The sequence below is a fragment of the Lotus japonicus genome, chromosome 5 (genome assembly GCF_012489685.1).
Source record: "Lotus japonicus ecotype B-129 chromosome 5, LjGifu_v1.2".
Taxonomy (NCBI): Eukaryota; Viridiplantae; Streptophyta; class Magnoliopsida; order Fabales; family Fabaceae; genus Lotus; species Lotus japonicus.
Window position 1 is genome coordinate 50,840,284 of NC_080045.1, and position 119,297 is coordinate 50,959,580.

At 36.8% G+C, this 119,297-nt stretch overlaps 15 protein-coding genes and 1 long non-coding RNA gene across 18 annotated transcripts in view; 13 read left to right on the plus strand and 3 right to left on the minus strand.

Moving 5' to 3' along the window:
- Positions 1 to 4,824, plus strand: part of LOC130717791 (vacuolar protein sorting-associated protein 52 A) — a 10,784-nt gene extending 5,960 nt beyond the window's left edge. The window contains exons 11-20 of the mRNA XM_057568151.1: positions 559 to 744; positions 1,154 to 1,269; positions 1,374 to 1,432; positions 2,109 to 2,209; positions 2,634 to 2,684; positions 3,222 to 3,401; positions 3,480 to 3,614; positions 3,853 to 3,927; positions 4,155 to 4,212; positions 4,301 to 4,824. Of these exons, the coding sequence (XP_057424134.1) occupies positions 559 to 744; positions 1,154 to 1,269; positions 1,374 to 1,432; positions 2,109 to 2,209; positions 2,634 to 2,684; positions 3,222 to 3,401; positions 3,480 to 3,614; positions 3,853 to 3,927; positions 4,155 to 4,212; positions 4,301 to 4,605 (1,266 nt within the window). The 3' untranslated portion in view covers positions 4,606 to 4,824. The remainder of the gene's footprint in view (positions 1 to 558; positions 745 to 1,153; positions 1,270 to 1,373; positions 1,433 to 2,108; positions 2,210 to 2,633; positions 2,685 to 3,221; positions 3,402 to 3,479; positions 3,615 to 3,852; positions 3,928 to 4,154; positions 4,213 to 4,300) is intronic.
- Positions 4,825 to 17,562: 12,738 nt separating this feature from the next.
- On the plus strand, positions 17,563 to 22,201 carry LOC130720128 (AT-hook motif nuclear-localized protein 14-like). The gene is made up of 6 exons (XM_057570746.1): positions 17,563 to 17,976; positions 18,654 to 18,706; positions 19,465 to 19,596; positions 20,781 to 20,933; positions 21,537 to 21,801; positions 21,909 to 22,201. The coding sequence occupies exons 1-6, from the start codon at positions 17,685 to 17,687 to the stop codon at positions 21,971 to 21,973; spliced, it is 960 nt and encodes a 319-aa protein (XP_057426729.1). The 5' UTR covers positions 17,563 to 17,684; the 3' UTR covers positions 21,974 to 22,201.
- A 2,137-nt stretch (positions 22,202 to 24,338) lies between these two features.
- LOC130718051 (protein EIN4-like) lies at positions 24,339 to 28,410 on the plus strand. Its single transcript, XM_057568499.1, has 2 exons — positions 24,339 to 26,489; positions 27,471 to 28,410. Exons 1-2 carry the CDS (start codon positions 24,720 to 24,722, stop codon positions 27,993 to 27,995), a joined length of 2,295 nt encoding a protein of 764 aa, XP_057424482.1. The 5' UTR covers positions 24,339 to 24,719; the 3' UTR covers positions 27,996 to 28,410.
- A 729-nt stretch (positions 28,411 to 29,139) lies between these two features.
- LOC130718052 (uncharacterized) lies at positions 29,140 to 33,168 on the plus strand. The gene is made up of 7 exons (XM_057568500.1): positions 29,140 to 29,414; positions 29,491 to 29,606; positions 30,107 to 30,321; positions 30,439 to 30,530; positions 31,913 to 32,015; positions 32,403 to 32,545; positions 32,834 to 33,168. The coding sequence occupies exons 1-7, from the start codon at positions 29,199 to 29,201 to the stop codon at positions 32,936 to 32,938; spliced, it is 990 nt and encodes a 329-aa protein (XP_057424483.1). The 5' UTR covers positions 29,140 to 29,198; the 3' UTR covers positions 32,939 to 33,168.
- A 2,259-nt stretch (positions 33,169 to 35,427) lies between these two features.
- LOC130720472 (AT-hook motif nuclear-localized protein 19-like) lies at positions 35,428 to 37,059 on the minus strand. Of its 2 annotated transcripts, none has more exons than XM_057571119.1 (2): positions 36,953 to 37,059; positions 35,428 to 36,543 (listed from the first exon to the last, which is right to left on the minus strand). In XM_057571119.1, the coding sequence occupies exon 2, from the start codon at positions 36,539 to 36,541 to the stop codon at positions 35,678 to 35,680; it is 864 nt and encodes a 287-aa protein (XP_057427102.1). In that variant the 5' UTR covers positions 36,542 to 36,543; positions 36,953 to 37,059; the 3' UTR covers positions 35,428 to 35,677. The 2 variants fall into 2 exon arrangements, with proteins under 2 accessions (XP_057427102.1, XP_057427103.1); XM_057571120.1 differs by lacking the exon at positions 36,953 to 37,059 and adding an exon at positions 36,716 to 36,840.
- Positions 37,060 to 50,777: 13,718 nt separating this feature from the next.
- LOC130720755 (uncharacterized) lies at positions 50,778 to 54,101 on the plus strand. Its single transcript, XM_057571449.1, has 5 exons — positions 50,778 to 51,053; positions 51,823 to 52,115; positions 52,225 to 52,314; positions 53,157 to 53,512; positions 53,608 to 54,101. The coding sequence occupies exons 1-5, from the start codon at positions 50,882 to 50,884 to the stop codon at positions 53,870 to 53,872; spliced, it is 1,176 nt and encodes a 391-aa protein (XP_057427432.1). The 5' UTR covers positions 50,778 to 50,881; the 3' UTR covers positions 53,873 to 54,101.
- A 960-nt stretch (positions 54,102 to 55,061) lies between these two features.
- Positions 55,062 to 56,837, minus strand: LOC130717720 (rubisco accumulation factor 1.1, chloroplastic-like). Its single transcript, XM_057568062.1, has one exon. The coding sequence runs from the start codon at positions 56,680 to 56,682 to the stop codon at positions 55,363 to 55,365; it is 1,320 nt and encodes a 439-aa protein (XP_057424045.1). The 5' UTR covers positions 56,683 to 56,837; the 3' UTR covers positions 55,062 to 55,362.
- Positions 56,838 to 60,674: 3,837 nt separating this feature from the next.
- LOC130718845 (uncharacterized) lies at positions 60,675 to 65,758 on the plus strand. The gene is made up of 9 exons (XM_057569472.1): positions 60,675 to 60,831; positions 60,954 to 61,116; positions 61,212 to 61,305; positions 64,067 to 64,186; positions 64,305 to 64,353; positions 64,497 to 64,596; positions 64,669 to 64,730; positions 64,902 to 64,960; positions 65,441 to 65,758. The coding sequence occupies exons 2-9, from the start codon at positions 60,965 to 60,967 to the stop codon at positions 65,543 to 65,545; spliced, it is 741 nt and encodes a 246-aa protein (XP_057425455.1). The 5' UTR covers positions 60,675 to 60,831; positions 60,954 to 60,964; the 3' UTR covers positions 65,546 to 65,758.
- Positions 65,759 to 69,550: 3,792 nt separating this feature from the next.
- On the plus strand, positions 69,551 to 71,248 carry LOC130720247 (1-aminocyclopropane-1-carboxylate oxidase homolog 1-like). Its single transcript, XM_057570872.1, has 3 exons — positions 69,551 to 70,189; positions 70,387 to 70,708; positions 70,780 to 71,248. The coding sequence occupies exons 1-3, from the start codon at positions 69,642 to 69,644 to the stop codon at positions 71,032 to 71,034; spliced, it is 1,125 nt and encodes a 374-aa protein (XP_057426855.1). The 5' UTR covers positions 69,551 to 69,641; the 3' UTR covers positions 71,035 to 71,248.
- Positions 71,249 to 73,180: 1,932 nt separating this feature from the next.
- Positions 73,181 to 73,856, plus strand: LOC130717018 (1-aminocyclopropane-1-carboxylate oxidase homolog). Its single transcript, XM_057567106.1, has one exon. The coding sequence runs from the start codon at positions 73,306 to 73,308 to the stop codon at positions 73,852 to 73,854; it is 549 nt and encodes a 182-aa protein (XP_057423089.1). The 5' UTR covers positions 73,181 to 73,305; the 3' UTR covers positions 73,855 to 73,856.
- A 2,030-nt stretch (positions 73,857 to 75,886) lies between these two features.
- LOC130717015 (uncharacterized) lies at positions 75,887 to 79,525 on the plus strand. 2 transcript variants are annotated; one of them, XR_009012234.1, is made up of 5 exons: positions 75,887 to 76,810; positions 76,972 to 77,645; positions 77,724 to 78,012; positions 78,088 to 78,854; positions 79,389 to 79,525. XR_009012234.1 is itself a non-coding variant. In XM_057567103.1 (4 exons), exons 1-4 carry the CDS (start codon positions 75,887 to 75,889, stop codon positions 78,241 to 78,243), a joined length of 2,043 nt encoding a protein of 680 aa, XP_057423086.1. In that variant the 3' UTR covers positions 78,244 to 79,079. The 2 variants fall into 2 exon arrangements, 1 of the variants encoding a protein (XP_057423086.1); XM_057567103.1 differs by lacking the exon at positions 79,389 to 79,525 and having other exon boundaries at positions 78,088 to 79,079.
- Positions 79,526 to 80,121: 596 nt separating this feature from the next.
- LOC130717016 (uncharacterized) lies at positions 80,122 to 83,432 on the minus strand. The gene is made up of 8 exons (XM_057567104.1): positions 83,187 to 83,432; positions 82,962 to 83,105; positions 82,784 to 82,851; positions 82,393 to 82,443; positions 82,215 to 82,274; positions 81,643 to 82,134; positions 81,384 to 81,467; positions 80,122 to 80,469 (listed from the first exon to the last, which is right to left on the minus strand). The coding sequence occupies exons 1-8, from the start codon at positions 83,314 to 83,316 to the stop codon at positions 80,434 to 80,436; spliced, it is 1,065 nt and encodes a 354-aa protein (XP_057423087.1). The 5' UTR covers positions 83,317 to 83,432; the 3' UTR covers positions 80,122 to 80,433.
- A 4,375-nt stretch (positions 83,433 to 87,807) lies between these two features.
- On the plus strand, positions 87,808 to 94,361 carry LOC130717017 (serine/threonine-protein phosphatase PP1-like). The gene is made up of 5 exons (XM_057567105.1): positions 87,808 to 87,999; positions 88,113 to 88,297; positions 90,046 to 90,605; positions 90,918 to 91,139; positions 94,007 to 94,361. The coding sequence occupies exons 2-5, from the start codon at positions 88,123 to 88,125 to the stop codon at positions 94,028 to 94,030; spliced, it is 981 nt and encodes a 326-aa protein (XP_057423088.1). The 5' UTR covers positions 87,808 to 87,999; positions 88,113 to 88,122; the 3' UTR covers positions 94,031 to 94,361.
- A 12,075-nt stretch (positions 94,362 to 106,436) lies between these two features.
- LOC130719731 (uncharacterized) lies at positions 106,437 to 108,917 on the plus strand. Its single transcript, XM_057570339.1, has 7 exons — positions 106,437 to 106,895; positions 107,480 to 107,747; positions 107,973 to 108,069; positions 108,189 to 108,310; positions 108,403 to 108,487; positions 108,575 to 108,725; positions 108,846 to 108,917. The coding sequence occupies exons 2-7, from the start codon at positions 107,573 to 107,575 to the stop codon at positions 108,915 to 108,917; spliced, it is 702 nt and encodes a 233-aa protein (XP_057426322.1). The 5' UTR covers positions 106,437 to 106,895; positions 107,480 to 107,572.
- Positions 108,918 to 109,759: 842 nt separating this feature from the next.
- Positions 109,760 to 110,770, plus strand: LOC130721499 (uncharacterized). The gene is made up of 4 exons (XR_009013480.1): positions 109,760 to 109,959; positions 110,105 to 110,158; positions 110,287 to 110,367; positions 110,442 to 110,770. It is a non-coding gene; the product is annotated as an uncharacterized LOC130721499 (long non-coding RNA).
- Positions 110,771 to 111,118: 348 nt separating this feature from the next.
- On the plus strand, positions 111,119 to 115,702 carry LOC130719732 (uncharacterized). The gene is made up of 4 exons (XM_057570340.1): positions 111,119 to 111,552; positions 111,658 to 112,583; positions 112,689 to 113,894; positions 114,033 to 115,702. The coding sequence occupies exons 1-4, from the start codon at positions 111,119 to 111,121 to the stop codon at positions 115,700 to 115,702; spliced, it is 4,236 nt and encodes a 1,411-aa protein (XP_057426323.1).
- Positions 115,703 to 119,297: the final 3,595 nt, after the last annotated feature.

Genomic DNA, 119,297 nt, shown 5'->3' on the forward strand with positions numbered 1-119,297 from the left:
TTCTTCTTTTTAGTGTTTGATAAGTTTACCATTTTGAAGGAACTTAAACTCCCTATAAGCTTGAAACCTGTTGAAAAGAGTTTGTTTTATAACTTATATGGTTATTTATTCAGCCCAAATGTAGTTTCAATATAGAAAAAAACTCACACGAAAAATTCATTTTTCCCTAAGTGAAGTTTAAAATAAGTATGAATTACAGCATCGAAAATATAAGTTAGCACTGCTTTGGCCTGATGTCTAAAGAATACTGCTGCGCTGCTGTCTGGAAAATGTTACTTTGATTGCATGCTGATCATCAAGTGTCTCTAATGATATACCTTATATTATTTTTCTAGCCTTCTCGTTAAATTGTCAAGTCACTTGAAAGACTTTTATTTAGGTTGTTGACTTGTTGTATGTATGAGCTATTTGGTCCAATTACAATTTTCAATTTCTAGAAGCTATTCTAATATGTGGACTGTGGACATATAGAATAAAATGAGTAGAATGATTTCAAAGGGAGACAGTGAATTTGAAAATAATTGCATGAAGTGTCCTTATACCTCTATATATTTGCAGGTTCTTAGTGCTCATTTCCGTGCTTACATACAAGCATTGGAGAAACTACAGTTGGATATAGCAACGTCTAATGATTTAATTGGTGTAGAGGCAAGAAGCAGTGGTGGTCTTTTTACAAGAGCGTGGGAACCACTAAAGAATCGGTCCGCTGTTTTTGCTCTTGGGGACAGGCTTAATATATTAAAGGTATAACTCAACACAGGAAAAGGGGGAAAGCCATGTTGAATTACTCTTTTCTTTAAAAAAGAAAACTAGCTGAATTGACCAAGAAAACAAGGATAACACTTCTGAGAAAAGAAATAAGTTTTTTTTGGGGGGGGGGGGGGGGGTGTTATGTTTCGAGCCCTATGGACCTGTTGCTGGTTTTATAAATTGACGATTATTGATTATACCTTGAACTTGATTAAAAAAAGAAAGACGATTCATAGAAAGCGTTTTACTACAAACTTTTTGTTTATGATATTTAGTTTTTCTTTAGCTGTGGTATGGGTAATGGGAATTTATGTCATTACATGACTCTGATCTGTACAAATCATACAGACTTTGAATAACTGCCTTAGATTTGACGGAAAATTATATATAACATTGGTATCAGGAAATTGATGAACCAGCATTGATTCCTCATATAGCTGAAGCCAGCTCTACTAAATATCCATATGAGGTTCTGTTCAGGAGCTTGCAGAAGCTGCTTATGGACACTGCTACTTCAGAGTACACTACAGCTTGCTATGCCACTTAATATTGACAAACAAATAGCTAATGCACATAAAATCCCTAGTGATATGCATGTTGACATTATTCTCTTTCATCTGCAGATATAATTTCTGTGATGATTTTTTTGGAGAACAACATATGTTCTATGAAATTTTTGCAGGTATCTGTTATGGAGTTCCTTGATTTTTAGTTTTGTTTTCAGTCATTATCTAACAGATTGTAAACAGAAAGAAAACTTCTATCTTATTGAAACTTAAGACAAACTTTTGGATTCACTGTTACATTTGATGTAAATTTTTGGGCATTGGGAAACACTATTGCCTCAGGCTTCTTGTTAAAACAAAAATTCAGGATTAAATTTTGTAATGTTTGCGTAAATTTATTTTTAAAGTGCTGAAATTTGATTAAATTAAAGTGAAAATGTTAGCATTTAGTTTAATAAATAAAGGGCATCGTAAAACTAATTTCATTCAATGATTTTAAGAAGGAAGGGTGTTGCTAAGTGCACTCAGTGACTGCCCATGTGCGGAATGTTTTCAGCACTCTTTCATTTTTGCCTTGTTGGTGTATATTATAAACACAGCATCCTATCGTTTCAATATTGAGTCTTTTTAGATATGGTTTCTCTATAGTGAGGGGTGCACTTTAAAAGATAAACTGCAAGGATATACACCTTTGATCAGAAAATCAATCACTAATAAATCTCAACTGTAATCTTGCACTTTTTTCTCTTAAGTGCACCCCTCTCCTTAGCGGAGTCAAATCCAATTTTTTTTATTTCTTGATATGGGTTTAGGCTCATATAGGTCAATTTATGCTTTTTTGGTTATTTTCAGGTCCTTTTGGTGTCATAGATGAGCACTTCAATTCAATACTTCCAAATTGCTATGATGCTATTGGTCTAATGCTTATGATTCGCATAATACACCAACATCAGGTAATGTTCCAACTTATATAAGATTCTGATTTCAGTCTTGAGAAGGACAACATATTGAAACAAACACCATACTGATGCTAATTTGACTATTGTAGCCTAAAGAAGGTATAGTGCCAACTGCTGATTCTCAACAGTTGCATCATTTTGTTCCAAGAATCTGAATCTTAGCCCCCTTCCTGAAATTCCAATGAGAACTGACAAAACTGGTTTGACAAACCATTTCTTAAAATAGAAATATCAGAAAAGTGATTAATATAACACCTAACAGAATCCTCTGCACAGTTAGCATTTAAATAAGTTCCAATCTGCATTGCATGTTTCAGCTAAAACTAGACTGTAATGTGAGTCTTGGTATAGAATCGTGTATTTACTAATGGTTCACCTTTTAAGCAATTATTTGTAACTGCATACTTATTCATTTCAGCTCATTATGTCTCGGAGGCGGATTCCATGCTTGGATTCTTATTTAGACAAGGTCAGTTTTGTGTGCAATGCACTATGTGAAGGCAAGATCAGTCTGTTTTTGATAGTATGTTGATGCTGGAAGACCCTGTTCACATGCCCTAGATTTCTCTGGGGCTCCGAGTCTATACATTTATATTATTTAAGTTAATGAGTTGTCAGTTTCAAAACTACCTCATTGCTTATAAAAAAAAAAGTTTCAAAACTACCTGACTGCTTAGGTGGATTTTTGTCTAAAATAATAATAGAGGGGAAAAGGTCGAGGTGATTGAAGTTTCTGGATGAGAGGAAAAGTAGAGCATGAAAAATGGTTATTATTAGTTATTATACATATTTAGTTCAGTTTATGTATACATCCTTGGTTCTCTTACATTTTCCTCACTCGCAATATATTTAGTTCATTTCAGAATTCTCTCGGTTTGAAAAGATTGAAAATGTGATGGCTTAAATGGATAAAACTAGCAGATATTCTTGAGTCAATGGGCCTGTGCAGCATATAGAGTATTTACTATCCTTGAGCCATATTTGAAGCTATTTCCTATTTTGTCAGGTCAACATTGCCCTATGGCCTCGGTTTAAGATGGTATTTGATATGCATCTCAACAGCCTCCGTAATGCCAATGTGAAGACGTTATGGGAAGATGATGTTCATCCTCATTATGTCATGAGGCGCTATGCTGAGTTTACTGCTTCGCTTATCCACTTAAACTCTGAGTATGGAGATGGTCAGGTCAGCATCATAAAAATGACAATCATCAGCTTCGCTTTTGTAAATTTCTAATGTAATCTACCTGCTTACTAATTGCAGCTTGAATTGAATTCAGAAAGACTTAGAATGGCTGTTGATGATTTAATTATCAAGCTTGCCAAGAATTTCACCAAACCAAAACAACAAACAGTGTTTCTTATAAACAACTATGATATGACCATTGCTGTCCTGAAGGTAGGTAAACTGACTCTTAATTTTTAGTGTAGAGCTATATATCTGCATCTATGAAAAGTCAAGCTTGTTACATGACAAGAAAGTATTTGGACAAGACACCAAATTTGAATAAAAAGAAAAATGACAAGTTATCTTACCAAAATTTAGTCTTGTTCATTTCAACATTGATTACCCTGGATTGCTCTAGCAATTTGGAACATAGTTGGTAACTGAAATTTCCTCGCATGCTTGATTCCAGGAGGCAGGTCCCGAAGGTGGGAAAATTCAAATGCACTTTGAGGAACTACTGAAGAGCAATACAGCATTATTTGTGGTAACTACCTTCATTCTTTTATACTTGGTTTCATCGTAAATTATAATTTATTTTTAAACGCTCATGTTAGAAATATAAGATTTTTTTTCAGTTGTGCTATTTCTTCATCTTCGTGATTGAGAAAAAACACATCTTAACTCCAATTTTAGTTTATATAGCAACCTTGCCCGTGGGATCGTCATATCTAAAACCCAACCTCTTAACGCTTTTTTTTCCAATCCTTGCAGGAAGAACTTCTCCAAGAGCATTTCAATGATTTAATCAAGTTTGTAAAGGCCAGAGCATGTAAGTATAAAAAACTAACACCATTGTTGCATCCTTATCTGCATTCTATATTTGTGAATTTATGGGCTGATTGCTTGTGATTTATCAGCTGAGGACCCAACAGCAAGTCCTGATAAACCTATAACTGTTGCCGAAGTCGAACCACTAGTTAAGGATTTTGCAAGTAGGTGGAAGGCTGCAATAGAGCTGATGCATAAAGATGTCATCACGTCTTTCAGCAACTTTTTGTGTGGCATGGAAATATTAAGAGCTGCATTGACCCAGTTGTTACTTTATTATACAAGACTCTCGGATTGCATCAAGAGGATCGTTGGCGGGTCTGCATTGAACAAGGATCTTGTTTCCATATCTTCTATCATGTATGAGATTAGGAAATACTCAAGGACTTTCTGATTTGTTGAGGGAGTCATAGTTATACGCTGGTTCTAATTCATGAACCACAATGTTCAATTTATATTATGTAAAAATAGTTTTCCTTTTTAGACTGGAATATGTTATGCTTCTTTTGGGTACATCTATGATTCCCGAATTAGTGCCCACACACGCTATTGTTGAAGAAAGGTTGATCGAATGCATGAATTCACAATGAAGACATATACATCATTCTATGCATTCGATGTGTACGGTCATAATAAACTGCTTTTCTCATACAAATACAATTGCCGTCCGGGTAGACTTCGATATGTTGAATTATGTGGGGGGTTTCGGTGTGATATAAATTAAGGTCTCACATTTGTCCGATGATGCCTTTATAAAATATAAGTGAATGCAATAAAAGTATTGATCAGTGTAATAGGTTGGACTGGGCGGGACATAAGGATCCCTTATTCCCGCCCAAATCAAGCATTTAGATGAACGAAAGCAGCCATGACGGGGTTTGCGGAACAACATCGAATCCCGCCCTTCCTTTGGACAGGCCCACACGCCAACTGGAAGATTCCTTTAGATTTGTCTTATATGTATAGAGGCTTGAGCCCCGGTTGTCAGGCCCAAGTACTGTAAAAGTCCACATCATGATCACTCCCTCTATAAAAGGAGAGGTCAACACCTTGTAAAAAGTACCTTTTGAACATTTAATGAGAATATTCCTTTTATAATATTTCTAGTACTCTGCTAGGGTTTACTTTCTGTCAGTCTCTTACGTCAGATCTCCCTAGTACAGAACATTGGCGCCGTCTGTGGGTCTTACCTCGATCTACTACTTGACGTAGAGGGTGAGCTTTAAGATCCATGGAAACCCGTTCGTGTGGTGTGGGCCGCCGCGATCATCGCCGGAGGGGTGGTGGTCGTCACGGCGGCCGCGGCGGCGGACGATACAACAACCATGAAGTACCTCAAGAGCCGGAGCAGGAGGCTTCTTCGGAAGGGGTTCACTCGGTGGCGCAGTCACCGGTGTCGTTGGTGAATGCGGCTCCGGGGAGACCTTCAGATCTGATAGCTAGATCAGATCCAGGAGTCAGGCGACGATCAGCGCCGCCTGAATTCGTGAATATGGACGACCTCAAAAACAGCGTTCCGAGAAAAGCACCAGAAATAGTGACGGGAATCACTCCGGCGGCCTTGCAACAAATGTTGGACACTTTGCAAAAAGTACAAAGCCAGAACGAGCAGTTGCAAGCCCAGGTGGAGTATTTAACCCAGCGACAAGACTATAAGCAAGAACAACGGCTCGAGGCCGAGGACGTTGTCGAGTTCCAGCCTTTTGTTCCCGCCATCACAAGGGTGACTATACCAAAGCATCTGCAAACGATGGCTTTGGACGCCTTTTCAGGCGACTCTGACCCCATGGAACACTTGCGTTACTTTAACACAAAAATGGTTATTGGCGGAGCAACAGATGAGGTGAAGTGTAGATTGTTACCGTCAACGTTCAAGGGGATGGCGATGCAATGGTTCATCCGACAAGCGCCCTTTTCCATTGACAATTTTACTTATTTGTCCACGAAATTCTTAACTCAATTCTCCGCCAATAAAACTACCAAGGCAACCATGTTTGACCTTATCAGCATACATCAACAGCCAGGGGAGAAGCTCAAGAATTACATGGCGCGATTCAGTAAAATGGCGGTTCAATTGGAGGAAGACAATCCGGATGTCTGCCTGGCGTCTTTCAAAAATGGCCTCAGGGCGGGTGATTTAAACCGAGATTTGACTAGGCGACCGGCTAAGGACATGATGGATCTTCGTGCCCGCGTTCAGGAATTCATTTTGATTGAGCAAGATGATCAAAAGAAGCAAGAAAGGGAGGAGGGGAGAAAACACGTCCAGCCTGGCGGAGTTTCTCAGGAAAAGAACAAGACTGGAAAGGATACACGGGTAGCTCAAACTCCTCGTATTCCAAGACCCGGCCCCTATCAAAATACCAAGCCCGGGTTCCAGAATACGTGGCATAGGAATCCCCAGGGTACCGCGGCAGCCCCAGCTGGTCAACAAGGACCTTCGCCAACTCCTGTTCCGCTTACTAAATTGAATGCCCCTCTAAGCACTATCTTAAAGGCAGTTGCACAAACAAATACGGTGCAATACCCGCCGCCTCCTAGGCGACCACCAGCCAATGTGGATACAAACCGATGGTGTGAGTATCACAAAACGTTGGGGCACACCACAGATAATTGTTGGAACTTGAGGCGGGAGATTGACAGGTTGATCAAGGCTGGCCATCTGGCGAATTTTGTTAAAGAAGCAGCAACATCAGAGGCCACTAAGGTAACCCAGGGGGACAGGGGGAAAGGAAAAGAGATAGTGGAAGAGTTGGGCGACCCTGTTGGGGAATGCTCGTCGATTGCAGGAGGATTCGGAGGAGGCGCTATTTCAAGCAAGGCTAGAAAGCGGTACGTGGCGGCTGTTCATTCGGTGCATGAGGTGTATGAAGGCGAGTGCTGGTTGAATCACTCTCCCATCATTTTCACCCCTCAAGATTTTGCACACGTTATTCCTCATGAAAATGATCCGATTGTAGTGACAATCAGGGTCAACAATTACATGACAAAAAAAGTGTTTTTGGATCAGGGATCTTCAGCGGACATCATTTATGGGGACGCCTTTGAGCGCCTGGGGTTGAAGGAGTCGGATTTGAAACCTTATACTGGAACCCTGGTGGGGTTTACAGGGGACCGAGTCAATGTGTGAGGATATGTTGAAATATCGACGGCTTTTGGCGAGGGGGATTTTGTCAAAAAATTTCAGGTGAAGTATTTGGTATTGGCATGTAGGGCCAATTACAACGTACTCTTGGGGCGGGACACCCTCAACAAGTTATGTGCTGTAATTTCGACAGCGCATTTGACTGTTAAGTACCCGGCCTGTAATGGGAAGGTGGGCGTCCTTCGAGTGGATCAAAGTGCAGCAAGGGAGTGTTACCTTCGCAGTGTGGCTCTTTATGGGAAAAAGGCTGCCAAGGAAAGCCACCGTATCACGGAGATTTTTCCACATGAAGGATTTAGTTTGGATCCAAGAGATGACGCTAATGATTTCCGCCCACAACCTTTGGAGGAAACAAAATCAGCACAAATCAAGGATAAAGTTCTGAAAATTGGTAGCGGATTAACAAAAGAACAAGAAGAAAGATTGATCACCCTGTTGGGTGAGAATTTAGATCTTTTTGCGGGACAATCAATGACGTGCCAGGAATTGATCCCAACGTAATCACTCATAAGTTGGCGATACGGGCAGGAGCAAAACCAGTCATCCAACCAAGGCGACGGATGAGCGATGAAAAGAACAAGGCGGTTCAAGTAGAAACTGAGAAGTTGATCAAGGCACAATTCATTCTGAAGTGCAGTACCCAACCTGGCTCGCCAACGTTGTGATGGTCAAGAAAGCTAATGGAAAGTGGAGAATGTGCACAGATTACACAAGCCTGAACAAAGTGTGTCCCAAAGACTCATATCCTCTTCCCAATGTTGATAAGTTGGTAGACGAGGCTTCTGGCAACGAACTTTTAAGTCTCATGGATGCCTATTATGGCTACAATCAAATCATGATGCATCCTTCGGATGAGGAGAGTACGGCGTTTATGACTAACCAGGCGAATTATTGTTACAAAACAATGCTCTTTGGTTTGAAAAATGTTGGAGCCACCTACCAACGCCTCATGGATAAAATCTTTTCAAAACAAGTTGGAAGAAATATGGAAGTGTATGTAGATGACATGATTGTTAAATCGTCCAGGTCAAAGGATCATGGCGACGATCTTAAGGAAGCCTTTGCTCAGCTAAGAAAATATCAAATGAAGCTAAATCCTGAGAAATGTTCGTTTGGGATCCAAGGGGGAAAGTTTTTGGGCTTTATGATAACATCAAGGGGGATTGAAGTAAACCCAGATAAAGGCAAGGCGATCTTAGAAATGAAAAGTCCAACAAGCGTCAAGGAAGTGCAGCGATTAACAGGACGCATGGCGGCTTTAGCACGTTTCTTGCCAATGGCGGGAGATAAAGCGGCTCCTTTCTTCAATTGTTTAAAAAAGAATTCCAAGTTCCAATGGACGGAGGAATGCGAGCAAGCTTTTTCCAAGTTGAAAGAATCATTAGCAACGTTGCAAGTACTATCCAAACCTACGCCAGGCGTTCCTCTGATGCTCTACCTGGCTGTCACGGATAGGGCGGTCAGCACGGTGTTGCTTCAGGAAGAAGGAAAGCAACAGAAGATTATATATTTTGTGAGTCATACCCTGCAAGGCGCTGAATTGCGATACCAGAAAATTGAGAAGGCGGCCTTGGCAATTTTGAAGACAGCAAGGCGCCTTAGGCCATATTTTCAGAGTTTCCCAATTAAAGTTAAAACTGATGTTCCTTTAAGACAAGTACTCCAAAAACCTGACTTGTCTGGGCGGTTAGTCAGCTGGTCAGTTGAGTTGTCTGAGTACGATATACAATACGAACCAAGAGGGCAAGTTACAATTCAAAGCCTGATCGACTTCGTTGCGGAATTAACACCCACGGAGGGCGAGAAAAACCAAGGCGAGTGGATCCTGTCTGTTGATGGATCCTCAAACAACACCGGAAGTGGAGCTGGAATAACTATTGAAAGCCCAGATAAGATGGTCATTGAGCAATCTTTGAAATTCGAATTCAAGGCAAGCAACAACCAATCAGAGTATGAGGCTCTAATCGCCGGACTAAGGCTGGCCATTGAGTTAGGAGTTCAAAAATTGTTCATCAAAGGCAACTCACAGCTGGTTGTTAAACAAGTAAATGGCAAGTATCAAGTCAAGGACCCGCAACTTTCAAAATACTTGGAGGTGGTGCGAAGATTAATGATGGAGATAGGGAAGATCAGAATAGAGCACGTTCCCAGAAGTCAAAACGAAAGGGCTGATGTGCTAGCAAAGTTGGCTAGCACGGGGCGATTGGGCAATTACCAAACAGTTATTCAGGAAACTCTCCCTCGCCCCAGTATTGACTTGGTGGAAGTGAAGCTAAAAACAGTGAAGTCAGTTACCGAAGGCGAGCCTTCATGGATGGAGCCAATCAAGATTTTCTTGGAAAATCCTTCAAAGGACGACGATTTGAACTTAAGAGCAAAACGCAGGGAGGCCAGTTTTTACACACTGGTGGATGGTGAGTTGTATAGGCGGGGAATTATGTCTCCTATGCTCAAGTGTGTTGATACTAAAGACACCATTGGAATAATGGCGGAAGTCCATGAAGGAGTGTGCTCCAGTCATATCGGTGGGCGATCATTAGCAGTAAAGGTACTGAGGGCAGGATTTTATTGGCCAACAATGAAGAAGGACTGTCTGGAATACGTCAAGAAATGTGAAAAATGTCAAGTCTTTTCTGACTTACATAAGGCTCCACCGGAAGAATTAACAACCATGGTGGCACCTTGGCCATTCGCTATGTGGGGAACAGACATTCTAGGACCATTCCCAGTAGCAAAGGCACAAATGAAGTATATCATCGTGGCGGTTGATTACTTCACCAAATAGATAGAGGCTGAAGCAGTGGCGACTATAACAGCCGCCAAGGTCAGGAATTTTCTGTGGCGAAGAATTGTGTGCAGATTTGGGGTTCCCATGGCATTAGTAATGGACAATGGGACCCAATTTACAAGTAATGTCACCCGGGAATTTTGCGCGGAAATGGGAATTGAAATGCGATTTGCTTCGGTAGAACATCCACAAACCAATGGACAGGCCGAGTCAGCTAACAAAGTTATCTTGAAGGGCTTAAAAAAGAAGCTAGATGAAGCGAAAGGACTGTGGGCGGAAGAGTTACCAGGCATCCTATGGGCATATAACACCACTGAACAGTCAAGCACAAGGGAAACCCCATATCGTTTAACTTATGGAACTGATGTCATGCTCCCTGTGGAAATAGAAAACCAAAGTTGGCGAGTATCTCAGTTTAATGAGAATAACAACGGGGAAATTTGATAGCAAGCCTGATCATGCTGCCTGAGGAACAACGAGAGGCGCACATAAGGAATGAGGCGGGGAAAGTGAAGGTCGCAAGAAAATTCTCAACGAAAGTTGTGCCAAGAATTATGAGGGTAGGAGACTTAGTGCTCCGAAAAAATACTATACCTGACAAACACAACAAACTTTCGCCCAATTGGGGCGGGCCTTACAGGATTGTAGGCGACGTTGGAGGAGGAGCTTATAAATTGGAACAACTTAACGGTCAAAGGGTTCCACGAACATGGAACGCCTCGCATTTGAAGCAGTATTTCAGTTAAAAGGAACAATAAAGGAAAATGAAGCCGCACTCTTTTTCCCTCTCTTTGGAGAGGTTTTTAATGGGGCGGCATATGTAAAGAATGAAGGGACAATTATTCCCATGTATGAAAGAAATTTAATGAAAAGATCATTTCAACAGAATTGCTTATTTTTTAATTTATATTACGAGTTCATGCAGTGCAAATCGTACCAAGGTATACAATACCGCGAATAAACCTTTCAGAATAAGAAAGTATCGCCATCAAATGTTAAAAGCCTTGGAAATTCTAGTGGCCACTAGAAACCAAGCCGCGTCGAAAAATCGGCTAAGGTATATAAACCCAAATCAAAAGAAAATTTAGTAAACAACAACTTGAGGTAACAACGGTTGCACTTAAACAAATTTCATTAAAGATGAAAAAAGGGCGAAGCCCATACATGACTTGAAACAACAACGAACAAAAGAGCTAAAGGGCGAAGCCCAAAAACAAAATTCTGACTTAAACAAAATAAAAACAATCTAAATTCAAGCCGGATTCTCACTGTTGGCGTTGTTATCCTGGCTTGCAACAGCTTGAGGGTCTTCCTTCCCTTGACCCTCATTCTTGTTCTGGTCATTCCCATCCTCGCCATTCCCTCCCTCAGATTCGCTTTCAGAATCAAACTGAGGAAGAAGGTCGAGGCCAACGTCATCATCGCCAATCACTTGACCATCCTTGATCTCCTTCAGATACCCGATGCGAGAAAGATCGAAGCCCGGTTCAACCACACTTATTTGCTCTTTGGCCGCCAGAAAGCCTTGAGCAAATTGAAGAGAAGCACGCCCTAAGATGGAAGCATTCAGGCGTTCGTACTTCTTTTCCAGTTTTTGGCACTTGGCCTGAACAGCAGTGTGTTTGTCGTTGATGGCTTCTTTCAGAGACTTGGTCTTCTGAAGAAGCAGATCAGAAGCCGCCAAGTCGTTAGTTAACTTAGCGCACTTTTCCTCAGCAGGTTTCAGCTTTTTGTTGGCGGTCTCAGCATCAGCCTTAGCTCGCTCATATGCAGTCTTATAATCGGCTGCCTTCTTCTCGAAACGATTCTTGGCTGAAATCAATTCCTTCACACACTGAGCCATTCCCGCCACAGTGCTGGCGGCAGAGAGTGCGTGATGGATCGCTAGAGAAGCAATGTTGGGGGGCCTTGACCGGAAACATCGTTATGAATCCGGTTGTCAAAGGTGCAGGTCATGAAGTCCAACCCGTTGAAGTGAGGATCAGATAAACTCAGCAAAGAGGGAGGAGCCTCGCCACCAATGGCTGAGCTAGTGCCAGCCTGGCCAAATGGAGTTGGCGGTCGGCTGATCATCATGCTTGAATCCTGGTTGGGTGGCGGGATATTGTCATGTCCCTTCTTTTTCTCCGCCGGCTGACTTTTGGAAGTCAAACCAGTTGGATCGAGAGTTGACTGGTGAAGAGGTTTACCACCAGCAGCGCCTGAAGTTTTTTGGCGCTTAGGGTCCCTGACGGTATCAGAGCCCGAGGCACCTTCATTCTTTTTCTTCTGTTCAACCTCGGCGGCCCTTTTCTTCGCCGCCGCAGCAGACTGGGCGAGGTATTCCTTCATCTTCAATGGGTTAGCGTCAACCTTGCTTTTTCCCATCGTAGCTACATGGAAAGTATAAGTTAGACAAGATACATGAACAAAAGAAAAGCAAGTTATGTGCAAAGATTACAAACTTACTAAAAAATTGATTTAAAGTGCCGGATTTCGACGCCTCAATCAAGTCATGGCCAGAGATTACTGGTAGTGTGCGAAGATAATCGGCGATACCTTGCTCAGAATCATCCAGGGCGTCATATGAAACGGATATTTTTCGGCGAGGGTTTTTTGTTCAGTAAAAGGGGAAGAGAGGGTTATTATCGGAATCGCGAAATAAGTTATTTATTTCGGGCGACTCCATAACTTTGAAGTATTTTTTCTGCCGCACTTTGTAATGGCTTTTAAGGGCGGTGAATCGGCTCATGTTCTTGCGGGCCAAAAGGGGAACCCAATTGACAGATGAAGGTTTTGAGGTGACTGTCTTATAGAAAAGGAAAAACAAGGGATAGGTGGGAGTGAAACTCAAATGTTCACAGAGAATTTCAAAACAGCGGATAAAACCCCAGGCGTTGGGTTGGAGTTGACAAGGTGCCACGTTCAGAAAGGAAAGAACGTGACATATAAAGGGCGAGAATGGAAGTTTGATATTCAAGTCCAAGAAAAAATAACCATAAACAAAAAAGAAATCGGGCGATTCATCGGATGATTCTTTGCGTAAAAGAACACAATCATCCTCGCCACATGGGAGAACATTCAACATATGATCTACGTTATTAGAGGTGGCGGGATTTATCTTTGTAAACCCTTGGGAAGATATTCGAAGCGAGCTGATGCTCCCAATACTGCCCCAGATGGAACGCCAAAGACATTTATCTTCAACCAAATGTGCGTTTGAACGCCATTCGGGTGAAGACAAATCTCCATTAGAAGAGAGAATAGAATCTACAGAGCCGGCGGGATCGGAATCCTCGTGAGTAGAAGGCGAGGAATGAATTTCAATAACAGTGGGGGCAGAAATTTCCCCAGTGGGGGCAGAAACTTCCCCCTCCGTAGAGGGTGAAGAGAGTTCTAAGGAAGAAATACTGATATTTTGCATCGACATACTGGGCAATTTCATAAAAGTAAATAGAAGATGAACAGGTTCAAAAAGAAAAAAGAAGAAGACGAACAGTGTCAAGAAAGAGGAAAGAGAAAGGACTCACTGGAGGAAGAAGTGGAGGATTGAGTAAAGAGGATGTCGGCTATGGGAGAGCACCGCGCAATGACGACGGCCGGGGTGACGGAGATTCACCGGAGTTCGAAAAGGAGGGGGCAAGATTTTAAGAGAAAGTTTCAGAGATAAAGTTGCAGGAAAGTGAAAAGTGAAAAGTAAAATGTGAAAAGGGGTTTTTATAGAGGAAGAAAGAGGAGAGAGAATGAGTGGGAAAGATCGTGAAGAGTCGTGGGATTTGAAATTTGAAAAGGTATGGAGTGAAAAGACGTGATTCCTCGAGACGCACACCCGGAAACTGCATTCATGGCAAATGATGATAAAAATCCCGGAAAACAAGGGTCACGTATGTCAGCTGGAAAGACGTGATGGACGGTTGTGATAAAGGGCGACGCATGAACAAAATAAAGATGGCATGGTAATGAATAACATAACGGTGGCGTTATATCACGGAAATGGCGACGTATCCACAAACAGAAACGCGGCGACATATCACAACCGTGAAGAACGGCGACACAATTACCAGAAGCACAAAGTAAATGATAAAAGCAGGCGATGAAGTAGCATATAAAAACATTTCGACTCAACTGACCTGAGCCTCATGTCTTGGGGGCATGTGGACTGGGCGGGACATAAGGATCCCTTATTGCCGCCCAAATCAAGCATTTAGATGAACGAAAGCAGCCATGGCGGGGTTTGCGGAACAACATCGAATCCCGCCCTTCCTTTGGACAGGCCCACACGCCAGCTGGAAGATTCCTTTAGATTTGTCTTATATGTATAGAGACTTGGGCCCCGGTTGTCAGGCCCAAGTACTGTAAAAGTCCACATCATGATCACTCCCTCTATAAAAGGAGAGGTCAACACCTTGTAAAAAGTACCTTTTGAACATTTAATGAGAATATTCCTTTTATGATATTTCTAGTACTCTGCTAGGGTTTACTTTCTGTCAGTCTCTTACGTCAGATCTCCCTAGTACAGAACATAGGTAATAAGTGATAATTTGGTGTGATAAGTGATTTGTGATAGCATAAGTGACAAGTTGAAGTGATATGTGATAAGTAGTTGTTATAACTTTTAAGTGATAAATGGAAAGTAAGTGATAAGTATGTATTATAAGTGCAAGTGATAGATGATAAGTGATCAAGGATATGTGATAACTGACCAACAATAAGTGGGTCTGATTGGTGATAATTGAAATGTAGGTTGATAAAAATGATAAGTTATAAATGATAATTAACAAGTGATAAGTATGTGTGATAAGTAATAGATGATAAATGATAAGTAGGTGTAATATAAGTCAATATTACTTATGCTGTTACGCACACGTATTCTAATAAAAATCTACACCAAAAATTTAAATATATTTAAGGTCTGTTTGGTAGTCGCGATAACGAGATATGATAAGATAATAATCATATCTTGCTATAATCTTTTATTTGTTGCGCTGGTAAGCTATGATAATGCAATCTCATCTTTTATCCTATCATGTTTGTCATGTTATAAATAGAAATAGCAGAACAAAAACAAACTGCATAATACATTACTAAATGATATAAATAGAAATTAATTACTATTTAATATTATTAATGCATAGTTCAAAAAACATTAATGCACAATTAAAGTCAATATTGTATAAAAATTCAAAAAAAAAGTCAATATTGTATAAAAATTTATTGAAATTTATTTAATTTTAGATATGATAAATAATATATTATGTAATTAATTTTTTTATTAAAGCATGGTTCAATTCACATGAAAATTTCCATATTTCACATTTTATTTCATTGAATTGAGTTTGTTTGAAACTAATAATGTATATAATTAATATTTTGAATAAACATTATTAAATAATTAATATTGATATTAATGCATAAATTAATTCACTATTACTTTTATATATATTAATAATTTATTTAATATATTAAAATGTTTTCAATTAATAAATAACTTAAAAATATTTTCATATATAATTAATAATAATATTAATGAATTGTTCAAGTCAATTAACATTGCAAAAGAAAAATAAATTTCAATTTTTAATATTTAATATTTTATTTAAATATGTTGAACGAAAAGTTTTTATAATTAAAAATATAAATGAAAAATAATAACTAATTGATGTTTTATCAATAAATAATTCTAGTCAATAATATTTATATAGTAAATAGACATATTTTCTTATTTTAAAATTATTTAAAGTATTAATATTAATATTAATATATAATTAATAATATAATATTTTTACTTTTTAATTAATTATGTGATTAATGCATAGTTCAAGTCAATTTTCCTTATATATAATAAAATATAATAAATAATTAATACTTTATTAATGCATAATCAAGTCAATTTGAGTTATATATACATATTTTAATATTCAATAAATTTTTAAAATATATTTAAAGTTTAATATATTTAAATAATATAGTAATTAATACAATTGTAAATTAATTAATATTGTTATTAATGCATAGTTCAAGTCAAATAATTTTTTTTATTTAAATGTATTCAAGTTTTTATATTATTAATCTCTATCGTTAATGATTTAATTATATTTAATAACTAAATAATATTATTATTAATGGATAACTCAAGTCAATATTACTTGATATACATATTTTAATATTTAATAATTTTTTAAAATATAATAAATTTCAAAATATACATAAATCAGTTTCAAAAATAATATTCATAAATCATATAAGTCATGATTTATATATATTAATTACACAAAAAATTAACTAATTAATATTGTTATTAATGCATAGTTTAAGTCCATTTTAATTTTATATAATAAATAATTAATATTTTTATTAATGCATAATCAAGTCTATTTGACTTATATATACATATTTTAATATTCAATATATATTTTAAATATATTTAAAGTTTAATATTGTTAAATAATATAATAATTAATATAATTATTAATTAATTAATATTGTTATTAATGCATAGTTCATGTCAAATAATATAATAATTAATAATTTCATTATATCTAATAACTAAATAATAATATTATTAATGGATAATTAAAGTCAAATAATATAATAATTAATAATTTAATTATGTCTAATAACTAAATAATTAAATTATTAATGAATAATTCAAGTCAATATTACTTGATATACATATTTTAATATTTAATAATTTATTTAAATATATTTAATTTCAAAGTATTCATTAATCATATAAGTCATAATTTTTTTTATTAATTACATAAAAAATTAACTAATTAATATTGTTATTAATGCATAATTCAAGTTAATTTACAATCAGATGAGTTGACATAATCGAATCTGACGACATCAAAGGGTGACCGGGTACCGGATGTTTATGCAAAAAAAAAAGTTGACATAGTAGTCAACATTTTGTTCCTTAGTGGTTGAAAGTTCGATTCTCAACTCTTGCCAATGGAAAGGTTCATTGACTAGCGTCATACCAATTAGTGCACTTACAGTGAGACGAACATTTAATCTCACGACTATCGGCTGTGAAAATACGTAATATACACTGAAAATAAAGAAGTTAATTTACTAATGAGAGTTGTTCACCATATCCCTTAACCATGAGGTCATGAGTTTAATCATTGTCATGAGAATACAACACATTTTATGACGTCACGCTTGTTACAATCCCTTAACCACGAGGTCATGAGTTTGATCATTACCATGAGAATAAAACACATTTCGTCATGATGTCACCCATGACCCATGGCAGCGACACAAACACACCCAAACTTTTTATTAAAAAATATATAGATAATAAAAACAAAAACAAAAAAACAAAAAAGTAAAAGAAATGAATGGTCAAAAGCAAAAGACCATCTACTATCACCAACCAATCGCACGGTTGAGAACCGCCCACTGAGCCACTATAAAATCAAAATACCTAAATTGTTTTTCACATCGCCACAAAACAATTAAAAAATTCCTCACAAATTTTTTCTTTCCTTGTTCGTGGCCTTAGCCATTGTTGAGTTGCAGAGTGTCTTCTTCTTCTTCATCTTCTTCACTCACCATGGAAACCAATGAGAACCAAGTGCGGTCACTGTTCGAGTCGAACAACAACACCACCAACACCAACACCGTCACGGCGGCGAACGGCTTGTTCGGGAACAGTGATGATGGGTCCCACTCTCAACCTAATTCTGCGCCGGAGAAGAAGAAGCGAGGCCGCCCGAGGAAGTACCAGTCCCCTGAGGAAGCTCTCGCCGCTAGGAAAGCTGCCGCCGCCGCTGCTTCTGCTGCTGCTGCTGCGTCCTCGTATCAACCTCCCATCCACACCAAGAAACCCCGCTCCTTTGATCTAGGTATCGAGTTTTCACCCTCTGTGTGTCTTCACATGTTACACTAGTTCTGATGTATGTAAGAATTAAGATTGAGTAGTGGTAGATTCAAAACAAGGAAGCAAGATTGAGTAGTGGTAGATTACATCTTTTATTTATATAAGGAAGGAGTGTAATTGTGCTGTAAAGCTTCTTCATTTGGAGTTTTATTTATTATAATTCTGTTTATGTGAGTTTGGATTGGCACTTTGAAGTTTTATTTTCATCTCTTTTGTAAAACCTTGTATTTCTTGCCTTCAATTTGCAAAATTGATGAGAAATCTATCAAAAAAAAAATTAGCATTCACTTATTTCCCCTGGATTTTCCAGGAATTAGATGGTGAATGTTTAACAGTAAGTCTGAAGTTCCCGAATGATAGCTTAAGTGGTAAGAGCTAGGAGACATATGGGTTGGGTGGGGAGGTTTAGGGAGGGATCAATCCCTGGAGGGTGCAATTTATCTTTCCGATGTACAAAAAAAAACATTAAATCTGAATTATTTTTTTTGTGATGTATATAGCTATCTCTCCTAATTATTGTCTTTGATAACCTTTTTTTGATGTTTATAAGACCCTATGTTCGAACTAACCAGCAATTTAGAAGTGGCTGACAGTGTTTTAGAATTTGTGTTTGATGCTTTTGCTGGTAACTGGCTGATGCAGGCAATGCAGGACAGAGCTTCACTCCGCACATTGTTCCTGTTGCTGATGGCGAGGTATGCATTATTCATGATCCTTGAATATAGTTTGCTGATTTTAAATATCTGCATCTGCTTGCAGAATTTTGTAAGTTTTTAAATAGGGAGATTAGTGCCCTGTGCTCATATATTTCCAACACAATTGCAATCCCTAATGTGCAGTTTATGTAATTGTAAGTATATACCTACAAGAAAGTGTAGTGTACAAATGGGGGTGCATCGGAAACTCAATTTAGTCTGTTTTTTTTGTTAATTTTCATATTCCAAAGATTAGTTCTATGTTATCAATTGAGGATTGTGGAGCATCGCGGCCACTAGATAAGCTAGTCTAACAGGATCCTAAATATCTGGATGGCCGTGAAATGGTGAATCAAATTGATGGTGAATCTGAACTATTTCACTTGTATTATCAAATTATATGTACCGTAATATATACAAGGTTGAGGAAATTAAACCTATTTGAAATTATAAATCAATCCCTAAACTCCAGGACTGGAATATGCTGAAGAAGGAAACTATACAACAAATATATGTTAAAAATAATATCTCAAACATAATTAACAGGAACATTTATATGCTTGAAAGTTGTAACTTGTGAGTTCTTTTAGCCCCTTGAGTCTGGATGTTTTTTCTATTAAAAACTTGAATTTTTCTTCTTCTATGAGATTTGAAAATTTGAGTATATTAAGTTTTCCATTTGCCCAATGTTGATAAGTTCGTCTGCTTTCTTTTATTTATCTTTTACTTCTATAATTATTGGAGCACACATTCAATAGGACGTTGGCCAAAAAATTATGTTGTTCATCCAACAAAGTGGGCGTGAGATGTGCGTTCTGTCTGCATCTGGTTCCATCTCTAATCCAACTCTTCGTCAGCCAGCAACTTCAGGAGGCAATATTTCTTATGAGGTAAAAAAATTAATCACTCTTTTTCTCCCTGTCTTTTATGTTTTGTTTTGATCTCTATACTTTCAACAATCTTTATAATGGGAATGGGACTGTTGCAACCCTAAGTAAAAATCTGATCTTACAGTGTTAGACTAGACCAGGCTCAAAATCTTGTCCTTTTTTCCTTTTCAAAATATTGTGTGTTTATTTAGTATTTTTTCTTACCCGCAGCTGAAGTGATTAAGAATCCATTTGTTTTGAAGTTGACTAAAATGCTTTTTGGTAGAATTAAGTTAGAAAGAGTTAACTTTGGAAGAGTGCATTTTGATAGAATGATTTTTGTTTAGGAATGAGATTATAAAAAATAGTTTAGAAGACTTGTTTTTGGTAGGCTTTTAACTCATTTCAAACTTACTTTTAGTAGAAGGTATTTTCTAAACAATCGACTTGTTCTATCATAATTCATTCTAGTGAATTACATTTTCCCCAAAAGGCCAAACAAATGGGCACAAAAATATTCAAATTTGAAGTCATCTCTAGTTCTCTACTATTCATAATTTCACTCATAAACTTATATAACTGTCCTTTATTTATTCACTTGTTTCTTAAATGAAGTTTTTGAGAAAACATAGGATTATAAATATGAAAATACAAATCATAATGAATATTACAATTACTAATTTACTCATTTGTCATTTTTCTCGGGTTGAATTTTCTCTCCATTTCCTTAATTTTAAGCATACACATGTATGTAGCTCACATCTTGTGTGTATTAATGAATGGTGTTCAAGTGCACAAGGCTTCCACTATCATGGGTTTTGAGGAGGTTCGGATGCACTTAATCTGAGCAGATTTTGACGGTTATAAGTTGGAAATAGCACTTAGATATTTAAACAAAATTGTATATCATTTTATGTAGATATCTCTTGCACTCCCCTACCATGCAAATTTGAGTTTTCAGTTCATATACCTTGAAGAGCTCAATGTCATTGTCGAGGTTCCTTTATCAGTATATATATTATGACTATAGACTTCAACTCCCAATTTGTATCATTTCCCTTTTCTCTTTTTGATTTTCGTGAAACTTGGTGAATTTACATTTATGTCTATGGTGAAGCTTTTAGCATATTGAGAGTTGGCTCTTGTCTTATGCTTATATTGCTGTTGTGAATATATAACTATTTTTGTTTTTGCTTTGTTATCAGGGTCAGTTTCACATTATATCACTTACTGGTTCCTATGTCCGTAATGAAGTTGGAGGTCGGAGTGGTGGTCTCAGTGTATGCTTATCTAATTCAGATGGGCAGCTCGTAGGTGGAAGCATTGCTGGACCCCTTAAAGCTGCTGGTCCAGTTCAGGTAATTTCATGATGATTAATGAACTTTAGTTGGACTTGAACTTGTAGTCGGAGATATGAACTGTGTCCTACATCCTTCTTTTGTCCTGATAAATTCTTAATATAAACTAGCTTTTGATAAGGAAATTGGAAAGTATAAAAATTGATCAAGTCAGAATTTTACCCCATTGTTTTGTCAAATTCTTAATATATATGTATGCCCCTTTGTGTCATTTTAAAATTTAGCTTGTTCAACAACTAGTTTAGTAACAATTTTTTTTGCAATCAGCTAGCTTATTAGTTAGGCGTTGCGAAACATAGCCTTTATCATTTTACATGTATGGAGAAAATATCAGTGGGAGAGAGGTTACCACATTTGGCGCCTAATTATACCCTTTTGGAAACAAAAGAAATCAAATTAGACTTGGAAGATGATTGGATAGATTAGTTTATTCAAAATTTAAATGAATAGAATTAAAACCATATCCTAATAAGTAAAACAAAACATATGTATTATTTGCATTGCGTCAACATATCCAAATATTCTGTTTATCTATTTGTTCACTTATATGAAACACATCCTGATAGATTTTACAATATGAAATCACTTGGATTTAATTCACAGGTCATTGTTGGTACATTTGTTATTGACCCCATTAAGGACACTAGTGCTGGAATAAAAGGTGATGTTTCTACCAGCAAGTTACCACCACCAGTTGAACCAGCGTCAAATTTAGGTTTCCGCCCGGCAGTTGACTCTTCTGGTGGGAATACATTCCGGGGAAATGAGGAGCATCAAGCTATTGGGGGAAATCATTTCATGTTTCAGCAATCCCATCCTGTGGACTGGGGAAGTCCAGATTCAAGAAATGTTGGCTTTGAACTGTCAGGTATGAACTTTGGTGGTTTTGGAAATCCCCTAAAGAAGAAAATCTTTTTGTGGTGAGTTTAAAAAGAGAGTGCAACCAGACACTGAAGTAATGTTTTCTGTATGCAGGAAGAACAGGTCATGGAGCACACCAGTCTCCTGAGAATGGGGACTATGATCAACTCACTGATTGAGATGGCTTGTGTTATGAAAAGGTTAATCCGTGCTAGATAGATTAATGCTATCTCTAGGTTGAAAGAAAAGACTAATGGCATGTATATTTATACCTTTTGAAGTTTTGAGATTTCTGAATGTTCTTAACTCTATTTCGTCTTTTATATGTTAGATGATTGTTAGGATGAGTTTTTGGGAGAATTTAGCATTTCTATAGTTTGCTATGATTTCTGAGTTGTTCTGCTTCATTCACTCATGGCTCGCTAGCTGACACCTCATCTTTTTTTGCGCGTGGATTAGATTCCTCTAAGGTGGGAGATTCTTTCGAGTATAGTTTGTTTGAGTTCTTTATTTAAATGAACCCTTCTGGAAAACAATGAGTTTTTTTTTTGCCATTTTTCTCTTTTCTTCTTTTCTTTAGTGTTGGTTTTTGTTAAACGTTAAGTAGGATGACAAAAGAAAACAAATGTTTAAAATGATGCAAAGGATACTTTTTTTATTGATACTACAATTTAAATACGCTTGAAAATAATAAATAAAAGATATTTGATTTCTTAGCAGATAAAATATTCTTTCTTTTAATTATGTGTAAATCAGTTTCACAAGTATTATATTTTATTGTTATTTTTATGTGTATTTTTTTTATGGAAACTTTTATGTGTATTTAAACTCAAGTAGTATCAATAAAAAATTTATCATATGTTCAAAAAATAAAATAATTATCATTTGAACCAATTTAAATGTTTTTTTTCTCTCATCTCTTCACGTTTAATAAAGAACCAACAGTTTTCCGATGTATCGAAAAAAAAATAAAGAACCAACAATTGATATCAGAGCCAGGTTTGGATGCGCGATATAATTAGTGGAACTGAATCTCCTATCTTTTGGATGATTACGCATGTAATCTGCATTTATGTGAACTTGAACATGAATGTGGTTTCGGTACAAAGTTTCAACTTGGTTCCGTTGGGGAAAATGATTGAAATTCCCAAAATGGTTGAAGGAATTGTCTAAAGTTTGAGTCATAGTAGTCAATCCCGGATCGCGGCGCGTAGCGGCCGACCCCAAAAGTGGGATAGCGGGATAGCGGATAGCGGGATGACCGCTATTTTGATTTTTCACATATAATATTATATAATTAATATATACATATAATTACTAAAAAGTGATAAATATAACTTCAAAATTCAAATTCATAACATGATGAAGTGATAGAGAAGAGAGGAATACTAGAGGAGAAGAACTGGAGAAGTATTTTTGAGAACAGAATAATAAATAAGAAGGAAAAGAAAGGAAAGAAAAATAGAGGAATAGAAGATAAAAAACAGAGCAACTCAGAACAGAACAAAGGCCCAAGAGAAACAGGGGTGGTGGTCGCCGGAGCCTGGAAGGTGCTTGTCAGATTGCGCCGTGGCCATGGGTTCTGGACTTCTGGTCGAAGGGGCTGAGCTGAAGGAACGACACCGGAGATTGCAGAGGAAACGCGTATGAAGAAGAAGAAACGCGTTGAAGAAGAAGAAGAAGAAACGCGTTGAAGAAGACGAGTGAAACGCACCGTTTCACTTATAAGAGCGAAATCCCAAAAGTACCCTCAAATTTTAACCTAATTTTGAAATTTTGAGGGCAATTTGGGGATTTTCCTTGGACCCGACCCATCTTCAACCTGGAGCACCGCGATTTGCTGCGATTGAACGCGATTTGAACGCGATTTGGCCGCGGTTCGCGGCGCGACAGCCGCGACGGCGTTCCGCGACGCGATCGATTCAGAATCGCGGGGAAGGGCCGCGACGGCGCGATAGCGCCGCTATTTGCCACGATTGACTACTATGGTTTGAGTTAAGTCCACTTTAAAGTGATTTAACTCAAATTTTGCTTATCATGTTTTAAAAAAAAATTATCCAACATATAAAATGACACAAAACGACACAAGCCTAATCTGACCATTATTTTCCAGACACTCACAATTATTACACATGCCATTTCACCTCATATTTACTTACCACATTTAAATTTTTTTACTTCACCTCATATCTAACATGTAAAATGGCGCGAAATGACAACAAATAAGACTGACCTCCTCCATTTTCCCTACCGTACCAATTATCGCACCAATCTTTAACCTCATATTTACTTATAATACATTTTAAAGTTTTTTTCCCATCTCATATGTCAACAAAAAACCCATTAGGGTAAATACTTTTTAAGTATTATTTAGGTAATCATTATTATTTTTAAATATATATTTTTTTCAAAAAAAAAAACTTCATCCAACTTAGCTTGAATGTTTGAAGATACTGATAGTACTGATACTGATACATCCAACTGATCCAAGTACATGAAAATCTATTCATTCATCTAATTAAACTCTTTCCTAGTCATATCCTGAACAAGTACGAGGAAGCCACACTCAACATTCATTATAAATCCATTCGGTCTGTTCAAACGTTGTCTTTTCCTCGGTCCCCATTGTCTTCTTCCCCCAACACACACTCTCTCTCTCTCTCTCTCTCTCTCTCTCTCTCTCTCTCTAACTTGGGTGAGGGTTGTTCATTTTGATCGATTGAGCTGAATTTCACAGTCCAAGTTCAAAAACTTAGCTGAAACAAGTGTTGGGTTGGGAAGAAAGAAACCAAAGAACCATGGAAGATCATAAAACTATTCAACATTAGCTTTTTGCTTGAGCAATCTCCATCAGGTGTCGATTTTAGCAGATTAGAATCAGGTTGGTGAAGCTTTCTGTCTTTTTCTGACTTTGAAGTTGGAACCATGATGATGATTATGAGAAGAACCCTCCTTGTTCTATTGTTTCTGCTTTCTACTCTTGTTCTCTCTGGTTCTCCTGAATTTGACCACTGCAACTGTGATGATGATGATGATGATGGAGGTTTTTGGAGCATACACAGCATCGTCATCGGCCAAAAGGTCAGTGACTTCTTCATCGCCATTGCATATTTCTCCATCCCCATTGAAATCCTCTACTTCGTTAACCGCTCCAATGTCCCATTCAAATTGCTCTTCCTTCAATTCATGGCCTTCATAATCCTCTGTGGCCTCACCCATTTGCTCACTGCGTACTCTTCTCACGCGCCACCCTCTTTCCATTTGGTCCTCTCCCTCACCGTGGCTAAGTTCCTCACTGCTCTTGTCTCATGCGCCACCGCCTTAACCCTTCCACCTCTCATCCCTCTCCTTCTCAGAATCAAGGTCAGGGAGATTTTCCTGAAGCAGAATGTGATGGAGTTGGGTTTAGAAGTTGGGATGAGGAAGAAATTGAAGGAAGCTAGCTTGCATGTTCGGATGCTCACTAGGGAAATCAGAAAATCTCTTGATAAACACACCATTTTGTACACCACCCTTGTTGAGCTTTCTAAGGCATTGGATTTGTATAATTGTGCAGTTTGGATGCCAAATGAGGAGAGGAGAGAAATGTACTTGACCTATGAGTTGAAACCAAACAATGCTAAGAATTTTCAGAACTCTATTCCTATGAATGATCTAGATGTGTTGGAGATAAGAAAAACTAAATGGGTGAAGATTTTGAGGCATGACTCTGCATTAGGGGCTGCAAGCAGTGGTGGGTCAGGTTCTAGGTATTTTGGCGCTGTAGCGGCGGTTCGGATGCCGTTGCTTCATGTGTCGAATTTCAAAGGAGGGACGCCGGAGTTCGTTGAGACGTGTTATGCTATACTGGTTTTGGTTCTTCCAAGTTCAAATTCAAGGGTTTGGACTAATCAAGAGATAGGGATAGTTGAAGTGGTTGCTGATCAGGTGGCTGTGGCGTTATCTCATGCATCGGTTCTTGAAGAGTCTCAGCTGATGAGACAGAAACTCGAAGAGCAGAACCGCGCTTTGCAACAGTCTAGGCAAAATGCAATGATGGCCAGCCTGGCAAGGAAGTCATTTCAGACAGTGATGAGCCATGGATTGAGGAGGCCTATGCATTCAATTCTGGGGATGCTTTCATTGTTTCAGGAGGAGGATAATATCATGAGATCTGAACAGAAGATTATTGGTGACACCATGTTGAAGGTTGGGAAAGTGCTCTCAAGTTTGATCAATGATGTGATGGAGATTTCGAAAAATGATAACAGAGGCCTCTGGTTGGAGATGAAACCTTTCCATCTGCATTCCATGTTGAAGGAAGCTGTTTGTGTTGCTAAGTGCTTGTGTGTGTATGAGGGTTTAGGTTTTGAAATTGATGTCCAGAGGGCGTTGCCTGAACAAGTAATAGGCGATGAGGCGCGGGTTTTTCAAGTGATTTTGCACATAATTGGGTATTTATTGAGCTTGCATGGAGGGAATCTCACTTTTCGAGTTTTTCTTGGAGGTGATGATGGGGATAAGGATGATATAAGTTTTGGAATGTGGATGTCTAACCGTCAAATTCAGGATGTGTATATAAAATTTGATTTTCAGATTGCTGGTTGTTCTCAGTCGGATGAATCAACTTCAACCAATCATTGTACTGGTAGGAGGCACTACAACAATGAACCTGAGGAGGGCCTGAGCTTCAACATGTGCAAGAAGTTGGTACAGGTAAGTGCACCATTATCTTTATCTTAATCAATTTTTTTAATCACAATCTGCTTGATTGTAGTGAGAAGGATACAATTTCCATGTTACTTTTTAACCGTTACTGATAAAGCATACCTCACCCCCTAGAGAAATTAAGAGTTCATCATTTAATTGTATAAAATGTTTGGATATTGGTTGACACTTCAAACGGATGCTAGCATTCACCTCGAGACAAAAAAATGAACGAGAATCTTCTTATGAATTTGGATAAAAGTCCATTCACGTTGCACTCAAGTGGTATCCAAGCACACACTATGTTGTTTCTAGGACCAATATGCATGCTGGCGTGGCTGCGTGCATATTAAAGAGATACAAGTTTGGTTTGAAAATTTACTCTCCTGCTATCATATACCTCATGTAGCTTTAATGGGGGAAAGACTGGATATATGTTGATTCCCACTTCTAACATCTGCTAGTTTCCCCTACGTTGGAAGGATCCTTTTTGGTAGCTTATCCTGCCTGGGTGAAAATACAGATTATAACATAACAGGCATCATTTAAAAGCAAAATAAATGGTGTATTGTGTCATGTTATTATTATTTTATTTCATTTTGAATGGCATGATCATCCATTTAGCTTTAGAATTCCAGCATGTACTAGACTAGAAAAAGTTGTCACTTCCTTTCATCAGTTGGGCTAGGTGAATCATAAGAACTTTCATGCATTTTGGGGTTAGGGGCGTGTATAGAAAGCAAAATGGCAAAGTGGCAGGCCTTAGGAATCTTGTAATGTAGCTTACTTTTTCATGCACTAAAGATTTACTATAACACTCAATTGCAGCACACAATTCTTCTATTAAAGCATTATAACTTCTCTCTATTAAGCCCCAAACCAAATATTTTGTTCCGCCCCAAACCAAATATTTTGTTCCGCCCCTTCCTATAGCATGTTTGTATGATTGTTTTGTGCAATTCTGACTTTGAAATATGTAACAATGTGCAGATAATGCAAGGTAATATATGGATATCAACCTCTCAGGGTTTAGTGCAAGGCATGACCCTTCTTCTGAAATTCCAGAAAGGACCATCGCTTGTAAAATCCATGTATGCACCCAAAGACTCTTCAAACTCACAGTTCAGAGGCCTTAAGGTTCTGCTAGCCGATGATGACGGTGTGAACCGGGGCGTGACGAAGAAGTTACTTGAGAAGCTGGGTTGCCAAGTAACTGCAGTTTCATCAGGGTTTGAGTGCCTGAGCGCCGTAAGAGGCTCCGGAAACTCATTCAGGATCATACTGTTGGATCTTCACATGCCTGAAATGGACGGTTTTGAAGTGGCGGCGAGGATTCAGAACTTTAATAGGCCGAATTGGCCCTTGATTGTCGCCTTCATAGCAAGTGCAGAAGAGCATGTGAAGGAGAAGTGCCTGCTAGCGGGAATGAATGGGTTGATTCGGAAACCTATCATCCTTCATGAGATTGCAGATGAACTTAGATCTGTCCTCCAACGTGCAGGTGAAAAACTTTAGAGAAAAAAGAACAGTTGCAAGTGCCTGAAATTTCTTGAGTTTTGCAAAATGGCATAGAGATTAGAGTACTTGAGATTTCTTACAATAACAAATAATACACAATTTCAAGTAATAAAAACTGTTCACCTGATTTTGTTCATAATCACGGTTTAATGCGATTACAATCACCGCTGCAATGCGACTACAATCCCGGTCGCAATCGAGGTGTTACAACCGTGATTTGTTGTTGGGTTTTTGATTCATTCACAATTAGCGCAAACTAATTTTTATTCATTGAGCTTCGCATCGAATTATGAAATATGCAATTGAAATTAGACTTACGAAGAATATAAAATGTGACACAATTTTTTTATTTAATTAAAAAATATAAGGGAAAAATCATGAAAAATGCTAGAATTTTTGTATTAAATAAAAAAATTACAACACATTTGTCTAAATATAAGAGGGAGTCTCCCAATACAAAAAAACCCCTACACTGTTTATGGTCCAACTAAGTCAATTTATCCACCAACGTGTTTCAACTTCTAGATGCATGAATCAACGAAATCTCTCAATCTAGGGAAAGAAGTTGAAGGATCGAAGTTATCTTTGCACTATAAATAGGAATTACACCTAAACTGCTATTATGGAGTAGGTCTACAACTTTAGAACAATCAGACTCACATTAAATCTTCATGAACCCTTTCTGCCAATAGAGTGACAAGTCCTGTTTTATGGCTATAATCTCCGCTAAGAGAGCATCCACATCACCCAATTGAGAAGCAAACTTGAAGAGCCATGAGCATCTCTCACAACTCCACTAATTGAGCACGCGCCTGATGAAGGAAGGTACTTGTCACATGTATTCAATTTAACTCATCCGCAGTTTGCTAGTTAAAACAACGCCATGAACACACGACCAAAAGATCCAAGTCCTGCACAGCTAAAGAGATTGTACGGTGAACATGGAAGAGAGGTCAAACTACGAGTTATTTCGCCAACGCGAAATCCACTAATCATGGGTGAGAAACACAACACTTCTCACATGGTTGATGATGATAAATGTAAGGTAAAACTCATTTATTTTAAAAAATAAAAATTAAATAAATTTAATATCTTCTAGGAAGTATAAAATGAGTTTCAAAAAACAAAAAGGAAGTATAAAATGCACTTAATATAAGAATGGCTATAAGAATAATGAGTTGAGAATTGGAGGGATGAAGAATGGAGAATAGTTGTGCAGTTGAAGCAGAGTACTTCTGCAAGGACTTCGATTGGGAAGAACATAGAGCAGAAGTAGAATCAAACCCTAGTTTTCGCTACCATTTTGAATCCACCCCTTCTTCTTCATCTTCAACACAATCAACATCATCGCCAGATTCAGACGTGCAAGCTTGGAGCCAATTTCACATTCGCCATGCCTCCGGAAAATTCTTCAAGGTTCCGAATTTCCATCACATTTTTCACATTCATACCCAAGCAAAATTAACCTAACATTTTGATTGATTCCGTTCAGGAGAGGCGCTATTTGTTGAAGGAATTCCCAGAATTGCTTTCTTCTCCCCCAAATTCTCACCTTAAGCTCCTTGAAGTCGGTTGCGGAAATGGCAGCACTGTTCTCCCTATACTTAGGTTTCTTTCTTCTCCTTTACATTGTGTCTTTCTTTTGATGTATATATATTTACTGATAGGTTAGGAGATTGATCATTTTTTAATTGTTTTCTACCACCATGTTGATTTTTGCTTGATTCATTTGGTTGAAGCTGGTAGTTAAGATTTCAAAATACTGATTCTGGGTTCATTTACTATTTATGAATTTGCAGATTAAGAAAAAACTTGGGAAAACAGCTTAATTAAGTGTGACCATAAGCGCGCTTATTCATAAGCTATATATAAGCATAAGCTCTTTTTCATAAGCTAAATAAGCTCAAAACAGCTTATGGTAGGTCATAAGTTGTTTGCATAAGCTCTCTCAAACACTTACACAAGCGCTTATGCTATCAGATAAGCTCAAATAAGCTCTCCCAAACGGGGTCTAAAACTAGTGACTTCCATTTTGTCATTTTGGCTATTTGCTGTTGGTTTTTTTTGTATCTTGCAGTTTTTGATTCTTATGAAACTGTCTGGTGTAGGGCCAACAAGGATGTTGTTGTTTATGCATGTGACTGTAGTAATGAGACTCTTGAGAGGGCTAAGGAAATTATAAGTGGCAGTGCTACCGGAGTTGCCTCTTTTAAGCATCGTTTCCATACGTTCTTTTGTGATTTTTCTACTAATGGATTCCCAGACTGGTTGGCATACAACCCTTGCCAAGATAAAATTTTAAAGGAGTCATACTTCTTGTCAGGTTACTTAGATTTATCTTTATGCTGCTTATTTATACCATGTTATGTTATTGTTTGATCGTTGATGACTCCATAAGAGGTTAGAGTGTTAGACTTAGTTCTCTCTGTTTTCCCTCCAGATTTCAAAGGGGATAATGGACTTCGTCTTACCAATCCATATTTATCCGAAGAATTTGACTGTTGTGTTGGCGGAGTAGACTTTGTGACATTGGTCTGAGCTCTTCTCCTCTAAAATTATTATAAGTTCAATGACATTATGCTTCCAGAACTTGAGTGCATGTTAGAGCCAAAATAAGTGCCTTGTGTTGTTTTAACATTTATTATTTCAAATGTTTATATTGACAGCATATTTCTAATCCTAACAACATATGTTGACAGATATACTCTCCGTTTCAAAATATTTATCATTTTACTAAATTTTGTTATGCATCTGTTGTCTCCAAACTATATCCTTATCTATTAGTATTTGTACCAAGTAGAGCTTGAGAGAGTATTGATGGAATGAAAATATTTTGAATATTTTAATAAAGAGTAATGTAGTTAAATTAAATGTAATTTTGTTTTACTCTTAAGAGGTTATTTAATAGCTTTGTTGATCTTTGTGCAGCTATCTTAATATCTTAAAATGGTTGAAGTATTAGGAAAGTGCTTCGGCTGTAACTTACTATCTCAGATGTTGCATAAAGTTCTTTGTATCTACACCTTGCTTTCATTCGGAAGATACATTCATTCATGCTTTATTCTCAATGATTGGTCATACTTAGTTTTTTATCTACTTGTGGCTCTTATTTGTCCGTTGATTTAGTGTTAAGCACTCATATGTTTAATAATTGCCGTAGTGATGTTCAATCTTTCTCTGTCAGCTCTCTTAATTCTTGTCTCATTTCGGTGCATAATATTCATTGGCCTTCATAGCTATAAGTTGGAAGATACATGCCTTCATGCTTTATTCTCAATGGTTTTGACAGCTAGGTTTTCATCTACTTGTTGCTCTTATTTGTCCGTTGCTTTAATGTTTACTACAAATTTCTAAGTACTCATATAGTTTATAATTGTTTTGCCTTAGTGATGTTTAATCTGTCTGTGTTAGCTTTCTGAATTCTTCATACACAACTACTTTATCTCAAATCTATGAAATAAATCTGAGACTCTCAGCTCTTATTTGTCCGTTGATTTAGTGTTAAGCACTCATATGTTTAATAATTGCCGTAGTGATGTTCAATCTTTCTCTGTCAGCTCTCTTAATTCTTGTCTCATTTCGGTGCATAATATTCATTGGCCTTCATAGCTATAAGTTGGAAGATACATGCCTTCATGCTTTATTCTCAATGGTTTTGACAGCTAGGTTTTCATCTACTTGTTGCTCTTATTTGTCCGTTGCTTTAATGTTTACTACAAATTTCTAAGTACTCATATAGTTTATAATTGTTTTGCCTTAGTGATGTTTAATCTGTCTGTGTTAGCTCTCTGAATTCTTCATACACAACTACTTTATCTCAAATCTATGAAATAAATCTGAGACTCTCAGCTCAATGTTGCAAGTTTTAATAACCTCTCATTGTATATGTTGCTTATTATGATGTGTAATTTCAGATATTTACTCTATCAGCAGTACCACTGGAAAGGATGCCAAGGTCCATCAAGGAATGTTTTACTGTGTTAAAGCCAGGAGGGATGGTTTTATTGAGGGATTATGGTAATGAACAAACTTACCAACTTATTCTGCCCTGAGCTTCTGTGAAAATAAATCTGTTGCTTAAGTAAATCCTTTATGTCATAATAGTTCTTTTGAAACCAAGTACTAGTTTGGTTTGAGAAAACATTTATATTTTATTCTCAGTTTTTACATATAATTATAAAAATGTTATCTTACTTTTACTTTGTTTCCTGTTTTTAAATATTTGCAGTAGGAAATATTGAAAACAATGAAAAAGTTATCTTCACTATTTCCTATGCAAAGATTTAAAAATAGAAAATAAAAAAAGATGATACTTATGTCCTTAAAAGTTAAAACAAGTAATAAAAAAAACTCAAATTAAACGGACATTAAATTGCTGTCATTGACTGAACCTCATGTAATCAGGCCTCTATGATATGACCATGCTTCGATTTGAGCCAGACAAGAGAGTGGGATTCAGGGAATACATGCGGTCAGATGGAACACGATCATATTTCTTTACTTTGGAAATTGTCCGGAACCTATTTCTGAATGCAGGCTTTACTGAGGTATGTATCTTCCTTAACTGTAAGACAAGAGCTTGTGGGTTAATGTAACTAATAGGATAGGTCTCTAATTAATTTCGATTAGAAACATAATTTGACTTGTAATCCTGCATAAAATAATACTTGTTACAAGTTCTCATGTATGTGATGTAAGTTGAGCTTAGTTACCTGTTAATCGTAAATTGTTGATGCAAAATGTAGAACCTTCGATCTGGCAACTTTCCTATAGTTCTTTGTGAAACTTATTTTCTGCTGGCTTCCACTAAATTTGGTTTTCTATGAACTATGCAGCTTGAGCTTGATTACTGTTGTGTCAAGTCTGTAAATCGCCGGAAAGGGAAGAGTATGCGAAGAGTTTGGGTTCATGGGAAGTTTCAGAAGCCTGCCCTGAGTTAGTTGTCAATAATCTCCCTTGGCCACACTGAAGATTATAAAAGAGAGACAGGTACTGGAGAACTGTTGTTTCTGTCCCAATTTTTGATGTGTTGAGAATCTTTTTCTTTTTGGTTTATATACGCTGAGAATTGGTAAGGTCTCCCATTTGAAAAGCAAGGGCTGCAGTCCAGATTATCTGTTTGTGAAATCATTTACATTTGTTGAATAGAATATCTGCAAGCTTCAATCTTTGTTTACTCTTCACAAAATTATTTTGTTAAACAAGTTATAAATAAAGTTTAATATTTCAAAAAAAAAAGAGTTTGATTCTAGAATTTAATTTTTGAAACAAAGTGATTTCTAGAAATTAATTTATGGAAATAGTCAAAATGGTGTCAGTAGGCTCAAACAAGAGCTTTATTGGATGAACAAGTTTGAGTTTGTCTTCCTTATTTGTCATGGCAAAGCAAAGAAAAGAAAGAAGAGAGACAGGGAACCCTCGTTCAAGAGAAACTTTCAAAAGTTTACATTTCTTCAAAAGAAGTTCTAGATTTTAACTTTTCTCAGGAAAAAATGGGGAAAAAATTGAAAACCTTGCTGCTGCCAAGCACCACATCACGCACAGATTGTTGTTGGCTTTAAAGGCCTAGAGAACGTGAGGCCTCGTGTGGAACTAGCAACTGCGCAATCTCCTTGTGCTTCACATCCACTATCGTCGCTTGCATATCACAGTGGCAATTTGGCGTTAATTCCTAAAAAACTACCTTGTTCCTTAGTCTCCAAAGGGCCCACGTTGTCATCACAAAACTAATTAACCAAGAGGAACCAAGGAAACCAACACCCGCAACCTGCAAATTACGCAACAGCTAGGGACAAAAATCAAGTGAGAAAAAATCCTACACCACCAAACCATGGAGCAACCAAGAGCAGAGATGAGAAGATTGATGGAAATCACGTAGAGCATGCAAAGTTGTTTCACATGCTTCTCCACACAGTGGACACTTATCCGACGAGGCTAGCCTGTGGTGCACCCTTTCAGAGTTCGTCAAGAGGCCCTTGTTGAGCATTTTCCAAGGGAACATTTGGACACGGTGAGGCACCTTCAAGTTCCAACGCATCCCCATCCAACATACATACATTTGTTGAATTGGATGAAAATATTTTCACATTGTGCCTACACGAATCCAAACAGGCACTAAGCCATGTAATAAACATACACTACTTACTGCATAATTGTTAAGACAACATATCCAAATTCTGTTTATTACCACTAAAGTAAAATTCTAACTTTCCATACTCGGATGATGTAGAATTTCTAATCATAAGATATAAATAAAAAATTCAATATTTAAGATTAAGTAATTTTATCCTAATATTTCTGTCATAAAAGCACTTGACAATAGGCCCTATCCAGTATCCTTAGTCAATCGTCTCTTTTACTCTCTCTCTCTCTCTTCAAGGCTACTGATCATTGCAAACACCCAAAACTTGTGGCAACGTGACCCAAAACCAAATCACACATACCTAAAAAAATTTCGAGACCTTCTTGAACTTTGTCTCCACTCTCTTTTTGGTATTGGAGACAGAATTAATGAACGAGAGAAGCAGATCAAACAATTGCACAATGATTTTTTTTTTCATTTGCAAAAAATTGAGTTTACTCCATGATCCTTCCCCATAAGCTTATTGGACACGACTGGACACTCATTATGAGGCCCATGCATTTCAACTATTGCACCCTAGCTTAATCGATCTCATAGTCAGACAAGGAAAATGCTTAGTAGACTCGTAATTGGCGTAAACATTCAAAGTGATGGTAAAGGAAAGACAGATAGAATAAAAAAAATATACAGAAAAATGAGGTGTATGTGAAGAATTCTGAGTATTTTTTGTTTGCTGCCACTCTCCTGTAACATTTAAGTCGTTTATTTTTGTATCCAATGGCTAAGATTAGTTATGAAAATGTGATTGCGTAACCCAATAATATAATTTATTAGTATTATTTAAATAAGTAATTGGTGCTGCAGAGGTTGTAGGCGCAGCAGGGGATCAAAATTGATATTTGAGGTGTCTGTACTATAGTATCTAGATACCACCTCACCATCACCCACCATCATCAAGACTGTAGGGTGGAAAGAGCTCCCATATAAGAGGTTAATATATATATAGGTTTAAGACATTCCCTATTACATCAAAAGTGTCATCATACACTCAACAAGCCATCTTCTATTAGGGCCAATAAATTATATATATATATATATATAAATATATATATATATATATCTTGAAGGATGCTCACAATTATTATCAAACATCAAATTTTGTCAAAATATAAATGAAAGACTAGCAGTTTGATTGTAGCATTTAGGAAAAACTAGGATCAACACTTTGCACACAAAGATATAAGAATCAAAATCACACAATAAAAAAATAATAATAACAAGGATAAAAGTATATTATTTAAGTCTTGTATATTATTATTTTTTCAAGAAAAGGAGACAAAAGCAAAGTGAAGCATAAAATTAAGCTCATTGGCTAAAATTGAAGAAATAGGAGAAAGAAGCATATAGATACCAGGGTCACCATCCCAAAAGTTGCTTATTAGATATCAGAAGTTGGCGCAGTAAACTAATTAAATATACAGATGATGATGCAATTGAAATCAGTCCCTACTTTACTTCAACATGAAAAAACTAGGAAGAAGATCAGAAGCCAAATTAAGGTCCCTATCCTTGTATATGGTGGCGATGTTCCACTTGATCAGTAGGGTGATCTACCATGACCATGTCCCCAAGTTGAATAAGCTTGATCAGGGTTCAGCTGTTGCCCATTTGGAAGAGTTAAACTGGGAGGGAGATTATTGTACCCCGCCATCGCCGACGAGGCTTCTCCCGCAGACACTCCGGCCGGCGGCTGTCCCATCCCGGGAGGAGGAGAGCAACCGCCTTGTTCCTGATCACCCTCCTCCAAGGGCAACCTCTCATACGTTGCATTGGAAAAAGTAGCCGCCATTATCATAACCGGCCCAGCAGCTACCAGCGGCCCTACCACAGCTCCACCGACCACCTGCCCCTGCCCTCCGGCAAGGTAGATGGTTAGGCCAGGAGCGCCTGGTGGGGCCGGTCCTGGGAGCACAGAGCCGGTCAAGGACAGTATGTCAAACCTTCCCTGAAGCGACACCACCGCACCTGGCGCCGTTGGCTGCCGGAGCGAGACGTTGACCACGGTGCCGCTGCCTGTGAGGATGGCAACCCCCCTCTGGCGCCTCCTGGCGAACTGCACCATGCTGTCCGCGATGTCCGCGCCGGCGGCAACCTCCATGACATGGCTCCGGAGGGCGTTAGGGCTGTCCCTGGTCACGAATATCGGCGGCTTTGGCTTGTTCTTCGATCCTGCCGGACGTCCCCTCGGGCGACGTGTGGATCCAGAAACAATGGCTCCATCTCTTGGCTCCTCGCTGCTTTCTTTCTCATCTTCTTTCTCACCACCACCAACGCTTTGGTTCCCACCGTCGTTGTTGTTCATGGAGAAACCCAGATCCGGTTTTCCCATGGGGGAAGAGTTGTCCGGATTGTCATCAACCCCGCCAAGACCCATCGAGCCAGTCCACCACCGATTCGCCATAACTGTCAAAATTGAAGTAAGTGAAAATGATATATATGAAAACCTAATCCTTATAGAGAAGAAGACAGTGAAAACAAAACAGCTAGGTTTTTTTCTTCTTCAGATGGAGTGTGTGTGTGTAGCTAGAAGTTAGATCTATAGTGAGAAAATATGTAGAATCAAAAGGAGACACACAGTTTGATTAGTGAGAGACAAGGTTTGTTGTAAACTGTGAGAGTCAACAGAGAAAAAATGAAAAAGAAAAACAAGAATGTGATCGATGATAATGGAGGTTAATTGGGAATATGCTAATTAGCTAGGGTTTGATTATTTTATATTATAGTATAGTATAGTATTTGTGTGTGACTGTGTGTGTGGTGGGGTTGTGTGTGTCAGATCGAGAAAGAAGGTGGGGTGCACGCCCTTGCTCACCTCCCCAGAATAATTGAACATGCGAGAGAGAGAGACACACACACAGAGGTTGAGGAGGAGGAAACTGCTAGGCTAGCTACTTCATTATTTATAGATACTGATTATCAATACGTTACTTTTACAAACATATAGCTTGAGTTTAATGTTTGACCATTTTTTCATGGAAAATGTTTGGGTTGAATTCAATAGGGGTAGAAACTTTTTTGTTTGATAAATATCAATATATGAGTGTGATACAATATAGTAGGGGTGTCCACCGGACGGGTTCGGTCGGATACGGGCCAAAACGTCGGTTTTGGTCGGTTGAAATTACGCCAAACCAAAGCCCGCCGCCGTCCGCCCATCACCATCGGATTTGTCGGGTTCGGTTTCATCGGTTAAACGGTTAGATCTGTCGGGTACAACGGTTGTTGATCCAAGAAAAAAATCACAAAAAAGAGAGAGGAGATGAGGAGTTCCAGGCAAAAATTCATAAAATCACATCTAATATACATAAATCCTGACTTCCTTGATAAATCAACATAAATGATAGTACAAAATTCCAGATCTATATATCTCAGACACGAAAGAAATACAAAATACAAAATCAATCAAGATCTTCACCACTATGGTGCTGCATGCAATCCCTCCGACAACGTCTTCACCATTGACGAAACCATGGCAACCGACAACGAAACCCCTCAACCGCGATGAGATCGCTTTTGCTGCGATGAAATCTCTCCGTTGACGATCGGGATCGCTTCCTCCACCTCAGAAGGAGAAGGAGGTGGAGCCATGGAGGTGTGGACTTGCTGTGATACACGATGGTTGGACTTGGAGGCTAGGGTTGAGGCTTGAGAGGTGATGGAGTGGCGGCTGAGGCTTGAGTGAGAGAGGTGGAGGCTTAGTGAGAGAAATACAGAGGTGGTGGAGGCTAGGGTTGAGGCATGAGAGGTGGTGGAGTGGCGGCTGATGCTTGAGAGTGGTGGAGGTTTAGTGAGAGAATCAGAGAGTGGAGGCTTGAGTGAGGCTAGGGTTTCTGAGAGAGTACATATCTGAATATATATGGTAGGGTTAGTGAATGTGGGTTGGGTTGTGGGATTGGGCTGGCCGGCTGGGCTTGTAACTTTTTTTTTTAAGAGTTGGTTCGGTCGGTTCGGTCGGGCTTGAGCCCAAACCGTGACCGACCGACTTAAACCACTGCAAACCGTTTTTTTTCACCCGGTCCACCCGAACCCCGACCCGGACCGCCCGGTTTTGCCAAAAAGGCCTCGGTTTGGGCGGTTTCGGTTCGGGCCAAGCCCGTTTGGACAGGCCTACAATATAGTAATAAAGTTTCATGTATAATTTTTCTGTGTAGACCCCAAAATTGATAAAATAAGTAATAGATGTTATATGTAATATGATGTAACAACTAGAGAAATAGAGATTAAAAAAATATTGTATAATTGCCACAACCCTTTTTTTTCTTCTAATTCAGACAAAAATTTCTATTCAAATTTCAAAGTACTAGTAAACTGAGAATGGAAAAATTGAAGAAAAAAAATATGAAAACTTCAAAATTATTGTTCACTTAAAACGATTACTATGGGAGGTTTGTTCCTATGGTTTATGAATTGGATATCAAATAAATAATCAGTTTTTGCTGTAAAAAAATGATTACTTCTTATTTTTCATCTCACATTCATGTAAGAAAAATATTTCTTACTTTTAATTATGAAAATAATTCATACCCATGACAATTCCACCTCCATTATTAACTATGAATCAGAAAAGTTCATTGCATTAATGAAAATATCAATTCATTATTAATGGCATTATGGCTCTATATATACTTTAAAAAAAAGGTTCTTTATATTACTAAAATCATATTTTAGTTCAAATGCATTTTTGTTGAATATTCTTAACTAATGTCTTGAGTAGTTATCAATAGAATCCTATTTTAATTTGAATTTAATGGGTATACACTGTCAGTGTAAACTTTGTTTACACAGTCGCCCAAATGAATTCCGCCACATCAGCAAATATATTCTTGTTTTAATTAAAATTTAAGATGAAAGATATTATTTCACTTATATGGCATGTTGTGATTGGTTGTCAGTGTAAAACAGTTTTACACTGATAGTGCATATCCATTAAACTCTTTTAATTTTTATATAATACAGACAAGACCTTCCCTCCATGGATTGATGCTTCAATAATAGAACATGCCAATATTTTATTCGGGCTATATATCTCTGCTGCTCTTTTACGCGACAAAATTAACACGCAATCAATTCATGGATAAGTGTAAGACTGTTTATGTTTAAAGTTTAATTCTAATTTACCAGGGAAATTAAACCTCGATTCGATGTTTTAGTTTCAAGTAACAATATAGGGATATATGAAACTGAGAATGGTGGCAGCAATTTCGTCTCATATTCTAATTTGTTCAGAATTTTTAAAGGAGAAAACCATGGTGATGATGCGGTAATTGTAAATCTAAATTGATTGTTGCATAGCTAGTTATTTGGGTGTGGGTTTGATTCCTTTCTTGCCACATATCTTTCTGTCATATGTGGGAAGATTATTAATTAATTGATTCCAGTTTTTTATTTCGGTGGAATCTATTCTTTATGCTCTTTGCTCCTTATTCTCTGGATCCTCCTTTACCACGATACGCCATACGATACGCTTTTGAGGTCTGATGATACATATCGCACGTGTGTATCAATTTTTCCTTGAATCGCACTTGTATCGTTTGTATCGTATTATAAATCGTTGAATTGGATTTCTCCCCTGATTATTTTGAACTTTGAAGTTTATTAGTAGGATCAAAGCATAGTTTAGTAACTATGGAAGTACTTTTTATTTGTCATGTAATTGATGATTTTAAAGGAGATAAACATTTGCACTTTGTCATCTTTTGATTATATTTGATATATATACCATATATTTTTCATTTAGGACTTATTTCTATGTGTGTTTGTATCGTACGATACATAAGACGATACGATTCACGATTCAACTATCATGATCATAATAGTTAATAGAGATTACCTATTTTAATAAAGTTGATAAAATAACCCGATCAATAATTACAATGTTTTACTTTACCTTATAACTCACTTTAGGAAAGTCAGGCCCTTATTTTCCGCCCACTTTAAACCTCAATCTGTATCCTTATGAATATTGTTTTTTGATAAGTCAAAATTGAATTATAGAAGTACTAGGGGTACTTCAACCCATGGATAAATGAATAAAGAGGAAAGAAGAGAAAAACATAAAAGACAAAATGGAGCTCTGGTCGAAAGAAACTAGCCGAAAACCAGCAAAAACAGAGAAGCGAAAAACACGACAGAGGGGGTAATTTAGCACCATCACAAAACTAAAAGCGAGGGCCTTGTATTTTTGCACCATCAGTTGGCAGACCAATAGATCCGTACTACGCAGCTTGCAAGCTCAAAGCTTCCATACCTTCAAGAAACGGCGGAGCTCGAGGCTATATAACTGCCAAACCAAAGAAATAGATCATCTACGAACAACAATTTCCTTAATCTGGGTTACAACATTCAGTTGCATAGGTCCCGACAAGCAAAACAATTTGACTCTTGGGTATTTCTCTCTGACAAAGTAAGTACTTTTCTTTCTTGATTGTTTGATCAAGAATTGAAGTCCTCCTTTTATACTTCAAGAGCTTCTAGGGTTTGTTGATAGCTGTTGGAGCGTGTAGAGCATCTTGAGTTCTAGCCGTTGGATCAAATGGTCTTCTCGTCAGGTGCATTAAATGCACTATGTCCTTTTGCTGAGGCAAAATGCTACAAAGTGTATCATGTCAGTTTGTTGGTAGCATATGCAGCATCGTTCCAGTCCTTTAGAGAGTGAAAGAGAAAACTCGATTTTGACAACATTGTACTTGTTTCCTTGATCAATGTGCTTTGTATAATATCACGTGATTCTTTGCACTTAACTTTCTCCTCAGGAATTTCAAAGAGATATCTTCAATTTGAACATGACGTTCTTTCTCTGGACATTATCTTCATCGGTCAACTTTAAGATAGGCGATGAAAATCTTCACTAAGTGTAGTATTCTCTTCTGTTAGATGATCTGGTGGATTAGACTTTTCTTTGCTGGTACAGTCTGCCCTATAACTTTGACCTTTCTTCTCTTGAATGGAACGTCTTCTTGCCTTGTCTTGCACTTTGAACATCAAACGATGAGGGATGTGAGTCATAAGTGTTGTTTCCTGAAATATAATTCAAATGAAATTTTAACCATTACACTTAGGACTCGTTTGGTATACCGTATTAGGCATGATAGTATAAACTTATACAATACATTATGGACTTATCCATTGTTTGGTTCTCACATCGTATTGTATAAGCTTATACATCAAGTCTCTCTTATACATTAAAATGATGGATTATTTAATCCACTCTATAGATGATGGATAAGACATGATAAGAGTGTAATGTATAAACTACTTGAATATATTTAATTAATCGCCACCACCACCACCCTCCATCACCACTACCACCACCACTGCCACTGCCGCCGCCGCCGCTGCCACCATCATCGTCGTTGCCACCACAACCATGCTTCACCACTGCCACCACCCTCCATCGCCGCCTCCACAACTACTGCCACCGTCGCCACTACTGCCGCCACCTCCATCGCCTTAACTATCGTCACCACCGTCACCGCCACCTTCACCGCCACCACTACCTCCACCGCCACACCCACCACCACCCTCCTTCGCCACCGTCGCCACCACCCTCCACCACCGCCACCACTACCACGCTCCACCACTGTCACCATCGTTATCGCCACTCACCACCGCCGCCACAAATACCACCCTCCACCATTGCCACCATCGTCGCTACCGCCACTACTACCACCACGTCGCCACCATCATCACCTTCAAATATCATCACTATCACCACCACCACTGACGTCACCAAATTATACAGTGTATGACCAAATACTGTATAATATTAAAATTTTATCATGCTTTATCTTATCAGGCCTCATACAATCAGGTATTATACTATCAAGCCTTATACTATACAACATACCAAACTGACCCTTATACTATTGAAAATTGTTATCATTTAAAATATGATAAACGATATATTCAACGTTTGAATTTAACAAAGGTACTCAAGAGTTTTTGGGGTGAGCTCTAATGACTTCAATTGATTTGCTCAAGTTGTCTCATCAACTCTATTGAATAATGATGTCTCAAACTAGTTTTAGACATGTAAAATTTGTTGTTCTTATCCCTTTAAATTGCATATTGGATATATGATAAAATACGAGCTAACAAAAAAAATGAGCAGTAACAAGGAAAATTAAACTGAAAACAAAAACTATACACATTTACAATTATTCAATCATGAAAATTGTTCCAATGTTTTAAGTGTCGGCACACCTCCTTGACAACGATGATAAACTTGATAAAGTTTTTCTCCTGGTCGTGTTACTGCTTTTATAGTTAAAATATTTAATTGTAGTATAGCAGTAGCCAGTTTTCTTTTTCCGCAAGGAAGTGGGACACTAATGTTGTATTGTTGCTCAATAGCTTATGATAAAAAATCAATTATTTCAAAAGTTTAAGTTGTTCAGTAAAGCACACATGAATGATTTTATATTATTTATAACACGACCCCTCACACAAGAGCTCATTTGAGTTTTCCCATTTGAGCTTGAAGCGTAGAGAATGCATGTGCCAACCTACCACGTATTAGAAGAATTTGTGGCGACAATGCTCGAACTATAGACTGCTTGGTCATAGGGGCTTTGACACCATGTTAAAAATCAATTATCCCAAAGCTTAAGTTGTTGAATAAGGTCCGCATCAACTATCCTAGAACACTCTCCGGCTACGTTTGAAGCATTGTTCACACGAAAAAACTTTGCAATGTGATAAATAAAAATAATCCATTTATCCAAGCACCATTAAGCTAGCTCAATGGCGTCTCTCCTAGACTCCATGATCCTTCTAGAACCATCTTTTCTTTCAATTTTATTAGGGGTGTAATCGGATCGAATTTGTTCGGATTTAAGGTGTTTAAATGTCCAAACCAATCAAACATGTTCGTTTTGGATTGGTTCGGATTTCTAAATTTTTGCTTCTAAATCTGAACCAAACCAACCCGATCTCAATTGGATTGATTTCGGATCGGATGGTCGGATTTGGAATAAAAAATATTTTTAAAAAATTGGCACGAAAATTATTATAAAAACGTGAAAAATATATATATAAATATAGAAAAATTCAACATTTCCAAAGAACAAAACATTCAATAATGACATAATTCATATAATCCAAATAAAACCAACATATCCAATACAAATATAAATAGGAAATGTAATGGGATGGAATGTTTTAGATGAATGTAAATAACAATTCTCAATTCATTGGGTTGGTTCGGATCGATTGTTTTTTCAATTCCAAAATATTTGTTTCTCTGCAAAATCTCTAGAAATAAACAATGCTTAAATTCTTAAGTACCAAAAGAGAAAATAATGCATTAATTCTTCAATATTATATTTCATTCGATAATCACCAGCAACCAATCAATGATCCGGGTACAACTTAAAACATTGTTTTAATGACAAAATGTAGAGCAGCCTCTCTCTACTAGTATTATTCAACGATAAAAACAGAAATTAAAATTTATTCCTCGATTTCTTCACAAGGAAATTGTTACCCTGCTGCATCTCGGGCATTTAGGATCAGCTTTGGACACCAAGAAAAACATCATACAACGAGTACATCCTCTCAGAATGTATGGTGGTAGATCCTCATTTGCACTACCACCAAGTTCAGAGGCCAATATGGCAGACAAGTATGCCGGTGGAGCAGATGGTGGCGGCTCAACCTATGAATACACAACCACCACATACATAAGAAAATTAGTAAAAACTAGCTTTGAAAGCATAAAAAATTGTTGACCAAATTAACATTTATCAAATTATATGAAAAGGGAAAAAATCATTTGGTGGTCTACAATAGATTTTTTTTTGAAAGAAACAATAGATTGTTTTTTTAAAACAATTTTTTTTGAAATGAATTCAAATATATTGAAACTAAGCGGGCACAGAGGCCAAAATGTCAGAACGAACAAAAGCATCTAGACCCGGCAGCCCCTCCTCTATCCAAACCAAAAAAGAGGAAGCACCTCGGGCTAAGAAGTCTGCGACACTATTGTCGGAACGACGAACAAAAGAAACATCCATGTTTGTAAAAGAAAACAAAAGTGAACGACAATCAGAAATAACAATAGATTGTTAAGAATATATAAAACAGATCTACAAAATTATAGAATTTATTTTCAATCTATCAAAAAATTTAAATCATATAATAAAACATAGGAATGGAAGAAAACAAGTTTACCACAATAGCGACATTAGGCGAATGAAAGCTAGCTTCATCTCTTTTCTCGGTGCGAACGCTTGTGGGTGTTTCCATCACCATAGCGATGGTGGAAAGTTTTTGTGCAGAGCCTGCTTGGCTGCCGATGTACAGATGTTGAGTGTCATTTTCACCGATATTCTTAGGCTTTATATACTGGTTCCCTAGGTTAAACTTATAACTTATAAATGGAATAAAATTAAAAATATATAATTTAGGAAATGCTCGTGTTTATCCCCCAACTCATGATTAACTAAATCCGAAAATAATTATAATTCATTATATTTTTAGATAAATTTATCAAACCTGATTTCTTGCACCTCCCGAAATTAATATTTGCACACCCCAAAAAATTTCTTCTCCAAAATATCCCTATAAATTTCTTCCAAAGTTAAATTTTTGGAATTGATTTTTTTTTTTTTTTGAAAATAGCAACTTCATTAAGATAATCAAGTGGGTATTGAAGCCAAAACATCAACGTCCAAGAATGGACCCAAACCAGAAGGCCCCTCCTCCACCCAAACATGCCCGGAGAAAGAAGAGGCATTCTAAGCCATATAGTCTGCCGCGGAATTGCCATCACTGCAAACAAAGAAAAGTTCAACATGATCAAAGAAAGGGAAAAAAGCAAAACAATCACTAATAATAGAAAATAAATAAGACACTCCATTACACTTCCGCCAAGCATGGCAAAGCTCAAGATTATCCGTTTCAAACTGAATTGAACGGAAACCAAGCTGGGTAGCAAGTTCCATGGACCACCGGAGGCCAAGTGCTTCAGACCAGAGAAAGAACCACCACAGGGTACCAGGATGCTGCTGCCATGATATCGCCATTAGAGTCGCGAGCAACCATACCAAAACCCACCAATCGGTCTGCTCCTACTGCTGCATCTATGTTAATCTTAATCCACCTGTGTCTTGGTCTCTTCCACCTCGATGGGTGTTGTCCACGTTGGGTTTGTGCCACTGGTAAGGGAAGGACACGGAGAGTACCACCACGTCGTATGATAGCATCAATCTAAACCTCCACACCCTCAAACACACACCTATTCCGCCTCTCCCAAATCACATAAACCAGGGTCTGAACCTCTGCAATCCCTTCTGTCTCAGAATCAGCCAAGATACGCTGCATAAACTCAAAGAAGCGAGTCCCCTACTGCACGCGCATCCCTAAAGACGAGCCGAACCATCAACAACAAGAAACCTCGCACTCCATGAACAAATGATCCATCATCTCCTCCTCCATGCCACAAAAGGGACAAGAATCTTCCACGTCCACCCCACGCCGACGAAGTGCAGCACGAACCAGAAGAATGTCATTGAGAGCTCGCCAAGAGATGTCCTTGCACCGAGGCAGCGCTGAAGATTTCCAGGATTTACGCCACAATGTCGCTGCCATGGATTGCTCAGTGGACACCATAGGGGTAGAACTTGCCACCTTTTGTTATACACTTATACTTTCGGAAGTTCAAGTACCGAAAGTGTTTTTTTTTTTTACTTCAAAAGTTTTTTTTTTGAAAGCTAAACTTTATTAATGAGAAAAATGCAACGAATGTACAAACTAAGCGAGACAAACAAGGCAAACCGCACAAAACCAAACAAACACCCTCCCAAAGCAAGACACCCCTAAATCAAATGAGGATGATCTCGCCTAACTTGAGCTTCTAAACCCTTAAGCATAAGAGCTTCTGAGCCTCTAGGACGCAATCCGAGTTCCTTTCCAACTAACCATATTCTCTTCGCCCTAGTAGAAACCCCGTCCTCGCCGGCGACGGGCTCTAGAAAATCTCGCGGCAGCTCGACCTTTTTATTGCGGCTTCCTTTAGGGCGACCACGCCGTGACCCATCATCCTTCCCTGTTGGGCTGGGCGTCGTCTCCAAGTTTTGCGAACCATACCCCACCTCAACTGCTGCTTGTGTTGAAGACAAAGCCCCCATAACCGATAAAGACTCTCCTACAACCGGAGACTGGGATTGACCCTTCTCCAAACCCCCCACTCCACCAAGGACATGATCATCCCCCACATTTGACCCTGTGACTTGAAGCCCCCTATTTCCTAGAACGTCCATCTCAACATGAGCTCGATCACTCCCCACCTCCTTTCCATTCTTAAGCCCAAACGGCAACGATTGGTCACGAGATCCCTGGGCCAACACACACTCAGAGTTGGTTCGGATCCATTTATTTGAAACCGGTGCGTAAGAAGATATTTTTTCTTCAAGTTTCAAAATTGAAAATTTTTCACTTCTGTAAGTTTTAAGATTAATAAGTGTAATTCAGATTTTTTTTACATTTGCGGAAGTTAAAGTATCGGAAGCTTTTTTTTCCTTCTCAAAGTTTAATTTTATTTGTTCTCCTAGAAGTTCAAGTTCCGGTAGTGTAAATTTTTTGCTTTTGGATATTTAAGCTTTAGAGTGTATTTGCAAGAAAAAGAGTATTATAATTCTCGCCATTCATGTTTAGGGAAACTATTTTTTTTTCCTTAATTTTGGATATAATTTTTTAAAGCAATTTGGGATATAATGGTTGTTATATTTCATGTAAAATAATGTTGGTTATATTTGTCATTTCAAGACAATCTTTTTGTTAGCAACTTTTTCTTTCGGGTTTATTTACAATATTTTAACATAATTTTTTATATTATAATTAAATATTAAAATAATAAATATAAATAAATAAATATTATTTTATTTTAGTCATTATAAAAAATATTAATAGATTTCTATTTGTGTAAATAATTAATATTAATATATTTTAATAAATAATGATAATCAATAATTAGAATTGAATTATTTTTAAAAATGTAAAAAATCATTCATTTAATATATGAAAAATTATTAAGTGAATTTGAAATATTTTAAATCAAGTAATAAGTTTTTATTATCATAAAATAAATTATTAACTTATTTTTATAATTTTTATCATCAATTAAATAATTTAACTGTTGTAATTTTAATAAGTTACCACTTTATTAGCGTAAAACATTATTTAGTAAATTTAAATTTATTCAATTTCTTTTGCTATCATGAGACTAATCACTCGAGTTTCTGAGATCACATTAAGTGAATAGACATCTCCCAAAAAATCATTGTCCATAGCTCGGCCGAGGGTTGAACCCTAGATTAGATGTTTAATGAGCTGGACTATCTACTAGTGTGTGCTAAACCTTTTTTTAAGCAAAATAAATGAATCATTTTCCTCGTCAATATAAATATAACCACCGTGAAAGGCTAAAAAACTACTCAAAATGACAATTAAATATGAACAAAAAAATTCTTCTAAAATGATATTTAAAAAGGAACGGAGGGAGGAGTAATAAAGTCAGCAACAAACTAGCCTAAAAAGGGAGCAACCAAACCAGTGTGTACTACACCTTGTTGGTAATTTTACTTAAGGGAAATAACTATTTTTCTCTATTTTGTTTCCTCAAGTTGTTTTTAATAATATATAATTAATAAAAAAATATTTAAATATTTTGTAAAAAATACACCCAATTGACGTTGTAATTAATAGCCAAAACCCTATAGCTACATCTTTTTAATTTTAAAGCTAAATTTTGTAAAAATTATTTATTGATAAATAGTATTTCATTTTAATTTTTAATATTCATTCATATAAAAAAATATTACTTGGTTTTATTTTAATATTTCAAAAAAATCCTCAATTTATGATTTATAATTATTATTCTAAATAAGTGATTCAATTAATACTTATTAGTATTACAAGTTTTATAACTAATATATAAATAATAATGAAAATGAAATAAATAAATAATATTTTTATTAATTAAAAATTCAAGTGAATTTCACTTGTATATATAGATATAGATTATATATACTTAGCTTTAATACTTTTTATGTATTCTAACTTTAATACTTAATTCATTTTTTCTGTAAAAATATAGTATTAATTTTAATTTATTATTTTAAAATTTTCATAAAATATTATTAACTATCAATTAATATTTTTATGGACATAAAGGTCAAGTCAAATTTACTTATTATTTTTTTACAATTAGTTATATATATAAAAGATTATGAACTATCAATTAATATTGTTATGGACATAAAGGTCAAGTAAATTTTACTTATTATTTAAAATTTTCCTCAATGTTTGATTAATAATATAAATATTTAATTTTAAATATGAGAAATTGAATTATTTTCCTGTTAATAATTCATATAATGAATAATATAAGAAAATACTAATAATTACATAGTATTGTTATTAATGTGAGTCAATTTTACTTTTACTTATTATTATCATTATTATTTTTAAATTTCTTTCTCCAATTTTAATTAATAATAAAAATTTAAATAATGATAATTTTTATTATTAAATATGTAAAAACTGAAAAATTATAATTATTAATTAATATAATAAATAATAAAAAATTAATAATAACTAATTAATATTGATTAATAGTAATTAATATTAATTGCTCTTCTCACTTAAAACGTCGCCAATATATATATTGAAGGGAGTGTACCGTGGATCTATATATAGTCCCGATGTAAAAAATTGTTGTCTGGAGAAAAATCATAATTATTTCTTTCAAATTTGATAAAGGCATAAAGTACTTCAAAATAAAAATTAACTAAGGTCTTGCATTCGAGTCTTGTGGATGGAAAAAACTGTGGTTGGCAAAACCAGACCAGACCGGACTGGGAACCGAACCTCTGGCCGGTCCTAAGCACGCACAAAACCGCCTAGGTTGAAAATCAGTGGTGAACCGTCCAAGCTTGGCTGTCAGGGAACCGTCCAAGTATTTTTTATCAGTCCTCCAAGTATGAACTGTCCAAGTATTTTTTATCAATCCTCTTTAGGTTTGACGAGTATTCTTTCTTAAGTATCTCAAGGCTTGACAAATATTTTTTCCCAAGCCTTTCCAATCTTGATGAGTATTCTTTCAATAGCCTCTTCAGGCTCATTGTGTTTAGTTGTCAGTGATTCCTAACCAGTATTCTTTGTATTAGCCACTTTAGGCAGTGTGAGTTTACATAATTTAGATCTTCTCCCAGTATTCTTTACACTAACCTCTTCAGGTTGTTGAGTTTTCTTGTCTAGGCCTCCTCCAGGTACTTGTATCAGCCTCTTAAGGCTGTTGAGTTTTGGTCAATGACTTCTCCCTCTTTACCAACGATGAAGTGCGTGCTAAATTTATACTATCAAGTAAGGTGTATTCAATTTTTACTAATTTGCAACATCCCAAAGTATGTACAGGATAGAGCTTAATGTAGATTGAATACTCTCAATCTTAATCTTGAAGATTTTGATCAATACAGATATATGATGAAGCACGATTAATTGATCTAAATATCTCAAGACCTTTTTTCTCAAATAGCTTAGTAAATAGACATTTGAGTTGATCCTTTCTCTCTAGCTATTTCTTCACACGTGTCTCATAAATCTTCTGTGTTGATGTACAACCTCTTGGTGCATGGTTCTTCCTCGTGCATTTCTCCTGGATAACAAGCTTCATAACTTAGATATGGACTTAAGCTCATGCACAATGATGCACTCTCATTGCACCGAATGCACACCTCCTTCAGCTTTAAATTTAGTCTTTATATCTTAAGGAGGTAGAATATGACCATTGGAATAGTAGCTGCAACGACTCTATTCGTTATCCCGTTTGTATGTGACATTTATGCTTGGCACACCGTCTCAACGAATCTTTTCTTCTAATGATCAATATAATAGACAATTTAGCTTTGATCATTGAGAGAGTCTACATTAGTGGTTGCCTTTTCATCTGTCTCATCGTTTGTACATATTGTCTGCACTTAATCTTGTGAGGATGCTTTCGGCTTGTGCAACAGTTGGATATGATTTTGACAGCTTGAGACAATGAGGTTTCCTAATAAAGTAACACCGTATGAGTCTCTATTGATATAGGTTTTTCAAAGCTACTCCTCTTCGGTTGATAGGGTTATGATGCTAGTTCTCTATCATCCAAACCTACTGACTTACTATTTGCGGACTTGTCATAAGTTTACATTGGTAATTGTATACCAATGTTATTCTCGTTTCATTCTATGCGCTAAAGAGTCCTTCAACAAATGACGCTCTTTCTAGTACCTCTAGCTTGACGTGCTTTAATTGCTTGGTACCATATTTTTTTATAGGGAAATGTTAGTTGTTAGTAATGTTAGTAAATTAGTCATCCTCAGAGTTCGAACCCTAAACCCTTCATCTCACACAACCCTTATTTCTCTAGCTTTTACCACTTGTTATAGGATGCCGATCTGATCCCAACTAGACCAAAACACCAGTTGGGATCGGATCGGGATCCTACCACAATGAGATCCTACATGAGATCCGGATCATAAAGTTCCAAAAGAATCATAAAATCGTAAGATTCTAAGATCCTGATCGGGATCTTGACTACATTACTCTTACCAACACATATAAGAGTGATATTGCAAAACTGCGTCGTTTAAACGGAAACGACAAAACCATCATGTCGTCAAGTGTTTGACTAGTCGAGGGGGGGTTCCACACTTCCACCTTCTTCTCTTCTTCCCCTGAATCGGTGAAGCATTGAATAATGGCAGACGATTTGTTTGAAGGATTGCCTCCTCCATCTTCCGCCACTCTCCTTCCTCAACCACCGCCATCTCCGCCAATTGTCTCGGTTCCCACCGCTGCAGTTCCCGCACCAAAGCCAATCCTCAAAAGTTCTCTCAAGCGCCCTAACCCTACTCCAACCGAAACCCAAGGTTACTTCTTCTTTTCCCTCCTCTTTTTTTCAATCAATCGAGCTTTGTTTTTCATCATGGCACCCTAGGGTTACGCATTCAAACGATTCTCCAAGTAGTTAGGTTTCCTGTTCGCTCTCTCGTACTCTTTTTTGCCATTTTATGTTTTGACTCTGAATAAATTAACATTTGACATACCTAATGGTGAGATTAATGGGTAGAAAAATTCATGATCAAGATTCAAGCTTTTAGCACAATTTGACATGAATTTCCAGTCACAGAATATGCATCATTTTAGAGTTTTTTTTTTTTTTTAGTAATTGTAGTCTACAGTATTTAGTGGGATAGTCCCGACTCCCGAGTGATAGCTCTAAGTGGTAAGAGCTGGGGGGACATATGGGTTGAGGAGGGGAAGGTGCAGGGGTCGATCATTGGAGGGTGTAATTTATCTTTCCGATGTACTAAAAAAAAGTATTTAGTGGGATAAGGTTTGTTGTTGTTGTTGTTGTTGTTGATATCATTGTTTTAGTGAGAACTCAAGTTGTTTGTGGAAGGCATGTTAATTTAAGGATTCCTTACATTGTTTATCCCAATAGTACTCTATTTGAGCTGAGGTTGGTTTATGATGTTTCAATATGAATAGTGAGAGGATAAAAATTTGATTTGATTTTCTCCTGGTTTTGAGGAATGGTGGTATGTTGTGCAGTTATTGCTTTTATTTGATTCCGTCCCTGTTTTGAAGTTTTTATTCTACTGAAATATGGACCTGCTTTGTCTGTTGCAATTTCAGATACAGCACCTAAAAAAAGCTTGAAGTTTAAACTCACGACTGATGCTTCCGAAGCGCAAGTTATTGAGGCAATGCAGAAGATATCTTCACACATCAAGAACCCTGCAAAGTTCAGCAAGGCTGCCAAGCTTGCTATACAGCTGGTTCAAGCAGGAAGTGTTACGTCTAGCGTTAGTGATTATTTTTTTGCCATATTAGAAGCTGCAATGTCATCATCATCCCAACATTGTACTGATCCTTCAGTGCGGGCAGATTATCATGCTCTGTTCGAAGTAGCACAAGACATCAAAGAAGTAAGATTAATATTTGTGCAAGATATTCATCGCCAGCAAAAAAATTCTTTTTTATTATACAGAGAGTATGTTGAAGATTTCTTGACCTATCCCTGTCCTTTAATTGCAGCACCTCGATAAGAAGCAAAAGAATCAACTGGCAACATGGACAATTAATGCCGTGGTAGCAAATGATTTATATACAGATGACAGCTTTGTGGTATGGTTCTCAATTTTAACTAATCTTTTACGTTAAGCATGCTGACAACCAATATAGTAAATCTGTAATATTCTTCTTATTTGAGGCAATATTGGAAAGATGTCCATCTGGTTTTGACATGTACTGTTGTTCCATACATCACAAAATGAATAGATGTACTCTCTTTTTCTTTGGATGTAATTCATAATATTCATGCATGCACTGTTGTTATTGCTTTGATGTAGCTATATTTGAAGTTGTGTATCAATTAATTAGTTTCATAAGTACATAGACTGTGACCAAATATGGATCTAAATTAGTCTATTCCTTTTGAAGATTTAATTTTACCAGCAGAAGTTAAGATAAATTGGAAAGGAAAAATCTTCTGGAGGATACTAAGATTATTGTCAACTCAAGTGAGTGAGTGGTTGATAAGCGTCATTGTTTCAATTATCGTCATGCACTTTGTTTGACCATGCCATGTGTTCTTTTACTGATGAATGGCGAATGGGGCATGGGAGTGCATCGGAGCATGACATGTGTGACGTCTTGAATCTTGACATCTAGAATGACGCTGGGGCCAAAACTTTTTTGATATGGAGTTGCAACATTATTCATTTGATGGGTGAATTTTATAATTTAGACCTCACGTACTTGTGGAAAGCTTATTAATACGTCAAATTAATTGTTGTTTAAAATTTGTCTGGGTGTTTTCATGTCTACTGTGTGTTTTTGAGTTGCTTAGCCTGTGTAGATTTGGGATGTTGTTGCCTATCTTAATCTTACTATATGTACCTCGAATATTTGGGCTCATAAAAATTATCCATATGTTGCTCATGCTTTATCTCCTAATGTTTATACAGTTTTCTAGAGCAGCTGGAAAAATCAAGGAAGCTATATCTAACCTTCCTGTAGCAACAGAGGAGGAAGACAAAGATGAAGCAACGTCTCTGAAAGATAGCACAGTTTTGGTAGGTGAAGGTGGTGAAACAGTTGCCGCAAACGAGCATATTACTGACGCGGAGGAAGCTGACCCATTTGGACTTGATGCTCTGATTCCTGGATCCACAAAGAAAGGTGAAAAATTAAAGGCAAAGAATGGTGAAGCTGTGAAGATAAGGAGGGAAGATGAGGAAGAAACTAAGCGATTCATCAAGTCACAAAGAGAAGCCCTGATAACTTGTTTAGAGATTGCCGCTCGGCGTTACAAAACACCTTGGTAAGTGCTGGTCCTGTTTTCTGTTGTATTTGTGTTTTCCTTATGTTTTGTCATTTTGACATCATTTATCCTTGTTTGAATTTTCTCTAATTCAGGTGTCAAACCGTGATTGATATTTTAGTGAAGCATGCCTTTGATAATGTGGCAAGATTTACAGCTCATCAGAGGGATGCTGTAGGGAAATTGTGGGCTTCCATTAGAGAGCAACAAACACGTCGGAAGCAAGGGAAGTCAGTTAATGGAAAACTTGATGTAAATGCCTTTGAATATCTTCAAGAAAAATATGCTAATGAGAAGATTAGCATTCGACATTCTGTGGGAGGTAGCGGGGACCGAAAAGCCACACAATGGCTTGGTTAAATATTCTTGTGAGCTTCCTGAGGCTTCGTTTGGATTGGGGGAAGGGGATGGAGTGGAGCGGAAGGGAGAGAGGGGTTTGAAAGATCCATTGTTTGTGTAATTAAAAAAAGGATGGAATCAGATGGAAACCAATGGTATCAATTCCATTATGTTCCATTACTTTCCCCCACTTCCTGCTAAGTTTTTTTTGGCCTTTTTTTTGTTATTTAGTTGTTCGCTCTCATTATCTGTCTTGCTCTTCTATTTTTTTTTTTTTACATTAATTCATCTAAATCTTGTTTATTAATATTGGAGTATAAACAACCATAAGAAATGAACACCTAATGGTAAAATTGGGATGTTCTAAGTAAGAAAATAAGGGTGTCACTATTTCTACTCGGAAAAAAGAAAAGATGAGTGAAGATATTTTTTTTGAAATAGAGCAATTAATAGTTAATAGTTTTATAGTAAGGGTAATATAGGAATATTATAATAATAACTTGTACCACTCAGTCCATAACCCAAACAATAGAGTGGTAATTTTCCTCCGCTCCGTCATAAAATACCCAAACAATGGAATAATAAATTCACTCCGTTCCATTCCACTCCATTCCGTTCCTTCGTGTTCCATTCCGCTCCGTTCCATTGTGTTCCATCAATCCAAACATACCCTGAGGGGAGAATGATGGCAAATGTCAACTTTAAAATGGCAAAAAATAGGGGAAAGATGATGTGTTCTCATCACTTCATTGAGTGTGTTGTAACTTGATAGGTCTCAGAATTTCTCCATCCTGAATTTCCTCAAAACATTGGTAGTAGTAACTTAACAAAATGATTTTCTTTCTCCCTTTTTTGGCCAAATGTAAGTTAGAAATTTGCTTCCAGAAAACAAAATCATGTTGTGCAGAATGTGCTCAGGCATCTATCAACCAAAGGGCAAGTGAAACAGGCTGAAGGGAATTTGATTCAGAAATTTAATAGTGCAGAAAGAGTTCATAGATGCCTTTTGTCTAAACATCAAAGAACAGAGTAAACTAATGTTTGTACTATATCTGGAAGAGAAAAGTGTCGTAGGACTTTAATTTTATTGTGATAATCGATTTAGAATTTCAACTTCCAAGAAGGACTTCACTATATCAACATTATTAATTGTGGACCTTTAGTTTCTGTGAAAACATTTTAATATTTATTAATTGAAAAAATTAAAACATAACCATAAAAAAATCAGTTATAAGATTGGCTAAATTATTTAACTACATCAAGATAAGAAAGTACAAGAGAGAACAAAAAAGATTGAATCCTTCTATTAAAGTATTCAAAACAAAGGAAAATTGCATCTGATAATGCTATATCCTGCATGTCCCAAAAAAGGGTAAGGAAGGCAAAGGATTGAAGCTCAGTTGACTGAACTTCCAAATCCTTAATTGAGAGATCCATAGGAATAGAATCTTCTATATGAATCTCCAATTGCATCATGAATTAGCAACCCATTACCCTGTCCATGTTCCTTTTCAATCCCAATCTTCATCACTCAATTGACCATCATCCTCTTCTCTGGGAGGCCTAACAACCAAAATTACACTCCCTAAACTCTCACTAACACCTCTTTCTTTCAAACCCAAACCCCTCTCCACCTTCAAACCAACACCATCATCCTCAACCTTAACCAAATAAAACCCATCATCAGCACCCACCTCCCTCTTACTCCGATCAGCCACCACCAATATAGGCTCCTCCTTGTACCACCGGTTCGCCTTCCACGGCAACACCCTCGCATCCACAAACGACACCACAACACACCCTTTCCCTAATTCCACCAAAGGCTCCCACCCTGGCAAAACCACCCACTTCTCCCACCCTTTCTCCGCCACCACCACACCAAACTCCCCAACAGTTCTACACTCAGACGGCGCTTCCAAAATGGCATCACCCCCTTCATCCGCATTACACACCGGCAGCACCACCACCGAGCTCGCTGCGGCAACCTCACCAATCTTCAACCTCACCACCGGAACAAGCGCAGCAACTTCCGCAGCATCCACTTCCCCTTCCTCCGCAACATCCTCCCCCTTCAGCTCCTTCTGAATCGCGTCCCTCGCCTTCTCAGACTCCGCCACACGCAGCGCCTGTTCCAGCACGGAGTCTCTCTGCTCGGGGTTCCGGTTGTACTCCCTGCTCAGGCGGTAGTACATGAAGGAGAGGCAATCTCCGGGGAGATTGTAGTCAAACGACTCCCACCCCTTCTCCCCTCTTCGGCTCGGGAAATCCTTCATGGAGCGCGCGAGCTCATTCGCGCCCTTTCCGTCGCTCTTGTTCTCGACGATGAAGCGCGCGGCGGCGGCGCGCTGGGAGGCGCTGAGGAGGCGGATCTGGTAGAGAAGCTCGGCGCCGCCGTTGTCGAAGAAGGAAACCAAGTCGGGGTCGGTGTTGGACTGGAGGAGCGAGTCGCGGACCTGGGCGGCGACGATGAAGCGATTCTGCTCGACGCCGGTGATGCCGGTGAGTTCCTCGATGGTGGGAGGGGTGAAGCCTTCGCGGATGAGGGAGGAGATTAATGGGGCGTACTCGTGCCAGACGCCGAGGCGGTTGGCGAGGATGTCGATTTGGCCCGGGATATCGAGGGTTCTGAGGTGGGGTGGAAGAGGGGATGACGGTGGCCGGAATGGTTGGTACACTTGCTGCTGCGGTTGTTTCTGCTGCTGCCTTGGGTTTGAGGAAGCGGAGATGGTGGTGGAGATGGGTTTAAGGTGATGGGGTGTACGGTGGGTGGTTGTGGAGTGGGATTTGAGTGTGAGTGTGTTTGCAGTGAGACATGGTGAGAGGGAGAGCATTTTGAGAATTGCAGAGGGAGGGGAGTGGAGATTGAAATTGAATGAAGATTGGAGTTGCCTTATCTGGTGATGAATGATGATGATAGGATATGGCAGTTTTCACATTTTACATGGACTCTTCTCTTCTTTCTCTCACTCATTCAGCTTCTTCACTATCTTTAGATTTTCACCATAGATGACTAGGACAGCAAAAAAATATCTAGTCATAAGCTATACACTGGTTGGTATATTCCCATTAGGCTTAAACCTCATATTAGTCTCTGTCTTTGTGTCACCGTCTAAGGTAGGTCCCTGACCGGAAAAATTTGTGCAAAAGATCCTCGTGAATGAAAAACGTATGGAGCCAGTCCTCGCCGGAGCCCCGGGCTCCGGCGAGTGATGAAGTGGCACGCTGACTAGATTAATGAGGTTGACGTGTAATTAAAAAAAATACACATCAGATAATTAACAAAATTAAAACCTATTACTAATTTTAATCCTAATCTAATTAACAATATTAATTCCCCCTAAACTAATCCTAATTCTCCCAAATTAAACCAATTCCCCCAATTCATAAAACCCTAGCAGCCATCTCCATTCTCCAATGCTCACCATTAACCCACCAATAGCCGCCAGCCACCACCACCACTCCTCCCCTCTCTCCTAGCCGGCGGCCACCACCATTACCACAACCACCTCCTCTATTACTTCTCCAAACCACTATCGAACCCACCATTCCTCTTTCTGACTTGAAACGGCGCTGCAACCATCACCTCTTCCTCTGAATCGCATCACCGTCGTCGTCGTCTTTCCGATCTGAAGCCACCAACGCCACCATTGTCTCTCCTCTCTCCCGTGAAACCGCGCCGCCACTCCTCTCTTTCAAGTCCAGATCGCGCGCCCTCGTCGCCTCCTTTCTTCCTTCCTGAGAACCACCGACGCTGCCACTGGTGATATCTTCTCGTGGAGCTCCATGGCTGCCATCACTTGTTCGTCTGTCGGCAGAGAAAAGGAGAAGACAGGCAGAAGCAGAAGAACAACGAGAGAGGAGAAGAGAAGAGATGCAGAAGCAGGAAGAAAAGGAACTGGTTAAAGGCTCGCAACACAAACTTTCATTCGTCCACTTACGAATGGATTTCAAATCCAAGGCTGTGTTTGGAAAGCTTGTGATTTTGTTGGGCCGGTGGAGCGCTGTATTGTTCACGTGATTTAATCTTGATATCTCTCTGTGTTTTGCCTGAGAAGCAGCTTATGTAGTGAAAGATTTTGGCTACAAGCCATTGTTCACAGGTTTGGATCATGGTGTGCTTTTGCCCTGTAGTCAAAGCCTATAATTGGCGTGTTGAGGCACTGTCCAATGGGGTTTCCTGCTTGCTGTCATAGCAGTTTTCATAGTTAGGAAGGAGGTGGCTTGTAATTCTTTAGCAGTAGACTTAATTAGGAGTTTTAGTGTTATTCTTTGCTGGTCCTGCACATTGATCTTTATATTTGTACATGGTTTTGGGTACACCTAGTACCCACATTAATTTCAATTTTGCTTATAAAAGAAAAGCAGGAAGAAAAGAAGAAGATGAACCCTAATTATGTTGCTCCATTGCTGCCATCTCTTGTTCTTCCTGTGTGTGGTTTGCATGTCGATTTGGGGTTTTCCTCAATCTGGGTCAATCTGAGTTTTTGTTTCCCTTTCCTAATTTCTGGTTAATTCTGCTGCTCCGTTGCTGCCACTTCTTGTTCTTCCTGTGTGTGGTTCTGCTGCTACTGAACACTAGAGAGAAAGAAGGGAAAAGAATGGAAAGTAAAATTATGAGAGAAGGAGAAGGAGAAGAGGGTGAGAGATGATCTGCTATTGTGTTTCTTGGCCACGACCACTCCTTCTCAGCTTCTGGGTTTGTCCCTCTTTGGCTTGTTTTTCTGAGTTGTGTTTCTGGGTTATACTTCTGATGTTGAAGAACAGGGGATTTAGATTTGGGGTTAATTGAGAGGGGGAAGAATTTGTTTTTGTTAATTAATTAGGGTTAATTTTGTTAATTGATTTTATTTTTGTTAATTAAATTAAAATTTCTTATGCGTAATTTATTTTTTATTTTATATTTATTTTTAAAATCCATGTAAGCTTCATTAATCCAGTCAGCGTGCCATTTCATCACTCGTCGGAGCTCCGGGCTCCGGCGAGGACTGGCTCCATATGTTTTTCATTCACGAGGACCTTTTGCACAAAATTTTCCGGTCAGGGACGGACCTACCTCAGACGGCGAGACAAAGACAGGGACTAATTTGAGGATTAAGCCTTCCCATTATCCTATATTAAATTTGATCATGACAATTTTACAGATCTAACTGCTTCTTTGATACTCTTCTCTTGGGGAGAGTTAACTTTTTATATGTGATTTGAGAGGATAAAGTAAGTGATTACGAACAGTTTTTATCTGTCAGTAATATGTTGCTTTCTTGTAGTGATTAAGCGTACACGCTTAAAGGTTGGAGGGTTGTGTCTCCCCCGAGCTATCACATAGTGACAACCTAGTTGAAAATGAGAACTTATCTTCAATCCCAATAAGCACATGTATGAAGGCTTGAAGGGTTCTGTACCTTCTGATCGAGGGGAAGGCTTGCCTATCGCGCCTCACCGCCCTTAGCGACCTGACCACAGTGAACTGACCAAATAATTAAGTGGAAGCTCAACAACCCCCAAACCATGTAAGTAGCCACTGGTAACCCAATGGAATGATTATGTTGACCATTAACACACTTACTGTGCAATAAACATAATAAAATCTAGCAACCTAAGAGGCAACAAAAGGGGCGTATAAAAAAACAAGAAAAGACAAGGGAAAATCTTATTCACTCTAACGTAAATTCAAGACCTAAGCTTTGACTTTACCCTATGAGCTTGAGATCTTCGAAGTTCACGGAGAACAACTCGCACCGATTGTGGGGGCTCGATAAAACTTCGTCCCGACCACAACCAATAACTCATAGGAAGTATGAACAAAACCCACATATCGTGTCTCAAATCATGAAGTTTTTATAGTCTTCTATCGTGAAAAACCACAGAGCTTAAAAGCACAACCAACAAAACAATGATGTTTTAGAGACTATGTATATAAGGTTTACACGCATTATAAGATATTCAAACTATTCATTTTCTCTCTTATTTCTCTTACTCAGCTAAGAGATTCTCTCTTTGATCTTTGCTTAGCTTGATCTATTATACACCTCTGTCCTCCATTCATTAAACCGAGCATTGTGTAACCAACTTGGAAATTTCTCGTTCAGTCCCAAAGAAGATCATTGTGATTGATGCAACCGGAGGATACAAGACCCTCTTGAAACCATTCTAGCTATTTTCTTTGTTTGCATTTTGTTGTTTATTTTTGTAGATGATTGCTATTAATAAATAAAAATGACACAGGAATTAAGGTTGAATTGTGTATTAAACTTATCAAACTTTTAAGGAGATAGAACCCTTGTTAGTAATAACAAACTAATAACGAGTTTTTTTTTAAATGTCAAAGAGATTTATTTTGTTTCACCTTTGAGATTTGATCTACCTCTCATCTTTGATCACCACCAAATTTATACATTATAGTATTTTTTATAATTAAATCAAAAGTTTAATAAGCAATGCACTAAAATTGTATAAAGTATTCAACCACGATTAACTATTTGGCCGTATCATAAAAAAATTAAATTATAATAAAAAAATGTCAACATATAATTGAAGCCTATGTAAAAGTTTTTTTTTGGTACATTATGTAAAAGTTTTTATATTAATGCATATAAATTGAAGAGTTTAATTTCTATGCGTCAACCAATCAGATTTTAAGGATGTGAGAAAATCTATCTTTTTATTAATTGACGTGACACATCCTTGTAATCTGATTGGTTGACGGTGTAAAAAAATTTTACACCATCAGTGCATCTTCCTTTTTCTCTAAATTGAATAATTAAATTAAAAATACAAATATTAAAGATAAACGTGATTGATGATGTAAAACTATCTACTAACTAATTAAATCGGCATATGCATAGCTTTCATTCAAGTTTGAGGAGTAAACTCTGAAAACGGATCGTATTGAAACGGGGTTGCCGGCTGTGTGCCACTACCTGCTTCCCATTCCTAGTTCCCGGTCTTTCCTTCCTCCATCGCCCAATTTAGGGTTCGCAGAGGTGAGTCATTCTCTTCAATCTTCCTCCTTGTCACGCATCGCAATTCCTCAACAGTCGGTTCGTGAAATCGAATCAGATACAATCGAATCAAATTCACTGTGTTTCTAATTTTTGATGGGCAGGTATTACATCAATGGCAGAAGATCTGGTGCTGGATACTGCAATCAGAGACTGGGTGCTGATCCCTCTCTCCGTGGTTATGGTTCTCATTGGCGTGCTCCGTTATTTTGTTTCGAAGCTTATGCGCTCTTCCCAAACCCCTGATGCCAAAATTGTTAAAGAAGGGTATTTCCTCAACCTCAAGCTTAATTCATATGTAGCTGGTTTTGTTTTTGTTTTTAATTTGATATTGGATTGATGCTGTGGTGTTGATAATACAGGCAAGTGATTCTTAGAGCTCGGAACTTACGGACCGGAGCAAATTTTATTCCCTCAAAGGCTTTTCGTGCTCGCAAAGTTTATTATTGTAACGAGGTTTGTTTGCTTAGTCTATATTCTAGTGTGCCAGCAGGCTTATTTGTAATTGTATGGTTCTTGATCGGGAGAAAATTGAAGTTTCATTACACTGTCTGTTATTGTGGGGGATGGGCTATCTTGTGGGGTAATTGATTCAGCTATTGACCTATATGCCTTGTGAGGTTTCTTGGCAAGGACTTCTATGCTTGTTTGTGCTCAAATTTTGTTTCTATGTATCCTTAAAGGGTTGATGTTGTTAATAATATAGAGAAAGGGAGTGCGTGCGTGTGTTACTGAGAAATGTGTGATTTTTTGTTCTGAACTGTGTAACACAGTTTAGAACTGTGTTTCTGATTTTTTGTAACACAGTTCAGAACTAGGCCCGAGGGGCATTCAGCCCTATATGGCTTGGTTCAGCTTGCATACAAGCTGCTTATCAGTAGCATCTGTTAGAAGTCCCGCATTGGCTAGAGATAGAGCATAGATAGCCTTTATAAGGGTAGTGCAAACCACAACTCTTGAGTATAGGCCTTCCAATTTCTAATAGCATCAAACCCCAGTGGTTGGCTCATGTAGACATCTTCTTCTAGGAAGACATTGTTCACATCAATTTGTTGAAGAGGCCAGTCATTGGTGAGTACCAGTGTAAAGATGATTCTCACAGTTACTGGTTTAGTGACCGGAGAAAATGTTCCAAAATAGTCACAGCCAACTTGTTGATGGAATCCCCTGACCACTAGTCTGGCCCTGTACTTGTTAATGGTGCCATTCATACTCTCCTTGAACCTAAATACCTACTTGCATCCAACAGGGAGCCTGCTGGCTTGTAAAGATAATAGAGACTAGGTATTGTTAGCAATTAAAGCATCAAATGCAGCTTGCATTGCTGCATTGCAATTAGGCAAAGTGAAGGCTTGCTTAACTAAGTTAGTTCTAGTTGTGAAGAAGAGGGTAGGCTGTCTAGGATGAATTGATTTGGATTTTGGTTCAACGATACCATATTTGGATTTTGGACCTAGTCCATAGGATGAATTGATTTTGTGATAGGAGGAATTGGGATGGGTGGATGGACTAGAGTGAGAAGAGAGTGAAGGTGAAGAGGATGAAGCTGCTGTACTACTTGACACAAAGCCAGGGCTAGAAATTCGTGACTGAGGAGCAGTGACTAGTGACCCATTAAGATGTATTTCCCGACTGTTATGGATTTGTTATGCCCAAAGGAAGGGAGACATGGTTGCTAGGTGGAGGGTGATGGTTCTAAGATAAGGCAGTGTTCTGAGATATGTACATATAGGGGAATTTATATTCATTAATTACAAAATCTTTAAAAATAGTAAGTTTACCATTCAAGGTAAGACATTTTTAACCCTTGTGGAAAGGAGAGTACCTTAGAATTTTACACTCTTAAGGATCGAAACTGAAGTTTATGGTGATTTTAAGGACACATAAACCGATAGCAAGTGCAACCAAATACCTTAAATAGGCAGGGAGTTGATTGTGGAGAGTATGAAATGGAATGACACATTTATGAGACAGATGGAATGCATTTAATGAGGAATGCAGCTGTTTGTAGTTGTACTGCCTGATCCCAAAATTTGAGTGGGAGTGATGCTTACGAGAGTAAAGCTAAACCAACTTCAACTATATGCCTATGCTTCCTTTTCCACTACCCTATTCTGATGGTGAGTGTGTGGATGAGTGAGGTGATGAACGATGCCGTGAGGCGAGATGTTGGATGAGAAACAAAATTCCCCTCCGTGTCAGTTTGAAGGGATTTGACCCTTTTTACGTGCTCATACAGCAAGATGCACAAAAAATCAAACTCATGCTTATTAGAAATTTGAATATTACTCAACTTTGATACATGCTGTAAAAAGCAGATTGTGGGGGTCCAATAGTAGATGCTACAACATATAGGGATGGTAGATGTATTTAGAGTGGGAGATACGGGTATAGTATTGCTCACAATAGTATTGGAAACTGCAGTATTTAGTATTTACAGTTGGATGGCACCTAAGGATGTGGTGACCATAGAACATCCTTGCCTGAACATAAGGGTTGGATGTTGAAGGTTGACAGAGACAATAGGTTGGGAAAGATTTAGAATCCATCCTTTCCTACGCAGCCTGTAAGCAAATTATGATTGGTAGCCTATGATTCGACAAAGCAAGTAGAAGGGTGAAATTCCAAATAGACTGAATTATCACGAGTAAATTTATGTACATTGACCAAATTTTTAGCAAGAGATGGGGCTAAGAGATTGTTCTGGGTTAGATTAACAGAAGATTGAACTTAGTCCGCCAAGCGGAACTGTAACTGTAGGACAAATGCCCTGTGACTAAGAGAGGGAAGTCATAATTGGATTAAGAGATTGCTGTAGATACCATGTTAAGAATCTAGACAGTGTGTGTTTCTGAGAAATGTGTAATTTGTTATCTAAACAGATTAGGGTTACATGTGAGTATATATGAGGCCTGATCTAGCTTTCTGTTCAAGCAGCTATCAGGCAGAACTAACTTCAACAGAATGCCAACTACTCCAACCGAATCTAATGGAAAGCAGTTGCTGCTATTTGCTAAGTGTAAACGTTGACTGCTAATGTGAACCAAAAGTACTCTGCACTGTACTTATAGAATAGATTTCACATTTGACTTTTTTACAACAGCTCTAAACTCATCAGAAGTCTATGATGAGCTTTTTGTAGTATCTTACATGATTAATTGATTACTTACCTATCCATTTCAACAGTGAACTAATGCTTTGTCTATTTTCATTGAAGGAAAAAGGTCTGTTGTTTGTTCCAAAGGGCCAAGCCCAGAATCCACAAGCACAGATGTTCTCTGATCCAAACATGGCCATGGATATGATGAAGAAAAACCTTTCAATGATCATTCCTCAGGTGATGAAATTAGTGTTTGTTTGACAGTACTTGGCATTAGATTTTGGATCATAGTCCTTGTTATTGGACCTATTATGAGATGCCTTACTAACTAGTGTTGTCTACCCTAATTGGACAGACTCTTACTTTTGCTTGGGTGAACTTCTTCTTTTCTGGATTTGTGGCAGGTATTTCTTTACACTTGCTTTCCTTGTTACTTACCGGGTGATTAGCATATTTCATCTTTGCATGGATTCATATTCTTCAATATCTGTACTTGGATTCCTTATATTATTTACCTCTTTTTTTTTCTTTTAAAACTATCTTGCAGCCAAGATACCCTTTCCACTTACACAGAGGTTTAGGTCAATGTTACAGAATGGAATAGACCTTAGCACAGTAGATGTTAGCTATGTCAGCAGTCGCTCTTGGTAATCTTCTTTTTCATGGATCTCTACTTGTTTCCCTCTTACTCAGGTTTAACTGTCAAGATTGCATTTCAGGTACTTCCTCAATCTGTTTGGATTAAGAGGATTGTTTAGTCTCATCTTGGGAGAAGAAAATGGTTAGTATTTAATGACTTGAAAGTTGAGTATTTATATGCCTATTTTTAATTATCTTATCAATTTCATGAATACGAATTTTACTACTTTTCAGTATTTTGTCTATTATTCCTTTATAACTGGGGACTTGGATAGACAACAGTCAGAAATTATGTGTGTTGTTTTTTATGCAGCTGTAGATGATACACAAAGAATGATGCAAATGGGTGGATTTGGATTTGATCCTTCAAAGGTACAAATACTAGTTCTTTACTGTAGTCATATATTTGATGATTAATCGATGAAAATCAAATTTGATTCCATTCCATGATTAGTTGACCCCCCCCCCCCCATCCCCTGTTTTGCTGTTCCGGCCATGCCACAAGTAAAAACTTTCAAGAGCTGGCGTAGTATATGACTAGTTTTTCACTAATGGTGAAAGTCAGGCAAACTTGAACTCTCTTAACACAGAAACAAAATGTAGGTGCACTGTACTAAGTGTATAAGAAAAGGGTAAGAGAATAGTCTGAGAATTTGACTATTCTCATCGGGATTAGATGTACAAGGTGAGGGTAGGGTGCACTTCACCTTAGCTTTGCAGTTTCGTCTTTAATTTTGACAGATACAAATATAGTGATATTTGGATTGAAGTTTGCAAAATTGATTTTGAATGAACTTGATTTTCAAAGCAATTCCCATATCTGACTCTTCTTTTTTCTAATCTTATTTTCAGGGTCTAAGTGCTGAGAAAGACAATCTTGACATAACGCAGCATGAATGGGCATTACCAAATTTCGAGCAGCGTGCTGAAGCTGTGTTGAAGAAACTCATCAATTAAACAATGTTATGGAAGCTGTTTTTAACTGCTTGCGTTAGAAAGATACACTGTTTTTGGTCTACGCGATAGAAAGATAAACTTTTGCATTCTATTGTTGCTGTTGGAGCTTTACCAGATATTGAAGATCATGTAGACTGTAGAGACAATGAGTGTAATCTTGAACCTGAACACCTTTTAATTTAATTATAAAAAGTTGTCACGCTTTTGTGGAAACCAGAACTCAAATTATTCACTCTATTTCTCATAATCATAATGCCCATAACCACAAGAAGCATGAAGACTTCCCCTGAGATATGTTTGAAGGCCTAATGTAGCTATAAATTTTTGAGAAATGCTAGCAACAGAATCTATTCTTTTAAAGACACACTTTAATACTCTCACTAAGAACATTCTATATTTTCACATTTTATGTCATTATGATTTTAATCCGCTCTTAACATGGAACAAGATTCTTTTGTTATTCTATATTCTATTCTAATGAGAAATATAAGGTGAAATAAAACTGGTAATTTGATAAATAATAGTTTGGAGGAGAATCTAATGCTGGGTACTCGAGTAACTTGATAGCTAAAATTAGATTTTTTTAACCGTAAAGTGGAATTTTCATTAAAATATGAAAGGTAAAATATTTGAGTAAATAATAGCAGAAGTGGTAAGAGTTAGGGAACATGTGAGTTGGGTGAGGGAGATCCAAGGATTAATCCCTGAAGGGTGTAATTTATCTTTCCGATATATTAAAAAACAAAAAGGTATAGGTAAGAGTTGTGTTGGATCTTTCTGTTGATGGCGTAGACTGATAGACATCCCTTTCTTGATTGCAAACGCCTCCGCCACTTCAGGGCTAGGATCAACATCATCTTTTGAGGCCACAACAGCTACAACCTCACCATCTTTCGAGCACACGTCGTTCCTATTGATGAGACCAAAGACATGAGATTGCTCCAAACAAGTTGGCTTAAGAGACCACACTCTGAAACCCCGAAACTCCACTGTTGTGGCAACTAGTTATCCTCCCAAATTCGAATATCACAACCATTGCTAACCCTCTTCCGCTCCCCAGTAGCTAAAATTAGATAAATGAGAGAATATAATATATAATATTTGGTGCCCACTATGGTGGACCATTTACATTTTGGTCCACGTGTGTATCAAAGGTTATTTTGGACAATTTAGATCCCACCCTCCCTCCCTATTTCTCTCAATGTCATCCTAACCAACCACCGCCGCCAGTGACAGAGGCAGACTTTCCAGTTGAGGGGGACCATAATAAAATAGAAAAACATATATAGAAAAAAGAGTGTGATAGAAATAGGAAAAAAAGAGAATGTGAATACAAATAAGATGGAAAAGAAAATAAAGTGTGAATGAATTAATACTTAATAATCTAATTTGTCTTTTAAAGGGAATTGTAAAATTTTGGGTGGTGCCATGGGATATGTAGGCACCCCCTTGCCTCCGCCACTGACCACCACCACTTCTCCTCTCCTCCTCCAACCATGTCCTCCCCTCTGTGCACCACCAGGAACGATTCACCCACCTCAGTGTATTTTCCCTTCTATTAAGTTCCTTAAATTATTTCCATCAAGTTCTTCATTCAATCATTATACATGTGTCATTATATGATTGGAAATATTAATAAAAGTGATATAAAAATTTGATATTTTTATAAAGAAACTATCATTGATGTAAGTCCAAGACAAAATCCCTATCCTCCTTTTAGGAATCTTGATGTAATACATTGCTGTAGAACAGCAAATGCAGTAGCTGATTTTCTAGCCCATATGACTTTTGATTTTAGGCTTAAATAAGTTTTTGGTCCCTAACCTTTACCAAATGCTTGGTTTTCGTCCTTTGCCGGAGCAAAGGTGGGTTTTAGTCCCTAACATTTGCCATAAGATTTGGTTTTCATCCCTCCGGAGCTCTGGGTCAACGCCGGAGCTCCGGTGGCCCATGTGGCATGGCCACGTGGGATTGATGAGCTGACGTGAAATTTATTTTTTATTTAAATTAAAAAACCTAATTAATTTATAAAAAATAAATAACGAATCATTACCTAAAAAAATCATTAGATCTGGAACAAATCAATTTAATTGGAAGAATCACACTTTCTTCATTCATTAGATCTGAAAAAATTTCTTCATCTTCATCTTCATCTCCCCATTCATCCTTAATCCTCCCCTCTCATCCCTTTTCTCTGATAACTCCAAATTAAATAATAAAACCCCACCTTCAAACCCCCAATTTCAATCTCTTCATCTTCAAACTCCATTTCATCACAGGTTTTGGGTTGAATTTTTCAAGCAAAGGGAAAGGCTTCAAGTCTCCACCGTGTTCACCATCAAGTCTCCACCGTCTTCACCATCAACACAGTCCTCCTCCATCTTTTTCAACACAGTCTCTTCTTCTCTGTTCTGCTCTTTGATTTCTTAGGTTTTTATTCTCTCTCACCACCACCACCACTAGATCTGCCATAATCGAACCACCACGACACCACCCTCAACCACCACCAAACAAATCCTTCTTCTCCTACCAGATCTGGGTTGTCGGAGGCTATTTTAAGCATTTTAGTTTTTCGATCCATCAAGAGATTGTGAGGCTTCAAGTCCCTGTGCAAGATTCCATGGCCATGGCAGAAAGCAACGCCCTTACAAAGTTGGCGCATCAAGCTTTTGACGGTTTTGGGTGGGACATTTTGTCCAGTTTGACGGAAAGTGTGAATGAATTTCTTGAGATCGGTATCCATGTACTCAAAGACCAAGTACAACACTGTCTTCCCTTCCTTACTCTGACCTTGTTTAAATTCCAGAATTTGTGTTGTTGATTCATTGGAGATGAACATGGAGGAGGATTAGATATTGATGACTTAATTGAGATAAGTAAGTTTATATTTTTTTATATTTTAGAATTTAAAAAAAATTATTTTTTATAAATTAATTAGGTTTTTTAATTTAAATGAAAAAATAAATTCCACATCAGCTCATCAATCTCACGTGGCCATGCCACATGGGTCACCGGAGCTCCGGTGTTGACCTAGAGCTCCGGAGGGATGAAAACAAAATCTTTTGGCAAAGGTTAGGGACTAAAACCCACATTTGCTCCGGCGAGGGACGAAAACCAAGCATTTGGTAAAGGTTAGGGACCAAAAGCTTATTTAAGCCTTAATTTTAAGGACAATATGTGGAGGTTAACCAATCCCCCTGGTACCACACAATTGATCCAACTAATGTTTCAGAGGTTTCTTCCTCCTTTTGAATACAACTGGACTTTCAAAAAAAAAAATTATACGGGAGAATGTGGGAATATTTGAACATAAGAATACATACAATGATACAAACAAACAATGCAAACACTTCGTATCACACCACAGTTGGAAGTTCGCTTTCAATATACGCTTCGAGGGACCAACTTAGTGGTGGATTGCCTAGCTAAATCAGGACATGTGTTTGGTTTTGGAACTCAATTGTTGCACTTCCCTTTAGCGGAGTGTCGTAGCTTTCTTGTAAAGGACATGGATGAGGTAATGGCCTCACTTGATGCTCATATAGTCTAGCGTGTTTTCGCTTTCGGGGCCTTGCCCCTCCATGTTACCAAAAATAAAATTTAATTTATTCACACTCCTCCATCTATACTTGATAGAGATCAGATAGATAGATAGATATATATATATATATATATATAAGAGAGAAAATGATTGACGGTGCAGTAATGATATATACACACCTCATTCTTTAAACACTCTATTTCCACCACTTTTTATTTCAATCTCTCTCCTCTAATCATCTATCACATCTCATACTTTCTCTCTCTTACTTTTTCTTTTTTTCCTATCTCTCTTCCTTACATCTCTTTCCACCTCTCAAAGAGGTGTGTACATAACATTATTCATTGACGGTGTGATAGAATAAGAAACATAAGAAGTAAAATGTGGTGAAAATGATATGGAAGATAAAGTAAGGTGTGAACCTATCATAACTCTAATAATTACAGCCGCCACAACATATCTGATATATCTCTTAGGTGTCATGCATCCACAAATTATCCGATTATCTTGTAAGAATTCCAAGTTGCAAAACAGAGAGCTCTGCAGAAGTAGAAAATGATGCATACTCATCTACAACAGAATTCAGCTCACGATGAATCGAAACGTGAACAAGAACAACAGTTAAAGGCTTTTGATGACACTAAAGCTGGTGTGAAGGGACTAGTTGATGCTGGCATCACAACAATCCCTCAGATTTTCATTGCACCACCAACTGATGGCAGCAAAACATCAGCATCTCCTTCCACTCACTCCCACTTCCAGATTCCGATCATAGACCTTGAAAACCTGCAAGGACATGTTGCTGAGCGGAAAGATATAGTTAAAAAGGTTCAGGTAGCCTCTGAAACATGTGGTTTTTTTCAGGTTGTGAATCATGGGATCCCAAAGGAAATCCTTCATGAGATGATTGAAGGAGTCTGCAGATTTCATGAACAGCCACTTGATGTGAAAAAGGAGTTTTTCAACCGTGATTTTTCAAAGAAAATGAGATTCAATAGTAACTTTGACTTGTATCAGTCAAAGGTAGCAAACTGGAGAGATAGTTTCTTTTGTACCATGGCTCCAGACCCTCCAGAACCTGAAGAATTGCCTTCAATTTGCAGGTAAGCTCAATCAGATTTGTTTGTTTGTTAAATTATAATTCATTCCTTAAACCAATATATAATATAATAGTGTTATTTTACTTGTCACCTAGAAAAAGAAAGGATTTCCAAACCTATAATCATTGGAAACATGTGACTTGATATGTCGATGTAAATTTAGAAAGTAACATGGGATGCTCTTGATACTGTTGTTACAGGGATATCACATTTCTCTACTCAGATCATGTTAAGAGGTTGGGACTTACCTTGTTGGAGTTGCTATCAGAGGCTCTGGGGCTTAAACCCAAACACCTGGAAGAAATGGAATGTGATAAAGGACATTCCTTGGTCTGTCACTACTACCCAGCATGCCCTGAACCTGATAGAACAATTGGAACCACAGAACACTCTGACCCTGATTTCTTCACTATCCTTCTTCAAGATCATATTGGTGGTCTTCAAGTTCTTTACCAAAATCAATGGGTTGATGTGAAGCCTGTGGATGGAGCTTTAGTTATTAATCTTGGAGACATTCTCCAGGCAAGTACTAATAATTTGTAGCATTATCAAAATGTCTCAAAATGTTAATATTTTTTGTTTTGGTGATGCAGCTTATTTCTAATGATAAATTCAAGAGTGCAAGGCACAGAGTTTTAGCAAACAAGGTAGGTCCAAGGATATCAGTAGCATGTTTCTTCAGCACTCATTTTCAACCATGTAATCGGGTTTATGGCCCCATAAAGGAGTTGCTGTCTGAAGAGAATCCTCCTCTATACAAGGAAACAACTGTGAGAGATTATGTTGCCCATTACCATTCAAAAGGGCTTGCCACAAGCACCCCTCCACTTGAGGATTTCAGGTGTTGAGGTAGCAGTATGTTCAGAACTACTGCAGAATAATCTTCTACTTTAGCTTTGTAAGCACTGTTCTTGTGAAAACATAGCTCTTTCAATGTTTGTGTTGTTGTTTGTCAGACCAATTGAGGTAACCCAATATTCTGTTGCCTTGTGTATTTTATTGGTTGTATTGTATGATATTTGACAGAGAACATTTCATGCAAGAATTGCTCTGTTCTTAATATAGATTTACTACATCATTTCCTGGACAGAAACCAAGTAAACTTGATTCTAAAATGTGTAAAGAATTCCTCAGGAAATAGTAAGATTGTTACGTATGTGAGGGTACTCAGGATTGAAGATTAGACCTTAGGCCTTAGGTAAGGTTTCTCATTGGTAGGATCTCACTGTTTGGCAACTTTAATCAAGCACTTATTTAAAGTATAAGTTATTAGACGATATAAAGTAGCTTTATATTTTCAACAAGTATAAATAACTGGGATTCTTGTTTTAGCCCTGGAATTCTAGGCGTAAGCTGTTTCATATGCAGTTTATTTGTCACACTGCTCTCCAACAAAAAATGTGAAAGTACCAAACACCACAAGAAGCATAGAGTACTGATGTAAAGCCAAGAGTTGATCAAGTTTTTTGGAGGTTTGCATATGCTCATGTATCCAACTAAGGAAGATCCAAACTTGATGAATTGAAGTGAGAAGCAAGTGTTCTATGAATGATGCAAGTTCAAAAGGTTGCAAATTGTACAATCTGTTGTTTTACAAATAAATTAAGGAGTAGGTAGTCGTGCGGGTCAGTTAGAAAAATCAACGTAACGATTCTTTAATCAGGCGATTATGGTCGCTATTGAGAAGTTTGCATTGGTTACAAGGCTACTGGATTAAGAAAATTGATAAATAAAGGCTTAAATGGTTAAAAGTAAACGGCTAAAAACTGAATAAATAAAGTGCGGAATGGGAATGACTAAAATGCAATAAAGAAACTTAAAGAGTGGAAAGTAAAGGCATGAAAGTAAAGCCAAAGAGTGAATGCCAAAAATTTGTAGTTGAATTGATTGATGAGTTGTGTCTTGTACAAATGATCATTCCTCTATTTATAAAAGCAAATTCGACTAACCTACAATAGTTAACAAACACCTGGCACAACCCACATTCAAGCCTTTGGCCGTTTCATTATCCATCATCGGCTAGTCTTACCGTCTCGGCTAACCCTTCTCAAAGGCTAACTTGTCACATTGGCCAGACGAGGCTTTCAGTTACCATAGTACCATTTATGGATTTTTGGCTCCCAACACAATCTAAGCAATAAAAAAATTTATTGTAAGCCGTGACATAGAGTTTGATGAAGAAGAAGCTTGAAATATTTTGAGAAATTTATAGAAAGTTCTTAAGCATATATATAAGGAAAATGATTTTAACCAAAGAAAAAGTGTCAAAGATAGTGTTGCCAGCATATACTAGATATTCAGAATTAACAATTTGAAAATTATCAAATCAGAGAATTTTAGTAGATTCAGTTACGTAGTTTTTTTTTTTATAAACCAAAAAATTGTTTTCAAATTTAACATAAGGGTGCTAAACCTAAATAAAGAGAAGAGAGTTTAAGCAAGTAGGAAGGAAAACCACTAGCAGATCTAAAATAGGATAGAAGTAACAAGCTAGGAATACAGAGCTTAAATTTAGCAAGATTCAAAGGCCAACAAACAACAGACAGAGTTATGTTCCCTGCCACCATCTCCACTCAGTTACTTAGTAATTCAATTTAACTTTGTTCACATCCTAAACCCACTCACACATGAAGAGAAGAAATGGATAGAAAGAGAAAAAAGAAATGAAAGAGATAATGAGTGATCTAATAAGAAAATGAGAAAATTATTAAAAGAGAAAGTGAGTGAAAGAAGACAATATAGATTGTTAATGAATCAAAATCATCTTAGCTATGTGTGGAGCATTATAGTGGGCATTGTAACACCATCTTCAATGGGTGAAAATACTTTAGACTTTAGAGTGACATGGTATTTCGTGAAGGAAAAAATGTGGTCAATTAAACCACGAGTTTTGATTAATTACGCTACTTATCATGATGTTAAGTTGTTATTTGTTAACCATAAATGAGAGTTGTACGTGTGGCTGTGATATTTCGAACAGCACCTTATCATGTTTAACTAAAACTTTAAAGGCAATGCTAATAACTATTGAGGCTGATACATGAACCTCTTCCATCCATGATCTTGTAATAATTCCAATTTTCAAAGCAAAAAGCTCTATAGAAGGACAAAACAAAACAATGGATACACATCTACAACACACTTCAGCTCAGGATGAATTTGACAGTGAATGGGAACAGCAGCTAAAGGCTTTTGATGACACTAAAGCTGGTGTTAAGGGACTGGTTGATGCTGGCATCTCCACAATCCCTCAGATTTTCATTGCACCACCTACTAATGGCAGCAAAACATCATATCCCATTTCCACTCACTCCCACTTTCAGATTCCCATGATAGACCTTGAAAACTTGCAACAAGATGGTGCTGAGCAGAAAGATATAGTTGACAAGGTACGTGCAGCCTCTGAAACATGTGGTTTTTTTCAGGTTGTGAATCATGGGATCCCAAAGGAAATCCTTCATGAGATGATTGAAGGAGTACGCAGATTTCATGAACAGCCACATGATGTGAAAATGGAGTACTACACCCGTGATTTTTCAAAGAAAGTAAGACTCAGCAGTAACTTTGATCTGCATCAATCAAAGGTAGCAAACTGGAGAGATAGTTTTGTATGTACCATGGTTCCAGACCCTCCAGAACCTGAAGAGTTACCTTCAATTTGCAGGTAAGCTCAATCAAATTTGTTTGACTGTTAGTTGATATTTCATTCCTGAAACCAGAACACTATTTGTACCAATAATTAGTAGTGTTATTTTGAGGGGACAAAAGGAATAAATATACCACCAACACTTAATTTCCAAAACTTCTTGAGAATTCAAGTGTGAGTTGGAGTCTCATTGTTAAGGTTTCTCATTGGTAGGATCTCACTGTTTCACAACTTTAATCAAGCATTTAAATATAAGTTATTAGAGGACCAAAAACATATTTAACCTTTTTTTACACGATGATGATTGATGAGTAAACTACATTAATGAAAGAGTGTCCGAGTCATTTCACTTATATAGTGTTAAACACTTGTTGTTTTCATTCAATGAGAATTCTTTATCTATTTTTTATCTCTTACTCACACTTGTAAGTCTCGGCAAGAAGTTGTAGCACCAAATAATTTTTGTCTACTCCACCTCCTTCATCAACTCCTATAATTCATGAAGTCTCACCTACCAAAGGGAGTTCAAGTGAAAGACTAAGAAAATGCTTAAAAGCACTTTTGGTCCCCCACGTTTCACCTTTGTGCAAAACTGGTCCCTCAACTATTTTAATAGCATTCTTGGTCCCCCACGTTTGCCTCCGTTATGACTGTTGGTCCTTCTGTTAAAATTTGAACGGATTTTTCATGTGTGTCAATTTTTAATTGACGTGGAGGAGAGAGGCTATGCTTATTAGGAGAGAAGAAACTTAGTGAGAGAGAGAGAGATGTCAGTCACGTGCAAGGCACGTGACCTGAACCCTAAATCTCTCTAGTTCGTGAAATCTGAAATTAGCAAGGTGTAGGCTCAAAATTGCACACTTGAGAAACTTGAGAAAGAAGAGGTTCGTGGTTCCTGGGTTTAGGTGCTGCCGATTGAAGAAGAAATGGGAAGACAGAGGGTGAAGATGAATACAAATCGCGAATCTGGTTCAGAGGTTAGTGTTGGGGACCATCGTGATGTCCATATCGATGCAGGGGACCAGTCAATGCTTCTTCCAAAGCCTTTGTCTCCGAATGTGGTTTCCAGGTAACCTTTTGCCCTTTTTTTTATTCTCCTCTGCTCTTTTTGGTGTGTTGGTGTACCTTTATGTCTATCAATGTTGTTGTTAATTGGTAAAGTGTATTGGTAGGAATTATTTATGGTTTGTGTGTGGCTGTTGTTAGACTTAAAGGGTTAGAAAATTGATATTTTTCGTTTGTCTCTTTCACGCCTACTGTTAGTCATGTGATAGACATAAATATGCACAATGGGGGTAAAATGACATCTGACCCTACTGCTCCATATGTGAATGGCTCATGTGAAGTGTATAAAGGATTTGATGTGGACGAATTATCATCAATTGAAGTGGGCAAATTGGTAAAAACTCCAGGGCCTGTCAGCTTGTGGTATAGGCACTTTAATAGGGATGAGTCAAGTGGGTTAAGGCCTCTTAACAATGATGCTGATGTGAGGCAACTCATTGAAGATGTGTTAGGGTCATCTAAAGTGGATGTGTATGCTGAGAAACTAGTGGAAGAGCAAGGAGACTGTGTGGTACTTACAACTGAGAAAGAATGGCAACAATCTCAAAAGGGAAGCAGCTCAAACTGAAAGTGAACAAGCTGTGGTTGATAAAGGTAAGGGGTTGGTTGATGAGGGTGGGTCTTTAAGATTTCTGGATGTTGTGTTAGACTGTGACGATGATGTTCTTGTTGAGGCTGTGAAGGAAAGTGAACAAGTTCAGAAGGAAGGGGAGAAGACAGTGGTTGACAAAGGTAAGGGGTTGGCTGTTAATGGTGGGGAATTGAGATTTCTTGATGCTGTGCTGGACTCTGATGATGATGAATACCAACCAGATGGTGATTCATGCTCTGATGTGTCACTAGATGACTCTGACTATAAGGAGGATTGGGACTGGACTAAGGTATTGCCTGCTGAGTCTTTGATTGAGGTTCAAAGATCTATCCCAAATCCTGACCCTCTTGTTGTTGAAGATGTTGATCCACATGTTGCATTGAATGGTGATCCCACTATGTTCTCTGACTTTGAAGATGAAGATGGTGATTCAGAAGACTTAGACACAGGTTCTGAGAGTGGTGATGAACTGGAGCCTAAGCCAAAATATCGCAGGTTTAAGCCCTCTGAAAGTGGTATAGTACAATTTGAGTGTGGACTGACTTTCACTAACAAGGACCTATTCAAAGATGGTGTCAAGGATTATGCACTAGAAAACAAAAAGGATGCGAAAATTATTAAGAACGACAAGAAGAGGGTGGTGGTGGCCTGCAAACCTGAGTGTCCATTCTATTTGAGGATTAGCAAGACTCCAACAAGACCAGTATGGCAAGTGGTGAGCTATGATCCTGATCACACATGCTGCAGGACATCAACCAACAGGCAGGCCAAAGCTGAATTCTTGGCTAGGAAGTTGATGCCAATTTTAAGGCATACACCTGACATCAAGATTCCTGGTCTCATTGAAGAAGCAAGGGTAAGGTGGGGGATTGTAATTGGGAGGTTCAAGGCTTATAGAGCAAAGGTAAGGGCTTTGGAGATGATTCAAGGTGCTACCCTTCAGCAGTATAGTCACTTGAGAAACTATGCTCAAGAGCTGTTAAGGAGTAATCCAGGGAGCACAATTGTGATAAAGAGCACAGTTGGAAGCCATGGTCCTGTATTTGAGAGAATATATGTCTGTTTTGCTGCAACAAAAACAGCCTTTGCTAGGAGCTGCAGACCCTTGATTGGCTTGGATGGTTGCTTCCTCAAGGGGGTGTATGGTGGCCAACTATTATCAGCAGTTGGTAAAGATGGAAACAATCAAATGTTTCCAATCTGCTTTGCTGTGGTGGAAGCTGAAACTAAAGACTCATGGCACTGGTTCCTAGATCTACTTTTAAAGGATCTCAATGATGTTCAAAGGAATAACTGGTCATTCATCTCTGACCAACAGAAGGTACACTCAATTATACACATTTATGCAAACTCAGTTAAAGATGCAAATATATTTACACAGAATTATTGAAACTCATGCATTTACACACAATTATAGCACATTTAATAATGCACAATCAGCTATAGAAACTGGTCTGACTTTCATTGTAATGTTTTCTTAAGGGTTTGGTTCCAACACTGGCAAGCATGGGTGATAACGTTGAACACAGGTTATGTGTCAAGCATTTGTATGCTAACTTCAAGAAGAAGTACCCTGGGGACTTATTGAAAAATGCAATGTGGGCAGCGGCTAGAGCTAGTATTGTGCCTGAGTGGAAATGTGCAATGGAGGTGATGAAAGGATTGAATGAGACTGCTTACCAAGAGATGATGAGCCTGTCTCCAAAGATGTGGACAAGATCAGCATATAGCACACACACTAAGTGTGATTTACAAGTAAACAACATGTGTGAGGCCTTTAATAGGGCAATTTTGGAGCATAGGGACAAACCAATTATCACTCTCTTGGAAGGTCTCAAATTCTACCTCACCAACAGGATTGTAAAACAGAAGCAGCTTATGTTAAGGTGGAGGAACAACCAAATATGCCCACTGGTTCAGCAAAAATTGGAATCAATGAAGAGGCAATCTGACTATTGGCTAGCTACCTGGTGTGGAGATACTGGATATAATCAATTTGAAGTCAGTAGAGGTTCTGATAAGTATACTGTGGACCTCCAACTGAGAACATGTGCTTGCAGGAGGTGGGATCTCTCTGGGATACCCTGTCCACATGCAGTTTCTTGCATATGGCACAATCGTCATGTGCCTGAAAACTATGTTGATGCTGCCTACAGGTATACTCACAACCAAGCATTTTTTATGACCTTTTGTTGTTGCTTGCATTTTTTATGTAATCTTACCGTGTCTTGTAGGAGGCATACGTTTATAGACACTTATTCTCACATCATTCAGCCAAACAATGGGCCAAAGCTGTGGCCAGAGGTGGATGCACTACCACTTAATCCACCCTATGTCAGAAGAGCACCAGGGAGGCCTAAAAAGATGAGGAACATAAGCAATGATGAGCCCAGGAATCCTAACAGACTTAGAAGGCATCACACAACAGTCAAATGCAGGAGGTGTGGAGAATATGGCCACAATAAGAGAACTTGCAGAGGCAAAACAGCAGCAGACAGGACAATTCCCACCGGGGGAAATCAGGTAGGTTTTTAAAATACATGATTATGCTATGTGCATGTAACTTTTGGTATCTAATACAATTTATTGAAATTACAGGATCATACTCAGGTTTTACAACCTGAACAAAGAACAACTGCTGCAGTCCCTATTCAGAGTGACTTTGCTGCTACATTTGGTGCTGGGAGTTCAAGCCAGGGTCCTTTTGTTGCTGGGAGTTCAAGAGACTATAGTTACAAATTATCACTTGCCTAGATTAGGTACCCAGTGTTAATAACTAAAGCCCCTTCCACTGGCTTCACATCAACCCATAGATTTTGGTAAAGATCCAAGCCTCTTGACATGCTCTGAGTAAAGAAACAAGATCTCCCTGTAACAACATCAAAAGTTACCTGCAATCACATGTTTCAAATGATCACAACATCCTTTGATTGAGCTTACCTGCAAGCTGAAGGTCTTCACGTTTGGGAGGGTCTGGAGCCATAGCACAAAAAGAAACTGTCTCTCCAGTTTGCTACCTTTGGTTGATACAGGTCAAAGTTACTATTGTATCTCATTTTCTTTGAAAAATCTCGGGTGCAATACTCCATTTTCACTTCATGTGGCTGTTCATGAAATCTGCGGACTCCTTCGGTCATGTCATGAAGGATTTCCTTGGGGATTCAGTGATCCACAACCTGAAAAAAACCACATGTTTCAGTGGCTTCCCGAACCTTGTCAACGATGCCTTTCCGCTCAGCACCATCTTCTTGCAGGTTTTCAAGGTCTAATAATAACGCTCCTTAAAATAGACCACATGGATCATCATGGATTCACGGGTATATAGCATCTTCTTCTAAGTATCGTTTGCATTGAAAAGTGACAAGGTGAGATCCTATTCCTCTTCATTGAAGATTTAGCCCCTGGAGCATTTTTAAGAACTTGCAGCTCCATGAAGAAAAGGTTCATTCTGGTTTGAGATAGCTTAGCTTTAAGAATCGTTAGAAGCCTCCAACTGCACGATGGAGCATTATTACATTATGAAGAATGGACTCTCTTAAAATATAAAGATAAATGCTATCAACACTCTCTTTAACACTCTCTTTTTAACACTCTCTTTGATTGTGTGGTGTCATTCTTCTCAATGGCTCTTCCTCCGTAGCGAGTCTCTACCTTTTTTGGCTTCCACAAATTCATTATTACGCTCATTGTTAAAAAAAAAAAAAAAATTCAGTTTCACCACACAATCCTTGAATACTTTTAAGTTTTAATGCTATTAAAATAGTTGAGGGACCAGTTTTGCACAAAGGTGAAACGTGGGGGACCAAAAGTGCTTTTAACCCATTTTTTACAATCTATTTTCAAGTTCAAGATGTGCCTAGCTCAAGATTCAAAATTTTAACTATGTTTTTGTGATGCAGCTTATCTCTAATGATAAATTCAAGAGTGCTAGACACAGGCTTAACAAACAAAGTAGGTCCAAGGATATCGGTAGCCTGTTTCGTTAGCACTGATCTTCAACGCAATAGGGTTTATGGCCCCATAAAAGAGTTGCTTTCAGAAGATACTCTTCCTCTTTACAAGGAAACAGCCGTGAGAGGTTATGCTATCCATTACAATTCAAAAGGGCTTGCCACTGGCACCTGATGATTTCTGGACTTATACTCTTAGTTTTTTGGGTAGAGTTATACCTAATATGTATTGGAGTCTAACCTAACTAGGTCAGCTATAAATGGGTCACTAAAATGTAGAATTTACAACTTATTACTATTGTCAACATATATAAATAATTGGATTGTTGTTTATGCCAATTGCAACTGCCACACGAAACTAAGTACAATCGAAATAGCCACAGGGAAGCTTATGCATTTAGCCATCGACATGGATTGAATAATAATCATGACTGTGAGTTTGTCCTATAATTGACAGTTTCTCAGGTTTAAGTTCTAACCCCAAAAACTGCTCCACTTATAAACAAAATAAAATAGAATTCTTCCATAGTAGATATTGACACTCAATTTCATTTAACTTTTCGACGATAGACAAATTACACTAATGAAATCCACGTATCGCAATCACAGCATTTTCCATCTCCCTTTTAGACTGCAAACTCAGCATTTAAATTAAGTGGTAAGAAATCTAACAAAAGGGGGGTTGGAATCATGCAACCAAATATTCATTCCTAACATTATGCAATGCGAGTTCACATGCTTGGATGCAATCAATAACCATTAAACCATTATCTACAGACTGCAGTCTTCTACTTCATGATACAAGAAATTGAGCTCAATCACTCAGACACCTAAAAAGACCTAAATTTTAATAGTTTACAGACTCTAGCATCGAAATAAATTCATTCCAGCAGCATCCACTTTCAAGCTTTATTTCAGCCTCAAAAGTTACACTATGCATCATTTATGTTACAAATTCACCCGCCGATTCAGAGAGGTCAGGCTCCTTCCGCGATCATTGCTTCAAGCTTTTCAAAGCAGCAGCAAAAACCTAAAAATGAAGAGAATATATGTGGCTATTATCTAGCATTGTATTATCAAAATTAGTGTTTTATTTCAAATGCAATCAAAGCAGGTGGCAGATATTCAAAATAGTGTTATGACATTCTCATGCACTCTTTTTATTGCAAATATAGAAATTAAGCAAGTTAATACAAGACAGATTATGTAATGCAATTATGCAAATAATTACAGCCTCACTCATGTGTAGGATGTCCTACAAGCTATGAGTGAGTCACCATGGATACATGAATGAATGAGCAGCTTCAGTTTGATAGACACGTCACATGAATTGCTATTAGATACACGATGATGGAAGAAACAGATGGAAAATGATAAAAAAAAAGACATCACTCATCTATGTTGGCTTAATAAAGGCAGAGCCTCAACTTAGATAGCTTCAATGAGGAGGATAGAAAACCACATCATCTCTCAACATGGATTAACATACCAGTTTTAATAGTTGGAAATAAATAAATCAAATTAAGCTATTAAACAATCTATCCTGGGATCAGAAACAAGTATCCACAATATTGAATGAACCGTAGATCCAATGGGCTGTCACAATAACAAATCAAATATCCTAATTAATATTGGTAAGAGCAATACAAAATCCATATAGTTCATAACAGTGTTGTCAACCTCAACTAATGGCCCGTGGAGGTCAACATAAAAAACACTATGGCAGTAAATACCCTATCTATTGTCGGTGATTTTATGGGTACTCATTAGGTCTGGATCCAATTGTCATCCCTAAGTGATACAGTAGATGCCAACTGAAACTTTTCTCTCTTTTATCTTATATTCCATTTATTCCCATTGTTTTAAGTTGTATAACTATGAAATGAGGCTTAAATTTCTGAGTTACAGAAGATATGTAATGACACAATTTACATTAAGGGTTACCTTAGATGATGGTTGAGGATACTGCCTCATATCTGCTTCAGTAACAGGAGGTTGATGGTGCTGACGGCTTCCCTCATTAAGGAGCTGAAATTTAGACAAAAAATGTTAATAACATTATTGTACAAACTTCTGCATTTAAATAACTATAAGTGAACAGTGGGGAGTGTGGATTGCTCGCACGAGATCAGAGGTTCAGACCTCCATCCGGCTATTATGCCTCAGGAACAACAGCAATTATGTAGAGGAAGAGATTGCAGACCTTATCATGTGACTGATGATGTTGTATCGAATCAGCACCGCGGGACTGATTGTGCGAACTACTTCCCTCACTCTTGTTCCTACTGCTTTCCTCTTCATGATGTGATTGCAAGGCACCATCAACAAATTTGTTATTTAACTCAGTAGATGATATACTCCCCTTTTCAATAGACTTGCCACCGGATCGTAAACTATAAGGCCTAGTAACTTCTGTCTCTGCATGATTAGCGCTCATTTTATCATGTGTGTTGTTCCAACCAGTGCTTTGGGAATTGTAATTCTTCTTTGAGTACTGAGTAGCCGCCGCTCGTGCCCCAGCTATGGCCAGACTTACACTTGATGATTTGTCCACTTCAGTTGCTTTTAAATTAGGAGTAAGGGCAGCGATACGACCCGGCCTCAGCGAAAATGGATCACGTGGATCTGGAAGTGGAAATTTCACCGGCAACGGACTATCAACTGGAGATAGACCTCTAACAGCAGCTTCATAGATCTTTGAATAAATAGAAAAATCAGCCTTGATCCCATGAAAAACCGGAAAGTAAGAGCGATTTAAAAATTAAACCACAGTACCTTCCTTTCCAAGTTATAAACACCCTGGTATCCTCGCATCTCAAATGGAATCAACAATTTCTGAATTAAGAGAGCAAAAAGCATTTGTTCAGCATAAATACATCCATAAATAGATATATTTCTTGGTCTAAGAGTTTATATCGATAACAAAGCAGTAAGAAGACACAATCACACAAACCTGTGGCTGTTCACATAGCCAGCAAAAATCAGTTTGTGCTTCCAGCCTCACCTGAGGTAAAAAGGACTTAATTAGTGAAGAGAATATTGACAACCAAGAATAAACACTTAAAACGGTCCTACTAACAAGTAATCTAAGTATATCAAGCAGAAAAAAAGGATTTTCTTAACAAAAGTACAACATTCATAGCCTGTTTGGATACCCTTTAGAAAGCACCCTACTTCAACTAAAAGTGCATCGGGATGTGTTACTTCCCGCCAAAACAAGCACTCAATACACTGATAACATAAAATGCTATAAAAATATTCTACTTGTATTCCTTAGTGAAATGGTTAGCATTCACCAAATTTAAAAATGAAAGCTTGGTAAATGGTATGATATGATATGATACCCCTTCAGGAACCATCTCCCATGAAGCTAGCTCCTCGCGTTTTAAACAACCAACCACTTCAACACAACCTGTATCAAGTTGGTAATGGGATAAAGCAAAACACCAACAACAATGATAACAGAAAATGAGGGTGTGACACTGTGACAGTGTTATCAATATTATTCATTCATAATCATACCCAATAGCCTAGAAACTGGATAATGTTGAGGAAAATTGATATCAGTGATCCCATTGAGAGCATAAATCTCCTTGTAGAAATACTCCATAGCTTGAATAGTAGACTCATCAGGGACTTTACCAGCAGCATGAATCCAAAGACGACCTTCACAAACATTAGGGTATAGAACACAAAGGGTCAATCAAGGTTTATGTTATGGTTTTTGAATTGAAACAAACAGTGAACCTGTGATTGGAGCAGGCCATGATCTTCCTTCGATGCGTTTGATTCCGTGGACGAGAAGAGAAGCCCAAGGTTGATGCATGGTTAGACATGGATTCCGGTAGTTACCGGACCTTGAATTGTTTGCCCTCATCGGTTTTGAGCACAGGGACTAAGGTTGTTCTGTGTTTTCTGGAAAAACCACGATTCCTTGTTTATGTCATTCTTTCCCAATTCTCATTGCTTTGAGCTAGAGTGGAAACCAAAGAAATTTGATTGAATAATTACCCGATATGGAATAAATCAAAAATGAAAAAAATAGATTGATATTTTCTTTAAAGTTAAGATTTTAGTTGGGGTGGGAAATCAACCGGATTGGTTCGGATTTAGGGTATTTAAGTATTCGAACTAATCAAATATGTTTGGTTTGAGTTTGGTTCGGATTTTCTGATTTTTATTTATGGACTCGAACTAAATCAATACAATCTCGATTGGATTTGTTCGGTTCGGATGGTCGGATTCGTAGTAAAAAATTATTATTTTTATATAAAAATATTTATTTTGAAATTTCCACAAAATTTATTCTAAAAACTTAAAAAATTATAAAAAAAAAATCGCAACTCCATATAATTCTACATATCCAAAAGAACAACATTCCAAGATGACATGATTCATATAATCCAACATAAAGAGACTAAAACCGGCATCTCTAATATAAATATAAATAAGAAACATAATAGTAAACTCATAAATAACTTAGTCTTAACTTAAAAAAATATTAATTAGGTCTCAGAGTATTAGTACTCTCGAAGTTTTTATTAAAACAAAATAGGCAGCAAAATGTTAAACAGCAGTGAACATGCTTTCATATCTCTTCAAATGTAAATTATGTCGTAGGCTGAAGTATTTCGGATGAAGTAAAAAAAAATCTCAATACCATTGGGTTGGTTTGGATTCATCGGTTTTATTATCACTAAGTTTGATACCCGTACCGATAGTGATCGGATGCGGTAAAAGAAATTCAAACTGAATCAATGATCCAATCTAATCCACCATAATGTGTTCGGATCAATTTGATCGGTTTCGCGGATCGAACTGTACGCGCTTACACTTCTAGATTTTAGAATTCAATTAATCCAATCCAAAATTATTTAAATTTTTTATATATATTTTTTGAATTTATTGAGTAATACACCTATAACACTTCATAACAAACAACTTGTTGGTGAATTACCCGCAGTTTGAAAGCACAATTGAGAGGATGTGTTTAAGGTCAACTACGACGATTTAGTGGTTCGGAACATAATGGGTTGGGGTTCATAACTAGTGACCACATTGGGGAAATGTTGGCTTCGGCTTCGCTTTTTCTCTAGATGTTATGGCTTCGTTCGATTGAGAATATTAATTTTTAAGATTTTTTTATAATGTATTTGCCCAAGTTCTCTTTTTTTTTAAGCGTGCTACCCTTGAGAAAAGATCAAGTGGTCAAATTGGCAATTACATCATTCTAAATTAAAATTTCTGAAGGTACCTCTTGGATCCAAATAGAGTTTGGGAATTTAAAAAATTCCTTAGCCAAGCGATCAAATGGAATTTAAAAGATTATTGTACGAATTCAACGAATTTTTTTGTAAACCAGCTAATCATATTTTATAACCATACTCAACTAGTGTTTTTTACCCGCGCATTGCACAGGAAATTTGTCTATTGTATTTGAAACATCAATCAATATTTTAAATTATAAAAAATTTAAGCTTTTCCGATGTAACATTAAAAATAAAAAATTTAAGATACTAAGAATGTAAGAGCAATCATAATAAAGATGTAGATATTTAAAGAACATAAATTCAGACACTCAATTCTAGTGCTTTGTAAGCATATACTGAATTAACTAATATAAAGTGACCCAAAAGATGAACTATCATTAAGACTTATTTTGGCTTCCAGATGTTGCATAGAAATTATATCAAAACTTATTTTTCTATGTTCGTTCCCCTCGTATGAACTTTTAATTCTTTAAACATAAATAAATATAAATTATATATGTACTAATGTTTTCTAATCTCCGCACAAAAAATTTTATCATCAAATTGAGAGTTGCCCGAAAATAAAAACATGATATTGTGTTGTATAGTATATAAATTATATCAATGGATGAGATTTTGCTGGAGGGATGATGGAGAGGGATCTGCTGGAGAGGATCCATTTCTCGGGTTTTGATGATTTCGGATTTGAATCCTCTCCATCAACATTGTCTCCTACCCCTCTCCATCAGAATTTTCAGGCATTGGATATGGTAAGAGTTGATCCAACGATACATAACTTTCAGTAAAAAATTATTAATTTCTAAATAATAAAGATGATACGGTAGTGTTTGGTCACCCCCAAATCAAACTCACTGCCTCCCAGGCCGCACTCCATTGCCTCGCCGCACCGCACTTCCCTACCTCCACGGCGACCCATCGCGCCCCCTCTAATGCATTGTAGCAAATAACGTCGCGCCGTGTCACCACCGCGTCTAATAATTTACAAAATTGTAATTATTTTTATAGGAAACTTGAACATCACATATATTATTTTTAGTGAGGAGAAGAACCCTAATTTAATTGGGAATTTGGGAAATTTGAGGTTTATTTGTTTTTTTTTTAATTAAAATAGGGTTAGTTTTGTTAATTGATTTTATTTTTGTTAATTTAATTTAATTTCCTGATGTGTAATTTAATTTTTAATTTTTATCTATTTTTAAAATCCACGTAAACATTTTTATCCCCATCAGCAATCCAAATCATCACTCGCCGGAGCTCCGGACTACGGCGAGGACCTACTCCAAACGATTTACAAAGAAGATGACCTTTAACAATAATTTTTCCAGGGACGGACCTAGATTAGACGGCGACAAAAAGACATGGACTAATATGATGCTTAACCATATTTAAAAAGTATTAATTTTGGTATCACTCCTTTATATTTTCACACCACCAAAATTTACCGCATTTTTGTTTGAAGTAACTAATTGCACCCAAAAAACAAAAATGTGTTATACAAATAACTTCTACAATCATGTTTACGGAAAAATAAAAAATGAAGGATGATATAAGAACATAAATGAGTGATACGAAAATTCAATGTCTTTGGGCTCATTTGATACACCGTATCAGACATGATAATATAAGCTTATAAAATACATTATGAGTTTATTCATTGTATGGTGTTAAAATTGTATTGTATATGTTTATCCATCAATCTACTCTTATACATTAAAATGGTTGATTATTTATAGATGTGAGTTTAGGCGCAGTAAGATTACGACGTAAAAGGTACTTGAAAATATTTAAGCTATTGCAACGGCCACCACACACTCGCCAATGTCATTGTCGTCTATGCTGCCACCGCCACCACTAGCGTCGCTGCCATCATCATCACCACCTCCTGTTGCCTTTACCACCGTCATTGTCGTCACCACCTCTTATAATAGTGTTGCCCCCGCCACCACCACTACAACTACTGTCACCACCTCTACCACTACCCTCACTGCCACCTCCATCACTGCTGCTACTACAACTACCACTCTTTGCACGACCACCATCACCGATTAACATTTCCACCACCACCACTACGCCACGCCACCACCACAACCAACTCCACCCCCACCGGGCCCCATCGCCATTATCACTGTCGTCGCCACCAAACTATCACAACAACTACCACCACCCACCAGAATGACAACTCATGTGGTAAGAGCTCGGGGACATATGAGCTGAGAAGAGGAAGTAAGGTCCCTGTCGTTCCTGCCCCTCACCCGAGGAGCAGTCACACGCTTTCTTTAGCTCCATTATTGCTTGCGCAAACAAGACTTCTAGCTCAGTTGCAGGAAATGAATGTTGTTTTTTCTAGCTAGCATTGCTAACAAGAAAAGAAAGAGGGTAGCTACCTGTCTTTGACCTACCCCGTTCGTTCGCATTGGGAAGCTCACTCCTTGTGTCAGGGCTTGTTAGATTTTCTCAGCCCCGTCGGTACGCTTGACCAAAAATTAAATCCCTAGAGGGGAAATTTGGCCGATAAGAAAACTATTCACCGCCACCTCTACCAAACCTATAATTGAATCAATTTAAACGATATAATAAATTATACTGATCAAACGCTGGTTTATATTAAATTTTTATCATACATAATTTTATTTTATGAAGTCATATCTTATACTATCCTACTCAATGAGATAGTTGAGCCCATTTAAAACCTTTTGAAGCACAACATGTCGTTATCCTTTTTTGAATTCAAACATGTCCACATACAGAATGAATAAAAGTTCACAAAAATATTATCGATTATTTTTTCTTGTTCTAACTTGTTCATAAAATGAGAATCAACTTATTATTAATTATTAATTTCTAGTGGGTATCCATAGCTGTTCAACACTTCGTCTTATAAATAAGTGGTTAACAATTCAATTTTCAACTCTTGCGTGATGAATTTTTTTTTATCAATCAAACCCTTAGTGCTTGGTGCGCTAATTAACGATATGACAAGAGATTAATCTCACGACCGTGAGATATATGTGGTGGGAAGATATCTCAATTAACAAAGAAAATGAATTTACTAGGTCAGCAAGGGCAAAGGGATGAACCCTAATTATAATAATCCTTCCTGCTAGATTACATTACATATTCATTCATTCTAATTATAACCTAACCTAACCTAAAATCAAAACGCTCTTCTCTTCTCTCCTCTTCATGAAGCCGTGAAGAATGTCCGAACCTTCCCCTCTGTAAACCTCAAACAACACCACCTCTCTCTGCTACCAACAGCGACTGCGATTTTCGGTCATCCTCTCCACGAGGCATGTTCTTCTCTCACCTCTCTTCATTTTTCCTTTCATTATCATCATCGTCGTGTTCAAATCCTGTAAACACGTTGACTTTTTTCATCTAATTCTTTTGCGGTGTTGTGTAGAGGGGAAGAGATGGACCAGGCAGTTTTGGATGACATAATCAATCGCCTCCTTGAAGTTCGTGGCCGTCCCGGGAAGCAGGTGCAGCTCTCGGAATCGGAGATCCGCCAGCTCTGTGCCGCTGCCAGAGAGATTTTCTTGCACCAGCCTAATTTGTTGGAGCTTGAAGCACCTATTAAGATTTGCGGTAATTTTTCTCCTTTTTGATGAATTGGGTATGCTAATTTTGTTGCTTTAGTTTTAATCTCTCCTACCCGCGATTAGTTTGTTGCGTGATATCGCGTTTGAGCATTGGATTGGATGATATTTACTAGAATTATGATGTTTTGCTTGGTTAAAATTGGAGTGGTTTTTGTTTTTTTTTTTGATGTTTGGTTATGATCTGAGTGCTTGTCCTTGTTTCCTAAGTACATGTTTGCCTTCAATTTTACTGCCTAAATGGCATGCCCGTTTTGTTTTTATGTTATATGGTGTATGCATATTGTCTCAGTAGTGAAGTTTGTTGAAGATAAATTTGACTAAGTTTGTCTAATGGTCCTTCCACTTTCCCTGGTAATTTGTAAATTAAGAAGAATGACTAAAAATCTGATAATCAAAAAAGATGATGTGTTTGTTAGCTGATCTATGATGAGAGTTCGTGTGTGATGTTGCTCAAAGGGGATGAGGCAAAACAGTTTTGCCAGCTGAGGTAAAAGAGTTTTGACTTGTTTTAACTTCAAATTATCTTTAAAAGAGTTTCTGAAACAAGTTGTATAGTTGGTACTTTGAAAATGCTTTCCATGATATGCAATGCTCGTATTTTCATAGTAACTCGTCTTGTGGTGTCTAGTTCAGATGTTTCAAGTGTACATAAAATGGTATTCTTATTTGCTAAGATGCAATGAGCCAAAATATGCATTCTCTTGTTCCTATGAGAAACTCGACTTTCAAAAATGATGTATCATAAACCTTTTAGATTTCACAAGTTACCAACTTTATTATCTCACGGCCAAGAGTAATGTATCTCTCATTTTAAGATTGTCAGATATAAGTCAAACTTTTTGGACACAGAAAATTTGATTTCTTCTGTACAAAAAGATCTGAGACTTTCAGCCCATTTCTTCTTTATGCATCATGTTATTTTTGCCAGTCAAGCCAGGGTTTTTGACGAATGACAGTCTTATTCAGTTATTTTTGAATTCTAAGGGTAACAATTTTAAGGATATATTCTCCAACAGGGCCTCAGGTCAACACCATTTTTTGTGTGTGTGGAGGTCCTGGAGGACAAAATGAAGCAAGAAAATTTGTTTGATGAATACCATCTGGCAACGTATGTGACCAGCAATAATAAATGTGTAAAATAAAACTGTTACTGTTGATGTAGAGTTAGGCCTCCCAAATTCTTTTAGTTACTATGTTTCAAATTTCCTTCAATTGGTGTTGCATTTGTCTTCTTTTCCCATTTTTAGATTTTTATCTACTATTTTTTTTAATGTTTTTAAATCTTTTATTTTATTTACTTTTGGTGCTGACAAGTTGCTAATTGAGGAGTTTATATTCTTGAAACCAAATAGTAATTCTGGTAGCAGTTATTTGAAATGATAAAACTTTAACCAAGATATAGAATATTCATGTACAACTAATTATGTAATATCTGGTGATTGACGAGTATATGCTCATGAATTCAAATAATAATTCTTCCAGAACAGTTATTTGAAATAAAAAAAAAAATGTGAGATAGGAGTGAACAATATCAGATGTTGCTTGAATCTGGTGCAGCCTTGTAGAGTCGGGCATCACATTGTTTTTGCACATGATGTTCTTCATTTACACAGTCGATCTACTATAGTCCTTGGTGTTATATACCACATTATATTACGCTATATTATTGTTGGCAGAATAGAAAAATATTTTGTTTATGGAATAATTGATTTCTTCATTTTGTTGATCTTTTAGGTGATGTACACGGTCAATATTCTGATCTTCTAAGGCTTTTTGAGTATGGTGGATTGCCTCCTGAGTCCAACTACTTGTTTTTGGGGGATTATGTGGATCGAGGGAAGCAGAGTTTAGAAACAATATGCCTTCTCCTAGCATATAAAGTAAAATATTCTGAGAATTTTTTCCTTTTGCGGGGAAACCATGAATGTGCTTCTATAAACCGTATATATGGATTTTATGATGAGTGTAAAAGAAGGTTCAATGTAAGGTTGTGGAAGGTATTTACAGATTGCTTTAATTGCCTGCCTGTGGCAGCCCTCATTGATGAAAAGATTTTGTGTATGCACGGGGGACTTTCTCCCGACTTAAATAACTTGGATCAGATTAGAAATCTTCAGCGGCCAACTGATGTGCCTGATACAGGTTTGCTTTGTGATCTCCTGTGGTCAGATCCAAGCAAAGAAATTCAGGGTTGGGGAATGAATGACAGGGGAGTTTCATATACATTTGGTGCTGATAAGGTCTCTGAGTTTCTTCAGAAACATGATTTGGATCTTATTTGTCGAGCTCATCAGGTTAAACTCCTGCCTTTGGTTCTGAATGTGTTACTGGGTCTTCTGGGTTGTGTTTTATTCCCATTTCTATGATATGAAATTTACTTCCAAAAGTCCTAATCTGTTTATCAGGATTATTATAATAGATTTATTTATGTGAACTTAGAATTACTGTGTACCACAAATTTATGCACTGAGGATGAACTTCTCCCTTCAAATGTCATTTATAGCTGTGATGCGCAATTTTGTACATTCGTGTATTTATATCGATGGATAGTATGTATCAATCAGTTGTGCTCTAAAACTTAAATTGGATTACTATGTTTTGAGCAGGTGGTGGAGGATGGATATGAGTTCTTTGCTAATCGACAGCTTGTAACAATATTTTCAGCACCTAATTACTGTGGGGAGTTTGACAATGCTGGTGCAATGATGAGTGTTGATGAGACACTAATGTGCTCTTTTCAAATATTAAAGCCAGCTGATAAAAAAGCTAAGCTCAACTTTGGAAGTACAACCACTACTAAACCAGGAAACTCTCCTGCCGGTGTAAAGGTAGGGATATAGTTTATTTTCTGATACAATGCATACACAAAATCAGGAGGTACATATTTTATTGCATGTGCATGAGATATATGTAGATATTTGTGAATTTTGACCTTCACATTGAATTGGCAATTACATGCATGGTGACTGTTTTTTGGTTTATGGCTGGGATTCGATTTGTTTTGGTGTCATGGAGGATAAATTACAGTAAGTGTATGGTCATGCTTCCTAAAATCCAGTTTATTTATTGCTTTTGCCTTCAAAATGTAATTCTCAGCATAGATGCTTGTTATTAGCATGGAGATTATGTGACTAGCTTTTGAACCAGACCTTTCCTGTTTTCTGGGGTTTTTCTTTCTTCTTTTTTCATGATAAATATTTTTCCGGTGTACTGTTTATTTCGTGATTTTGTGGGATATCCATTGATTTAACAATTTCTGGTATAATTTAGGATTATTGGAATGATCTGATTTTATGTGATAGTTGATTGGCTGAAAACCATTTCTAAGGTCTATGAAAGAAAATGTTGAAGATCCACAGGGGACCATAAACCCATAAGTCAGTTACAGAGAATTTCAGAGGCTGTTTAACCGTTTTAAGTAATAACGGCTGATTAGTTAGCTGCTTAAGAATAAATATTTGAAGACAAGAGGAGGGTATCACTGATATTGGTGTGAATTGTGGAGAGTTATACGTTCGAAGAGCAGGAGTAGAGGTTCAAGACGCTCGAGTTACTGAAGAGCTTTCTTCAGAAACTGGGGGCAAACCATAACATGGGTGGTGGCTTGTGGAATTTCACCCAGGGAGTGGACGCAATGCGAAATGAATCTGAAGGAGAAAGAACAGTGGGGGAATCAGCAGAGTGATGGCATAAACTGAAGATTGCACATTTGATGGAGAAGACAAGGTCGTGGATGGGGGGTCCAAACATAAGAGAGCTACTTTCAGATGAGAGAAGCCACAGAAGGGGAGAAGGTGCAGGCTGCAACGGGGGCTTTACAAGGGCCAGACTCAGCTCCTTCCATTGGTGGAAATCTTGCAGTCCTAAACGTTATTGGGAGTAGTTTCAGGTTGCAGTGATAGAGAGGTTCCAACCCTTGATGTTGCTGAGCCTATTTGTGGCTTTATTTTCATTGAAGCAGGTGGGGTGAGTAGTGGATTATGTGATGAAATTTGAGAAGTATGTGGGCATAGTGAAAGGAGCAAAGGACTTGAAGATCATTATGGATATCTTCTTAAATGGGTTAAAAGAAGTAGTTGGGGCTGACGTGAAAATGTACGAACCAAAATCCTTTACAGCCATGGTCAAGAAGGCTCTCATGGTGGAGGGGGAGTAGAATAAAGCTGTGGCCATGGTAGGTCTGTTCAATGGGGTAGGATCTAACAATTCACATAGCTTTTATGGTAGGTCAAGAACAGTTTCAGTAGGGTCAAAAGCGGTGCCCAGGTTAGTGAAAGAGCTATGGTAGGGTCAGCTGTAAGTTTCAGTAAAAATAGAAGTTAAGGTGGACTAGACACAGGAAGAAAGGGGATACAAAAGACTCAGATGATGAAATCCAGAAGTTTGTGAAAAGGAGAATGTTTTAGAGGTGGGAGAATTTGGGGTCTGATCATTATGCAAAAACAAACAATTCCAAGCATGTTATTGGACGAAGGAGGTGAAGAAATTAAAGGAGCTATGGGCGGAACAAGTGAAGAAGATACTCTCCAACTCTATGCATAGCATAGTAGGATTCACTACTTGAAGGTCTTGAAAGGTTGGGGCGTGTTAGGTAACAGATAGGTGACTGTTAGTGGATTGTGGTGCCACCCATAACTTCATAGCATCCAGTCTCACGGAGGATTAGGGCTAAAGGTTACCAATACTCCTGCATACTTTGTGGAGGTGGGGGGCTGTAATAAGGCGAAATGTCAAGGAATTTGTAAGGGAGTCAAGCTGCAATTGCAATAACAAATTCAATAGGGTTTCTTCCTTTTTAGCCTGGTGGGTCAGATATCAGGTTTTGTGGCTAGTTCAGAAGATGTAAAGGCCAACTTCGATAATGACAATGAAAGTTAAGGTTGGAAGGGAAGAAGAAACTGTAGATTAGAGGGAACCAGCTCTGTCTAGGTCTGCAGCCTCTGCACAACTGCTACTCTTAAAATAAAGATCTGAAGGTAAAAAAGGGGAGGGTATCACTTGTCTTGGTGGGAATTGTGGGGTTACTGGGTCTCTCAAATGCTTAGCGCATTCTTGGGTCCCTCTTGATCAATAAAACTCCTATCTTTTCTGACTAGTTCTACAAGAAAACAATTGGGGGATCGAATTGAGCAATGGAAAGAGTTACATACATGAAGCTTTTCAAATGAGAACTCTGAAGAATCCAAGCCATTTCGTGAATCAATTGTTTGAAATGCTCTCCCCCATAATTATGGATTTTGTTGCATTTTGATAGAACTCAGAAAATCAGCAGTAGTTTATTGATAGAACCCTAATTCCCAATTGGGGATTAGGGGAAAGATACATGAGAGAGATGCCAAACGCCCTCTCTAACCCTAGAAAGAGAACCACTTCTCTCTCTAAACCCAATTCCTAACTGAATACCAAGATACCCCTAACTCTCTAATGTCGGTTATTTATAGGCTACATGCCTCAATAACATTCTAACTAACTCACTAAGTATAACTAACTAACTAACCCCTAACCTTGAGTTCCTATCACATTCATTTTGTAATATGTGTAGGAGTTTGTGTTAGTTGCAGAGCGCTTAACCAATTTCCTTACCCATCACTTAATCTAGGCTTGTCCATGTTTTCTTTTCTTTTTTTCTTTTTTTTCACACTATTTAATTTACCAAATATGTTTCTCTAAGTTTGTCCTTCTCGCTGCGTTGCAGTCTTTCCTTGGTGCAAAAGTATGAAGTTAATTTTGGTGAAAAGGTTGCTGCCACAACTGGTCAGCTTGGTCATGACTCTTGAAGATGTAGTAGTTGCAACTTGCAAGATAAGGAAATTTGAGTTCCATTTGCTCTCCTATGATGATATTCTGGAATTGTAAAAACAAAGGGAAACACCATGATGAACTATGTAGACCATTGTTTTTAATCATTTCGTGATGGACAAACCATAATCTCCTCCATGTTTTCTTTGTACACTAATGTTGTTCTGAGTTGTAAGCTTCTCAAGCAGTAATGCATGCATCTGCATCTGTTGCTGAATCTAATAAAAAATACTCATACGATTGGTGGCTTATGGCAGTTGTGAAGCTGGTAAAAAAAACCCCAAAGGTTGGTCGAGTCTCCTTGTTAAGTGTTTGATATTCAATTTTGCTTGTGGAAATCCTGTGTTAATCGGGGTCGTATAAACTTAATTCGCATGAGATACAAGTTCTCACCTTTTTGTTGGCTATTGCTTTGCGATAACAACCCTTGGATTCATGTTCTCAAATATCCTGCCCAGCTTGTGTCACAATTTACAACAGCTCTATTGGCCCCCGGATGGGGAAGTCTCAAACTATAAAGGTTGTGCTGAGGTGAATGAATGTGCTTGCACTGAAAATTGGCCAATCTGACTTGCACAGTGCTGAAGACTTGAATTTCCCCTTGAATGTGTGTATACTCGTCCTAAAACTGTGACAGTCCATCATAACATATGACTTTTTCAGAATTCGAACTTGTGTCATTATTTTTACGAGGATATAGTTTGTTCACCACTAAACTAACACCTTATGAGTGAACTGCTAGTAAAATCAGTCATAAAAAATGTATTTGCTCGTTTACTTCTATGTTTGATTGGCTGCAGGCTAGTTATATTTAATTTTGTTTCCTACATCTTTCCAGGATTTGCAAATAAATAAGCTCTAAAAATGGCATAGAGACGAACAAAATGGTGAGTTCTAATAGAGTGGCAAATATCAGCCCAAATATAATATAAGACACATGATGATTTATTTACTTTTGGGTTCAAACACATGTCAATAGGGATGAATCTCTCAAGTTTGGGCTTAAAAACCCAATAATTTCAACCCCTTCTCAAGAACTGTTGACACTTCCTCAAGAACCGTTGGCAACAAGTGAATAGTCCATTGGACACAACGAGCGATCAGTATCTGCAATAGGACACTACGTTGTTCCAAAATGCTGCACACAAACCTTACTTGCCGCAATATGTTACAAATATTCAACAGTAATAATTTTAGTTCGTATATATAGTGTATTGTACAGAGTTTTAACCTGTATGCTTTGTATTTCAGTTATGTTCTTAAGTAAACATCATAGGAGCGGGCATTGAGACCTGATTCAGCAATAGACCACCCCAACTCAACTAGCAAAGTATATGAATAGCATAGCAAAGGACCGATTGAATTACACGAGCACGAGTGCACGACGACATCAAGTCAAGTGTGCGCTCAAAAGCTCCACTTAAAATACTTCCCTCACTCTTATAGAGACTCTGAACTTAGACTCGTGTGAGGTACAATTTTTATTTTTTCCGCAAACATAAAATGGGAATGTAATTTCCTACGCACTTAGTTTGCGGAATCTTAATTCAAATGTTTCACATATTTATAAGTTGCGCCACTTTTTTACCACAAAGTCAACTACGGTTTGTTTTGTTCAACAGTATTACCGCAAACTAATTTGTGGTACATCGATGTCGCACTTTCTGTCGTCCAAATGTTGCTGGATGAGAGATCCATATTCAGAACGCATGAATCAATACGAACAAGACAATGCAAAAGAATAATTTTGGTTACTTGTTTTTGTTTTTATAGAAATCACTAAAACTGTAAAATTTGTAATTACTTTTGTCAGAATAAGGTTACATTGTGGTTATGGTTGTTTAAAACGTAGAGGGTATGATTTGCGTTTTAGACTTTGCAAAGAAACAAGAAAAAAATATTTTGCACTTAAATGTGCACAATAATGTTTATGCAAATTGCAATTATGCTTGCGGTAATAAAAAAAAATATGTTGCAGTTAAAAACGAGGAAATGAAAAATTACTGCCGTTTAATTTGCGGAACACATTTTAATATTCTCAAACATTTGCGAAACAATTTTTTAAATAATAATCCTGTAAATACAAAGTGTGGAAAAAGTATTTTTGGAAAGAAGATGACATGAAGATGAAGATGTAATGGGTGACATAAAAATGAATGTCCAAAATAATTTTAAATTTAAAATGATAAATAATTGAGAATAATATTTTCTTCTGAGCTCTAACAACACTGAAAAAACAAAATATTAAATAGAAACGTATCAATCATACTTCTAGGATATCACCTGCTCTCATCAGTCGTTATATGCATTCTTTATAGAATATTTCAATATCAAAATATGCTGCGACTCGTACTTTAATATTTTCTGAAAGGGAGATATTTTAAAAAAGAAGAAAACGTTAATTGGAATCATCGTCATTTCTTCATTTTAAATTGCTACACCATTGTTTCAGCCCATGGTTTCAGTGCTATAATTGAATTTCACTCATTTTATTATATTTTTGTCCATGTCTGATGACTCCCACACAAGTTAAAAATTGACAAGGATGAGCTGTGTTTTCTCTATTATTGCTCTGTGCTGGTGTCTTATTGAGATAACACATGTACTTAAATTTAGGTATGAATTGCATTCATAGTTCTTCAAATAATCAATAATTGAAAATGTAACCTTCAGTGTCTTCTTGTCTTGTCCATGGCTTGACTACTAGATGGTCACAAGAAGACTGGTAACCATAACAACTACTTCAGCTCACACACCTCATAAGCATCGGCCAGAACCTTAGATGTTCATTTTGGAATTGTTGTCCATTGTTTATGTTAGAAATCTTACAGTTTAATTCTGAGGATGACATATACCCTTAAAATAATGACCATTTTGATATTTGGGGTCGACATTAATGATCCTATCCACTTTGCTTGGACTGAAATAGCACATTAGAGGCAATTAGAAGCAATCTTTCACATGGGTAGGGCCATGCTCAGCACTTGGGACATGTGGTGGGTTTAACTTTTAACATTTGGCACCTTTGTGCAATTATTGCTATAAAAAAATTAGTACTAATTACTTATAACTAGAAATTATACCCGTGCGTTGCACGGGTTTATTTATAATATTTTAAAAATTATATATGATTATTATAGTTTTAAGAAATATATAAATATGTTTAATTATAAAATATAATATTTAAATAATAATGGAGGTGAGGCATTTCATTGAGTAGAATTATAGTTGTCTAAATCTAAATAATTAATATTACTCAAATTTGATAATTGACTTTTTTTAAAAAAGAAACCTTATTGAAACGCAATAAAAATGAGAAAAACTTTCTCATTTATATAATTACATTGGATCATAACAAACTCATATCTGTTGTTCCCTACCACACCCTTGATTTGCCAAAAAGTTTGTCATAGTGTTTTCCTGACTCAATACATGCACCACACCAACACACTGAATTATAGACATCAGATGATCTATATGATTAAATACATGTTCCAATTTCCATGACCTCCTATCTACCATAGACGTACTCACCCAACCACTGAGGAAGAATCACTCTCAACTACCACATTTGAAAATTTAAATTGTTGGAAAAATAACAAAGCATGTAACACTGCTTGAACCTTCGTCAAAAGCCCACAACATTCCAGTTCCTTTTGCAAAGTAACCTAACAAATCTCCTCCTTGATCCCTCAAAATCCCGCCAATACCACTCACCACTGGGTTCCCTTTCAACGCCTCATCTACATTAAACTTCAAAACAGTTTCTAGTTATGGCTCCCAATACACTCTTTGTGGCATCTTTTATTTTCGTGACCATTTAATACGCTCAAAGCCTCTAGCTAGCAAACTGTTCCAAATCATAAACAATCATTCCACTTCCCCTTGACCCACCAAAACACACAAACCAAGCAATAGTCTCATATATGTTGAAGAGAAACAATATTGTTATTAAACACGCATGCATTTCTCTCTAGTAATTGATATTAAATAATTAGCACTGAAGTAGTCTTAATATTTTATTCATTTAAAAATATAGAAATCATTATGTGAATTTGAAATATATTAAATCAAGTAATAAGTTTTTAATATCATAAATAAGTTATAATGACATATTTTTTTACACTTTATATCCACAATAAAGTAATTTTAACTTTTAAAATTACAATAAGAAATGATTTTATCAGTGTAAAGAATTATTTATTAAATTTAAATTTATTCAACTCTGGTTATAGTTATTTTACTCTGTTATTATTTCTCAAGTCATTTCTACTAATATATAATAAATAAAAAATTATATTTGAAGAATTTTTTCAACGAATACACATATTATAGTTAATGGTAAATACTCATAGAGCGACTTTTTATTTAAAGACTACTTTTTCTTAATTATTTTTAATAAATATTATTTTATTATAATTAATTTTAACTCTCAGTATTTTTTGTATAAAAAATATTACTTGGTTCTATTTTAATTTTCTTCCCTTCAATTTATGATTGATAATTAATATTCTAACATTTTTTAATTAATATTGAATAAACCATTTTTTTATAAGCAACTGCAATTTATAATTAATAGTTAATACAACTAATACAAACATGAGTATTTTATTATCTAATGTATTTTATATTTTTACTATTTAATATATAATACTTTCATATATATGATTTAATGTAGTTTTTTTTTATAGTTGATGAATTATTTTCTGAAATGAAGAAATAATAAATGAGTAATGTAAAAAACAAATTCAAAATTTAGTTTATAATTTTATTATTTAGTATAGGTAGCTAAATAGTCTCTAGTTAATTTCTTTCAGTTTTCAATATTTATATTTAATGTATTTAATAAAAATATTATTACATAATTTAATCAAAGGTTACATCATATTGGCATGTGTAAAGTCAAAAATCATAAAAATTGAAATATTTCAAAAGTTACATTATATTGAAAGTTGAATAGAAATTTAATTTGTTTAACTTCATTGTTTAATGCTTTTATTACATATAGCTCAAATGAGCTTTACATATATATATAGATTACTTATAATCGAGTTGAAAACGTTCACATACACGGTTAATTTTTTTTAGTGGTAATTAGTTTATAAAACTTAAATTTGATAGATACCTTAATTAAGAGGAAAAAACTATGCATGTACTTATATATGTAATTAAAATCATGGCTCTGTTCTATTGACTTGGAGTTACCAAACACAACACATAGAACATTATTGTCCTGTTCCATCCTGTTTTGTCCCGTTCCGTTCTGTTCTGTCCTGTTCCGTTCCGTCACCAAACGCTACCTTAGAGATCGAAAAATAATAATATTTAATAGTCATTCCTTTTTTACAAAAAGCTAACCATTAGATATGATTTAACAGCAAAAAAATATATAATATGTCATATAGAATTATTCTAGACAGATATAACCCTCTATTCTACATAACTGTTAAGAATGAGATAATATAATGAGATTGAAACTAAATTATATGTAAAAATATATGGAGCAAAACTAACCATAAAAATTAGATGATAGGGACCAAAATCATCTCACTGTAAAATGATGAATATCTAAAAACTATTTAAGCCTTTTTTATCATTAATTTAAGCCTATTTTTTAATTTAAAGAAAAGTTTACAATAATTATTAGTTAAAATGAAGAGAATAATTCACATCCGACTATTGGAAAACAAACAACTAAACAAGTACTCACGTTAGGTTGTCTCCAAGTGATTCCAACTTCTTTTCTTTTTGTTTAGGTTGTTGAGAAAGATGCCAACTTCCACTTGTTCTTATAATAGCAGTCATATCTTCCTCAAAATACTCTTAATTAAGAGAATTATTTTGAATTCTTTATAGAGTTAAAAACTCATCATTAGATCAAGGGCTAATTAAATTATTTTAAATGGTACATCATATAACCCTGCATGTTTAATATTTGATTGAGGAAAACAAATTGAACTCAATTGAACATTTTGCATAGAAACTGTTTGTTATTGCTTACTTTATGAAATAATCACTTATTTCTTTAAAATAATCACTTATATATTGTTTAAGTTGTTTCAGTATGCTATTGAAAAAAGCAGAAACCTAATTATCTATTTAAGCTATTTTAAGTGTGTTTATTTAGATTAAAAACATTGATTTTTAGCTATAATTTTTTTAAGAGATTTTGAGAAAAACATAAGTTGATTCGTGTTCGACTACTCTAATTAAAATCACTTTTTTTTACTCCCCTCATCTATCATCATAGATTTTCATTATAAGCTAGAGTAACTGTTTCAAATAATTTGTTTTCAGCTTCAGCTGAAACAAACACAAAAAGTGATTTTTCCAAAATAAGTTGAATTAAACGCATTCTAATTGACTCGTTTATCATTGCTTACAAAAACTGATTTTACTTTTGAAAAAATAATTGATTTTATTTTAATTAAGTTGATTCGTGTTTGATTACTCTAATTAAAATCACTTTTTTTTATCTCCTCTCATCTATCATCATAGGTTTTCATGATAAGCTAAAGTAACTGTTTCAAATAATATGTTTTCAGCTTCAGCTGAAACAAACACAAAAAGTGACATTTGATTAAAAAATTGATTTTTTTGATTTTAAAAGTGATTTTTTTGATTAAAAAAGTGATTTTTTGATTAAAAAGTGATTTTTCCAAAATAAGTTGAATCAAACGCACTCTAATTGACTCGTTTATCATTGCTTACAAAAAGTGATTTTACTTTTGAAAAAAATAATTGATTTTATTTTAAGTGATTTTTTTGAAAAAGTAGATTTTTATTTAACTTTGTCTACAAATATAATAAGTGCTTTCAATTTTATAAGTGATTTTAAACTGTTTAGATACATAAAATTTGAAATATAAATTAGGGATATTTTTGAACTTGTAAAAGTTTTAAGAGAGTGGTCCGTTCCGTTCCCTTCCGTTCCACCATTTTTCAGGGAACCGAAGTGTCCCGTTCCTGGAGCCTTTTGTTCCGTTCCGTTCCATCTTAAAAATACGATAAACACAGAACGGAATCCATGTATCCTGTTCCGTTTCCTTCCCACCTGTCTATCAAACGTTACCTAAGTTTTGTTTAAGTGTTAACTATCATATCCCACATAGCAACAAAATATGTCGTATAAGATTATTGTAGACATGTGACAATGTTGATGCAAACCTCTGCTAGCTACAAAATCAGTTAACAGTGAGCGTGGTTACAAACAAAAATTATATGTAAAAGTATGGTTCAAAATCATACAAAAATACAAGGTGGAGAGATACACTAAAAAAGGCATAACTTTTGGGGTTTGGGGGGGGGGGGGGGGGGGGTCATTTACGAAATTTGAACTACTCCTTGTTTGTGAGTGATACTTGTATAATTTGCTTGGAACGAGGAATACCACGGAGATAAGTTATCAAACGAATATCTAGATGGATTCCATTATTATTGCCAACTACCAAACGTGGTTCACTCATGAAGAGTTTGAATTCTTCCGCGAGGCCGCGACCAAAAGTCAATTCCTCCAATTTCATGTTTTTTACGACTTATAAATCATATTATAATTAACACCATACATTAATAAACATAATCTTAATAATAAAGTTAAAACATTTCAACATTCAACTCAACTTAAAGTACTAGTTCAACCTATGTTGAGCAACTTATATATAAATATAACATATCCGAATACTTATGTATCCAAAGGCAATTATAAGACAAGTGGAGCTGTCAGTTTTCATCCAAATCATTTGTAGCATGTTGTTGATGCCAAATGTGAAGGCGGAAATGACTAAGCCATGGTAGCAGAAACTATTGCAGCTTCTAGACGATAGCTAAGGAGACAATGACGGTGGAGGTTGTGGTAGCAATGATGATTGGACAAACATTACGACTGCAGCCAGACTCGCCAGATGTGATGACAACGCTAGTCGTGGCAAAGCAAGCATGACAACGACAAAGATTGTGGTAATGGAGGATATGGCAGCGACCAAGCGACACTTAAAGTAACGATAGTGGTGGAGGTCGTGGAAAACATCATGATAGGTCAGAGGATTTGTGGAGGGGGCACCATAAGTGATAGTAACAGTAACAATAACAGAAATAGTGGAGGTTGATGCAGCGGCAACAACCACGGTGAGGCGACAAATCGGTGGGGGCGACATCAATGGAGGGGACAATTGAACGAGATGTGGAGATAAGGGTACGATCGATCTGGTGGATTTAGGGAGGGGAAAAACATTTTGGTGGATGGGGCGAATATGGTGGTGATCTAGTCGTTGAAGAGGACGATTTAGTGTTGGCTGAGGGGGGGGGGGGGGCGGGGGGGATATGATAGCGAAGTGGGCGGAGAGATAGGTATCGAAAGACATTATAGAAGAGGTAAGGGTTTGTGAGTGTGTTGGGAAAATATGTGGGGGCGGGGGGAAGACGTGGGTGGTAGCAGCGAGCGGCGGATGACAGCACAAAATCGACGGTAGCAACGATCTAGAGGGGGTGGAAGAGGAAAGGTGGAGGTTATAAGGACTTATGAATTTTAGGTGGAGAGGGACTTATAAGGACTTATGAAGTTTGACAAATATGAGTATGTGGGAATAGATACTCTACACTAGACTTGAAAAGTGAGCTTGTATTTATTACAAGCACTTACAATTAATTAAAATGAAGATAAATAATAAAATATATAAATGTGATGTTGATGGTGAGATTCACTATATAAACTTTTAAGAGTTGTTGGGTTGAAGTAAAAAATTAGTAAAGTGGAGTAGATGATGTGGTATTATGGGGAATTGTAAAAAATGAAATGTAGATATTTTAATGAATATGATGGATGTAGATGCTTTAAGAACTAAGAACTCATGGTTGAAGCAAAATCTGCAAAGAGTTGCTTAAGCATATGTGGCAGTACGGGCCCACATGAATATTGTTAAGAACTAAGAACTAGCATTGGAGATGCTCTAAGATGTTTTACTTTTTGAGTTCTTAGCATAAAAAATAATTGTTTCTCTCTCATTCATTTAATTATAGTATTGAATTATAATTTAAATTTTATATGAAAATAAAAATATTAATATAATGGTATTGTGGTACTGGATAAATAGTGCTAAGAGCTAATGGTTTGAGTAAATTTGCAAAGAGTTGCTTAAGCATATGCGGCGGTACGAGCCTACATAAATATTACTAAGAACTAGGAACTAGCATTGGAGATGTTCTTAGAGTTTTTCTTCTCATTCTACCCTCTCACATCCCAGTCATAAAGTCATAAAGCTATCCGACCAAGATAGTTGATTGTTTTAGTTTTTTTTCCACTCTCTCATATCATTAAACCATTTACCTCCAATTCTAATAGTAAGTTAAATGTTAACACATTTTTCTATGTGACATTGAAAGTTATTTTTGGTACTATCATTAGAATTTAATTTGAAGTGGAGTTTGAATTGAAGTAATGAGAATGAAAGTTATTGAGAAAGGATAATTTTATGAAAAATGTGAAGTTGAGTTACTAAAAAAATAAGGGTATAACTGACATATTATAACCTTAAAACATAAAAATGACAGTTAAATAATAATACAAAAGTTCTTCTAAAACGACACTTAAAATAGAATGGAGAGAGTAACAAACATGTAAATCAACTAATGTGTTATTATTCTAGCTTGTTTAAGTAGATGTCCCTTCTTTGTAAATACAACATTAAATATTTGGTAAGAAAAACAATATTACATGCAGTGGTTCCGCCCACTATGAACAAAATTGTAGGAAACTACATGTTGTTTTAATAAAAAAATAAGGATTTGAAATATGTATAGTACGTGTTTCAATGCATAGTTACACCAACTCATGTGATTTCTCTGTCAAAACACCAAACCATGTGATGAGCACTGAGAAAGCTTATCATATTAATTATCTATCCTCTCACCTATAATCCAACTATCCATATTAATACTTCATTCGTTTCTATATAAGTGTTTTTATTTTGATATTTTTTGAGTTTCTATTTATTTGTCATTTTTACAATTTTATGAGAATATTAATTATATTTTTTTAATTGTGCTCTTAATTTAACAATTTCAAGAGAGCATTAAATATTCGATAATACTTAATCAACTAATTTTTATAGAATACAGTTATTTAAAAATTGTGAACTTCTGACAACTCATGACTCGAAAAAATGAATGATTGAGATTTATGGGAGGATCGTCCATTCAAATGATAGTCTGCTTGCTATTTGTGACATAAATACTATGAAGAAGATAAGTTCTATTTTAAAAACAATCATGAATTTTGGTCAAAACTCATCGTGCCCCAAGTTGTCTACATCGTGAGTTCCTTTCAAACTGAACTGTGGTGGTTCAATTACTATTCCACACCTAAATTACAAAATTGTCCATTTTTTATTTTCATTTTCCATCCTTTCCTTTTCTCTCACCACCTTTCCTCATTTGTCTTCAGCAGCCTCTTTGTTGTTGTCATCTCGAGCCACCGCTGCACCACCAACATGGTTGTTGAAGAAACGAGGCTTGGTGCAAAAATGTGAACCTCTGATCGCTGCCTCCGAACCCGAAATCGCGGTTGAAAGAGAGCTTATACACTCCCTCCGGAAGCGCTGCCACCATGGTTGTTGATGGAACAAAGCTTGGGGCGAAACGCGACCTCCAATCGTTGCCATCGAACCTGAATTCGTTGTTGAGAGAGCCAAAAGTTTCTTTGGCTTCTTTCACCTTAAAGGAAAGGTAGCCGATCCCACAAGAGATCCAACGCCTTGTGCTTCTGCTTCGGACCACGACGTTGTTCCTCGTGGTGGGAGCGCGCCCGCTCCACCTTTGGTTCCAGTCCCACGCCACCGGCACTGGCGACCGATGGTGGTCGTGCGACATCAAGGCGCTGAAGAAGCTCCGCGATAGGTCGAAGATCTTGTCGTCTCCCCATGTTTGTCTCCAGACCAGTGGGTCTAGATGGAAGGTTCTAAAGACTTCTCTGCAAATATTTTGCTCAATTTAGATGGAAGGATAGACAGTGGATTGATGGTCATGAAGCCCACTCGGGGAAGATGGTGGACAACTTGGTGGTTGCGACAGTGGCAGTACCCCACCGTTGAATACACTGAAGAGGAAATGATTATGGTCGGAGGGAAAGAGAAAATAATGATATTTTGGTAAACTAACAAAAAGTACCCTTATACTTTATTTCAATATAATCTTATTACTTATAAAAAAACAGGTTAAATCACCACCATCAATTATTATATAATATATCTATGACTTAACTGAACTTCAGCTTAATGAACCACCATGGTTCAGTTTTGGACCGAGTAACCGTAGATAAAACCCTTCAAGTTATGTGCTTTCCCAAGGAGCCTAATCAAAATAATTTTGATATATTTGCATTATGTTCTATTTTACTTCTTTTTCTTATCTCTACCTTATTTTTCTTATCAAACTATGTTAATTTCTCACTTCTTTTCCTTTCTCATTTTGTACTTTATTAGGATGGCAAGTGAAAATTAAGTGGGATTCCCGGGTATAATAAAAAGGCAAAAGGAAAATTAGGTTGGGGTGCTGATCAACACACATGTCAACTTATCCATGTTAGTGTACTTTAAATAGATCGAATCTGTACTTTGCAAAATGTGAATGTGTATGAACACATGCACACCCTATTCCCAATATCATGGTATATTTAAATGCAAATTGGCAATAGGTAGCAGCATATGCATATGGATATGCCGAGGGATATGCAGCCGTACCATATACTATACTATTATACCTTCCAGAAACTCCGGGCCGGGTGCTGGATTCTCTCTTCTTCAACTTTGAATGGCTGGTTGGTTCTCTTTTTTCTTCATTTTGACACTCCACGCCCAATCTGGTCCTACTCTTCAAAATGCTTGTGCTTGTTAAGGTTGTGCTACTCATAACATGCACAATGAATAAATTTGAGGTAAAATATGTTGGAGTGGCGCAACGGAATGCTAGACTCTTCATAGTGAGCATAAGTGGTCTAAGACATCATCCACACACCATAAAACCTTAAAGCAATTGGTGAGTGAGTAATTCCACTTATAAACTCTTTAACTCTTGCTTACATATCCAATGTGAGACTATTTCATTGACAATAATTACATCAACAAAATCATCACACAATTTTAAATAATTTAATAATATTTATATTTTTTTAAAATAACATGTTAAAGAATGAAATTTTAACCTCATCTTCTACCCTCTATTTTCAAATCCCCATTTACTGTTCATCGGGTAATTTTTTTTTTTGGGTAACTGCTACACAACTTTCATATATGGTGGGCTTTTGTCTTATTCCCAATTTAGGTCTCAAATTCGTTTTGGCCCAAACTAAAGAACATCATCACGCTTACAACCTCACTTCTTCTGCGTCTTCGTCATCACTTCTTCTGCTTCTGTTCCTGCGTCTTCGTCATCACAGTTGTGTTCAGTGGCCATGGCCCACTCTGAGTCGCACGAGCATCATCTCCTGCTTCATTTGACGGTGGCCAGATTTTTCGTCATCACGCCGCCGGCGTTCTTCTCCTCCTTCCCTCAATTGCTGGTTTATGGATTGCGTGTTTGGCCTAGGGTTTCGTGTTTTCGTTGTCATCTTCTGAAAGATGCTTGAAGAAAGGGAAATGAGGCATCAATGAGGCAGCAATTACGTTTGTTGATACTCCCCAAGTTTCATCGTCATCTCCCCTCATTCTGCCATTTCCAGTTGTTGTAGTTGCTTTACAGATCACAGATCACAGAAGGTCATCTATTTCGTCTATTGTGAAGGCTCCTCCTAAGCTGTAAGCATCAATTTTCTCCTATAAATTCACAAATCCCCCAAGTTTATTTTCTTGTGTTTCTTTCTCTGCATTGAATTGAAATAGAGATTGAGTTGAGATAGAGATATAGATAGAGATGGCTGGGCGCTACATGCAACTAAGTAGCTTACGTTCCGGTAAAAGTAATTCGACTATAAGGGTTAGGATAATTCGTATGTGGGAAAGTTGCCCAGTGAATCTACCAATGAAGCCATATTCACTTCACATTGTTCTGATTGATTCTGAGGTTTTTTACCAAATTCGTTTAGATTTTCCTTATGTCCATGTCTATTTATGTCTGCTTATTTGGTTCCTTCATGTGTATTGTGTATTCTGTACATTCTGTACATTAGGTATTAGTTATCATATGTTTGTTATTCAGACCAATCTTCATTACATAGATGTGTAAATGTGTGGATTACCATGTGATATTGTGTATACTGTTTATGTTTATGTTTATGTTTATTCTCCCAACTCCCAATTTGGTGTATGGTAATATATATTCTTCCCAATTGTATATACAGTTTTAGCTAATATCTAATTTTTATCTTCCCTCTTTTTGCTAGGGGGTTAAGATTGAGGCCATTGCTAGAAACAATCTAATCACTAAATTTAAGAATGATCTACTTGAAGGGAAGGTTTACCGGATTTCGACTTTTATGGTTTCAACCAACAGTGGCTTTTTCATGGCTGCCAACAACGAGTTCAAGATCAATTTGATTGACAAAACTAAGGCTGTTCTTGAAGAGGATCCCTTGATTCCATTGAACATGTTTACCTTCAAGAATTCAGAAGAAATCATAGCCACTGGGGGTGATTATAACTACTTGATTGGTACAATCATTTTTCCTGGCCAAGTTCTTGCTTATTCTTTAGGATTTTAGGTTGATTCATGTTAATTAGGTTAATACCCTTGATTTTTTCTAACTTTCCCAACTCTCAATTTAACCTTACTTTTCTTGTCACATAATGTTTTTATGAATTCATGAAATATTCTCACTCATATGCTTTAACTTATTTTACTTATTAACTTATTTAACCCATTCCATCAATTGGCAGACATCATTGGCTTGGTTACTAACGTTTCCAAGGAAAAACAGTACAATAAGGGTTGTGGTGTTACTAGGATGATTGAGATGGAGTTGACTGATGATAAGTAAGAATTTCTTTCTAGCCACCTTACTCCCTGCCTTTGTATACGTGGAACAATTATAAATTTAAGCAAGCTGCATTCATAATCTAATTTGAGTAATTTTGTTTTCATTATATGTATAGGGGGAAGATTCAGTGTGCTTTATTTGGCAACTATGTTGATGTTGTTAAGGAATTAGTTGCTTCTAATGGTTATCGTATGGCTGTTGTGATTCTTCAATTTGTCAAGGTCAAGACATTCAAGGGTTAGTTAAGATTAATATTATTATATTATTATAATTTTATTGGTGATCAGATTGTGTATGGTGAATTTGCTAACTGTCAATTCTTTTTTCAGGTGATGTTGTACTTCAAAATGTTATGAATGCTACAAATGTTATTTGGAACCCGACCACACAAGAGGTTGCTACTTTTCGTGATGGGTGAGTGAACGGATCATCTTTATTTTACATTTGACATTTGACATATTAGTTAACTCCATTAATGCCCTTATTTTGATTAATTGCAAGGTTGGCTATCCATGGAATTGAATCTGATGAGCTTATAGCTGATATAGCTGATTTTGCTGAGGACGATGATATCCGAGTCATTCCATTAGGTGAGGAGTTCCTTACTTTATATCCCAGGAAAACGATACAACAACTCAACACCAGTGCTGAGGTATGTTGTAGTTTATCACCTTATATCTGCATACAAATTTTCAAGCCATCCATAGCTATATATTGTACCCATACCCATCCTTAATTATTTGGTATGGTTATTTCATGTACATTCATGAAGGATGGAGTTTTTGTAGTTAGAGCTACAATATTAGATACATTAGATTCATGTACATGTAGATATATTAGATAGTATAAAATATATAATTGTTATATATCTAATATATATATATATATATATTTATATTCCATATATATTTGATTCTAGCAACATATAACTCAATAGATATTATCTCAGTAATTCCTGTCCATAAAATTTAAAATATCTTTGAATTCATGATACGTTTCTATTCTCAACCTTTTTCCAGTTCATCTTATAACCACACTGTTCATATTATCTGAACCAAGAAACCATTATCACCGTCAATTGATTAATCTCATCTCCCAAAGAAATAGTACGTGCTTGTGACCCAATTGTCAGGCAATTTTGTGTGCCAATTGAAGAAGGACTCCCTTAATCCTATTAAGTTGACACCTAGCATCAGATGACCTATTCTATCTGCCAGCAGGTGACGCATCCACCCAACGTGTTTCTCTGGCAAAGAAGAGCTCTTCAACAGGATGCTAATTCATAAATGAAATTAATTCCAACAGGCAAGAGTACCCAATTTCAATTTTTTCCTTTTATGGCACCTACCTGTATTCACCATCCAGAATCTCTCCTTACTTGTGAATAATCGTAACAATGAATAACAGGATGTTGAGATTATTCTTGCACCAGTATGCAGTAGGTGATTTCCCAAATCTCATTATGTCAGAGTATCTTCACCTAAGGCTCTGTCTAAAAAGAAAACAAAAATAGACCGTAGTGTTCATTGCTTGGCATTATATCATCATATTATCCTCATCTACCCATCTCTATGTCTACACATATCTACCTTTTATGATGTCATGGTCACATATTCACATGCATATGCATATACATCAGCCTCCTTACACATACAGGTGCCTCATCATAATACATCATCCACGCTATCATCACCTTGGCCTTTATTATATATTGATCTTAACCAGCAACACTGTCAAACCTCCATATGTAAGAGTTTTTAAAATTCAAAGAACTCCAACTCTTCAAGCCATCTAAATTGTGCTGTACCACCATTCTTACAAGTCACCTTTTTTGAAGGCCAAAATTTCAGATCATTGCAGCCCCTCAATAGCGTCCCCATTCTCAGGTATCTAATTTTCTTTATTGTTTAAACACCTTGAAGGTGGAACAGTATCCTGTTGTTAACAGTAAAACACAATTTTCCCCTCTTTCAAATATTGCTCACCACATTCTCAATATCAATTTGCCTCTCATACTGTTATTTCCTGTAGATATTACAAATCCACTTGACTACTCACGTGGCCGGTTGTCAAACAATAGACCAAGTTAGTACCTAACATATAGTAATTAGTTATGACTAATTACTAATTGTATTTGTAGTCATTACTCATATTTTCATCATCCTCCTTTTATTGATGTTGACAAATGTTGAGTAATTACACATGTATATCAGAAAAATCTACAAAGAGAGTTATGGAAAGAGGGTCATCTTCAACATTGAAACCAAAACGCTCACGTAGGAGAGTTGATTTCAGTAAGTTGCATCTTCCTATGTCAAATAATTGCATCCAGTTTAGGATTAATAATCATTATGTTAAATACCTGCAGTTGTACCATGGGAGTCATCAGTGGAAACCTCAGACCAATCACTATCTCAATTTGATGCCACAATGTTACCAGGTTTTTAGTTGTTCATTTAGCTGCACTGATTAAATATTTCGCTCAATTTCCATGAGATTAATTGTATTCCATTTAACCAATTACGTAAATCCCATACATGTATATATTATCATTGTGTATTTCACACTACAATTGTTTTAGGCATCCTTTCATAGCTCTGTCATCAATTATCATGAAGTCCCAAAAGATGTATATACATGTATAGCAATTTTATCAATGTTACTAGCTATTATCATGTACATGGATTTTATGTTTTATACTTCATAACTTTAATTGCTTATTTTTTTATCTACTGGTTACTAAGTTTTCACTACAAATGTCATTCACATTTGCCTTTTTTTTTAAATAATGCTTTGCCTAATGCTGAATGAGGTCTACAATATTGTAGGTAGTATTGACGATGAATTCAGCAGACGCAATAAATATTTTGACCTAGCTGAGTCACTAGGTTCCTCTTAACCTATACCTTATCAATATATTTTATACACATTTTCAGCGTCTTAATTTATTCTTAGTAAGGCTCATTTTACATATTGATATGTGACTATACGCTCCGCAACATAATATTTTCAAAAATTAACTTCCAATAGTCCGATACAGAGTACATGGATTTTGGTGACATGGATCGTTGTTGTCACCATTGTGGTGCACTTTTTTGGTATGCTGAGAGACTTGCAAAGAGTAAACAATCGACTAACCCCAAATACTCAAAATGTTGCCTTCAAGGGAAGATAGATCTTCCATTCTTCCAATCTCCTCCGGATTTGCTAGCAAATTTACTGTCTGGAGTTGATCCGCGAAGTCGTCATTTCTTTGAGCATATTCGTACATACAATAGTATGTTCGCATTCACGTCGCTTGGCGGTAAAGTTGATGCTAATATGAATGACGGTGGTGGGCCTCCGCAGTTTGTCATTAGTGGACAGAACTATCATCGAATTGGAAGTTTGTTACCGATTGAAGGTCAAAAGCCCAAGTTTGCGCAACTGTACATATATGACACAAAAAATGAAGTTGGGAATAGGATGGATCATTTCAGGTTTCATTATTTTTTGTGACATTAAATTTTAAGCCTCTTAGTTTTAATATTTCAAAATATTTATTTTTAATCTTTAACTAACAACAATAACTATTGCTATATTAGTCAAAGGTCAACCAGATCTAACCTTGACCAAAGCTTGGTTAAAGATCTCATGATGATGATTGATGAATCAAATATATTGGCCAAATCATTTAGAAGAGTTCGAGATCACATCGAAGACGGGGTTGCAAATGTGGCTTTGAGATTATTTCAAAATCGTGTTCAAAATCCGAACACGTACAATCTACCTAATGTAGATGAGGTTGCCGCGTTGATTGTTGGAGATTTTGATAGTTCTGATTGTGGCCGTGACATCATTATACGAACCCAAAATGGATACTTACAGAGAATTCCGGAGTATCACGTTTCCTTCCTGCCATTGCAATACCCCATTATATTCCCTTATGGTAATGGCGGGTACACAAAAGGTATTAGCTTTGCTGCATATTCGATTAATGATGGGGATTGGAAGCGTGAAGGTGTCTCTTTTTTAGAATGGGTTGCGTTTAGATTACAGAAGAGACAACATGAGTGCAGTAGGTTGCTATTGAGTAGAAGGTTATTGCAACAATTTGTTGTTGATTGCTACTCCATGATTGAGTCTGGCCGGTTGTTCTTCCTTAGAAATAGGCAACACATTATCCGTAAAGAGGTTCTATCAGGTATTCAGGAGGCTATGGATCGGGGAGACACAAACGCGTCGACTATTGGCTCCAGGATTGTCTTACCTTCATCATTTACAGGCGGTAGGTGTTACATGTTCAACAATTGTCAGGATGCAATGGCAATTTGTAAAGCATTTGGGTACCCGGATTTGTTTATCACCATGACATGCAACCCAAAATGGCCTGAAATTGAGCGGGAAATTTCAAAGAATGGGTTATCTACGTATGAGAGACCAGATATTGCATGCCGAGTGTTTCGAGCGAAACTAGATGAATTAATGTCGGACCTTAAAAAGGGCGTATTTTTTGGCAAAGCTATGGCAGGTGATTTAAACTGTTTGAAGTAACTTATTTTATTATTTCCAATATAATCTAAACCACATTACATTGTTTCTATACTTACGTTGATATTTTTGACTAAAAATGTAGCTACATACACCATTGAGTTTCAAAAGCGGGGCTTGCCACATGCACATATTCTGTTATGGCTTCATCCTGAATATAAATTGAATTCTCCTGCAATGATTGATTCAGTGATATGCGCGGAACTTCCAAATCCAGAATTATATCCCAAACTTTTCCAAGTTGTGTCTAACTTTATGGTTCATGGCCCATGTGGATTCAGCAACATCCGATCCCCGTGTATGAAAAATGGCAAATGCTCGAAATTCTTCCCTAAGAAATTTCAAAACGCTACATCATTTGATAGAGACGGATTTCCTATATATAGAAGAAGGAACACTGGAGTAACAACCACCAGAAGAGATACTCAGCTCCACAATGGATTTGTTGTTCCATACAATCCAAAATTGCTAATGAAATATCAAGCTCATGTTAATATTGAATATTGCAACAAGGCAAACTCAATAAAGTACTTATTTAAGTACATAAATAAGGGTGTTGATCGCGTGACCATGTCGATGTCCGTGTCAGGAGATGCTCAAGAGGTTGATGAAATTAAACAGTATTATGATTGTAGATATCTCTCCCCATGTGAAGCAGTATGGAGGATATTTAAGTTTCCTATCCATGAACAGTGGCCGCCTGTAAACAACCTCAAATTTCATCTACCTAACAGGCAATCGGTCATATTCAAAAATGACCAGGATATCAGTGATGTATTTGATCGGTCCAAAGAAAAGATGACTATGTTCATGGCGTGGATGGAGGCTAATGCCAAATATCCTACCGCAAAGGATCTAACATATGCTGATTTCCCTTCATTGTTTGTTTTTGATGAGGATAAGTGTGAATGGCGACCTCGAAAGAAAGGTTTCTCAATTGGAAGAATGAATTTTGTGCCACCAGGAACTGGGGAGCTATTCTATATGAGACTGTTATTGAATGTTCAACGTGGTTGTAGTAGCTTTGATGAGCTGAAGACAGTAAAGAACCATATGTATGAGACTTTTAGAGAGGCATGTGCTGCTGCTGGATTACTTACTGATGACAATGAATTTGTTGAAAGCATAAAGGAGACATCTCTCTTGGGTTCTGGTCACTACATTAGAGGCTTATTTGTCAGATTACTGGTATCCAACACCATGTCAAATCCAGTGTCTGTTTGGAACAAAACATGGGAGCTCATAGCAGATGGAATACAATATGATTTAAGAAGATCTCTCAATAATTCAGGTACATTTGTAAGTTTCTGTTAGCATTATCCAAGTACATACACAAACCCAGACACATGTGTGTTAGACATATATTTCATGATTTATAACAAATCATTAAACATGTATTTAGCTTTGATATATAATTACTATATTCTAGATTTGAGAATCGATGATCAACGACTACGCGAACTGTGCCTAATGGAGATTGAAAAGATACTTCTCATCAATGGAAAATCACTGAAAGACTTTGATGGGATGCCCGTCGTTGATGCTGATCTCTTAGCTGAATATGGAAATGTTCTTCTGTTCAACGAATTGAACTTTGATACTACTGAGATGAGTCAGCTCCACTCCGATTGCATTAATAGACTAAATTCAGGTCAATTTAGTATATATGAAGAAATTATGACAGCTGTGAATGGGATTGATGGTGGATTTTTCTTTGTATATGGCTATGGAGGAACAGGAAAGACATTTCTTTGGAAAACCCTGACCTACCGGCTTAGATCTGAGAGGAAAATTGTCTTAAATGTTGCTTCCAGTGGTATAGCGTCTTTACTTCTACCAGGTGGTCGTACTGCTCATTCGTTGTTCTCTATTCCATTGAACTTGAATGAGGATTCATGTTGTTGCATTCCCCAAGGTAGTCCTAAAGCAGAGCTACTTCAAGCTGCAAGTTTAATCATATGGGACGAGGCACCTATGGTTAATAAATATGCATTTGAGGCACTTGACAGGACACTTAGAGATATAATGAGCACTAAGGTTCCAGACAGCATGCATAGACCATTTGGCGGGAAAACTGTTGTGTTGGGCGGTGACTTCAGGCAAATTCTGCCTGTTATTCCAAAGGGTTGTCGAGCAGAGATTGTCATGTCAACAATAAATTCATCCAGGTTATGGAGTTGTTGTAAGGTACTAACACTAACCGAAAACATGAGGTTGATGCGCAATTCTTCTGAACAGGATGTTAATGAAGTTCGCATGTTTGCCGAATGGGTGCTCGATCTTGGAGATGGCAAATTAGGAGAACATAGTGACGATGAGTCAGATATTACAATTCCTGATGAGTTCATGATTCCACTATCATCCAATCCCATTTCTGATATTGTCGACTCTGTGTACCCTGGCATAAACCAGAATGTCACAGATGCTAAATATTACAGTAATAAGGCGATCCTTGCACCAACACTAGAGGCAGTTGATTCAATTAATCAACACGTGTTGTCTATGTTTCCAGGTCAAGAAATGACTTACTTAAGCTCTGATAGTATTTGGAAGGTGGATGAACAGGTTGGGATATTAGCTGATTGGATTACCACTGAATTCTTGAATGATTTCAAATGTTCAGGTCTTCCTGATCATAAATTGTTGGTGAAAGTAGGAGCTCCTGTTATGCTAATGCGAAATCTTGACATATCAGCAGAATTGTGCAATGGTACTAGGCTAATTGTGGAACATCTCTGTCCCAACGTTATTGGTGCTATTGTCATTACTGGTACACACATCGGCACAAAGGTGTTTATCCCCAGAATGAATTTAATGCCTTCAGATCCAACCATGCCTATCAAGTTCATGCGACGACAATTTCCTCTTTGTCTATCATTCGCTATGACTATAAACAAAAGCCAAGGACAAAGCCTATCTGAAGTTGGTGTATATTTACCCAGACCTGTGTTTTCACATGGGCAGTTGTATGTTGCTGTATCTAGAGTCACTTCAAGAGGTGGATTGAAAATCCTTTTATGCAATGAGGAGGATGACAAACGGAATGTGACAAAGAATATTGTGTTTGCTGAAGTCTTTCAAAAGATATACAATAATTGAGTTATGTGTATGTAACATAAAATTATTATGTTTCCAGAAAGATCTATATATTTATATTATGTGTATTATTTTTTGTTGTCTCTTACAACATGCTAAGTTAATCTTGGATTATACACTTGTGGTGAGCTATGTTAGATCACTGACTTTTTTAGTTAACAAAATAATTTGATGCTTAAAGTATTTATTGTTTTTATTAAATCTTGCTATTTACCCCTTACGAAGACTGGTTATTCATGGAAATTTTGTAAAACACAGAAGAAAAAAAAAACAAATAGGGAGAGTAAGTGGCTCTCATCGTTCAACCCAGCAAAGAAGAGATGAATGAGGTGGCACTAAAATTGTGGACCCTAATTATATTTTCATGTTTCACATAATAAACTTGAATTATTTTTTTCAACTAAACCACATTTCACTTGAACAAAAGACTAATAGCTTCGTTCATAAAAAATAAAAATAAACTAATTGCTGGTGATAACAAACTTAATACTATATTACTTATTTATGTGATCTTTTTTTTCTGTAACCATTTCCTGAACTTTTTAGTAAGTTACCACGTACAAAAAAAATTATGAAATGTATACTTTTGATTAATTTCCACAAATTTCATCCCTCTGTATTCCTTGAAGGAATTTCACATAATCTGCATTTTATTGCTTACTTAGGGACTGTATTAGGTGTATTTATGTTCAATTTTTCTTCAAACGCTGTTTCCAATTTCAGCAATGATTATGTCGATAATCTATACCGCGCACAAATGTAAATTATATATAAAATATTATCACAAGTGTTCTAACAAAAGTCATAATGTTTAGGAGATATATAATGATTTTTAATTTCGTTGGTGGAAACGCAAGTAGAATATTAATTCTTTATTTATGAACGTATACGCAGTCAATTGCTATACCGCTCAATTAGATTGTAAACTGAAAAGATTATGTATAAAGACCCCGTGCATAGCACGGGTCACAATCCTAGTAATTAAAAGGATGAAGTGAGCTAACAACAAGGTATGATAATTGTTATTCGGAACCCCCCGACATCTATTTGGACCCCCCGCACAACTATTTTCAATTTTCGCTCGCATTTTAAAAGTGTTTTTGAAAGTGCGTTACCGACGCACTTTGAAAGTGCGTTATGGACACACCTCTAAAATGCGTTATGGTCGCACTTTGAAAATGCGTAAAAAAGTGTTTTTACATTTTAAAGAGGGATTCAAATAAATGTGAGGAGTCCGAATAACAACTCTCTAACAACAAATTACACCTCGTGTTATATGGTGTTTTTATTTTGTTTGATTATATACTTTTTGAATTGAGGAGCTAGGTTGCATTGCATGTGGAGGCTGGTCCCAAAAGAAATAAAGAAATGGTCCTCTAATCCGAAGGGAGGGACCACGATGAATTTGATATTATTGATAAGGGCATCAGCAACCGCAGGCGGACTCCATGGCTTATCATATTCAATTGAATTGAATTTGAATGCTCTTTCCCATGCATTTCTTCTTCCCTAAGAATATATAAATATAATAATGACATCACTGCGTACGCACATGGTAAACCCGACTCATACCCTTCACATTTTGACACGTACCTTCCCTACAAACTACACCATAGTAACGACAACAACATTTCTCTGTAGACTGTGTTTCCTGTTCTTTTTCTTTTTTTCATTGGAAATCTAGCATTTTATTCGATCTTTGAAGTCAAAAGTCAGAATTGCGTTCATTGTACGATGGAGTAAGTAGAAGTAGAACAAAGAAAAATTGACGCGTCTAAAAGGAATTGGTTAATTGGTCAAATAAACAAACAAACAGAAAAAAAGCACTTATCAATTATCATATCAGACTGACTGACTAGGGCACATGAGCTGATCAGTAGATCACGTCCAGGTTAAACCGCAATACACGCCACCCACGACTCCACATTTACGCCACGGAATTCTCTAGAACAACAAGGGAAAGTGGGAAACATATTAAAAAAGCAATAAATATATTGACAGCATAAATTAATTCGGAGTCAGTTTTTGTCTGTTAAACTTGGATTAAATATAAATTATTCTTTTCAAACTGGAATATACTCAATTATTACTGCAACATTAGTTTGAGTTGAGTATGGTTTAAATTTAAATAATACTAATATCTGGTAGAGCATCTCCAATAAAATATCTTATAACAAATTCTCACTTGGGCAAGCTAAGCTAAAGTAGGGTGCATATACAATAATACACTTATATAATATTAAATTACTTATCAAAATTTCACTTTGTTTTTGTGAGTTAAATATCAGAGAGAATATTTTGGGTGTTAGACTTCAAATTTTTGATGAGTTGAATGTTGTAATTTACGTTTCAAATTATTTATTTTGTAGACTTCACACTTATGTGATTATTTTATTTAAATTTTATCATATATTTATATTGAATTCAATGTAGCTATATTATCACTCGTGGTCTTTAAATTTATTGCATAAACTTGTGTATTTTATATACTTCATTTAAATTTTTAATGACATGTTAAGGATTCCTGTGTAAACCCATGAGGAGATAAGAAAAGGGGATGAGGTGAAAATTCACCCCACCGCAGAAAATAAGGATGGGGCAGCGACAAAAGAGATGTAGGGATGGGGAGCAGGAAGGCACTCCCCGCCCTGTGCGGGTGCTATCCCTAAACTTTTACATTTTTTTTTAAAAGCTCTCAAACAAGAAGAGAGCTTCTCATAAGCCTCTCACTTCCTTAACTTCCCTCCTAAACTTAAATCACAAACACACTCATGCACCCAAACTTAAATCACAAACACACTCATACACCAAATACCAACTCTAGGTACTATACTTTATAAAATGGTGAAAATTGATTTTAAAACAAGCCAAAATGGTGTTATGGTTGTGAGTTTTGTGCTGTACTATTAAACATTTCTGGTTCACAAAACCCTCAAATTGAGAGAACTTTACAAAACAAATATAATGTAATGTGTTAGGAGGATTAATGTAAAATCTCTAAACTCTTCCCCCCTTAAAAAAATTCCTAATTAAGGACTTCTCATAAGCATCTCATTTCTCAACTTGCAAACACGCCCTAAAATGACTAACTATCAAAATGTAAGATCACAAGTGCATTCAATGAATTATGAGGCAAAATTGTTAGAGGATATCTCAAAATAACACAGGTTTTAGTTTTACTTTGCTTTCATCAATGCACTTAAAAAACAAGAAAACAAAATTAAAATGAAGTTAAAAGTAATTTGTTTTATTATTAAAAGGGTGAAATTGAGATAAACAGATCACCAAAAGCTACCATGTACATTTTAGTCACCAATAATGTTATGTTAACACCTCTAAAATGAGTGTAGAGAGGAGGTGGAGGAGAAGAGATAGGAAGAAAAGAAAAAGTAAGAGAGAGGAAGTATGAGATGTGATAGATGATAAGAGGAGAGAGATAGAAATAAAAATAAGTGGAAATGAAGTGTTTAGAAAATGAGGTGTGTATATATCATTGTTGTTTTAGTCACCCATCTTCATTCTTCAGAGCTCTAGATCATTCTTTTCCTTGGATTGGTTATATGCTAAAACTATGATACTAATGCATTAATTTTTCAAA

Coding starts and splice junctions, on each gene's coding strand:
- LOC130720472 (XM_057571119.1), bottom strand. CDS start 36,541: ATGGCGAATCGGTGGTGGACTGGCTCGATGGGTCTTGGCGGGGTTGAT.
- LOC130717720 (XM_057568062.1), bottom strand. CDS start 56,682: ATGCTCTCCCTCTCACCATGTCTCACTGCAAACACACTCACACTCAAA.
- LOC130719732 (XM_057570340.1), top strand. CDS start 111,119: ATGGATTTTGGTGACATGGATCGTTGTTGTCACCATTGTGGTGCACTT. Junction 112,584..112,688: donor TTTTGGCAAAGCTATGGCAG/GTGATTTAAACT, acceptor CTAAAAATGTAG/CTACATACACCATTGAGTTT. Junction 113,895..114,032: donor AAGATCTCTCAATAATTCAG/GTACATTTGTAA, acceptor ACTATATTCTAG/ATTTGAGAATCGATGATCAA.
- LOC130717017 (XM_057567105.1), top strand. CDS start 88,123: ATGGACCAGGCAGTTTTGGATGACATAATCAATCGCCTCCTTGAAGTT. Junction 90,606..90,917: donor TTATTTGTCGAGCTCATCAG/GTTAAACTCCTG, acceptor TGTTTTGAGCAG/GTGGTGGAGGATGGATATGA. Junction 91,140..94,006: donor ACTCTCCTGCCGGTGTAAAG/GTAGGGATATAG, acceptor GCTGCGTTGCAG/TCTTTCCTTGGTGCAAAAGT.
- LOC130717015 (XM_057567103.1), top strand. CDS start 75,887: ATGTTCTCTGACTTTGAAGATGAAGATGGTGATTCAGAAGACTTAGAC. Junction 76,811..76,971: donor TCATCTCTGACCAACAGAAG/GTACACTCAATT, acceptor TGTTTTCTTAAG/GGTTTGGTTCCAACACTGGC. Junction 78,013..78,087: donor TTCCCACCGGGGGAAATCAG/GTAGGTTTTTAA, acceptor TTGAAATTACAG/GATCATACTCAGGTTTTACA.
- LOC130720128 (XM_057570746.1), top strand. CDS start 17,685: ATGGAAACCAATGAGAACCAAGTGCGGTCACTGTTCGAGTCGAACAAC. Junction 17,977..18,653: donor ACCCCGCTCCTTTGATCTAG/GTATCGAGTTTT, acceptor TGGCTGATGCAG/GCAATGCAGGACAGAGCTTC. Junction 19,597..20,780: donor GAGGCAATATTTCTTATGAG/GTAAAAAAATTA, acceptor CTTTGTTATCAG/GGTCAGTTTCACATTATATC.
- LOC130717016 (XM_057567104.1), bottom strand. CDS start 83,316: ATGAGGGCAAACAATTCAAGGTCCGGTAACTACCGGAATCCATGTCTA. Junction 82,275..82,392: donor GGCTATGTGAACAGCCACAG/GTTTGTGTGATT, acceptor CTCTTAATTCAG/AAATTGTTGATTCCATTTGA. Junction 82,135..82,214: donor TTTATAACTTGGAAAGGAAG/GTACTGTGGTTT, acceptor ATTTATTCAAAG/ATCTATGAAGCTGCTGTTAG.
- LOC130718052 (XM_057568500.1), top strand. CDS start 29,199: ATGGAGAATAGTTGTGCAGTTGAAGCAGAGTACTTCTGCAAGGACTTC. Junction 29,607..30,106: donor ACTGTTCTCCCTATACTTAG/GTTTCTTTCTTC, acceptor TGTCTGGTGTAG/GGCCAACAAGGATGTTGTTG. Junction 32,546..32,833: donor TGAATGCAGGCTTTACTGAG/GTATGTATCTTC, acceptor TGAACTATGCAG/CTTGAGCTTGATTACTGTTG.
- LOC130719731 (XM_057570339.1), top strand. CDS start 107,573: ATGGTTTCAACCAACAGTGGCTTTTTCATGGCTGCCAACAACGAGTTC. Junction 108,311..108,402: donor CAAGGTCAAGACATTCAAGG/GTTAGTTAAGAT, acceptor TTCTTTTTTCAG/GTGATGTTGTACTTCAAAAT. Junction 108,726..108,845: donor AACTCAACACCAGTGCTGAG/GTATGTTGTAGT, acceptor ACATTCATGAAG/GATGGAGTTTTTGTAGTTAG.
- LOC130717018 (XM_057567106.1), top strand. CDS start 73,306: ATGGATACACATCTACAACACACTTCAGCTCAGGATGAATTTGACAGT.
- LOC130718845 (XM_057569472.1), top strand. CDS start 60,965: ATGGCAGAAGATCTGGTGCTGGATACTGCAATCAGAGACTGGGTGCTG. Junction 64,354..64,496: donor CTTTTCTGGATTTGTGGCAG/GTATTTCTTTAC, acceptor ACTATCTTGCAG/CCAAGATACCCTTTCCACTT. Junction 64,731..64,901: donor CATCTTGGGAGAAGAAAATG/GTTAGTATTTAA, acceptor TTTTTTATGCAG/CTGTAGATGATACACAAAGA.
- LOC130720755 (XM_057571449.1), top strand. CDS start 50,882: ATGGCAGACGATTTGTTTGAAGGATTGCCTCCTCCATCTTCCGCCACT. Junction 51,054..51,822: donor TACTCCAACCGAAACCCAAG/GTTACTTCTTCT, acceptor TTGCAATTTCAG/ATACAGCACCTAAAAAAAGC. Junction 52,315..53,156: donor ATACAGATGACAGCTTTGTG/GTATGGTTCTCA, acceptor ATGTTTATACAG/TTTTCTAGAGCAGCTGGAAA.
- LOC130718051 (XM_057568499.1), top strand. CDS start 24,720: ATGATGATGATTATGAGAAGAACCCTCCTTGTTCTATTGTTTCTGCTT. Junction 26,490..27,470: donor TGTGCAAGAAGTTGGTACAG/GTAAGTGCACCA, acceptor AACAATGTGCAG/ATAATGCAAGGTAATATATG.
- LOC130720247 (XM_057570872.1), top strand. CDS start 69,642: ATGATGCATACTCATCTACAACAGAATTCAGCTCACGATGAATCGAAA. Junction 70,190..70,386: donor GAATTGCCTTCAATTTGCAG/GTAAGCTCAATC, acceptor CTGTTGTTACAG/GGATATCACATTTCTCTACT. Junction 70,709..70,779: donor ATCTTGGAGACATTCTCCAG/GCAAGTACTAAT, acceptor TTGGTGATGCAG/CTTATTTCTAATGATAAATT.